This window comes from Carassius carassius, chromosome 6 (genome assembly GCF_963082965.1).
Source record: "Carassius carassius chromosome 6, fCarCar2.1, whole genome shotgun sequence".
NCBI classification, from domain to species: domain Eukaryota; kingdom Metazoa; phylum Chordata; class Actinopteri; order Cypriniformes; family Cyprinidae; genus Carassius; species Carassius carassius.
The window spans coordinates 20,869,574-20,988,362 of NC_081760.1; the positions used below are offsets into that span (position 1 = coordinate 20,869,574).

Below are 118,789 nucleotides of genomic sequence, written 5' to 3' on the forward strand. Positions count from 1 at the left end.
GCTTTGTACAACTGTTGCTTTACACCTTTTCTTAAATTTAACTCAGAATGTTATTATTATAGTTCATATAAAAGTCATTCAAGTCTTTTTTCAAAGCTAATAAAAAATCTTAATGTATTTAAATAAATGAGACGCATGTAGACGTTTCAAATATTTAGGATACATGTTGTTTATAATCATTGTGGCTGTCCATTATCAATCGTGAGAGAGAATTTATGCTGATCTAAAAGCAAAGTTCCCACAACAGATGTTAACCTTTTGAACCATTTATTATTCTGGTTCCGTTTTGTCCTGTCAGGCAGCACGCGTCAAGCTTTGTAGTGTGACAGATGGATGGCTTTAATTGCAGACTCCATAATTATCATATTTGCACGTAATATTGTATATAGGAATGACAATAAAAGAAGGAGTGCATTTTTAATTTTTTCCATTTTTAAACTGTGTGTTATTAGCACTTTATACACATAGTGTTATTAGCAATGCTAAAACAGTTTTTAGCAATGACATGTTCGTCTTTTTATTTGTATTATTATTATTATTATCAGAATTTTTCAGATGCTCAAAATGGAAATATGCATTTCGCTAATAGCTATAGTAGTATAAAATGCATTGAAATATAGCCTACCACGATTTTTGCTCCGCATGGCCTATTCTGCAAATACAGTGTCATTTACAATTAATTTAGTGTGAGAGCTGATATGACAATGTTAGTATTTGTTTTGCAAATATCTTCATATAGTGTGCAAAGAGGATAAAACAAATGTATATTTTGTGGAACATAAACATGGAAACAAAGAAACGACAGATAAAGATTCTTTAAAAACTGTGTAAAACTTAAATTCGTTTGTTTTCTTTATTAACCCAACTGTTAATATTTGAACCTGAAATATTTGTGTTTCAGGATTAAGTCGAAACTGAAAATGATGCTGAGTCCAGAACAAACTGATTCAGATCTACCGTGGAGCCAGAAAGACACTGAAACAATGCTCAACGATATCAAGGCTTGCTGCATCAGGGACGAGCCCATGAAGGGAGAGGGCAAGACGAAGTCTCTGACTCTCAGCAGAGAGGAAAAGAGGAGGCGCAGGCGCGCCACCGCGAAATACCGTTCAGCCCACGCCACCCGCGAGAGAATCCGGGTCGAAGCCTTCAATGTTGTCTTTGCCGAACTGAGGAAGCTGTTACCTACACTGCCCCCGACAAAAAAATTCTGAGACTAGCTATTTGTTACATCTCATATTTAAATCATGTGCTGGATGTTTAGCAAGATCCCTCTTCATGATGAGCAACGCACTCCAAGGACACATGGGGAACTGTTTGCAGCAAACAACACGGGATCATAATTTCGCAGTTTGCAGCTCTTTGCGCTACTTACATTGGAAGTTAAGTTGGAAGAGATTGAAACCACATAAGATGGCTATCACCCAAGTGTTCATTAGACTTTAAACAGGTATTAATTAATTTCAATGAGATTTAATAGCTTATAGCCAAGATAATATCCACTTCAACCAAAAATGGTTGATCGCTCAAAGAGTCGTGAACCATTTAATAGACTTTGGTCCTTGCTTTAAGCTATACACAGAATAAATGATGTAATTAAGGTCGAGAGTGGGACTTAATAAAATATAATAACCTATGTTGTTATTTACACCATTGTAGAACGTTTCTATTGCAGGTCAGTACAGAGGAAAACCGTCGCTTCACTTAGAACAGTGAAGAATAAATCAGCCCCTCTCCTCCTATAATAGCTGTTCGATATATCTGGTTGGTCGTTGTTTAATCAGGAGGAAATTTTTTTTTATTAAATCTTTTACAAAGAAGAAACCGCACTGCATTGAATACATTAACAAACAAACATAATAATCAGGAGGAAATTACGTAAAGTGGCACTCCAATTATTACATCATGACCATAATCACTCTTGTTTAAATATTTATTTGTTATTTATTATATACTTGTTGAATATATTTTAATATGTTTCACGTCATTTTATTAGTTGAAAGATTGCTGTTTAGATTAATGTGCAGTGGTTTTATCTTAAAGAAAAGTTACCATGTGTGTTAGACCTTGTCATTCAGTAATGATGAGATGAAAATGTTAAACATCAACTTGCACCTTTAGTGTTCATTGATTTAATATTTATATATTTTGTGATGCAATAAGATAAAATTGCCTGTTTTTGCTAATCCATTTGTATAAGAACAACAAATGCATGACAAAGGAACCGTTTTTAATAACAGTTAAATCAACTGTATTAATGTCATTTGAATTTTAGACCTATGATTTATGAGACATAGATTGGAAAATCATTGTATGACCAAAAATTACATAGTAAATTTTGCATTTTCTTTTTCTGAGTGTTCACGAGCAGATGTCTGAGATGTTTATGTTCATAACCCCACTAAAACATGCGACACAATAAGTTAGATAAGTTATATTGAGTTGTTTTTTAGTGAAAAACATATCTGATATCCAAAGATCTATCTTGTATTTTCAGGGTCGTGCTCTTTATTGCTTTATGCACATTTTGTAGTACATTTGCTGTGACAGAAGTAGGCTATTTTGTTGATTCTTGGTTTTTTTTTTTTTTTTTTTTTTTTTAATAGCAATAAAATGATTCTTTAATTATAGATGCCGAATAATAAAATAATATTGTCTTATTTAAAGCTTTAAAAAGTCACCTACAGGATTAATTTTGCGCTTCTGACTGACCTACGCCATGCAAATTGTATTCTTTATTAGAAGTGTCATATTCGTATAATTGTTTGTGACGTAATTTGCTTCAGGATATTCTGATTAAAAGTCAGAAGCGCAGAGGAAATGATGGAGAGGTTATCTCGGTAAGCCTTGTCGTGTGGATTTTGCTCTCCTTGTGTTCTCCCTCTTGGCTGTAAGGCCGTTTCCCTAGAGAGGGGGCAGGTGTTACTCCAGACGAGCCAAGACGACCAAATTACTGGCCGTTTGGCACCTCCCGTGGGAAACAAGGAGAGAGAGAGTGTGTGTGTGCAGTGATGGCCAAAATTATTAGAACACTTTTATTTTCACTAGCTAAAAATGGTTTTAAGTAAGTTATTTTTGTTTTGCTGTAGTGTGTCAGTAGAAAATATGAATTTACATTTCCAAACATTCATTTTGTCATTAATTGTAATAATCCAGTGAGATTTTTGTTTGCTCAAGGAGTCTGACAGCAGCCAGTGCTCTACACAGAAATCTGATCTCACCAGTTTAAAACAGCTTTTGCCGTAAGTGCACTTCCACATAGTTTTGCTTTGCAGGAAGGTCAACATCTTGTATATGTTGCCACAGTTCTTCTGGATTTAGTCTGCCTCAGTTTGTTCTGTTTCTGTTATTCCAGACAGACTGGATGATGGTGAGATCAGATCTCAGAATCTCAGAAATTTTTTGGTTTCTTGTCTTTATTTTTTATTCTTTTATCATTGTCATGCAATTTCCTGTTCCCTGTACTGTTCCCTGTAATCTGCTGCTGTTGAGTTTTGTTCATGGTCAGGTGAAGACCTAGTTTAGTTCATGACTGTTTTGTATCATATTTTGGTTAGTTCTGTTTGTTTATTAATAAAACTGCACTTGGGTTCTCACAAATCTTGCCTTCAGTGGACTCATCATTACAGAAAGCTATAGACCGCTACAAACTTGAACCCAGCAGTTTGTCATCCTGTACCTTCGTTATCGCTCTATTGAGGAATATGAAAAGGACATTGGTGAACTTTTTCACTTAGTTGACTCTAATACGTGCCACATTCATTTTTCAGTTTGGTTTGAATGAACCCATTAATTTTAAATTGTGCAGGAGGGGGGGGGGGTTACTGTGGGGATTGCTGATGAGGAACCCTGCAATCCTCCAGTGCCCACAACACCAGAGCTTTTCCACGTCCTGAGCTTCATGTCAGGATTTATTCATGCCATGACCGGCAGGCACATCAGAGCCTGTTCACGTCATGCCTGCCAAGCCAAAGCCTTTTCACATCATGGCATCCATGCCTGAGTCATTAGCCAAGATGACCACCATGCCAGAACTTCGTCATATCATGGCCGATGCCGCTTCAAAGTCCATGCCATGATCCAGGTCCTGTTCCTTTTCACAGACCTGGCCCCCCATCCAACTATCCCTCCCCCTGTTCAACCTTCTCTACACTTTTTTGGTTTGTTCTGTTTATGTCTATTAATAAAACTTAACTTGGGTACTCAAAATGATCACCTTCAGTGGACTCATCATTACAACAGCATATTTGTTGTTAAATTCAGAAGCAAATAATGTAAAGTGTCATCGTCCATCATTTTCTTTCAAAATTGTTGTTAATGCATTTTCTATTATTCTGTGGGGTTTTAGCCAGTGATGTTTTAAATGTGATTGAAATTAAAATTAAGGAAATACAAAACACTCTAAATGTATACCAAATGCATCACATGGACAACTGCATCACCAACTGATAATAGTTATTAACTTATTGAGAAGTATGCAGGGTATATGGCCTATCCATTCACTTTACTTTTTGTCCATGCTGCAACTCCAAAACAAACCGTAATTTAAAGCTGCCAGCTGAAGTACTGTTTTGAGTGGGTAACTTACAATGAATGCAGCCAGCATGTGTGTTTGTGTAGAAGAAAAAGCCATATTGCCTCTCTGTTCATCATGGATTATGTAATGGCAAAGACCTACAAGTGACCATATGTCAGGAAGTGTTCAGATGGCCCAGAATCCTACTGACTATTGTCCTGTTTGTGGGTTCTACTGCCATCATCAATCAGGAACACCTTTCTAGAATCCAAAATTGGACAATATAGGTAGGAGCACATTCCCATTTGTTCCAAATGGAGCTTTTTGTTTTTCTGAGTAGAGAAACACAAGAAAATGCAGCCATATGTCCACAGCACTTACGCAGCATTTAAAAGGCAGAAGGGAATGTTTGCATCTTTACTCTCCTTACATTACAATTGTGCTAATCTTCAATGCCTAGAGCCAATCCTTTTGCACCTTCAATCTACCCCTTTCACTCATTCCCTGGATTACCATCAAAGGTGTGTGTTGTAGAGTGAGTGTTGCCCTAGCAGTGAGGTACAAAGGCAGATCCATGTGTTGAAATGTGGCCCCTGGGATGGGCCACATTATGCTTGCCCAATTCACCAGCAGGGACCCAGGCTGGAGCAGACTCATGGCCCTTTGTCTCCAAACAGATGGAAATACACCAGAACAGAGAGAGTGGGAGAAAAGGAGTGAAAAGAAGAAAGGGGATACAGAATAAAGAAGTCACACGCTCACAATACATCAGTGTCGGATAGGCTCCGTCTTATTCAAGCTCGTGCTCAGGCCAACTGTACACAGCAGTCAATTTCCTTTATTTAAGTACCTCACAAGCTTTACTGCTATTTCACTCAATCTGAATGAATTGACCATTTTAAAAGTATGCTTACTGCGTATGTCTGTTAGTACTGTTTGTAGGTTTTTGTAGAGGTTTATTGTAATTAAAAAAAAAAATTCAGCACAGAGCAATATATTAAATTAAGAGATTTAAAGTCTATTAACACATTTTCACTAAACAGTATAAAACTTGTTAACACAAGCTATCTATCCCTCAGATTCCAAACTAAATGATTTCAGGGGCCCAAAGGGGTGTGCTGAATAGCGACCATCTGCACCATCTGACTTCTTAAAACAGGAAAGACACCCCCCTGCACGTCCTTTCAGACAACCAAAGAGATGTTGTTTACATCCAAATGTTATTCAAACGTTATTCTTAGAGTATATTGATATATTGATATATTTGTCACTTCAAGGATCTAAGGACATAAATTATCAAGACATAGATCTTACATAAATTTTTAGTTGTTGCATATTCAAGCGATATGCTCTGAAATTAGACGTGCACTACATTACTTTGTCCACTAGATGGTAATCTTTGCTAATGAAAACGAGAGACGTTTCTTCATATAATGTGATAGGTGTGTATTGACCAATAATTCTAATAGGTTTACAAACAAATACACTGATGCTTGAACGTTGTTTTCAGAAGAAAAAAAAATAAAAATAATTAAATTAACATGAATGGCTGAAACTGTTGTAACTCTGCTTCAATTAAGTTACCATTCATAGAGTTCTTTACATTCATAAGTTACCATTCAATAGCTTCAAGAAGTTTGCCAGAGACTTGGCATGAAGAATGCAATAGCTGTAATGCAACTGGTCTGGCCATGTTTGTGTAGACCGAGCCGGAAAAAAGGTCTAAGTCAAAGGCCATGAATATAGCATGACCCCATGACCTTCTTAATCTTTAGTGTTATGCATTAAATTAGTAAAAAATGGCACTGAGTAAAATAATCTGAATGTTACTGTCAGCTGACTAACATCATAATATAAATGTGACCACAAGCTTTTAGTGTTATCATTAAAATCATTATTTGTTGCATTTGTCATATGTTGATTTATGTCTACAGTGAAATCAAATCAAGTCACCCTTATTTCTATAGCAATTTATAACATACAGATTGTTTCAAAGCAGCTTCACAGAAATAAACAGGAAATAGCAGAAACAATAATGAAAACTCTTTATATGGAGACAGTTCGGCTGTACAACAGCTCTAAAGTGGCATTCTTGTCTTATGTTATTGCAGATTATAACATTGTGCAGTTAATCTATCAGCTAAAGGTAGTTTTACAATAGGCAGCAATGTTATTATTCAGTTTGAGTCAGTTCAATGTTGATTCAGTTCAATATCAGTGTTGATGTTGCAATATGTGTTTTAGCTATAAAGCAGCTGTACTACATTGAAGGTATTTATTTATTTTTACTTTTTTTCTCTTAGTTTCGTCTCTTCGCTACCTTTATTTTATTTTACATCTGTATCCTTACAACCGTTGAGTTAGAACCTGGAAATGTTGTATAGTATAGGAATCATGTGTGCTGATGTAGGCTATATAATTTTTGTACATTGTTTTTGTTCGTTTCATAACTAATTCTATTCTATTCTATTCTATTCTATTCTATTCTATTCTTCCCAGTTACCGACAGTAGGCGTTATTAATATAGTCGGCCACTGTTGTTCACCTAGCGCGTGATGTTGGTACTGCACTTTTGTCTCACTTCTGTAGGAAGCACTGTCCCAAGGAAATCCCATTGTAGCGATCTGATTCTACTGGTCACTGTATCTAGGAGGTTTATATAATCCACGGATTATATATAAACCAATTCGTTGTTCCATGCTCTCCATCTGAATACAACGATTCGGTAAAGGTGAGTTGTTATATAGACGGACTTCGATAAAGCATTCTGCCTATGTGAGCTTAGCTTGCTATAGAACTGCTGTCACAACCTTGCATTGTTTCAGTGTCTTCCCTTCAACTATCAAGTCTTTTCCGTACTGTTTTATTTATAGTCACCCTGTGGGTATACACAGCATTCATTTTGACAGTTGTCTCATTCTGTTGGCCACAAGCTAGACAGCAGATCATGACTAGATGCCCACCTATGTACGTTGTACAGTGATTTTTACTGGACTGAAAATTACAAAAAATTACTTCATTTGCAGCGAGCTATATATTGTGATTTAAGGTTAATGGAGTAAGGCAAGACGCTTGAGGCCTTAAACAGACCGGGGTTTTTCCTAAAGCGTCCGCCAAGTTGCGGGAGTCTACAGGTACAATTGGGAGTTGGCAAACAAATAACTTTGTTATGGGGTTTTCGATAATAAATAAAACAAAGTCTTCACTTCACCATTGTAAACAGTACTTCAGTAAAAAGCCAATGTTGAAACTGAACTGGCAGTTTGGGGGAAAATTAGATCAATTGATGGTTGGGATTGGGAATCCTGTAAATGCTCAGTAACAACACGTCAGAACACTTTCTCATGAATCCATCTTCCCTAAGATTAATTTGAGCGAACCTTTAATTAAGTAATTATTATTATTTTTTGTAATATATATCTTTTTGTCATTTTTCATAAACTTGATGCCCTGTATGGTTTATTTGCAGATTTATTTGTCATCTTTGTCAGCTCTTTATCTCTCCAAAACATTCTAGCAGTCATTTCCTGAAGATCAATTCTTTGTAGCTTGTCATACAGAAAAATTAGTGATGATGTGTCTTTTTTGTTATAAAACATGCACAACCTGCCACCAAAGAGAAAACCATTTAGCAACATGGAGATTCCCACTATCCTATGAATTATTCAACATATAGATTATATCTGTGCTTGAACCTCTGATGGCTGGAAATTTCACGATTAATATCTGTACAGTTTACACAGGATTGCACAGGACCGTGAAAGTGTCTGTTACAGACCTGTCATACAGCTACAATTTCAAAGCAATTTAATAATGTTTATACCCTTTTTTGAAGGACAGCAATGAAATGGCTCGTTGAACTGTAGGTTGGCCTCTCTCTCATAGTTGTTGAAATTAAGGTGTGGTTGATGTCATGCTGTACAGTGTTATTCAGCCTCAAAAAAAAAAAAAAGAAAAAAAAAAGTCTGAGCCCTCTAAGGTGAGGTATTTTTTTTGTTTTTCTGTTTGTTTATTTATTTTTATTTTTTTGGAAAGGTCGGTTACTTCCTATTGATATTTCCACCTGTGTGTGTGTGTTCTAGACAGGCTGTCAGTAAGTGCAGTTAGATTGTTGCTCCACAAAGAGGCGGCAAGGGACTGTCTTTGAGTGAGTCTTTACAGGTCATATATATTACACCTTTCTGGAGTTTTATTTTAGGTTTTGATGTCCTTAAGAATATATATTTGCGGTATAAGTACCAAAAACCATCTCAGTATATTTTTACAGCTCCTCTCTGAGGAGCTCTGCTAAGACCAGGACGATTTTGGCCTAATTACTATTCATGAGCCCTTCTTCTGATTGGCCTGTTGTTTTCTGAGTGACTCACGGCCAGGCCAACCACAGATAACCAGGGTCATGTATGCTGTAGCTTGCTGTGGCTTGGTGATACTCACAAGTAAGGTAAATAGAAACACCGGTAATGATGGTCCCTGTTGAGGGAAATGTTGTCCAGCCTAACATGTTTGAGCCGAACTCAGACCCTGAATCGGCGATGACCGGAGACAACCAACCACCTCCTCATACGCGCTAACAACAGGATGTTTCAGAATGGTAATGTTGATTAATGTTTATTTATTTTATTTATTTTTTACTCTGATTTATTTATTTTTTACTTAAGCTACGTTACTACTGCTTTCCTACTGATACAGTAAGTTTATTTAAGGGTTGCGGATTTGAGGTTGCACCCAACAATGTGGGGGGACTGCAGCATCTTTGATGAGTAGCTTCTTTGAAAAAGTGGCATTGAAACGATGACGAAATAATGTGCAGGACGGATGGTTATGTTCGAACTAAATTGCTGTGGTATTTCAGAATAAATGAACATTAGCCACTGGTCTCTTATATTAATGTTGTTCGGAAGCCTGTGCAATGATGTAGCTAGTTTCCTGAAATCCATCAACTTAACAGCATTTTCTCAACATGTTTTGGTGTTGTTGTTGCTCTACAATGGCATGGACGCGATGTTGTCTCGGGGTTTGGCAAAATGAGGGTGGGACCGTGGCCAGTGCTCGGGGTGGTGATTGATGTAGGTAGTTCTGATGTCACATTTTTACGGAAGTCACAACGGCTCATGAAAAGACACAGCTACTTTATACAGGCTGCAGAAAGCCAGGAAATTTAAGTTTTGAAAATATGGGACCTTTAATGACTGTTGTCATTGCCTTGTTTCTTGCTGTGCCTGGATTTACTTTGTGTTTGTTTAAATAAAACTTTTCTACTGCATTTGGATCCTCTTCTCTCTCGACAACACAGTACAGATAACATCATTTCCGAAACCTCCTATGCACTAGTATCAAGATTACATTACTTCTATTGTCAGATAACCTTCTGAAAATATGTGGAAATGTTACCGCAAGAAGCATATTCCACCAAATTGAATTCATTTCTGCAAACTTTGCTTATATATCACAAATGTAGCACCCACACATTTACTAGCTATGACATGTAGGTGAAAATTAGTAAATAAATTCTCAAAAGTGAACAAATCAAACTAATAATTTTGCCTTTCTATGAGACTTAATAATAATTCACAAAAAACATAAATGGCATTAGGTTACATCATTGCAACATGACTCAAAAAAGCTTGAGTCTGAATAACAATTAATTGGCTCTTTAATATAAATAATGTCTTTTGACAGGCCTTTTGTTAGTTGGAGTATGTTTATCACCTTATTGTTATACACTGTACAGACAACCAGGTAGGGCTGGGTACCGAACTTCGATGCCTTTATGGTATCGAACGAGAAACTTCGATACTATGAGTATCGAAAAATTATGTATCTTTCGGTGCCAAATTTCGGTTCCAAAGCCAAGCGGCCGTTATTGTTTTTTGTTTTTTTTTGCCAAGCGGCTGTGTCTGTGAGAGCTTGTAGCATACGTGCGTGTAAGGACCTAAATTCGCCGTGATTGGCTGTCCACCACCATGTGACGTGACGGGGAGGATTTCTGAAGATACTCGCAGTCACACAACACAAGTGTAGTTGTTTTTTCTCAAAACGTTTCCGTTTTACAATGCCAAAGAGGTCTAAAGTGTGGCTACACTTTATAAAAGTGGATGCCGAGTCAGCAAAGTGCAACATATGCGATAAGAGTATTGCAACCAAAGCCGGTGTTAATGAAGCATTTGTTTGGATGAGTGTTTTGCCCTCCCTCCCTGTTTAGTTTGGTCTACTCCATTGCGTATCTTGAAACACGCCCCCTTTCACGTCGTCTAAAAAACACAGAGAGAGAGAGAGAGACAGATTTATCCGGTAAAGCGAATTTCTCTAAGCAGCAGGCCACTGTATACGTTCACTTAAAACATAACCGACCGAGAATACTTGCAGAGACAATTGTTTGGATATAATTGTGTGTGTATGTGTTCATTTAGAAGTTACGATACGTGAAAGATGAATTCATTCTCTGTACGCGCATTGTCTGAAATGCTGCTCGCAGCGCGTGCTTTGAATGAGTGAGCGCAAGCTCCGAACGCGCGCAAATTGTTTAAAACACTTGAATCAGCAATATTTAGAAACAAATGCAAACGATCAGCTACGATCCGTTTCACCCCTTCAAGCGAGTGAACCACGCGAATCAAGTTAGGAATTTTACATCACTATTCACGATAGCCCGTCGGACTGGAAAACATAGCCCCTGGACGTGGGGCTAACGATTTTGCAAGCACTGCACCTCAGATCTATATAGTTTGTGAAACACTGGTTTCCACACTGGTTTCCACACTGGTTTCGTTAAACAAAATAAATTATTATTTTAAAAGATTGACTCATCAAAAGAATCATCAGTTCACTAATCGGATCATGAACTTGTATTACCGAGCCAAAAATTATCTATTATTGATCTCGAATGAATAAAGACTTCAAGTTCATCTGTAAAGCACATAAAGCTATCGTTTGAGTTTATAAACTTCTATTTCATGCATTATTCGTATGGATCTGCTAACTGAATGCAAAGAAGTTCTAGAAGAATGTTTGTGTCTTGATGAGCATGTATCGCTCACTAGGAGTCGCTAAATGAACAGCTGCTGTTCTTTTTTCTTTTTTTTTTCAACGGAGGATCAGTTGCCCTATTGGTTAAAATCCCCAAACAGTTTTCTTAAATATTAAATTAATAAATGACATCAAAACAGGGGCATTTGCGTTATGATGTGGTGGGCTGCTGTGGGCCAGAAAGTCCAGGGCAACTGTTTGGTCCCATCAAAAAAAGTATCGTTAGGAACTGGTAATCGAAACTGAGGTATCGAAATTGGCACCTGATCGAAAGATTTAGAACAATACCCAACCCTACAACCAGGTGAAAGTTTGCCATTGTGAGAGGGTCTAATGAGGGAATGTGACAACAGTGACAGGTGTAATGTAATGTATGGGTAGTAAGGCATGAGAGGAGATCATTTAAGCTCATGATATGGATTCTATTAGATAGAAAGAAAAAGCTCAGGTAATTCTGTCAGATGTAGTTCTGAGGGTCTGTGTCTGCCATTACTAAGTGTTTTGGTGATTTGGGGTAAATGTTCATTGTGAAGCTCAGAGTTTATTTTTGCTTCCAATTCACACCATCACTCTCAGCCCTAGCATAACCAGACAGATTACAACTACTGTACCATAAGTTCTTTGACCAGAATCCATGGTGGCAAGCATTGTGAAGTTTTCCCAACAAGCACATTTGGGTTTATTTTCCCAGTTTTCTTCTCCTCATGAAAGCTGTTACTGTATATTCTCAGAGGAGCCTGCCTGATTCCCATCAAATAAGAAAAAGTGAGTTTAATATTTTTTTAGTAGTGCCTTTTAAAGGAGGACATAGCTATCAAATAATTTAAATCCAGCTTCTCAAAGAGCATGTTTAAAGGCTGCTGCAGGATCCTCTGACATTTTACATTTATATTTATGCATGTGGCAGACACTTTTATCCATATTGACTAAAGTGACCTGGCATTGCTTCTGCCGTAAACATTGTTTGTGCTACAAGAAGGTGAGTGTGGGAGGGCATTCACACAGACAGCACAAACAAAGTGACCTTGTAACATTCATTTTAAGTTAGAGTTACTGAATTCCTACAATAAGAGCAACAGTCAGCAATCATTGACAATTCAAAATAGTTAAGCTGAGCTCTGTAAATAACATTATCCAGATGCTGGTTCTTAGTACTGCAATGGAGCAAATGCTTCTCTTTTAGTTCATGTGTAATGATCCAGAACACGACATGGGATCCATAATGCAGGCTTTATTGTAAAGACTCGTAGTCGTACAGGCAATGGTCGGAACCAGCAATATCAACAGCGTGGGAAGAACAGAGAATCAAAATCCAGTAACAAGCAAGGGGTCGGTAGGCAGGCAGCAAAGGTACGTAGGAGATAACAGACAGAATCGGTAACAGGAAATCAAACACGGGTAATAACGCTCAGAAATGACAGACACAGCAAATCAAGACTTCGCGTCGAACTACTGTGAAAGTCCAGCTTATATGCACAGTCTTGATGATTGGCACCTGTGCAGGTGATCAGAGTCCAAGGACGGGGCTTATGGGAAATGTAGTGTCGTCAGTGTAAGTTAGTGAATGGATGCGTGTGTGTCAGTATTCAGTTGAGGGTGCCCTCTGCTGGCCATCAGAGGGAATCACGGGGTTCGTCTCCGTGACAGAGCCCCCCCCCCGCGAGCGACTCCTGGCGCGAGGAGGCCCACGACGTCGGGGTCTACCACGGTCGAGGGGCCGGTTTTCCAGGATGTAAACGATTAAACTCATCGATGAGATTGGGATCTAGGATGTCCTCAGAGTTTACCCATGAGCGTTCCTCTGGACCGTAACCCTCCCAGTCGACCAGATACTGTAGAATTCTGCCCCGACGTCTGGAATCGAGTAATTCCTGGTCTTGGTACGCCTCCTCGCCCTCTATGATGATGGGTTGAGGGGACTGTGCACGGGACCTCCCCTCTCCCTCGTCTCTGGGACCAGCAGCGGGCTTGAGCAGGGATACATGAAAGGTAGGAGAAATACGATATGTGTTAGGAAGTGCTAACCGGAATGAAACTGGAGTTATTTGTCTAGTGATTTGGAATGGACCCACGTACCTTGGACTCAACTTGCGGCACGGGAGCCGGAGACGAAGATCCCGTGTTGAAAGCCATACCCACTGGCCAGGCTGATAATCGTGACCTGGGCGCCTTCTGCGGTCCGCTTGCTCCTTTTGCCTCCTAACAGCTTGTTGCAGGTGAACATGAGCCCGATTCCAAACCTCCTCACTGCGTGCCATCCAGTCGTTTACTGCTGGGACGTCCGTTGGTTCCCCTGACCAGGGGAACATTGGTGGTTGGAACCCCAGTACACATTTAAAGGGAGTTAGACCAGTAGATGGTTTGATAAGGGAGTTCTGTGCGTATTCTGCCCATAGTAAGTATCGAGCCCAATCGTCCTGATTCTGGTTGCAATAAGCTCTGAGGAAACTGTTTAGCTCTTGGTTGAGCCTCTCTACCTGTCCGTTCGCTTGAGGGTGATACCCAGAGGTGAGGCTGACATTAATGTTCAGGGCTTTGAAGAAGGCTGACCATAATTGAGAAGTGAATTAAGGTCCTCGGTCTGACACAATGTCCTCGGGTAAACCATACAATCGGAAGACCCAGTTGCACAGGTGTTCTGCCGTCTGGAGAGCGGTAGGTAGTTTGGGTAATGGAATGAATCTGCAAGCCTTGGAGAACCGATCTATGATGGTGAGTATGGTGGTATAGCCCTGTGAACTGGGAAGATCTGTAATAAAGTCAATGGCAATGTGAGACTAGGGTCGTTGAGGAATGGGTAGTGGTTGCAGGAGACCGGTGGGAGATTGTTTAGATGCTTTGTTAATATTACAGTTATTGCATTGCTGTATGTAAGTAGCTGTGTCCTTGTGCAGTGATTCCCACCAGAAGCGGTTCTCCAGTTGATTGATGGTGGCAGTGATACCTTCCAGTGATAAGTTCCCGATCCCCGACACTGTAGTTGCGCTCTGCCGAGTTGAGTTTCCTAGAATAGAAGGCACATGGATGAAGTTTAGCGGCAGGATCTGGGCGTTGTGACAGGATAGCTCCAATGCTTGTGTTGGATGCGTCCACCTCGACAGTGAAGGGCAATGAGGGGTCAGGGTGACAGAGGATGGGCGCATTACTAAATCGTTGTTTCAGGGTTTGGAAGCTTTGTGAGTGGAATCTGACAATTGGAGTCGATGAGTTCCCTTCTTGACCAGTGAGGTGAGCAGGGCGACAACAGTGCTGAAGTTCCTAATGAATCTTCTATAAAAGTTTGCGAATCCCAGAAATCGTTGCAGTTCCTTAAGGGTTGTGGGTTCAGGCCAGTTGAGCACGGCGTTGACCTTCTTCTCGTCCATGGCTACTCCTCCTGGACTGATGATGTACCCTAGGAAAGTGGTGGAAGTTGTATGGAATTCGCATTTCTCAGCCTTGGCGTACAACTGGTATTGAATGAGGCGTTGGAGAACTGCTCGGACGTGTTGTATGTGTTCAGGAAGGGTGTTAGAGAAGATCAGGATATCATCGATGTATACGATCACAGATATGTTCAGCATGTCTCTGAAAACCTCGTAAATAAATGATTGAAATACAGATGGACTATTAGCCAGTCCGAACGGCATCACAAGATACTCATAGTGTCCAGTGGTAGTGGAGAAGGCGGTCTTCCATTCATCTCCCTCCCTGATGCGAATGAGATTATAGGCGCACCTCAGGTCCAGTTTGGTGTAGTATTGGGCGGTGCGAAGTTGTTCGAGGGCTGAAGGAACCAACGGAAGCGGGTATCGGAATTTTACAGTCATTTCATTTAGTCCACGATAATCGATGCAGGGACGGAGGCAACCATCCTTCTTTTTTACAAAGAAGAACCCGGATGAAGCAGGGGATGTGGATGGTCTGATGAACCCTTTCTGGAGCTCCTCCTTGATGTAATCCTTCATGGCGTCCGACTCTGGTTGAGACAGTGGGAAGATGCGACCCTTTGGAGGAGAATGCCCTGGCAGAAGATCGATGGCACAGTCATATTTGCGATGACGAGGTAAGATGTTGGCTTGTTTCTTACTGAAGGCCTCCAGAAGATCTGCGTATTCCTCTGGCAGATCGGGAATGGACTCTTGAATAGAGGTAAGTGACACGGAACAGACAGGAATAGGTTTGACCAGGGAAAGACAGTTCTGTTGACAGTAATTGCTCCACCTCACCACTTGACCCTCTCTCCATGAGATCTGGGGGTTATGCAGACGTAGCCAGGGTAATCCAAGAATCACGGGTGTGTGAGATGTGGGAAGGATGTAGAATTGGATCCTCTCCTTGTGCAGTAAGCCAGCCGCCATTATGACTTTGCGGGTGAGGTGAGTGAATGCTTACACTCTGGGTATCACAAATGGAAGTGAGAGGAGTACTCACCGAGTGTTGGGAGATGGTAGAGGTACGAGTGGGGCAGTGGTTGCGTTGATGGCCAGGCAGTCCACAATACATGCATAACCTATTGGACATACGTCAATCTCTTTCCTCCGTAGATAAGTGGTAAGTATTGACCTGCATGGGTTCAGTAGATTCCTGAGAGGGCAAGGGTGCTAAATGCTCAGGGCGACGGGAGTTGGATCGCCGGGCACGTTGCAGATTATCAATGGATATGGTCAGTTCGATGAAGCTGTTGAGATCTCTGCCCTCGTCTCTGCATGCTAGTTCCGTTTGCAGATCATAATTGAGCCCCTTGCGGAAGAGTACTTTTAATGTGTCGCTCACCCAGTTAGTTTGTGCAGCCAGAGTGCGAAATCGTAGAGCATAATCCGCCGCCATCATTCTGCCTTGTGACAACTCCAATAAGCGATCTCCAGCTCCTTTTCCCTCCTTAGGATGATCGAAAACTGCCCGGAACTGTTGTAGGAAATCCTGAAAGGAGGTAAATGCAGATCCATCGGAACCCCACACGGCCGTAATCCATTCTAGTGCTTTCTCAGTCAATAATGAACAAACAAAGGCGATCTTCCCAGTATCCGTAGTATACAGTGAGGGCTGCTGTTCCACAAACAGAGAGCATTGTAATAGAAATCCCTTACACTTGCTGGCCTCACCGTTGTATTTATCCGGGAAAGCAAGACGGGGAGTGGCCTGAGATGGCGTTCCTGCCGTGTGGGCAATGGTGGATGCCTTCGGCATTGGTGTGGCCGCGGGAGCTGCGTGGAGATTCTGCATGGCCTTGACGAGTTCCTCTGTGATCGATGTCAGTCGATTCAGCTGAAACTGATTGGCCGCAATCTGACTGGCTTGGGCCGCCATGGTGGTGTGAAGACCTTCAAAAGCCGCTGGATCTTGTTGTGGTGAAGTCTTCTGTAATGATCCAGAACACGACATGGGATCCATAATGCAGGCTTTATTGTAAAAACTCGTAGTCGTACAGGCAATGGTCGGAACCAGCAATATCAACAGCGTGGGAAGAACAGAGAATCAAAATCCAGTAACAAGCAAGGGGTCGGTAGGCAGGCAGCAAAGGTACGTAGGAGATAACAGACAGAATCGGTAACAGGAAATCAAACACGGGTAATAACGCGCAGAAATGACAGACACAGCAAATCAAGACTTCGCGTCGAACTACTGTGAAAGTCCAGCTTATATGCACAGTCTTGATGATTGGCACCTGTGCAGGTGATCAGAGTCCAAGGACGGGGCTTATGGGAAATGTAGTGTCGTCAGTGTAAGTGAGTGAATGGATGCGTGTGTGTCAGTATTCAGGTGAGGGTGCCCTCTGCTGGCCATCAGAGGGAATCACGGGGTTCGTCTCCGTGACATCATGTATCTACACCCAACAAACCCACAAATTCGCTCACACACCTATGTGTTTAGACAAGGCTCAGCTTGTCACTCTATGTTCAAAACATGTCATTGTGCACTTTAGTTTTCATCAACCCAGCTTTAGAGATTGTATTGAAAAAAACAACATGTCTGTCTGAAGAAGAGTCTCAAATAGACTTAGGACCATAATTAAAAACACACACCATGCATAGATTACAGAAATAAATTTTTGTTACTTTAGGCCACAGAACTGTATTGGTGATTTTTTGTCCTAACAAACAATAGTGAAATAATATATAGCTTATACACTGTATCATTCTTAGCAAATTCTCAGAACTTTGATGCCACTATTGATATTAAGTTTTGATAATAACTTTTCCAGTAATCTGCAATGATATTGTAACAAGGAGTCGGAGGCGTTCGGATCCATATGCAGCATTTATTAAACAGAATGGTCATACAGGCAGAGATCAGGAATGGCGTCAGGTGTGTCAGGCTTAAACCAGAATCGTAACCAGAAACAAGCAGAGATCGGGACAGGCAGCGGAGAATCAGAGTCGGAATACACAGTCCAAAGGTCAAAACACAGGAATAACAAAAACAGGGAAAAACGCTCGGAAATGTCAGACTGGCTAAACAAGACTTCGCAGTGAGTGAGAGTGAGTGTGCTGCTTTTATGTGTGTGTGTAAATGAGGTGCAGGTGTGGCAAGGAAATTGGCTGATGAATGAGGTGCAGGTGTGGCAGGGTGATTGTGATGCAGTGACTCATGGGTAATGTAGTTTGGGTGTGGTGCAACAGTATGAGAGGTGCTAGTGTCCAAGTGACATCTGGTGGTTGATGGGTGGAATGGTCCTGAGTGGAGTGCCCTCTACTGAAGCTCATGGGCACTCCATCTAATGATCGTGACATAGCCTCCCCCCAAAGGAGCGGCTTCCAGATGCTCAAAACAACCTAGGAGGGCGGTGGAGCGGAGGCAGAACAGGGGGAGGGATGGAGGGCCAGGTCCATGAGGAAGTGCAGTGGTCGGGGTCCGGGGCAGAGCAGGCGGAACTGGAGCCCTCCCTGGGCCTAACTCAGAAAACAGGAGCCCCTCCTGGGCCTGACATAGGAAACAGGAGCCCCTCCTGGGCCTGACATAGGAAACAGGGGCCCGCCATGGGCTTAACTCGGGAACAGGAACCCGCCATGGGCCTAATTCGGGAACAAGGGTCCACCAAGGCAGAGCAGGTGGCGTGGGAGCCCACCAGAGTGGAGCAGGTGGAGCTGGAGCCCACCAGGGAGGAGTAGAGGACCACCACAGCCGAGAAGATGGGACAGAAGCCCACCAGGGCGGAGCAGAGGACCACCACAGCCGAGAAGATGGGACCGAAGCCCACCAGGGTGGTGCAGAGGACCACCACAGCTGAGCAGATGGGACAGAAGCCCACCAGGGCGGAGCAGAGGACCACCACAGCCGAGCAGACGGGACAGAAGCCCACCAGGGCAGAGCAGAGGACCACCCCAGTGGAGTCGATGGCACAGGAGAGCAAGTCTGCTCAGGTGGGACTGAAACAGAGAACATTAACAGGTTAATAGCGGCCTCCGTGGCCGTGATGAGTAGAGGTCGACCGATATATCGGTCGGCCGATATATCGGGCCGATATTTGTCATTTTTTAATATATCGGCATCGGCCGATATCCGTGTTTAGTAGTGCCGATTTAAAGTCAGGCACGTCGGCAGGCAGCCCCGTGTTATTGGTGCGGTAGAAAGTGCTGCTGCTGCCACTGCATGTGAAGCACCCCAAGCCAAAACTTTTGGAAGATTCAACAGCAGTCCTGGGAGATAAAGGTAGTCAGAGAATTTCACTTTGTAAATGGGGTGGAGAAGTTGGCAGCTCTAACAAACACTGCAGCGTGAAGTTACCAAAGTAAACTGTCTCTGACGTTACTCCGCCCCGCTCACAGACAGCAGCGCGCTCGGAGAGACAGCTGTCCTGGAGCTGCCCAGAACCGTGAATCACATTTGTTCGGAAGCATGGTTTGATGCAGACAATAACCAGTTTTCCATCCAACTCATTTGTATTTAGGGATGTCAATATTCGATAATTTCCATGATCGATCGTCGTTTAAATTAATGATCAATTAATTACTTTAATGCTGCAAAATGCGTCTGCAGCGGTATTATTATTATGTGCAAAAGCCACTTGGAAAAAAAAGCTTTCTCACCCGAATTAAAGGGGTTTTAGTCTGAATAAAATGCTAGTAGCAGGACTGTAAAATTAATAGATGTGATTATGATCATTTGATAAAATGAAGAGAGCGCGCCATACGTTGGAGATCATTTTACTTTGTTGACTGTTTCCCGTCAAGGAGACCGCTGAATGCGCCTCTTTAAATGGTTTCGTGGTGCTTGTTGTTGTATCTTAAAACGCATCTGCAATGTTTTCAAATGACACACTATAGTAGTGGTGCAATGGATCATCATTGATCCGTGATCCGTTCGGATCAATATCTTCGGTTCGCCACACACGTGACCCGCGGATTGATTTAGGAAAAAAAAAAGTTGCGCATGTTTAGTCTACACTCAGTGGTCATGGCGAGCGGAGGAACGGAGGAGCTTGAACGGCCCGCGCAGTTTGTATTCCCTGTCAGATATAATGATGAGGAAAGAGGTTAGAGTGAAAAGATTGTGCCAGATCTTTATGAACAGGAGAAGAAAACAGTTGTGGATGAACTATCCCAAGCATCCTCTGTTGCGCTCACGACAGAAGGGTGGACGTCCAGGGGGACGGAGAGCTCTGTGATGATAACTGCTCACTTCATCACAGCACACTGGAAGATGAGAAGTCGGGCTATTATGTTAAGAAGAAGATATTATGTGCACTTTAAGTTGATTTCATATATTTTAATTTAATAATTTAATGTTAATAAAAAAAGACAAAACGTATGTTTATTTGTCTTGGTCTTTTTTTTTTTTGCTGATCCGTAAAATGATCCGATCCATACGAGGACGAGCGAGCGCGGGTTTGACTAGATGTATTTGGAGGTTATTGCTCACGTCTCGTTCTGCACATATCCAAATATTTCCACATTCGCAATGTATCTGAATGTTAAACGATAATATTTTTTATTTATTTAATGTAAACTAGACGATAAAGATCATCCTCTTCACATGAGCAAAAACGTCCTTGGCATAACAGCAGAGTGAACCGGTATACTACGGTCTATTTAAACTGACCAGTGTAACCTTTTAAATGTTTGGTTGACTGTATTTTATTTTAATAATGAACAGATTGCGATGTAAGTTTGAAATTAGAATGCACTTTAGATGTTCTGTGTCATTTATACCAAACACAAATGTTGCTGGTTGCTAGTGTGTTTGCAGCACTACTGTTATTTATTTTTTATATATTTATTTTTTTATATTTTTCAGATTTTTATTTTTAAAATTGTATTTATTTAAATGTATATTTAAGTTTACATTTATGTTCCAACAAACTTGAAAAATTCTACTTGATAAATGCTCTAAAACTTTTATGTAAATGATTGACTTTTTTTATTTATATATATATATATATATATATATATATATATATATATTACCTGTTTTATATATTTAATACTTGGTCAGTTTATTGATTTTGTTTGGTTAACTTTGGATACATTTTTTATTTTAATACCGTGCAGTGCACAAAATTAAGATTCGAGAGATGGTTCAAGTCAGAGCTCAATAAATGATGATAAGTTTAGAAATGTTGTGCATCCACTTATTATTAGTCTGACATTTTTGCATGCAAATGAAGGGGAAAACTTCAAGATATCGGCCCTAAAAATCGGCAGCACATATCGGCCATCGGCTGACCCTGACCCTGTGACTTGACTTAGTTCATGAAGATCAACTGTGACTTGACTGTGCTCATGAAGATCGTTGGTGACTTGACTGTGCTCATGAAGATCAACTGTGACTTGACTTCGTTCACGGAGGTTAATGGTGACTTGACTTTGCTCATGAAGATCATTGGTGACTTGACTTTGCTCATGAAGATCGTTGGTGACTTGACTGTGCTCATGAAGATCAACTGTGACTTGACTTCGTTCACGGAGGTTAATGGTGACTTGACTTTGCTCATGAAGATCATTGGTGACTTGACTTTGCTCATGAAGATCGTTGGTGACTTGACTTGGTTCCTGAGGATCAACTGTGACTTGACTTAGTTCACGGAGGTTAATGGTGACTTGACTTTGCTCATGAAGATCGTTGGTGACTTGACTGTGCTCATGAAGATCGTTGGTGACTTGACTGTGCTCATGAAGATCAACTGTGACTTGACTTCGTTCACGGAGGTTAATGGTGACTTGACTTTGCTCATGAGATCATTGGTGACTTGACTTAGTTCACGGAGGTTAATGGTGACTTGACTTGGTTCCTGAGGATCAACTGTGACTTGACTTAGTTCACGGAGGTTAATGGTGACTTGACTTTGCTCATGAAGATCATTGATGACTTGACTTTGCTCATGAAAATCGTTGGTGACTTGACTTGGCTCATTAAAATCGTTGGTGACTTGACTTGGTTCCTGAGGATCGACTGTGACTTGACTTGGTTCCTGAAGAACGCCTGTGATTTGACTTAGTCCTTGAAGATCACCGGTGACTTGACTCAGTCCTTGAAGATCACCGGTGACTTGACTCTGTCCTTGAAGATCACTAGTGACTTGATTCTGTCCTTGAAGATCACCAGTGACTTGACTCTGTCCTTGAAGATCACCAGTGACTTGACTCGGTCCTTGAAGATCACCAGTGACTTGACTCGGTCCTTGAAGATCACCAGTGACTTGACTCTGTCCTTGAAGATCACCAGTGACTTGACTCTGTCCTTGAAGATCACCAGTGACTTGACTCTGTCCATGAAGATCACCAGTGACTTGACTCTGTCCTTGACGATCACCAGTGACTTGACTTGACTCTGAAAGGTCAACGGTGACTAGCCTTGGCTCTGGAAAGTCCATGGTAACTAGTCCTGACTCTGGAAGGTCAACAGTGACTAGCCCTGATTCTGGAAGGTCAATGGTGACTAACCCTGACTTCGGATGGTCAACGGTGACTAGCCATGACTCTGGAGGGTCAATGGTGACTAGCCCTGACTAGACTCTAGAGGGTCAACCGAAACCTGACTCAACTCTGAAAATTCAATGGTCACCTGACTCGACTCTGGAAGGCCAACAGGAACTAACCCTGACTCTGGAAGGTCGACGGTGACTAACCCTGACTCTGGAAGGTCGATGGTGACTAACCCTGACTCTGGAAGGTCCACGAGCACCTGACTCGACTCTGGAGGGTCCATGAGCACATGACTCGACTTTGGAAGGTCAACAGGAACTAGCCCTAACTCTGGAAGGTCAACGGTAACTAACCCTGACTCTGGATGGTCAGTGAAGACTTGACCTGACTCTGGATAGTCGACGGGGACCTGACTTGACTCTGGAAATTCAACTGAGGCTGCCATCTTGTGCAGTGGTGCTGGGCTGGCGGCCATCTTGTGCAGCGGCGCTGGGCTGGCGGCCATCTTGTGCAGCGGCGCTGGGCTGGCGGCCATCTTGTGCAGCGGTTTTGGGGCTTTAAAGTCCTCTGCCTCTCCTACAGTGAAAGGAGAACCACATAACAAGAGTGCAAAGTCCATTATGTCCCTTAAGCTGCAATTAAACTCCCTTTTAGGTAACCATGATTTTACTGGTTCATTGAGTCCAAAACGGAATAAATCCTTAAACAAGACTTCATCGTCTAGAGGAACTCGATAAACCAATTCACAGAACTGTTGAACATAGTCCTCAATAGATCGATCTCCTTGCTTTAGATCTAACAGCAGGTCAACTGGATCTGTGGTTAGGCTGGATTGGTGATATGCTGACATTGAAACAGGAACCGATACCTCAGTGACAAGGGGATACCGGGCTGCTGGATCCTGGTTTGGCGAAGTCTTCTGTAACAAGGAGTCGGAGGCGTTCGGATCCATATGCAGCATTTATTAAACAGAATGGTCATACAGGCAGAGATCAGGAATGGCATCAGGTGTGTCAGGGATAACCAGAATCGTAACCAGAAACAAGCAGAGATCGGGACAGGCAGCGGAGAATCAGAGTCGGAATACACAGTCCAAAGGTCAAAACACAGGAATAACAAACACAGGGAAAAACGCTCGGAAATGCCCAACTGGCTAAACAAGACTTCGCAGTGAGTGAGAGTGAGTGTGCTGCTTTTATGTGTGTGTGTAAATGAGGTGCAGGTGTGGCAAGGAAATTGGCTGATGAATGAGGTGCAGGTGTGGCAGGGTGATTGTGATGCAGTGACTCATGGGTAATGTAGTTTAGGTCTGGTGCAACAGTATGAGAGGTGCTAGTGTCCAAGTTACATCTGGTGGTTGATGGGTGGAATGGTCCTGAGTGGAGTGCCCTCTACTGAAGCTCATGGGCACTCCATCTAATGATCGTGACAGATATACTGGCTGATGTATCTGGCATGTCTATCTGATTGACAGGTGTGTAGGCAGATTGTTGTCAAGGATGCAAACAAGATATGTTGTGCAGTTTAGAAAGCTATATTGGTTGTTAAAGGGTGCAATGTAATATGTTATATAAATCTCAGGTGTCCCCGGTATTTTTGTCTCTAATGTTTCAGCTCAAAATACTCCACCGATTATTTGTCATTATGCTGTAAATGCCTTTCTTGTGTAGAAACAAAAGCATTTTTTCATGTATTCCTTTAAATGCAAATGAGCTGCTGGTCCCTGCCCCCTTTTTCAGAAGAGGGCCATGCCATTACAACTTGTGCTTTGGATATTGCAAAATAACCAATATGACTGACCTATATGAATCAGAGTCAAAGAGACTCTGGCAGAAGTAACTACCGTGAGAATGAACTATGACAAATCTTTCAGCCATTTTGCAACAATGGATGAGCAATACACACACAAAAAAAATACTGTATTATTGACAGTCAGTATGCCTTATAATGAGACATGATAACATTTTTGTCTTATATTTTCAATAAATATACACCGTTCATAAAAAGACAGTCATCAAACTGTACTGTGCATATTAAAATTGAGACCATGAATTATACAGACAATAGGCATTTTCAGGTTAAAAATAAGAATGACGTCAGTTCTAATCTATGTTAATACAATAATAGACAATGGTAACTTTAGCTGCATTAGCTGTGAAACTTGCTAACAAACAAATTTGGGCAGGTGATTTGAAAACATTCACAAAATATAAAAGTGCAATGTATTCTCCATGTGAAGATGGATCCTCCCCAGCTCACTCAGGGGACGATATATGCTGATAGTGAAAATAAAGATGACTCATTTTAAGACACAATTTATGATTTATGAGGAGCGTAAAGAAAGGAATAGGTGGATTTTTACCATGGTAGTGTAGTTGTATACGCACTTTGCTGACACAAATTTATGTTCAAACACCATGTAAATGTGAATTTAGCATAATGGGTCCCCTTTAATGGAAGTTTTGGCAAGAGTACATAACTGTAAGTGACAACTTCAGTGATTATAATGGAAGCATTTTTTCTCTTCACATAAAATTCTAGCATTTCTTTAAAGGGTCATTCCACCCGTGGAGACATGAATGTGTATTGAAAGTGGGTCATCTATGTAGTAGAATAGTATCATTTTTTTATTTTGGTCCTTCTGGGCCTATAAAAGGCAGAAAATAACTTTTTAGAGATTGTGGACTGTAGACAACAATCCCCATAGTGCATTGCAATGCTCAGCTCTGCAGGCCACTCCCACTACTCCGCCCATCAATGTGGATTCTAGTTGAGCTCTCCTCTACGCTACCAATTGTAAATTATTTGGCACAATTTGTTGTGAAGAGTTATTTGGGACCCAATTAATGTTTTTGTGACAAAATGGTGTGCACTTGCATAGTACCGGGATGTTGTTCAAGAACAAGGAAAATACCCGGAGTAAGTATTCACAGATTCCCGAAAGATACGGACTTGTGCAAAAAGTGGCTACGGGCTAACGTTATCAATAACCCTAAGTTCGGTGAGGACACAACACTTGAAGCACTAAAAAATCAGACGGTGTGCAGTTTACATTTCAAGCCCGAAGATTATGCGCCTAACCCCCTAGGATTGAAGAGACCCGCGCTTTTGAAAAACGCAATTCCTTCAGTATTTTCCTTGCCAGACGATGACGACGAAAAGCCAGGAACATCGGGAACCACCAGCACTAGCAGCACTAAACGCATTTGCCTGGGAGGTAATGTTATTTCTGACTAGACTCTATTAGCAGCTAGTGGCTACTGAGAACACACACTGACATAGTCATCTGCTGTAAAGAAACACATCTCCTATGATTTTTCTGTTTACGAACTAAATATCTTGTATGTTTTGCTCGCTTGTTGTTTTAATGTGTCTGCCTCAGTAACTAACGTTACACTTGTCAAGAAATGAGTAAGGAAATTTAGTATGTAACGTAATAATGTAACGTTAGACACTTAGCTAAAAGTTATATATAAGTTTGCTATTATCGATGTAAATTAACCATGTTTTACTGTGTTAGTTTGACGCTTTTCATTTTTTTTTTAGCTGCTCGTCGATGTACTGTGGCTCATAAAGGTAGCCACAAACATCCGTTTCTAACATAACTTCGTCTAACGTTAAATCAAAATCCTCCCCAATGCATCCGCCTGAAAAATCAGTATTTTCCTCCATATTTTAGAAAAGTTTCTCCCGGTTAAATCAAACGCACGGGCACTGATCTGTGATAGGTCTGTTAGCGCATTAGGTACAACCCCCTATGGGCAGACTACTTGTGCTTGTAGTCTTTACAGAAATCCACCCTTTTTACACTTCCTCCTACAATGACGTCAAATTACGATTTTTGCGTCATTGTAGGAGGAAGTGAAAAAGGTAAATAGTGGATTTCTCTGGTCTCAGGGGAAAATGAGAGAATGTTGCACAACCATTCAATAGTATGACTGGTTTTCTAACAATGGACCTCTTAATGCAAATGGGTGGAGTGACCCTTTAAAAAAAAACCTTCTGCAAATACAGGGCTGAGCATTTCATGTTTGGGTAAATTCATTTCATCATTGGCCACAATGATGGTGGTGGTATTTTGTGTTACAGTACATCATCCTGTGAATGCAGATACATTGACTACATTGCATTATACAACTCTGGTCTTTGGGACTTACCTCCCAGAATGTTTTAGATGTCTCACTATTCAACACATTAAGAAACTGATGAGCTGATTTAGTGAAACATCAAAAACATTCTGATAGGTCCATAGCTATCAGAATGTTTTTGATGTTTCACTAAATCAGCTCATCAGTTTCTTAATGTGATGAATAGTGATGGGTCCCCGGGACTGGAGTTAAGAAACACTTGTTTAGATTGCATCTTGATAGAGTAGCTGTATGTAGTTTGATTTGATAAATCAGATCAAAAAACATTTTTGAAGCCTGTTTACGCCTGTATTTAATGTGGTCCAGTTTTAAGCAGACCACAGAGACGCACCCATTTAGACACCAGAAACAGGGAATCAGATAGGAATCTGGGAAATAAAAGAGATCCCTTGACAGGAAACAGGAGTTGCAACTGTATTCTGCTGCTCTTAAGGGAAGGCTCTTTTGACTTTTTTTAGTCCCACAACTAAAAATCGAACTCTTTGTCTTTTCAGAATGAACTTTGCTGGTGTAGAGCCCCCAGGCACACGTCCAGGATTGAGAGCTGACAGATTACTTCCGTTGTTCTTCTGCTGAGTAAGCTCCTTCAGATAAGACTTCGCAAAAACTTCTGCCTGCCCTCCATCCTGTCAACATCCGAAAGCCCTCAGCTATTTGCTGAGGCAAAACAGCATTGCCATGGATACAGAGTCCAACTACTCTGGCTACTCGTACTACTCCGGCCGGTTGAGGGGATCTCACAGACATGGGTAAGAGATTTCATGAGGGTCTCTTTCTCTTTCTGCTTACTTTTTGCCTGTCAGTTGTTGAGTGGCAAATTTTAAAGAGGCTACTATGTGATATGCAGCAGGTCACTGGATACTGTCTCCGCTCTGTCTGCCTGTCTCATCTTATGAGATCATTGTCTCTCTTTTCTGTTTGCCCTCACTTTCATCTTCCCTTACCCTTCTTATTTATCAGATGGACTGACATCTGGTTACTTATTCTTAGGGACACTCAGGGTCTTCTATACCCTATAATTAAAATTTCCTTTAGACCTTGCATGTAACCCACTGTGTCCCAGCAGCTGCACTCCCTCATGTCTCTGTTTCTGTCTCACTGTCATTCTCATTCTCCACTTAACTGCATGACAGATCTGACAGATCAGCTACTTGATCCAAATGCCCACCTTGCCATATATTAATGCAAATTAAGTTAAATGCTTGTCAAATGTTTGTCAAAAAGATTTAGATCTGTGCCTTAGGCCTTGCCATGTAAATGTGGCCCAATAATCCTGACGCTGTCTATTATGTCATTAATAATAATGGTAATCAAACATTATTAACAATCAAACACAGAAAAAAAAACATTCTTGGTTGGATAATTTAAATAAGTTCTCAATAATTAGATACTGAAAAACTCTTTGTTCTGTTGCTTTATTACTTTGTATTATTGACCATATTTACATGCCATTGTTTTAAATTATTCATTTATAATGATCAGTTTGCATTATTATTTCAGTTTTTAAGTAGTTAAAAGGAGTGTGTTCATCAGTAAATTAGTTTCTCTGCAGTATCTATGGAACTTAAAATAGGACAAAACTATTTTAATTTATGTAAATGTGAATTATTGACAAGTGTCATTTAACAACTGAATATTATATGGCATTTAACATAGTTTTGAATTTTATTTTTGTTTACTTGAATATTGAACATTTTAAATTTAACACAATTTATTTATTTTTATTTATTATTTTTTTTGTAGCAGAGTTTTATAAACATATTTTTTAAATATACAATTTTTAAAAAAACAGCTTCAAATTTTCAAGATGAAGAAGAAATTCAGAAATGCAGATCGCACAGAAAGTAGATCATCCACAGGGAAGAATAGATTTTCTCTGAAAAGGAATTTTTGCCAGTTTCCACACTATAGAGTAAACCACTTTTTTATGAATGGACTCCGTGATCCCGTCCCCATTTTCACAGAATCCATATGGCCCTATAAATGTAACTACACTTCAGAACATTTTTGCTCGTGTGTTGTTTGAAGGAGCTGCAGGGGTGACATCACGTCACAGTGTCTCTCTTTCTCTCTCTCTCTGTAGCGTATGCGCCCAGATACGTTCTCAGCTACCACAATTTGGCACAGATTGATCCAATGTGAATCAAGTACTCTGTAGAACTGACACATTTGGTAGGTACCCTTAAAAGTACAGAGTTTGGTACCCAACCCTACCTACCTCTCAAATGGACCGTTGACACTCTATCTCTCTATCTCACTTAGGGGTGTCAATGCTTGTTTCGAACTAACCGTTTGAATTCGCTTACTGGATCCTTGGTCTTTCCATGAGTTTACTGGTTTAAAATGATGTGATTGCAAAAAAACTGCTTCTTTTAAATTTTAAGGTATTGTTTTCGTTATAATATACTGATTCAAATAAGTAATCAATAATTCATTATTATTCTAGCTCTCCTGACATGCTCTCTCGCCCCACAAATTGAAAACCCCTGTGGTTTACAGACCTGGCTTGCATTTATTCATGTGAATTGTCGAGATGAGAGGTGAGGTGACTCCTCCTGGTAGTGTGCTTAATATAGTGTCATTTCTAATCACCCAGACACTGACACTTTGACTCTAAATACCAGCAACATGTCAGAAGTGCCGGTACACTAAAGACTAATATATAGAAGTGCCGGTACTGCGTACCGGTCTGTACTGGCCCACTTAAGCACTGTCGTTCCCTCAACATAAGTCATGGCCATGAGAAATGGATGTTGTTCCCTCAACATAGCATCTCGAGGCCACAAGATAAGGATATTGTTACCTCAGCAAAATTATTCTTGAGGCCACGATATATTATAATGTTCCCAAGAGTTAATAAGTCAATAGCCATGACAAAACTAAGTGAAACAAACATGTTCCCTCCCTGTCACCAGTAATTGGCCAAAATGCTTCATTCAACTTTTTGGATCTACTTCGATCTACTCTTCCCTGTGGATGATCTCTGACCTACTTTCTGTGCGATCTGATTTCTACGTTTTGAATTTTAGAATATTGAATTTGATGTTCTGAATTTGTTCTTCATGTTGAAAACTTTAAGCTGTATAAAAAATAAAATAAAAAAAACTGGATATTTGCAGTCTAAGAATTCAGAACAAAAAATCTGCTGTTTGAAAATATGTCTATAAAATAAATTGTTAAATTTCAAATGTTCAGTATTAAAGTAAAAAAAAAAATCACATTCAAAACTATTAAATGCCACAATATTCAGTTTTGTTAAATGACACTTGTCAATAATTCAAATTTGCACAATTCTAATTCAAGTAGTTTTGTCATTTTAAGCTCCATAAGTATCTTAATTGGAGAATCGTGAAATTTCTCTGGTGTTGGTATAACAAAAAAAGAACATCTTAGAACAAATATTAATTTAACTTGGCAAAATATTGCTCAAATCGAGCCAAAAGTATCTGTGATAATCGAATAGGAAATAATTAAATGACTTCCTCATTGCTAGCATGAATTATCAAAGCAAGCAAGCTCAGTAGTCTGACAGTTTTTCACTACAAAACAGGGCTTTGATCCTGTTGTCTAAATGTTGCTTATTGCTAAATGATGTAAAATATGTTATTTATTTTATTTCATTCATTCCTTCATTATATTCAAATATAATGAATATTATATTTTTTTCAATGCATACAAACAACGGTACACTAGGGCTGTCACTTTTTATTCAATATTCGAATATGCCTTCGAACATGTTTCTTGCAAACAATATTAAGAAATGAATTAGGCTAGGCTATATGCCTTACTGTAGGCTATATGCCTAAATTTAGCCTAATGTTGTGAGATATGCATAGTGGCACTTCAGATAAGTTGATATTCTAAGTTGATAACCTGCTGTTTCAAACATTAAGTAAAAAATAATAATAACCAAGATAGTCCTGTTTATGACTCACTTAATACACTTAATACATTTGTGATTGGTGTCTTTTTTTTTTTTAATGCGCGGGGGGTGGGGGGGTGGTTCAGGCATGTAGATATTAAAATATATTTGAATACATTGCATAATATTCGATATCCGTTCGAATTTGATGTTTCTCAAAAGTGACAGTCCTAAGGTACACTGGTTAAGTGCAATTTGTGTTGTAGTTCAGTGTGCTTAGCTATAAACAGAGAAGAAGTGCATGTTGCTGGAGATCATGAAGTGCACTGTTAATCTATAGGCCATACTAGGTTAGGTGAGAGTAGAAGTGCATTGCATTTAAAATATGAAACTGGTTTTCCAGGTTTTAACTTCGTCACCCTTCCAAGCTTTGATTTAAGGTCACAAGCATCTGGAGAAACCTTTCATCTGGAAAAAAAGCATACACACACGCTCACTTACAAACACTGCACATGTGCAGTGCAACACAGTAAGAATTATTGACTGGCTCCACATATTGTTGCATGAAATATTTTCAGATGGAAGGAGGTTTCGACTAAGCAGGATTACATTAAATCATTACCAACCAATTAATCAGCTGTTGAGTAATTATTCTAGATAAATTACCTTTGGCTTTTTTTAGATGGGTGGATTTAACTTGTTTATTTGCTTGTTTGGCAGTTTTCCAGAAATCAGACCTCATAGCATGTTACAACTGATTTGAGATATATATATATATATATATATATATATATATATATATATATATATATATATATATATATATATATATATATATATATATATATATATATATATATATATCCAGTGCCACCACCAGGCACCGCGGAGGAGATCACCCAGCTGGTGGAGGGCCGAGCAGCAGTGCGTCTGGGAACCAGATTTTTTTTCCTCCTCTCTCCCCTCTCTCGTCTCTGTCGCTCCTCCTTCCATCTCCTTCTCTCTTGCCTCGTTTGTCCTACCCCCAGGTTCCCGCAGGTCACCGTGAGCGGTCCCCCCGGAGGGAGGGGGGGGTGGGGAGCAGAGCGCAGTCTAGTGGGTACCCCCTGGCCTGCGAGGGGCGATGGGGGTATATAATGAGTGGGGCGGGGCCGAGAGCCGTGGAAACCGGGCGAGGCCGGTGGAGTGATTGGAGATGAGCGACACACTTGACCCACCGGTTTCGAGTCCCACGGAGGAGATGGAAGGATATAAAACTGGAGCGACGACAGTGAAGGACGAGAGAGGACCAGGCCTGGGTTTTAGTTGTTTTTGGTTTATATTTGTGCGCGTCAGTCGTCCGTGAGGGGCTGACGTGCTGTTTTGTCTTTATTTTGTCATTAAAATATCATTTGATTGTCCGCCGGTTCCCGCCTCCTTCTTCCCGATGATTATGAAGTTTGTACATTGTTACAGTAATGAATTAATATGTTTTTGTGTATAAAATGACATATAAACATATTTTCCTATTCTATTTTGCCTGGAAAGGAAACGCTTCCAACACGCTTGCGTGTCGCGTGAAAAATAGGTGTCGGTTCTATTTCTAGCATGCACGCATTTTCCGCGCGTCTCACGCAGGCAGTATGCAAGCTCTAACCTGTTAACATGGGAGCTGAATTAAAATCCGCCACGGCACGCAACTGAGACGCTTACGCCTGAGGCCGGTGACACACTGGCTGCATGGCGTGAGCGTGGCGTTTCCTCTGCGTGTCAGTTGCGTGACGGCTGCCTCGCGTTTTGTGTGTCTTTACACACCAGAATCGTGCCTGACGCGGCGCTGGCTACAAAAGCTCCTTTTGTAGGTGACATAGAGGGAGGTCGCCAACAGACCAGGATCTTGTCTTCACGACAACAATATCTATACTTCATGTTGATCATAAATATAAAGCCTACAGATAAATGACACCGTCAACAGTATTGACGGCAAAATAGACTGTTTGACAGGTGCAATATGCCAGTGTGTCACCGGCCTAAGGTTTTCAAAAGGCATCACGCGAGTGTGAACATCACTACAACTAGGAAAAAAACGATTGTAATTCAAACGCAGCTTCCGTCGGCATTTAAACAGACCTTTGCTCTTAATTCCGATCGGTCCAACGCAATAACGAAATCTGAGCAGGTCTAAAAACTGAAACTGTTAATGCTGCACTTTACACTTTGGAAAAGTTATATATATATTTTAAATATGAGCAGGACCACAAGCTGGGATTGGTAATGCTGCACTGTAATCATAGTTATTTATTTATATTTTTCATTATATTTTATTATATGATATTGGTTTGAGACTGAGAGTATTTTATTTAGTGGAGAACTTTGCAGCAGTATTTTATTTCTTATTCTTTTTTTATTTTATATATATTTTATTAAAAAGTAAACATGTAAACAAATTGTAAAAAAAGTTTATAGTAATAAACAACCTGCAGTTTAATGTTTGCATTTCTTTCCCTTACTGTACCGAAAATAAACCGAACCGTGACTTTTAAACTGAGGTACGTACCGAACCGTGATTTTTGCGTACTGTTCGACCCCTAATATATATATATATATATATATATATATATATATATATATATATATAGTACAGACCAAAAGTTTGGAAACATTACTTTTTTTAATGTTTTTGAAAGAAGTTTCTTCTGCTCATCAAGCCTGCATTTATTTGATCAAAAATACAGAAAAAATGTAATATTGTGATATATTATTACAATCTAAAATAATTGTTTTTAAATTTATTATACTTTAAATTATCATTTATTTCTGTGATGCAAAGCTGAATTTTTAGGATCATTATCACATGATCCTTTAGAAATCATTCTAATATGATGATTCATTATCAAAGTTGGAAAAAGTTTTTTCAGAACATGGGATACTTTGATGAATAAAAAGTAAAAAAAAAAAAAAAAGAATCTATGTTTTTAAAATATAAATTTTTTGAAATAACAATATACACTAATGGTCAGTAATTTGAGGTCAGTAAAATACTTTAATTCAGCAAGGATGTGTTAAATTGATAAAAACTGATAGTAAAGAAAATATATTATTAGAATATATATTATTAGAATTTTTTTTATTTTGAATAAATGCAGTTCTTTTTAACCTTTTATTCATCAAATATATTAGACAGCAGAACTGTTTACAACACTCATAATAAATCAGAATATTAGAATGATTTCTAAATGATCATGTGATAGACTGGATGTTACACGTGACACTGAAGGCTGGAGTAATGATGCTGAAAATTCAGCTTTGCATCACAGGAATAAATTATTTTTTAAAAGTATATTCAAATAGAAAACTATTATTTTAAGTTGTAATAATATTTCACAATATTACTGTTTTTTTCTGTATTTTTGATCAAATAAATGCAGGCTTGATGAGCAGAAGAAACTTCTTTCAAAAACATTAAAAATAGTAATGTTTCCAAACTTTTGGTCTGTACTGTATATATATATATATATATATATATATATATAATTTTTTTTTTTTAAAGGATTACATTCCTTGAGATCTAGATCTTACATTAAGCCTCACTCATGTAGAAAACTTAGCTGTTTGATTCAGCTAATTATAATTATATGGTACATCACACTGACAATGATTTAGGGAACTGAATTAAATTAAATTCAGTTCTCATCCGCAGTACACAGTACAGTATCGTTTCCCATGTTAATTTGGATAAGGACCGGTTTCCAAAGGCTTTCAAAGGCAGACTGCATTTTTGAGTGCATTTCCAGGGCTTTCCTGTTATATGTGTGATTCTCTTTTGTCAACAGTGAAATATTTTTTTTTTGTACTGGTGGTACAAAGTACCCGGTCAACCCGGTTCTTGATGTGCTATGCGAAAGGTGTGCAGATACGCTCTCTTCATAAAAGCACTGAGACATGATGACATCAAAAGGAGGAAACACACCAAATTAACAAAACACTTTAAAAACAGACGCCTAAAGAAGAGTTCATGTAGGTAATGCTGGGTACGCAGTAGTCTAATGAGAAAACGAGGCAAAACACTTACAAACTGCTGTCCTTATCTGTTGCTGACTGTTTCTTGTTCTTCTTCCTGTTTTTTATAATTGTTCTCAGTTCTCTCTTGGAAAAGAGATCTTATGCTCTTTGAAATTGCCTTATTAAATAAACTTTAAATAATTGTTATAAGATCTTACACCACTCTTTAAGAACGTGATCATCTCGCTTTCTGATTGGATATTGTGTCGTTTTAAACAAAGATATCAATGTGTTTCAGGTCTCATCTGTGTGTGCGCTATCAGCACCCAGGTGATGAAAGACTGCTCGTCTTCCAGCATATGGCATTCGCATTGAGTGAATGGTTTGTCCAGGGTTTTTTTTCCATCGCTGTTGTTGTAATGTACTAGGAAGCCAGAATAAGTATCCATCAACAGAAACATATATTAGCCGAACCCTGTTTTTTTTTTTTTTTTTTTTTTTTTTTTACGTGTTATTTATAAGAAACAGATGCGTATGTCAGATTACGTTGAGAGTGTGCCGAACCGTGTTTGGAGAACCGTACGTTTAGTTCCTCTTCAGGAACTCGAGCTGCGTCGAGAACGTTTGGGGAACGCGTCCAGCGTGACGTCTCTGAATAATGTGTATAATCAGTCCAAAGGAAGGGCGAGACGTCATAGGCGGGTGACGTAAGAGACCAGGAAGCATAAAGCATGAGCGGCGAAGCCGGAAATCAGCCTTGTGTCTTCAGCAAGCTCTCTGTGTGTGTGTCAGTCACTATCTGTTTGTGAGTCTTATTTAGTGTCGTTTGTCCACTGATAAACTCCATTGTCAAAGCTTCAATCAAGAGAAGTTTTGGGCGAGAGCAGGCAGCGTTCAGGCTGTGTGTTTTCCCTGCCAAAAAAAAAAAAAAAAAAGAAAAGGTAGGGACACACGCAGCTCGTGTGTTGTCTGCTTGAGAGTGAAGCGCGCAGTGTCAGCTCTCGAGGGAGTTGACTGCTGCGATGCGAGCCTTTGCTTCACTCTCAGAAGGCTCACTTTGAGGAGAGAGCTTTCACTGGCATTTCTCGAGGAAAAAACGGAGCGGTGGTTGTGCTCGCGGGATTCGCTTTCGGATCTGCTGGAAGGAATGTAAGACGGGCAGCAAGTCCCTATCTTCTTTCTTAGCCACCAGATCCGGCGCCCGCTCTCGGGGGTTCGGAAGCCCGCGTTTGCGGTACTTTCTCCCCGATGAGAGGGCGCGACGCACTGCCTGTCTTTCTCAGAGGAGATTGATATGGAAAGGCGTCGATGAGCTCGCCAGTTGTTCAAGCACCAGTCACACAAGCACCAGTTACACACGCATATTATGCCTAATATTATAATAAGCAGCATTAACGAGGAGTGGAGCTCACGCAGTTGGCTCTCGGGGGGCTGATTGTGCTTTTCTCGCTGTTAAGCGCTCTGCTCTCGCTGGGCACGCTCCGAGGAGTGTGTCCGTGCATGCGATCTTGCGGTCGCGGTCGCGCTGGGGCTGATGCACGGCGGCGACCGCGATAGCGGGAATCGCACATGATCTGGTGAACGTGTTGGAGACGGCTCATCCTATCTCCACACGTGTTTACTAGATCTAGAGCTCGTTCTCGAGGCTTGGAAACCAGCGCTGCGGTTTCTTCGCCCTCTGAGACAGCTCGCTGCTGCTGCTGCATGCTCTCTCGCCAGGCACGCTCTGAGGAGTGTATCCGTGCATGCGAGACAGCTCGTCCTATCTCCACCCGTGTTCACTAGATCTAGAGCTCAGTCTCGAGGCTTGAAAACCCGTGCCGTGGTTTCTTCGTCCTCGGAGGCAGAGCTCGCTGCAGCATTCATCTTTCTCTGAGGAGATTGATGTTGTCTGTGTGACTGAGTAGCATTTAAAAAAAAAAAAATTGACATGCACGCTGCCGAGGCAACGCGTGTATTACATTGTTTCATCTTTATGTGAGTTTTTTTTCTACACTAGACCGTGTTGACTCGTCTGGTTGTTGACTACTATATATTAATATTTATCTGACTATGTGAAGTTAGATGTGCAGGGGCTCTAAGGATGTAATTTCTTATGTGAGAACACATGTGTACCGCTCTTCCTCTGAGGAGGTTAAGGCGGTCAGGGGCTGCTGGGCGGAGCAGTCCCAACCATGTTCCAGCCCCTCGTGCCGGGGGTGTCACTTTTGTACTCCGCAGACGCTAGAGTCAGAGTGGCGCTCCCAGGCCGAAGGCTTTTAGTCGAAAGCAGTTCTACGGACCGTTGTTTTCGCTGGATAGCCTTCATCATAACGTCCTGACGCGTAAGGCCTAGGACGTTTTGAGGGCCAGCTCCCTCTGGGGAAGACTGGTGTACACCGCATTACACGGTGCCCGTCTCTCCTCAGCGCCCTCAGGAGATCGATCTGCCAACCCTGCCGGTGTTCCAGGGCGCAGCGGTCTCCAGCGAGCGCTTCTCTCAGTTACCGCCCGGAAACGTAGCGGTGCTAAGAGGCTCGCGACCTCCTGGGAGGTTTCCAGAGCAGCTAGTTTGGCTGTCTCAGTGGGTCCTTCACACTGTAGTGAGAGGCCACAGAATCCAGTTCTGGTGGGCCCCAAGCAGGCTCTGGTAATGGAACAGAAGTAGACTCTCTAAGGACGGAGACCATCGATGTGGTCCCTCCTTGGGTTTCAGAGTCCGGTCCTACAGCCGGTACTTCCCTGTTCCAAGGAAGGATGAGGTGTTGTGTCCTTTTCTAGATCTGTGCTTTTTGAACCTCTCAGTCAGGGGACTGAAGTTTAGCACGCCTGCACAGGCCAAGTCCGAGGACTGGTGTGTCACGATCTATCAAAAGATGCACTTATCTCCATCCTTCTTCATCGGAAGTTCCTGAGGTTTGCTTTTGGGGGCAAAAGCCTACCAATACGGATCTTCCTCTGGCCTTGCACTCTCACCCCACACTTTCACGACTCAACCACATAGACGATTGGTTTATATCAGCTCAATCTGAGCAGATGACGGTTCTGCACCGAGATGTCGTTCTCGCTCACATGAAAGAGCTGGGGTTAAGACTTAACGTCAAGAAAAGTGTGCTTTCTCCAGTTCAGAGAACCACTTATCTGGGCATGGTGTGGGATTCGACCACGATGCAGGCCTGTATGTCACCTGCTCGGATCGAGTCGATCCTCACTGCAGTCGCGAGAGTGAGAGAAGGACCGGTCACTCACCGTCAAGCAGTCACGGAGATTGCTGGGTCTGATGGCAGCTGCGTCCAACGTGAATGCTATTGGCCTGCTGTACATGAGACCTCTACAGTGGTGGCTCAAGACCAATGGGTTCTCCCTGAGGGGAAACCCACTTCGCATGCTAAAGGTCACGCGGCGCTGCCTACGTGCCTTGGATATGTGGAGGAAGCCTTGGTTCTTGTCTCAGGGCCCGGTGCTGGGAGCTCCTTGTCGCCGCGGGATGCTAGCGACAGACGCGTCCCTCACCGGCTGGGGTACGGTCATGAGTGGCCAACCTGCCCACGGTCTGTGGAGTGGTCGCCATCTGACATGGCACATCAACTGCCTGGAGATGCTGGCCGTGCTTCGTGCACTTTGTTATTTTCTCCCAGACCTAAGAGGTCGCCATGTGTTGGTGCGCACCGACAACACAGCGGTGGTCTCTTACATCAACCGCCAAGGAGGTCTGCACTCACGCCGTTTATACAACTAGCTTACCAGATCCTTGTGTGGGCCCAGGACGAATTCCTCTCACTCAGAGCAGTTCACATTCCTGGGCATCTTAATATGGGAGCAGACATCCTGTTGAGGCAGGGGCCAAGGCCCGGGGAATGGCGGCTTCACACCGAGGTGATGAAGCAGAGTTGGAGAGTTTGGCCAGACTCGGGTGGCTCTGTTTGCGACTCGAGACACATCGCACTGTCCCCTCTGGCTTCCTCTGACTCATCCAGCTCCACTGGGGCTGGACGCCATGGTACAGACGTGGCCGAGGCTTCATCTGTACATTTTTTCCCCCGATTGCTCTGCTCTCTGAAGTTCTGGAGAGAGTGCGCCGGGACGCAGCCGGCTGCTGTTAGTAGCCCCGTTTTGGCCGGGCCGGGAATGGTTCCTGGGCCTGATTTCTCTTTTTGACGGCACTCCGTGGGAGGTTCCCGTCAGGAGAGATCTCCTCTCCCCGCATGGAGCTTAGAGGCTTTAGGTGTGGTCTCTGAGGAGGCACAACTCTTAGCTTCCCGTCTCTCAACCGATGTTGTAAGTCCGTTCTCCAACCCAGAGCTCCCTCAATGAGGAAACTTTATGCCTTGAAGTGGAAGCTTTTCACTTCTTGGTGCGGAGACCGCCAGCTCGACTCAGTTAACTGCACGGATGGTACAGTGCTGGAGTTCCTGCAGGCTCTCCGCAGGGTTGACCCACTCCACCCTGAAGGTCTACGTGGCAGCCATGGTGGCCTACCGCACCCCTCTCGGTGGCCAGTCAGTGAGCAGAAACCCTCTGGTTATATGTTTCCTCCATGGTGGGCTGAGGCTGAGGCCTCCGGCCAGAAGAAGCTTATGCTAAGCGGTGATCAGGATGCTATCCTAAGCCTCGAGTCCTCTGATCTCCCCTCTCCTGGGGGTCAAGACTCACTCCTTCTGAAGTTTGGTCATTGGACGGGTTGTCCCCGATTTCTGTCAGGCTCCTTCTCCTTATCTTATCTTATCTCCTTATACATTATGGTATAATGCTGCAGTCCTGACGATATCCTCTACCCTTATCCCTTGGCATTTGAACAGGGAATGGGTAAAGGGTCACACAGTGGAGTCAGCTGTCTTTACCGTCTGTCGCTTGTGTAGTGCAAACACATACAAGCTTCATCACTGTGTCTGACACACCACTCTGTTCCCCTTTCGACTTGAAATGATGGTAAATTTAAGGACATTGTTAACTGCCTTTACATTTATTTTGAAAGATAAAGGTCGTGATTATGGAAAGGGGTGTTACATTACCGACGAGTGCTCGTGATTTTCGGCCAATTACAATGCACTGTGTTAGTTGACCAATCAGAGCAGACTGGGCTTGTCAGAAGGAGGGTCTTTGTAGAAAATTATGCGTTTGAGAGAGGCGGGGCATAGAGGACCTACAATAATGTACAGAAGTTGAAAAAGTATGTGTTTTTTGAACATTAAAGCATGTCAACATATTCTGTTACATCAAATACACAAAATAATGATCTTTAAAAAAGCATCATATGACCTTTCATTTGTTTTTGTTTTAATGGTCTTCAGGATTTTTGAAGGCTTGATTGTATTTGGACTGATTTATAAACTGCTACTGTAAACAGACCAATTCAAGAATTTTTCATTTGAATTGAATAGCAACTTAATTACAAACTTTTGGTTAATAAACCAAGTGATTTGGGTTAAAAAGTAATGAACTAACAGAGAACTACACTGCGACCAAAATGATCGCATATGCGACCTTTTGAAATGCCCTTGCGACCCTAATTTTTATGGGGTCTGAAATGTATCACTGATTATTTTTGTACATACTTATGTGTTATGCTATGATTTAATATGAGACTTTATTAAAACAGAAATGTGTATTTTAAGAATACGTTTTATAACGTGTTCCGAGCATTCAACACATCAAGTTGGCTTGCCAATTTAAACATTCAAAAGAGTTTAAAGCATTCAAACACAAGAGGCGGTAAAGCTGAACTGGTTAGCTGGTTACCTGCGCGCTGTGTTCGGTGCGCAAGAGAGAGCCGCGTCTAACGGACAGCAACACTGAACCGAGCTCTCCTTCAGGACGTTTGCGTCCTCCTGCACCAGAGTGAACAAATATAAATCGTAGTTTAAACAAACTGAAAAAAAAGAGCGGAAAGCGAAAGAGCTCAGTTCAGCACTGCGTGTTCTGGTGTTCAGGGCGCACGCAGAGATGCGCTTCAAAGTCTTCTTGCTTTTTTACTGACAACAGATACATACAAAATATGTCAAAATACCTGTCTTGGAAAGTGTGTTCAGAAAAAGTCTGTGGTATGTCTTAAGTGAAAGTAAAGAGTTGAGAAAGAAATCGGATGTGTATCATTGGATGCGTTCATTGTCTCTTAAAGTGACCGCACCTAATTTACTAGCTCTGCTGTCAGTGTCTTTAATGTATGAAAATGAAAGTAAATCACTCACTGCTCTTGACTGAATTACTTTGTAGTTTGTAGATTCTGCCGCTCTAGCACAAAGTCCAGCAGCTTTGAAACATTTTTGTTGAATGTAAGGTGGCTAGTGGTGCTCAGTGCATGCTGGAGATGGCATTCTGTCTGTTTCAAAGTGTGGTTGTTGGTGAGAAAGTTTATGATATCAGTGATCATCCCAATCTCATGGAACAAGAGCTCAAACTCTGCTACAGTATTTGCATTGTGTGTGGCTTCTACTACATAGTGACCTCCAAGACCCTTTGACACTCGCTGAATGGTCTGCTCGTCTTCATGTCACCTGCCACAGCACAGAACAAGCCAGGTCGATCCTGCACAACCCACTGGCCTATAGAAAAGTGCCAGTAGAGCTCAGTTTTTTTACTACCAAGCTCTAGCACCTTGATTTGTTCAAGATACCATGACCCATGACGAAGGTAGTTTATGCAGTAATATTCTGCAAAGATTGGCATAGAATCCTCTAGGGGTGTGCACGGATAGTCGAACATTCGAATATTCGTTCTGCTCTAATAATTCGATAAGTAAAAATGATATTCGCAAAAAAAATTAAAATAAAAAAAGTTCACAATAAAACCTAATTTGGTCACTTTCTGTGATTCTCCACGGCATATTTGAAGATGTATGCAAGCAAAAAATAATTAATGAATAAGGGGCTGTTCACATATCGCGCCTAAAAACGCATGGAAAACGCTAGGTGCGCTGCTTTGTCCTTCTTTCCAAGGCGCTCGGGCAGAAGCGCTCCTGAGGCGTCTGCCAATGACGCGCTCTCTCTATGAAGACGCAGATAAATTGATTTGCAGCACAAAAAAATCGCTTTTAGTAGCTCTGCTACTAAATTTATTTCAAAATGGCAATCCATATACACCTATGATCAGCTGTTCCTTCATCTTGGCTGAGCTTTCAATGTTGTAACAGGAAAGGATGAAGCTGAATGTTTAGTTCTTGTCACATGACCTGCTGTGCGCTTGTCGCCGTCACCAACGATGAAGAGGATGCAATGCCCACTCGTCGGAAAAGGCTGAGCCAGTTCTACAGCGATGATTACAGAGAGTCCAGCCGAGACGAGTGGGAACAGTTCTTGCTGGAGCCATGTATTCCACCAGATGAGGATCCCATTCAGTGGTGAAACGAAAATGCGAAGCGCTTCACAAAACTTATTCGCTTAGCACACCGTTATTTGTGAGTCCCGCCAACGTCTGTGCCGTCAGAGCGCGTTTTCTCCGCAGCCGGCCTTATTGTTAACAGACTAAGGAGCCGACTTTCCTCCGATCATGTTTACATGAAACATGAAAAACAATAGGAAAAAAAAGTAAAAAAGATTTGCTGACAGTTTAAAGTTAAGTGTAGGCTACGTTCTACAATAGCCTAATTGCTGCAGGCTGCTTTACGTTTTTTCTTTGTTCACTTTTTTTTTTCTTTGTTCACTTTTTTTTGTTGCTTTTAATCAACTTTTGTTTGTTTGCACGCATTGTTAAAGGTTTTCAGCTACAAAACACGATGTGTGATGTTCAAGCTTGTTGTGTGTAAGCTTGTTCAAAATGACGGAAACAATAAATGTTGCTTAAAAATAACGTCTGTCTCACTAAACTTAATTTAAATAAACGAATATTCGAATATTCTTTTTTTGTGAGCTCAAATATTCGAATGTGATATGTGCGGAAAACGCCCATCCCTAGAATCCTCTATAGTAGCCACGTGTAGGTTCCAGTTTCCTTCTCTTTCAGAGACTACAGCATTTTTGATGATGGCCACCAGACATTTGATGACTTCAGGGTAGAAATCTACACCAGTGGATGTGCTGGAATTGACACTCTCCCTCCCACAAGTAGTGGGATCAGAGGCCAGATCCAACGAGGATTTTTTCTGGCTCATACGGCATGCCACTTGCTTGCAACAGCCAAGGACGCAAAAGCAAGACTAGAACATGGATGGAAGGAGCACTTTGGCACACTCCTGCCATCAAAATGTCTGAAGACCTTACCACCAAGTCTGCTCACAGTAAGTAAGTGCGCAGGCAAGTGTTACAATCGCTGATGTGGCTGTTGTGCTGCTGGAGTTTCATGCACCGTATTCTGCCATGGAAAATAGAAAAATTATCCTGTAAAAACCCATCCCACTAACATGCATGCACACATACAGCACACTTTGAGAGAAATCAGACTATATGGTGCACTTTTAGTTAATTTGGTATGATGTAATTTGTATCACTTTTATTGCTAAATAGTTTTATTTGCTCCCTATTGTTTTATTTTATATCATTGTACTAACAACCAATGACTCTTAATGTTAAAAACAATATTAGCATTTAATTTTAAATGTCACATTTAGTAGAATTAGACTTATTGCATCAGTTTTAGCCTGTTTGTAGCTAGGCGTGTTCTTTCGTGTCTTCCGGGGCTGCTGCGGAATCGCGAGATATTTGAAAGGTCCAACAAACGTAATGATTCGTCTTCCTCGTGTAGAGAAGAACTTAGTAAGTAAAAGAAATGAAAACAACGGAGATGAAAGCAACAGAGATGAAAGCTCCCGAAGGAGCCATGAGAACAGCTGTTCTCTCAGCCGCCGTGCTAAGATCAACGGCGATAGAAGAGCGGACCAAGAGCGCGAAAAAGAGCAAGAACAACAAAAAGAAGAGAGGGAAGGAACTTCCTGGGTCAGTTCTTATGGCTTGCCTGGTTCACGCCTCTGTTTGCGTGAACAACCGATGAACGTCCGCGATCTGAAGCAGGAAAAAGTTCCTTTGTCTCTGGGGAACCACCCACTCTAATAAGTTATGGCTTATCAGATTTCAGCAGTGACATTCTAGCAAGTTCGTAATTCCAGATTACATTTTTCATTAATTTCCTTTAGGTGGATAGTTTGGTCACAACATGACGATTCCACAGACATCAAAAATGACATATATAACTGATAGAAACACGACGTTACATTCATATGCAGAATTACACACATTTAAAGTTTGATTAACACACGATAAAACTGCAGATACTCCAATTTATATGGGGAAAACATCTAATGCACCAAAAAGCAATACTCAATACATTTAGAATACATTGAGAAAAGGTACTAGTTTAGAATACATTGAGAAAAGGTACCAGTGATCTGGCTTTGCTGTTCTGTCAGTTAGGTCATAAAGTTTTACGACCTGGTCAGGGGGGTAGGTTTACAACTCATGATTCTATTTGAGAACATTAAAATTAGGAGAAACATTTCCAATTTACAAGTCAGCAATTTATAATCCTCGCATAACAGGATTAACCATTCTATGCAACGCACAAACCTATTCAAAATACATATTATTAAGGACTTAACATAAAGAGCGTAAAGAAAAGTTTGTGTGTGTGTTTAGGAATGTGGGTGTTTTGTTTCTTCTTTGAGGCTCGTGCGGGTATCCCGGGACAGTCTCAATAGGTGTAATAACTGTCACCCACGCCAGGATGTTGCCGACATTGCGGCACCCCAAATGGTGAATTATGTTGGAAGATGTTGTAAAATGAAGGTCCTTGTTTACTCACGTTCTGGTCTTTGAGTGCAGAATGTGTTAGAGAGTCAGGATTCATTAATATGGAACAGATGGCTGAAATACCATCAGCTCATTAGTGTTACACAGTACACAAAAAAACATGAGCAATGAAACGCTGTACATACCAGATCCGTCGTAATAACGAGTCATAAACACATCCACAGCTGTAAATCCCGGTTTAGTTAGAAAGGTAAGGGTCCACTGAACGACATCTCATGGAGCACGTTTAGTCCAACGAAGCAATAACGTTGTAACATGGATCATAATTCCTTTGTTTACGTTTCAGTTCTTCAGCGACAGAATTGTTTGAGTCCATTATGGAATAACTCACGGTCAGAAACTGCGTCTTGGTAGTGAAAAAACGGCATGGTTTTGCAGCGTACAGTGTCACAAACAGAATGAGACAATCCCCCGGAAAAAATAATGAATGAAAGATAGGCGAAAGATAGTATATTTGAAATTTGGCGCTCCCTCGTGAGGGCTCGTGACACGCTCTGACGCACCTGTCAGCCGATGGAGGCGGAATTTATAGCGTTCTCCTTTTTCTTTGTTTCTTTTATTTTTCAACAGTTTTTATATATATGAGAGTGTGTATTATATTGAATGTGAATGCATCTGCATGATTACCATCTGTCTGTGTGCAAATCAGCTTGCTATTACTGTATGATCACGGCTATCAAAGTGTACGCGTCTATATGAATAGAGAGAGTGGATTATTTACTTTATGGCACATTTGTGTTATTACCATCTGTATAAGTGGCCATCAGCACATCAGAACTTATTTGCATCGTAATTCATAGTAAATGCTGCATTTTAGCAATCTCAGGATTTTCTGTAACTGGCAAAGAATGTTAAATCTTTTTTTTTTTTCTTGTTCTTATTTTTCTTACTCAAATATTCTTATTGTATTTTTCTAGTGCTCAAATAAATCACTTATATGATGTCTAAATTTCTGTCTAGTCTTTTATAATGGAAAAACTATGCAGTGGTATGTTTAATGAATAAATAGTTTGTAGAAGCCTTCAATACTGTTGGTAAATATTTTTTTTATATTTGGGGGTGTAGACATAGTCTCATAAAAATATTTGCAGGAGTCTCATTTTTCATGATATCTTATTCAGATTTGAAATAGAAACTCATGAGACGTGTTAATTTCAACCCATTACTTTTCTAGATTGCTCCAGGTATCATTTCATGTATTTTCATATCAAATAAAATAATATTTAAGTGTGGTAAAAAAAAAATTTCAAGGCACTTCAGTGTCTATAACTTTTAATATTTTGGAGCATTATCAAATCTGGTTGATAAAAAGTAAAAGGGTCTTATTTCCAAAGACACCAAAATTATGTTTGTAATACACTTAAGTAGGAAACTGTTACAATTATAAGTTTGGTAGAGCACTTTCAGCTGCGAGTCCCATAATGGGGGGTGCTGGCTAACAGGTTATTGGTTACTAGTAAAACCATGGTAAAAACTTTTGCTACACTAACCATAGTTTAATGGTATTTGTAGTAAAACTGTGGTTATAGACTATAATTGGTAATAAAACACCCCCCAAAAAAACCTAGCTAGCCTACTATACATTTACTATAGTAATACCATGGCTAACTTTCTTAAGGGATTGTGTATAATAATACAAAATAAATGTTTTAATGGATTATGATATCACAAAATATTTTAATATAATTTGATTGTGATGTGAAGGAGCGTTACTGTAAGACGTGCAGAGGGACAGGACTAATGACAGATCACTTCAGAATAAGTAGTTTAGCCTACTAGCTACCCGCTCAGTCCGTCTGTTTATCAGTTATATACATATACAGATCAGGTTTATTTGACTTATTAGAGGTACAGAATGCCACACAGAAACTTTTCGGCATTTCAACAAATAAAAATCAATAGAAATCTTCACCAAAAGATCAAGCACCTAATAAGGTCTCTGTGTGTTAATTTGAATGGTTTGTTTCCCCCACGGCATAAACGGATATGATGTTTTTGTGGGCGTTCCCACCAATGTTGAACAAATCAATTAGCATGAGTGAGAAGCTGTTGACTGCCATTACTGTTCTCTTGCTGTAGCTGCTAAAGATAGAGAGCCATTAAAAGTGTTGCGTCTTGGGATGCACCAACATAGGAGTCTCCATAGACCGCTGAGCACATGGTGGTTGCACTTCATTTTCGAAAGAAATGTCCCAAAAACCCTCCGGAAAAATCCCATAGCTAACATTTTATGCAGGACACCAATGACTCACAAATGAGGTTGTGCAAAGATTGCTTCTGAAAGAGGTATCGATACCAACGCTTTGTGTGCAAACATCCAGACTCCAGACAAAGTAAGCGTCACGCATAATATTTTGTTTTCCAAAAGAGCTTTTTGACTCTTTGTAAGGCTAATGTTGCTAAATCTACAATTGTCTCTGCCTGTTTTCACTAATGCTGCCTTCACGTGCTACCAGAATGATCGTGAATAGGAATGTGGTAGTTAAAAATTGGATTTGGAAGCAATGTGTGAGGTCAGTAATACGGTCACCGTGACCCTAACACCGGTATGCCTGCGAGCATGAGCTCTTGAAGCTCTGCACTTTTCTGAGAAGGGAGAAGGAACCCGCGGCAACAGTGTTAAATTATCCCAATTCCGCGGGAAACCTGCGGATTTGGCAACACTGGAAAGGGAGGCGGGAGCACTAGCTCATTTTCATTTAAAGGGGACATACACGTTTTGGCTCATACCCTAAGAGTGGCAGTTTCCTCAAATCTTTGCCTGGAGGTCCAATGCGCTGCAGAGTTTAGCTCCAACCCTGATTAAAGTCACCTGCCTGTGATTTTTCGAATGATCCCAAAGACATGAATATTGAGGACCCCCTTGTAAACGAGATGATTCATCTCAAGGAGCTTGTCCTCTTAATAAAAATGATTGTCAACATTGATTGGCATTGATTAGCATGCTTAGGTGTGTATAGGGTTAGAGCTAAAGATTTGAGGATCCCTGCTATAAAAAATTATCTGTGGGGTATTTTGAAATAAAACTTAGTATACACACTCTGGGGTAGAGCTGAAGATCTTTTCCCGAACCCGACGGGACCCGATGGGACCCGACGGGTTTGGTCGAGTTCAGGCTTAATTTATATCATCTTACGCGGGTTCGGGCTTGCGCTCCGGTTTGCGAGGTAAACAAGCAGTCATGTGATGTGTTTTGATTAGCGTGAGAAAGATGCGAAAATGGATGCTGAGTAGGTGTAAGCTGTCAATCAAAATGTACTTGTCGGGCTCGGGCCGAAACCTATCGGGCTCAGGTCCTGTCGGGCCTAACTTTTATGGCCCGATTACAGCTCTACTCTGGGGACATCAGAGAACAATTTAAACAATTAAAAATATTGTATCAATGCATTCTGTGGCACCTTTAAGATGTACATGTCATTTTCTTCCCTAATTTTAGCCCTTTGATTTAAATGGTTAATTTGAAGGGGCGTGTCTGTTGTGAGACTTCATTGTATACGCCCACTGCTATGATTGGTTTACATCTTTATATATTAAATAAGTATTACATGTTGAAATTTCTTGAAAGCTTTTACTAAATATTTACTGCTAACAGCTGCCAAGTTGTTGTTGTTGTGTTTTGAGAACTGTAGAACGTACTCGGTTACTAAACGTAACCTTGGTTCTCTCTAGAAGAGCGAGTACTGCGTCTTAGCTAAGACGCTACGGGAAAAGTCTGTTTTCACGAAATACTGAAGCAAAAAATTATCCTTAATTTTGTATTTTTGTAAAGCGCATTTGCAGCAGTACACAGCCATAGGCGAGACGGCTCGTTCGCTCATTGGCTTGTTCTGCGGCAACTGCACAGCCTATCGAGCGGGGGCTGATGCAACATCAGCTTCGCGCCCTTCTTGCCACTTCCCGCCGAAACGGGTGTGGCCCAACCTATAAAAGGAGCTCGAAAAGGCTGACTCACCTGATTTATTTCATCGCCGAAGCGAACCAGAGTGAATCGTACGCACGGCAGAGAACGCAGTACTCGTTCGCTCTTCTAGAGAGAACCGAGGTTACCTTTAGTAACCGAGTACGTTCTCTTACGAGAGCTCTCTCGTACTGCGTCTTACCTAAGACGCTACAGGAACCCATTGTAAAACGCCGTGCGCGCAGGGATCACACACCAATAAACCTGAAGCAACGCCCAGGATAAATGTAGACGGCGAGGCCCAACCTGCCGCCATACATATATCCTGCAAGGAGATCCCAGTAGAACACGCCCACGACGATGCGACGCCTCTTGTGGAGTGTGCTCTGACGCCCAACGGGCACTGAAGGCCCCTGGAAGCGTAAGCTAACGCTATGGCGTCAACTATCCATCTGGATAGAGTCTGTCTCGAAACAGCCATTCCCTTGGAACGTCCACCGAACGAGACAAACAGCTGCTCCGTCTGCCGAAAGGCAGCAGAGCGAGACACATAAGCTCTTAAAACCCTGACAGGGCAAAGAAGACTCGAGTCTCCATCCTCCCCTGACACCGGCAGGGCAGACAGGGCAATAACCTGAGCCCGACATGGTGTGTTGAGGGATTTCGGCATATAACCGTGCCTAGGTTTAAGTATGACCCTTGAGTCATTGGGCCCAAACTCCAAGCACGACTGGCTCACCGAGAGCGCGTGCAAATCACCCACACGCTTCACAGAAGCGAGAGCCAACAAGAATACTGTCTTGAACGACAGATGCTGAAGGCTAACCGATTGGATAGGCTCAAAAGGGGGACACTTCAAGGCCTCCAAAACCGCCGCGAGGTCCCACATAGGGACTGACGGAGGTCTGGGAGGATTCAGCCTACTAGCTCCTCTGAGGAACCAGATGACTAAATCGTTCCTTCCTATTGACTGACCGGACGCCGTTTCAGAAAACGCCGCGATGGCCGCCACATAAACTTTGAGCGTGGATGGGGCTCTGCCCTTATCCAACAGCTCCTGTAGGAAGGAGAGGACCTCCATCACCTCACAACTAAGGGGTGAATAACCTCGAGCTGTGCACCAGCTGGAGAACAGACAGACGTCAGACAGACGTCGTGTCGACGGAGCTCTAGCCTGAGTGATGGTATTTAGCACTCCCACTGCGAGATCAGCAGGTAACCGTTGAGCGCCCACACATGGGGGACCACAACTCAGGTTGAGGGTGCCAAATCGAGCCCCTGGCCTGCGAGAGGAGGTCCCTCCTCAACGGTACCGGCCACGGGGCGACATCTGCTAACTGCATCAAATCTGGGAACCATGGTTGGTTCTTCCAAAGAGGTGCTACAAGCAGTATTGAACATCTCGTTTCTCTCACCCGTTCTATCACCTGCGGAAGGAGGGAGACAGGAGGGAACGCATAAAGCGGGCAACACGGCCATCTCCGTGACAGCGCGCTTTCGTTCTTGGAAAAGAACGCGGGGCAGTGAGCGTTTTCGTGGGACGCAAAGAGGTCCACCTCCGCCATGCCAAATCTCTCCCACAACAGCCGGACTGTTTGCGGGTGTAGAGACCATTCGCCCGTAGGAACATTTCCTCTGGACAGCCTGTCTGGACCCAGATTCTGCAGTCCAGGCACATGCACTGCTCTCAGCGAGCGCACGTTGCGCTGAGCCCAAACCAGGAGGCGTTCTGTCAGCCTGCACAGGTTTCGGGACCCGAGGCCGCCCTGGCGATTTATGTAGGACACCACGGACATGTTGTCAACACGGACTACGACATGGTGATCCTTGATATGGGGACAAAAGCGCGTCAGCGCGTTCTCCACTGCCAGCATTTCCAGGCAGTTGATATGATGGAGCTTTTCCCGTTCTGACCATAGGCCAAAGGACGGTCTGCCTTCGAGCAGCGCTCCCCATCCCGAAGTGGAGGCGTCCGTCGACACCATTTTCACACTTGGGGAAGTCCCCAGGCTTACACCTGATCGGTACCAGCCGTTCGCTGTCCAAGGTGCTAGAGCCGCAACACAGCTCTGATCGACCTTGAAATGCAGCCGGCCAGACGCCCACGCTCTGCGCGGCACCCGAGCCTTCAGCCAGAACTGCAGGGGGCGCATGCGGAGCAGGCCCAGCCGCAGAACCGGAGATGCTGAGGCCATGAGACCCAGCATCTTTTGACAGTGTTTGAGCGACACGGTCGCGCCGCAGCGGAAATAACTCGCTGCGCGCTGAATGCCCATCGCGCACTGTGGTGATAGCCGCGCCGTCATGGAACACGAGTTCAGAACTATACCCAGAAACAGGATCGTCTGACTGGGGTTCAGCGAACTCTTCGCCCAATTGACACTGAGGCCGAGCTTCTTGAGGTGATCGAGTAAAACGACCCTGTGGTCCACGAGCTCCGCTCGTGATCGGGCCAGAACCAGCCAGTCGTCCAAATAATTCAGCACTCGTATGCCTCTGAGTCTGAGAGGAGCGAGCGCTGCATCCATGCACCTCGTAAACGTACGAGGAGCCACGGAGGACTGTAAACTGGTATGCCTGGCCCTCGAAGGCGAATCTCAAATATCGCCTGTGGTTTGACGCTATCTGTATTTGAAAATACGCGTCCCTCAGATCTATTGACATGAACCAGTCCCCTCTGCGAATCTGCGCGAGGAGTTTCCTGGTCGTAAGCATTTTGAAACTGCGTTTCATCAATGCCTTGTTCAGCTGTCTTAGATCCAGTATGGGCCTGAGACCCCCGTCTCTCTTGGGCACCAGAAAGTATCTGCTGTACAGCCCCCCCCCTCCCTTTGAGCTTGAGACACAGGCTCTACAGCCCCTTTGCTCAACAGTTTTGATATTTCGGCCCGAAGTATGTGAGCTACTTCTGTTTTGACCGTAGTTTCGACACGCGCTGAAAAGCACGGAGGGCGTCGAAAAAAACTGTAGCGAGTAGCCTCTCTTTATAATGCCTAGCACCCAATCCGAAACCCCTGGAAGCGCTGACCATGCATCTGCATGAATGGCTAAGGGCTGGATGCGAAGCACGCTCTGTTAACCGGGCAACGGCGGCGCTCGGGTGTGCTGCGCATTTGAGGCGGGGAGCGCGCTGATCACAGCGGGCAGATCGCTCCTCCTCGACCCCGTCTCGGCGCTTAACCGACTGGGGGAAGGCTGAGCAGGTCCCGTGGGACTCGATATGTCTGCGAGTAACTGTGGGCTGCATATGTGCACATTTACCACTTTCAACTCGCTGTCTGCCTGTGCAGAGCGTACGTGCACGGGCCTCGTTTTTACAGAAGCCACGCGCCGTATGTGACATAGTGTATGTGGGCACTGGGGAGTGGGCACGTTTACTATGCGGCGCGCTCGACCGATCTGTGTCAATCTTATGTGCGCGAGCCCTGTGTGCAGGGCTGTGCTTACATGTGGAGATGGGCACTGAGGAGTGGGCATCGTCACTGCATTTATAGCACCATCGGCCGTGGCCGGACGAGAGTGCACGGGTTTTGTTTTTTACAGAAACCACATGACGCGTGTGACATAGTAATTGTGGGCACTGAGGGGTGGGCACGCTTACTATGCAGTGTGCGTGATCAACTTGAGTCGCTTTTATGGGCGCAGGCCCTGTGTGGAGGGCTGTGCTTACACGTGGAGATGGGCACTGAGGAGTGGGCATCGTCACTACATTTATAGCACCATCGGCCGTGGCCGGACGAACGTGCACGGGTTTCGTTTTTACAGAAACCACATGACGCGTGTGACATAGTGATTGTGGGCACTGAGGAGTGGGCACGTCTACTATGTAGTGCGCGTGATCGACTTGAGTCACTTTTATGGGCGCGAGCCCATATGTGGAGCTGTGCTTATATGTGGAGATGGGCACTGAGCAGTGGGCATCGTCACTACATTTATAGCACCATCGGCCGTGGCCGGGACACCAGAAATTACACCTTTTTCGGGAAATATCTGGGTAGCCGTGATAACGGTTTTCGTGTGCAGGCAAGCGGGCAACCGTACATGCTTGCGCATTGCAAAAAACGCTGAAACAGTCACAATCTCTGGAACTGAAACAGCGGCGCACTTAGGTGAGAGCCCGGCCACAGCGGAACTCGTACACCGGCGCTTCGATGAAGCAGCCATCGTGTGTAGTGCTGACGCAGCGTCATGCAGCATGCATAGATGGCTTTCCTAGGATGGCTTCGGGGCTCCCGGCCTCACCGTAATCCTCTGCCGCGGTCCCCGCGGCGCGGGGCGACGGCCGGTAGAGCGAGAACGGGGGTCTCGAGCTGCGTTGCTGAAGCTGTTGTGATAAAGGCTTTTGTGTGCAGGCAAGCGGGCAACTGTGCAGGCTTGCGCATTGCAGAAAACGCTGAGACAGTCACAATTCCTGGAACTGAAACAGCGGCGCGCTTGGGTGAGAGCTCGGCCACAGCGGAACTCGTACACCTGCGCTTCGATGAAGCAGCCATCGTTAGTAGTGCCGACGCAGCATCACACAGCAGGCTTTAGATGGCAACACCGCTTTTGCCGCCGTCCAGCAGAGGGCGGACAAAGGTGCGTCGCTATCACCTGTTCCACCGGCGGAAGTGAGTGGTAGTTCCTGTTTTTAGCATCATCAGTGTGGAGAATGCTAGTGAGACAGACGAACGAGTTCGCGCTGAATATGGAGCGTTCCAAGCCTTCGCCACCTCTTCGTGAAGCTCAGGAAGAAATGAGGCGGGCTTTGAGAAGTACGCTCATCCGAAAGGGAAATACCATCCAGCCGGGAACGAGAGGGGGGGGCGCTGGTGCAAACCACTCGCGGCCGAGACTCATCGCGGCCAACACGAGCATTCGCCCTGGCTCCTTCTCGATGTCAGCTCGTCTGCTTGGCTTCTGAGCAGAAGGCGCGAGATCCTCGGAGCTCGCCCAGCCCTCACTGCCCGAAGCTAGCAGAGAGCTCGGTTGAGCTGAAGACGGTTCCGGAATCCGCTGGAAGCGATGCTTTTACGGCGCCTCAGCGCAGCGGAGAATGCAGGGTCAGAGAAAAAGGCCAGGCGAGTCCTCAGAGTCACCATGGCAACAGCTCGCAGTGGGGGCATCCGCCGTCAGCGAGCGCGAGCGCTGCATGATCTTCACCCAGGCAGGAGACACAGATGACGTACCGGTCTCCCTCGCTGAGTGGGGCTCTGACGAGCCACAGGAAGGCATCTTAAAAAAGACGCGAGCTCTTTTATGAGTGTGTGTCGCAGGGCGAACACACACACACACATAAAGAACAGCTTGGATATAACAGAATTGAAAGGATATAGGCGCCGGATAGCGCAGCAGGAACGGCAGTGGAAGGCGACGATGCCAGCAGCTTCAGAATGGCTCGTCCTGCTGATGTGCTTTCTCAGACGGCGCTTGCTTCCTCCGTGATCCAGGCTGTGCAGTTGCCGCAGAACAAGCCAATGAGCGAACGAGCCGTCTCGCCTATGGCTGTGTACTGCTGCAAATGCGCTGTACAAAAATACAAAATTAAGGATAATCTTTTGCTTCAGTATTTCGTGAAAAGAGACTTTTCCCGTAGCGTCTTAGCTAAGACGCAGTACGAGAGAGCTCTCGTAAGAGAACTGTATACTCATGTTGCATCAAAGTTAGTAGCGCTGCCCTGTAGCTAAACACAGTAATGTGTGGTGAGCATGATGCAATGGTCTCTTTATTGCAGTGCAATTTTTGTAATGTCACGAATACTTATCATATTATTATAACTAACACAGTGAAAACATGCATGTTAACTGTCAAATGCAGAAATTAAATCACTGATTTGACAAACCACCAGCCGGGAGAAGCTTTGTGATTTAGAGGGAGGGGGAATGATTTTATGGATCACAGTGATAGAGTAGGAATTTGTCAGGGTGATAGATAAAAGTCCGACCACTTTAGGAGTGCATCATGAAAAAGAGTGCATTTACTGTACACTTGGTCACTTTTTTATTATTATTTGTTTATTAATTTATTTTGGTAAATAGTATAGCTGTCTGATTGGGTGTGCAATGTGCATGTTCAATTTACACTTGGCCACATTAATTTGTCTACACAATTATATCCACTATATATAACATAGTTCACTTCCATGGCAGATCTAACCAGTTAGTGCAATGTCTAGGGCTGTGACGGTTGCCGTAACAACCGCGTCACCGCGATGGTCGGTTGCTACCGCGGTTGTCTACTGCCACCGGCGGTAGTGCACGCGACGTCACAAATATTAAGATTTCTTTGATCTGGTTTTGTATGGACTCATAAGTGTCTCTGGATTGTGTTTGTATGCAACAGACATACACACTATTTTTCATTTATTTACTTATAAAGCACAAATAAACACAACAAGAGTTGACCACAGTGCTGTACAAAAGAGGAAAGGTAAAATAATAATTAAAAAAAGGAATAATACATATAATTCACTAATACATATGTATAAATGAGACCAAGAATTATAATGAATTGAATGCAAGAATAAAAAGATGAGACTGTAACTTAGATTTAAAATTATATACAGAAGATGTAGATCTCACAGATAAGGGAAGCCTGTTCCATAACCTAGAACCGGCCGCCACAAATGCAAGGTCACCTTTCAACTTCAATATTTATCTTGGATATGACACAGTAATACTGTCTGAGGATCGCAAACATCTGGCAGACCTATTTACATTTATAAGATCTGACAAATCGGAAGGTGCTAGACCACAAAGACTTAAAAACAAACAGCAAAATTTTAAATTCAGCTCTATAATGCACTGTCAACCAGTTTAGAAACATTAAAATCGTAGTAATGTGTTCTCGTTTACGAACCCCTGTTTAAAATATAGCTATAGCATTTTGAACCATTTGAAGCCATAACATGGAGGATTTGGGTAGTCCAGTATACAAGGAGTTACAATAGTCCAAATTGGATAAAACAAAAGCATATAACTCTTTCAAGATCTTCAAAAGATAGAAAAGATCTTCAAAAGATAGAAAAGATCTAACTTTTGACAGAAGTTAGGATGTACAAAAAAACATAACTTAACTACTGAGTTGATATGTTGATCAAATTTAAGGGAAGAATCAAAAAGAATTCACAAAGTTTTCACCGTTGGTTTGATATAAGAGTTTAAATGACCACAGTTAAATTTAGTTTTCCTTATCCACAGCGGGTCCAAAGACAATTGCTTCCGTCTTTCCCTTATTTAAATGCAAAAAACATGCATAGAAAACAAGTAATGTTTCTTCATTCTTGTCATTGTGTTTTAAAGGTAAATAGATTTTGGTGTCATCAGCATAAAAATGAAAGGACACTCCATGCTTCCTAAAAATTTAACCTAGTGAAAGTAGGGCTGTGACGGTTGCCGTAACAACCGCGTCACCGCGGTGGTCGGTTGCTACCGCGGTTGTCTACTGCCACCGGCGGTAGTGCACGCGACGTCACAAACTCTATAGCAAGCATAATACAAAGTTTTGTATATAAGTGTAATAACTGTAATAGTTGCAAATTCTATGTCTATGGTAATTAACAAATTACCTCAAACATTCCTTTAGATATGCAGTTTTGAGCACAGGAAAATACAGTTTATGCATTCAGCAAATTAATTTAGTGTTGGGCGATGGATCTTGTTGGGAAAGCAAATACCGCATCACCGATCTGGAGTCATCTGCATTCATGTCACCCATCGGCGTTTGCACAAGTTCTCGTGATCGCAAACGCTGGCTGGTCAGGTTTGGTGAGGCTTTCTCCAAACTGGCCAAATACAAACGAGACAGCGATGAATAAACGATGGTAACAAGAAATATGGCAACGATTCCTATTTCAAAGAGAGCGCGTTCAGATGAAGAGTTAGGCCGGTGACACACTGGCTGCATGGCGTGAGCGTGGCATGCCTGCTGCATCCCAGGAGCGTGGCGTTTTCTGTGTCTTTACACACCAGAAGCGTGCCTGACGCGGCGCGCTGCTGCTGGTGTAGGTGACATAGAGGGAGGCCGCCGACAGACCAGGATCTTGTCTTCATGACAACAATATCAACTTTTTTTTACACACCTACAACTACGCCTACTGATAAAGGACACCGTCAACAGTTTTGACGGCAAAATATACTATGTTTGACAGGTGCAATATTTGAAAATCGATAATTATTTATTTATTTTTTTAATTACATTTATATCTGAATTTATGTCAACCTATAGACTTTCAAACATCAAAATGTCATGAATTAATATGTATTTGTGTACAAAATTACATATAAACATATTTTCCTATTATATTTTGCCTGGAAACGCTTCCAACACGCGCGCGTGTCCCGTGAAAGATAGGCGTCGGTTCTATTTCTAGCATGCACACGTTTTCCGTGCGGCTTGAGCCGCGCCTGAGACGCGCGTCTCAAGCAGGCAGTCTGCAAGCTCTAACCTGTTAACATGGGAGCCGAATTAAAAACGGACACGACACGCGGCTGAGACGCTTGCGCCACGCATCCAGTGTGTCGCCGGCCTAAGTTATTGAGCTTGCTTGGTGGCGGAAAAGTAAACCGGACGCAACACAACCGCGTTGCGACAGGTTTAGTCTGTCTAGTGTCTATACAGGACATATGAACTCTGTGTCAGTAGCCTACATCACAGACCGGATGGGGATTTATCATATCGTGTTGTGCTGCATCCAGTGTAGCATCACTGATTATAATGAGTATTTTGTCGCGCTGCATCGCTCGCGTCCGTTAGATAGGGGGTATTTAACTTTTCTTATTTAGGCTACTTTCTTGTTTAACTGAATTATTTCTTTGATATTTATTTTAGTGTTTTGGAGGCGGCGTTCACTGACAGAAGTGCTCAAATAAACACTAACTGACAAGTTAAATAGGATGTGTTAGATGAGTGAGATGGGCTGATTTCTAGACGTGCATACATATAAATATATCCTGTATATAATATATATAAAATATATTACATGCATGCACAGTTTAAGTCAGCTTTAATCACCTTTTTTGGTAATTCCATGAATTAACTGACCACGACACTGCTTGCACATAGTTTATGCGCCGCCTTTGAGCACAGGACCGTCCACGCTCGCTTAACTTGCACCTGATAATAAAGTGAAGTGGAGCGCATGTCTGAAACGTCTCCTGTTTAGTCATTCTGTGACTGAATAAATTTACTTCTTGTCTTGAGAAAAAGTGACAGAAGCAGCAGTTGTGAGTGGGTGGCCATCCCCGCCCCTATGTAAAATGATTTGAATACGTTAAAGTGGAAAAAAATTATCGCCTTCGTTAACGAGCAAATTTTGACACCAATATATTTATACATTTATATATATATATATATCAGCTATATATATATATATTATATATATATATATATTTTTATTTTTATTTTTTTTTTTTTTTTTTTTCAAACACCGCGCCACCCTAGCAATGTCATTTTTGGATGAATAAATCTTCTAGGAATTCTCTCTATCAGAAGGACCTATACCTAACTTCACTGTTGTGTCCATGTTTCTCAGAGAGCGTAGCCGGGACCGCCACAAATCCCTCAGTAAGGAGAGTAGTCGCTCAGAGAAGTCTGTCACTATCAACGCTCCACCAGCAGAGCCATTGTTAGGAGACCAATCAGTGCGAGGAGAAGAGGTTCAGGTGAGAGAGGTTTTCTGTTATTTTTAGGACTGTAAAATGTGAATCACGGGTTAAATTTAATTTTTAATTAGTGTTAACTTTAATTTTATTAATAACTTAATTTATTAAATGGTTTTATTTATGAATATTGTTTTTTTTTTAATAATTCAGCAACCTGCACTAGGGTTCTTAAAAGAGAAGGCAGTTCCACACACTTTGTTTTTCAATCCAATGTAAATTAATGTACCAATTTCATGAAAGTTAATACATTTTTGACTAATGTTCACTAAGTGTTTTTGCAGAAATAATTTATAGTATTTGTTAGTTTTCTTCTGCTGCTGCTGCTGCTGCTGTTGAGTCTATGGCAGCCCATACAGCCACTTGTGGGAAAGTTATGAAAACTGGCACATGGATAGAGGACAATCTCAACATTAACTATAGCTATAAGTAGCTATATATAGCTATATAAGTTTGAACACCAACAGCTCATTTTTTCAGTCATGTTTATGCTAATATTTTTTTAACTGTAAAGTCTAGGGGTGTGACAATACACGTATCATGAGACAATACACAATAGTTTATAGAAGTAAAATAATGCCATATGTCTTTGAAAAAAAAACATGTTGACTAAAACTAAATGAAAAAACAAAATAATGCATTGAATTAACAGTGCTTGCATTTTAATGTATTTCCAGGGCTTGCATTTTTAGGTCCTGAAATTAAACATAGTTTTTTATTTGGGCTGTGAATATTTCAATACAAAATATTTCACACACATTTTCATAATTAAAAAATTAAGTAATTCTTATTTACCTTCTTGAATTCACTTCCAAAATATTAAATATGTTTAAAAATACAATGTATACTATTTGACTTTCCAAATTTGCTTCCACAAATTCAGTGGTTAAAATTTGGCAGAAAAATCGCCATTGCACATTCGAGGTCTGCAGGAATAGCAGTAGAGCACCGATGCATGATCTTTAGCTGCTGTCAGTCACTCACCAGCAGGTGGCGCAAGTGTATGGAAGTAAAATAATGACTTATGTCTTTGAAACAAAAAATCTGAAAAAATAATGCATTGAATTAACAGTACTTGCATTTTAATGCCTTGTATTTCCAGGGCTTGCATCTTTAGGTCCTGAAATTTAATGTAGTTGTTCGTTTAAGCTGTGAATAATTCAATTAAAAATATTTCACACACTTTTTCATAATTTAAAAATCAATAATTCATATTCACGTTCCAGAATTCACTTCCAAAATATTAAATCGGTTAAAAAATACGATGTATTATATTCGACAGGCAAATTTCAGTCCATTTTATTTCACTTTCCAAATTCGCTTCCACAAATTCAGTGGTTAAAATTCGGCCTTTCACATCCGGGAGCTGCAGGAATAGCAGTAGAGCACAGAGGCATGATCTCCATCTGCTGTCAGTCGCTCACCAGCAGGTGGTGCAAGCGGCTTCTGATGAAGACCAAAGCAACAGGTGGATTAAGTGATACAGTTACAAAAACTGATCTGCAGAAATTAAGCAAGCGCTAAGTAGAAGTTTTGATTATCGGGGCATGTGGAAAAGTTGATTGTGCATATGTTTATTTCAAAATCTTTGCCGTTACCAAATAAGCAACATTCAAAGGAGATTATAATGGTGTTTTACCCAACGCTGAAGTACAGAACTAACATTACATCTAAGGAAGACATATATTGCTTTCGGTTGTTTAGTTTCCGTAACTTTGTGTCATGAATACATTTTATTGATGATTATGCAAACTATATAGACAGTTAAGCAGATGTAAAATATGAACGAACGCTCAAGGTTTCACGCGGTTTCCCTCAGAAATCTGTTAAAGAAAAGAAAACACATTACGTGGCTCAGCGCACTAACAGTGACAGCAATTAAAAGACAAAACTCAAATCTTACTGATGATGCAAACTATATACAGACAGATGAGGATATGAACGCAAGTTACGGAACAAGAAAAACTGCATGTTATATATATATATATATATATATATATATATATATAAAAACATTATATTATTACATGTCTTTTATTGCCTCAAGATATTTTATTAATAAATTCGGCATCTAATTAATACAATATATTACTGTATATTATGTACATTTAAGCAGATGAGCCTCACAAACCACAAAGTTTCACCAAATTTAACCTTTTTTTTTTTTTTTTTCGTAAAAAGAAAACCAAGCGCAGTAGTTTTATGTTTGATATTTGCCTAAGATCCTTTAGGGACCGTCTGCAAATTTACCTCAAAACAAAACGTAGTACAATAATATATTCAAATTAATCAGTTTACAATAAATTAATAATTTACTCAAACTAACTAAATATATATGGCCAATAACTTATTTCTCTTTATATGGACACTACACAAATATTTTTTTAAGAAAAAATTACAATACTTAACTTTTTTTTAAAATGGGGGTTTTTCGTGTTCAAAATGTTGTATGTTACTAGTATGTTGCTAGTGACCAGACTGACTTGCTACAGTTGAAATTTTGCCAATATCTTCCTCACTGTATATACAGTATATAATAACTCATAAGAAATTACTGTAATTCACATAATTTTTATTTTATTTTATTATTTTATTATGTTCCAAAGGTTGTAGTACATTCCTAGTGACTAGACTGACATACTATAGGTAAATTTCTGCTAATACCTCCCTTGCTGTACATAAAGTACATCAATATTTTATAAGACAACATTTGGAACATGAAAAATCCCTTTTGGGGTCTTACGGATTTTGTTTTGTTTTAAATAATTGTGAATTGCACATACACTATAAGGCAGATATTAGCAATTTACATGAACTACGTAACTAACAACATACTAGTACAACCTGTGAAACGTGAAAAAATCCCTTTGGGTAAATGTTTTTTTTTTTTTTTTTTTTTTTAAGAAATGTTTGTACTGTACGTAATGTAAGGGAGATATTGGCTAAATCTAACCTGTAGTAAGTCAGTCTTGTATCTAGCAATGTATTACAACTGTTGGAACATGAAAACCCTTTCCAGGGATCTTTAATATGTAAATAATTGTATACTGTAAATATATGAAGGGAGGTATTGGCAAAATCTCACCTGTAGAAAATCACTATGAGAAATACAAGATTAAGAATTTGACTGTGTTATTTAAAATAGTAATTAAAACACATTGGACCTTTTAACCCAGTCAGTGGAATTGTCAGGCAGTCCCTTGGGTGCGGTAGCACGTCAATCATTTCTTCAGTTTAAATTTTCAGAAGTAATATACCTAGATTGTTTTTAACAAATTTTTTATGTTAATATAAATTGGTTGCATATTGTTAAAACTAATCATGGTATTAATATCCTTGTGGGACTGTCGACTTTATAGTTCAGTGGTAATGGAAATCAATTATAAAGAAAATGCAGCGCATTGGATTCTTTTTGACCCCATTTGCTTGCCTGTATATAGTTTGCATAATCATCAATAAAATGTATTTTGAGATCTGAGGTCTTATATCACAGTATTAATTGATTGAGAAGCGTTACTCGTCATTGGGGAGTCCTGGAGTGTGACCTAAGGGGATCCCCAGTATTACAGCACAGCGACGCACAAGCCATGACGCAAAGTTACGGAAACTAAACAACTGAAAGCAATATATGTCTTCCTTAGATGTAATGTTAGTTCTGTACTTCAGCGTTGGGTAAAACACCATTATAATCTCCTTTGAACAACTCCCCCTTGGACTGATTGGCTAGAGGATCAGCTGTCAATCTAGAACTTGTAGCCCAATGGTGATGCTGAAGCCCGCCCTGATTTACATGAAACTCTAACTGCAAAATGTAGAAATGTAAGCGCAGAATGTGGAAAAAGAGCAAAGGGGACAAGAACATAAGCACACAAAAAAATAACATATGAGCAGGAAAATTTTGAATTCATGTTTCAGTTTTGTGCAATATAATTTTAAATGTTTTTACATTTTTGATTGACGCTTATTATTTTTCGATCCATGACTACGCTGTTGGTTATTTTAAAAAATTGCATTTGTTTTTCTGTTTTGTGCGTTATTATTTTACACATGTGTTTTTAAATATTTGATTTATGCGTATTATTTTTTGATCAGTGACTGCAATACATTTGGCGGGATTCTGATCCCATACAGTATAAACGTGGGAAAGTTCATTGTGTGTATGTTTTCTTCTTCTTCTTCTTCTTGCTTTACGGCGGATCACAGACTCGCATTGACACTCCTAATTGAGATTGAAAGTAGAGTGTGGTCCATTTGAGAGATAGGTGGCTAAATGCACTTATAAGTCTATAAGTCTCTACGCCGGATAACTTATAAGTTATCTGCCGTAAAGCAAGAAGAAGAAGAAGATGTGTCAGGCGTCGGCTGTTGAGAACACTCTCAAAGCCATAATTTCCATCCACTTCCATTATATGACTGGCCTACTGCAACGGTTTGAGTTACAACTCTTTGTGTGTGTTCTACTGAACCTACATCACCTACATCTTGAATGCCCTGGGGGTAAGCAGATAAACATAAAATATACACATAACGTGGAATCCAGTAAAAGAACTGTATAGCCACACTAGTGCTGGGCGGTAAAACGGTTCATACCGAAAACCGGTGTATATTTTCGTTACGATGTTAATTTTGAATATACCGCCATACCAGTGTATTTAATTACTCAGCGTTCGGAACGAACGTTATGCTGCGCCGCGGCCGCGTGACACTGTTTCAGACGGACCCTTTACAATGTTGCACTTCTAAGCAGCGATTGCGAGGTGTTTTGGTGAGGGTAAACACAGCAGTGCTCTGGTGTTACGTTATAACGCCTGTTTCACACATAGTCCATCTGCAGCACGTATTAATGGATTCCAGCTGCACGAGGTTGCGGTGCGTCGTCTGCAGCAGTGCAGGGATTGTTAACGTAGTGAGTCTATTTTTGCTGTGCTGTAGGTGCTGAATTAAAGTGAAAGCGCATTGTTCGCGGGAAAAACAAGATGGCGCCATTGTGCGTGGCTTGCCGTCTGTCACTGTCATTGCTGTGTGTGTTTTTGCTGTTTGTTTTATTTTTTGCCTGGGATGTCTCTATTGGTTTACGATCGCCAAACACTGCTGGATCTGCGATTTTCTGCTGAAAATATAGTAAAATTGGATGATGGTGGACGTGAAACTTTGCCCCCCCCTCCTGGCGAGGCTCCCGGCTCACCTTTGGTGTGCCCCGGCTCCACCTTCTCGAAGTAAGCGCCGACGAAAGTGCACCCGCCGCCGGGGATAATGCAGCGGCCGGCTGGTGAGGTTGAAGGCCCGTCTTTCATGTTGTTCTACGCCTTTTTGGACTGAGTTTGGAGTCGTGCCTAGCCTTGTTATACCTCGACACTCGCTGAACCCTGTCGACGCCTGGCCGGTACCTGTCGTCGGCCCGGAAGAGGTGTTCCAGCCCCGCGGCCCCTGCTCTACTCGTCTCCGCTGGCGCGGAGTGAATCACAGCAACTTGCGCTCTCTGTGTCGGGTTTCACGAACATCCAGTGCCGCAGACCCGCTGGTTCCTGCCAGGTTTGGGCTGGTAAATGCTAGATCTCTAGCAAATAAGACTTTTGTATTAAAGGATTTTTTCACGTCCCGAGGATTGGATTTCCTCTGTGTAACTGAGACATGGCTGAGCAATGGTGAGTCTAGCGCTTTCACTGAATTTGTACACCAAGATTGCTGCTACTTTAACTCCCCGTGAACATCTGGCCGAGGAGGAGGAATAGCGACTGTATATAAGAGTCATTATAAATGTAAACAGATTTTGTTGTCCTCCGCTTTCAGCAGCTTTGAACTGAGTTTATTTGAGTTATTACAGTGTTGTGTGCTGTGGTCTATCGGCCCCCCAAATACAATAAGGACTTTTTAAATGATTTTTCTGATTTTCTGGCTGAAATCATGCCTAAATATGATCGTGTTCTTATTGTTGGGGATTTAAATGTTCATGTGTGTTGTCCTGTTAAGCCAATGGCAAAGGGTTTTTTAAACCTCATTGATTCTTTTAATCTAGTGCAATCTTTGTCTGGACCCACACAAGAACATGGACACACACTTGATCTTGTTTTATCATATGGTTTGCCTGTTCTTAATCTAGAGATATGTGACGCAGTGTTTTCTGACCATATGCCTGTATTATTTGAGACTGCTCTTGCCTGTCATACAGTTAAACCTCGCGCTGCTGCACGGCGCTGTCGCATGATTAACCCTTCCACTGCTGTTCAGTTCTCGGTTGCGTTCAATCAGAACTCCATCACTCCCGAGTCTGTATTGCATACAGATGAGCTTTGCTCATGGTTTCACTCCACCTGCCAAACTGTTTTAGACACTGTGGCTACATTAAAATCCAGGCAGCCTAAAACTAAATCTGAGCCCTGGTTAAATGACATGACTCATGCTGCCAGACGTGAGTGCCGTAGAGCTGAGAGCAAGTGGAAGAAGGACAAACTGCAGGTGTCTCTTCAAATGTTAAGGGATTGCTGGCGTCATTACCAGGAAACTGTGAAAGATGCCAAAAGAAAAAATTTCTCAGATATTATTCTGGCAAATTGTCACAAGCCTCGTGTTTTGTTTAACACCATTGACTCACTTTTAAATGCCCCGCAGAATGCTTGTATGGAGGCATCCCCTGTTATGTGTGAAAACTTCCTTTGCTTTTTTATTGATAAGGTCACTTCTATTAGGTCTCAAATTGTACCTTCAGCTTCAGACCCTTCAATCTCTGTCCCCTGCTCGGCTGTCTTTGATCATTTTGAGCTGGTGACTTTTTCCTCTTTAGAGGAGGTTGTTGGTTATTTGAAGCCCTCGGGTTCTCCAAATGTGCCCGTCAACCTCCCAGAGTCAAGTCAGGTCCCCGTCAACTTTCCAGAGTTTAGTTGAGTCACCGTCGACTTCCCAGAGTCAAGTCAGGTCCCTGTTGATTTCCCAGAGTCTAGTCAAGTCACCGTTGACCATCCAGGGTCAGGTCAAGTCACCGCTGACCGTCCAGAGTCAGGTCAAGTCACCATTAACACCCATGAGTCAAGTAGAACCACAGTTAAACTTCATGAGTCAAATCAAGTCACCGTTGATCTCCATGAACAAGGTCAAGTCACCAATGATCTTCGTGAGTCAAGTCAAGTCACCATTAACCTCCATGTGTCAAGTAAGACCGCAGTTAAACTTCATGAGTTAAGTCAAGTAAGACGGCAGTTGAACTTCATGAACTAAGTCAAATCACAGTTGATCTTCATGAACAAAGTCAAGTCATGGTTGATCTTCATGAACAAAGTCAAGTCACGGTTGATCTTCATGAACAAAGTTAAGTCACGGTTGATCTTCATGAACAAAATCAAGTTACGATTGATCTTCATGAACAAAGTCAAGTCACCAATAATCTTTGTGAATCAAGCAAAATCACCATTAATCTCTGTAAGTCAAGTAAAGCCCAGGTAAACTTCATGAGTCAAATCAAGTCACTGTTGGTCTTCATGAGCAAAGTCAAGTCGCCACCAGTCTTCGTGAACTAAATCAAGTCACATTTGATCTTTATGAGCCCAGTCAGATCACCACGGATCTTCCAGAGCTTCGTCACTTCTCAGCAAATCTTCCAGAATTTCATCACGTCTCAGCAGATCTTCCACAGCTTCATCGTACCACAACAGATCATCCAGAGCCTCGTCACGTCTCAGCTGAACTTCCAGAGCCTCGTCACGTCTCAGCTGAACTTCCAGAGTCTTCTCACATCTCAGCCAAACTTCCAGAGCCTCGTCACATCTCAGCTGAACTTCCAGAGTCTTCTCGCATCTCAGCCGAACTTCCAGAGCCTCGTCACATCCTGTCTGTTGCACCCAGACTGTTATTGCTGTGGAACCTCCAGAGGTGGCGGCAACTGCTGCAGAACCTTCAGAGGTGTCAGTAATATCCATCCATGAAGTCATTGTCTGTCCTGTCACGGCCACGGAGCCCATCCATGAACTCTCGTCCTATCCTGTCATGGCCATGGAGGCCATCCACCAACTCACTGTCTGTCCTGTCACGGCCACGGAGCCCATCCATGAACTCTCGTCCTATCCTGTCATGGCCATGGAGGCCATCCACCAACTCACTGTCTGTCCTGTCACAGCCACGGAGGCCATCCATGAACTCCCTGCCTGTCCCATCACGGCCATGGAGGCCGTCTATGAACTCTCGTTCATTCCTGTCATGGCTATGGAGGCCATCCACGAACTCACCGCCTGCTCTGTCAAGGCCACGAAGGCCATCAACCATCTCATCATGGCCACGGAGGCTGCCATTAACCTGTTTATGTTCTCTGTTTCAGTCCTACCTGACCAGACTTGCTCTCCTGTGCCATCGACTCCGCTGTCGTGGTCCTCTGCTCTGCCCTTGTGGGGTCAGTCTCGTCTGCTCGGCTGTGGTGGTCCTCTGCTCCACCCTGTTGGGCTTCTGTCTTGTCTGCTCGGCTGTGGTGGTCCTCTGCTCCGCCCTGGTGGGCTTCAGTCTCGTCTGCTCGGCTGTGGTTGTCCTCTGCTCCGCCCTGGTGGGCTTCTGTCTCGTATGGTCGGCTGTGGTGGTCCTCTGCTCTGCCCTGGTAGGCTTCAGTCTCGTCTGCTCGGCTGTGGTGGTCCTCTGCTCCACCCTGGTGGGCTTCTGTCTCGTCTGGTCGGCTGTGGTGGTCCTCTGCTCCGCCCTTGTGGGCTTCTGTCTCCTCTGCTCGGCTTTGGTGGTCCTCTGCTCTGCCCTGGTGGGCCCAGCTCCACCTGCTCCGCCCTGGTGGGCCCCAGCTCCACCTGCTCCGCCCTGGTGGGCTCCAGCTCCCGAGTTAAGGTCCCTTTTTCCCATGTTAAGCCCAGGAAGGGCTCCAGTTCCACCTGCTCCACCCTAGCTTCCTGCTCTTCTGGCTCTGCCCTGGTCCCTGGTAGGGTTGGGTATCGATTCAGATGTTCCAGATCGATTCGATTTCGATTCACAAGCTCGATTCCGATTATCGATTCGATTTTCTATTAGAGCTGTAATCGGGCCTTAAATGTTAGGACAGCTTTTTAAAAGCCCGAACCCGTTTACAGCCAGACATTATTTAAATGTACGCATGCACGAAGCTCTTTTGCCTTTTGTCAAGAATGAGTCATTTATACATGTTTTAACATAATATATACATGACTAACTTAATAGGCCACTTTGAAGTTTGAACAAAGAAATAAAACAAGTCCTCTGTAACATCGTAATATCTCAGCACTCTATAAATAGTCCTAGGTATAGGCTCATTTAGCATATAAATAGGCCAAAGCACCAATAAAAACAAGTCTTTCTTAAAAAAATTTATTAAGATAAATTCTAAATTAAGATGGGTATTTGGCAATAACAAAATTAATTAAGATAAAGGCTCTGCCGGATTTGCTTTGCCATAGCAGGTGACATAATAAAAGAATAATGCCAACATTAGCTTATAGCCTACTCTGTCTACATTATGCATTTAAGGCTCAATTAATATTTAGTTATTATTTGAAAAACATTTACTCACCAAGATTAGGTAAGGCCTAAGTGTTTTTGTGGAGGAAAATGATTGAATCCACTGTAGATGGCTTCAGCACGTTCCTGCGTTCACTGATGGTGCGTCCAGCAATATAACCCTTTGGCTCATTATTTGAGGATTCTCATTATAAACAAGGTCAAAACTTTTCCAAACCTCAGACTTTGCTGGTGCTACCAAAACATAATCGTCAGAGGCAAGCCTCCGTTTCAACTACTCAGCATACATTTTCACATCTTTCTCACGCTAATTGAAACACATTACATGACCACTCATTTACTGCACAAGCCCGAGCCCGTGTAAAATGATATAAATGAAGCCCGAATCGAAATGAAGTCAAAGATCTTAAGCTCTATTTTCTATACTCGATTCTCGATTCAAATCAATGAATATAGATTTAATACAAATACCATATGTATAAAAAAAGAACAGTGAACATAAGTTTACAATTGGGTTATTAATAAAAAAGAAATTAAGAGCCACAAACCTGTATATTAAACTCTTTTATTTTAGGTACACTTGGGTACATTAAAACAGAACCCATCTCTAATTTTCAAATGCATGCAATTATGTTAAATAAATACAAGTTTGATGAAAGATGAAAAATGCTTTGTTCTTGTCCACAACACTATCGTCATCGTCTTGCTTATGAAATCTAAAATGCTTCCATACCTCTGACTTTTTATGTGAAGGTGGCATCAATGTCGACAAAGCACCTAAAACCCTTTAAACCAGTGGTTCTCAACCTTTTTTCCCACCGGGCCGCATGCATATAATTTACACATTACGTCACCAATACAAACCAACCTGATTTATAATATTATAGCCTAAATATTATGATATCTAATCGATTAGATTCATTGAAATAAATAAATAATTCTACTACACCTGATTCTGTCGGGAGCTGAACAATTTTGTGAAATTCGGCTCGATGTAGTAACAGCACAATGAAGTTGCGATTGTAAAGCCTGTGTTATAGCCTACTTTCCGCGTGAGCAATCCAGACGCAGATACGGCCAGCGCTGACGCGGACTTCTTCCATTTATACTTCCGAAAGTGCACGCTAATGGTCCGCTCTGCAACAAACATGTGAACAAACAATTGCCCAGAATCATTGCACATCACTGTCTTTATATTCTTTATTGCACAGGTTCGATTGGCAATGGGCTTCTTCACACTGCCTGAACATGTGCAATTGTGCTTTTGAAGACTACTGACCACACGTATCTGTCCGCGCTGTCGTCTGCTCAGAGCCTCGGCACAGACTCTCCGATGACAATTTTTACGTCACGCCTACCTAGCGGTCCATAGCGGACTCGCGGACGCAGAAAGTATAAGAGGCTTTAAGATGCAGTCTGTAAGACGCGCACGGGAGCATGGCTTGACGCGCGACATTGCAGAAAATGTGCATTCACAAATGTAGCCTATGTTGATCCAAATATGGAAAGTACTTTCGAATTTAATAATATGAGGTTCTCTCCAGAGATGTTTTGCTACATTTCTTCAATTAAGGATAATTGCTGCGTAGTATATGGTGTTTCCATTTGCTTGAACTTCTTCAAGTGAGTTGCAAAAGTTTTGTGTGAGTGTGTGTGTTCAGCATATGGTGGGCTGCATTTGAATTCTTGACGGGCCGTGGGTTGAGAACCACTGCTTTAAACTGAATGAATGAATGACAGGTTCATTGGTAACATCACACAAGGCACATTAGAGGGTGACATCTAGTGGAGAAGATTTGTAATTAGATTAACGCTAATCTTACGTTCAATGTCTGCGGAAATAAATATGGAAAAAAATCGATTCATGGCCTTTGAGAATCGATTTTGAATCGACCACATTTTAAAAAACGATTAATCGAAAAGTAGATTTTTTTACCCAGCCTTACTCCCTGGCCTCTCCACTTCCACATGGACCTGGACCTCCTACCATCCCCCTGTTCCGCCTCCGCTCCACCGCCCTCCTAGATTGTTTAAAATGTCTGGAAGCCACTCCTTGTCGGGGGGGGGGGGCTGCTATGTCACGATAGTCAGCTGGAGTGCCCATGAACTTCAGTAGAGGTCACTCCACTCAGGACTCTTTCAGAACTCCAATTCCCATCTTGCCTCATACCTGGGACTGATTGCGTACACACACACCTGCATCTGATTACACAACTGCAGCTAATACACACACACCCATATAAGCAGCACACTCAAAGTCTTGTTTAGCCTGTCTTACATTTCCAATTGTTTTCCCTGTGTTTGTTCCTTCCGTGTCTGACCTTTGGATTGTCATACCGACTGTTATTCTCTGCTGACTGCCCCGATCTCTGCTTGTTATTGTTACCGATTCTGAATTAGCTCTGACATACCTGACGCTGTTCTGGATTACTGCCTGTCTGACCATTCCTATAATTAAAGACCTGCATATGGATTCGGACGTCTTTGTCTCCTCGTTACACCTGTAATGATATATATTTTATTAATTTCATTTGTTCTTTTTAATGTATACATAATTTAACTATTTAAAAGCTACATGCTAATGTTTTGATGTAATGAATTGTGAACCTAAACATTTTGTTAATGTATAATATTGTAAAAAAAAAAAATTTGTAATCTAATTTTTTAGTTGCGTCTTTTTTACTTAACGTTTTCTAGCATGTAAATAAAACATTCAAAAGTCAAGTCTCTCTCACTCACACATTATTCTTTCATATTCAAGCCTGCAGATTAAAACAGTATGTAATACGGTATGTATTAGTATTAGTAATGTGATATGTGTGAGAAATAAAATGAAAGGAACATAACAACAGTAAGTGATTAACAGAGAGATATAGATGTTGTCTAAACATCAACAAGACTTGCAAGTGATATTTTAAGATAAAGAACTGAATGTAACAGAATTACTGAACTGGTGCATAATTACAGAACTGGCATCTACGCAGCGCCTAATTGGTCAATTATCTTGTTTGCCATCTCTCCCTGGTGAGGGAAATTGTTTATTTAATGGACTGACCTCCCTCCTCCTCCTTTCTTTGCTTCTCTTTCCTCTCCTTGGACATCACATGTGACATACCCTCCCTCATCTCTTGGACTCTTCCAAAGACTTTTATTAAACCTCAGCACATGGGCTGAAACAACTTTAACTGCATGATGGATAAATTTTTTGCAGTAAGACAAAAGTAGATCAGTGAGCAGTGACCAGATTCCGAGTGGAGTGTTTGCTTTACTTGCTGCCTCAGAGAGTGGAAAAGCCATATTGCAAATATAATTTCCATTGTAATGGCAGAACCTGGGCAGGCTGAGATCAGTATGGAAGAACTGGCATTAGACATTGAAACTTCAGAATGGCACAGATCACTGCCTGTACAACCTCGTCAGGTAGGATATCTATTGGCATGTAGCTCTTTAATCTCAGAAGAAATGACAGTATGTTGACAGTATGAAATATTGACTCCCTAAGATTTGCCAAACATTCTTGTTACATTTATAAAGCAGCCAAAGTGACTGTTGAGTGGTAACCTATGATTATAGATTATATTATAACGTTACAAGGTAGTGAAATGTACATTTATTGGGATCCAGTAGAATGATGTGTGTTAGAACAAACACAAATGTAAGAATATGATAGGTTATTGCTCTAAAACTGTTGGGAAAAATGGCTTAATGTTATCAAGACTGCTTGCATAGCTTTTTTTTTCCTCTGGCTATACCGCATATCCAGTGGTATTACCTTCAATCATATGTCTCATACATGTCTGTTAGTTTAAGAAGTCACAATGGGTGAATTTTGTAGGAACACACCGTCCTTATTTGTCTTCTTTTTGTGCTATATATATGTCAATATCTTTCCATCTGAGAGCATCTACATTCTCTCGCTCTCCTTTATGCCTCTAAAGTGCACCTTTGAACAAAGCTTTAAACAAAGAGCACCAATAAGATTGAGGTTCTGTACATCCCTTGTGTAGGCCTGATAATATTCTGTATTTATAGTGCTCAGAGCATCCATACATTTCAGAACTGCAGGGCTGCAACAGGGTCAGTGCTACAGTCAGACCTGTGGTACTATGTGAGTGATTTATGTGTTTGTAATCCGTTTTTTTCCCAATATCGTAAAATTATAATAGAATATATATTAAATAAAAACATAAATAATAAATTAAATGCATTTAATTTACTCAGATATCTCCATTTTTGTTCATGTCCCAATCAGTATGAACCTGAAGTGATGTGAATGAATGACTGAATGATGACCTATGAGTGCACGGTTTTAGCACTGGTAGTACCTTTGTATTTTTGGTCATAGATTGGAGGCTGATACAAATAGGGTGTCCTACATACATCCATGTATTGAGATTGAATGATGAAATGTCTGCCACAGTACTTTGTGGTGGTGGTGAAACTGAGAATTAGTTACCACCAGAGTTAAGGCTTTCATTGCATTTGTAGAAGAATCATGTGTAGATTCTGTTCGTTAGTTTTACTCTCAGAGGAGAAACTTCTTCTACAGGCAATCACCCACCAAAATGCGATAAATTCAGCAATCCATGCTGACAATGTTAGACTTGCGAATATATAGTTTTACCTCTTTTATCTCAACAGCATTCTCTCCTTAAAAGTCAACATTGAAATATAACACACCGTGAAAAGGGGTCTTTGAAAATCTTGACCTGTAGGCCAAAACTAAAATATTGGTCTACAAAGCTATAATGTTTTAAGTCCATATGCTCCCAGTGGTCTTGTCAGGATACTCTGCAGGTCTTGTGGAAACAATGTTAATGTGCCCAAGAATGGATGTTAAATTAATACACATTTTATCTCAAATGTCTAAAGCCCAGCACTCTTTCTCCTTCGCCATATCTTCTCTTTTCATATCACTTCATCCGTTTATGAAATCCTGCCTTATACACCAACTCTGCTTAATATTTTATGGTTATATACTGTAGACATTATTGAGTGCACTCATTCAATCCCACAATGCATCTCAATAATGGATATATAACCAATGTACACTCAACGACTAGCCACAAGGAAATACCCATGCACTGTGAGCGATGCACCAAAATGAATTCCTGTATCTCTCATCAAAAGATTCCACTGACAGTGCTCATTTCCATTGACTTGAATGCAATTTGTTAATTTGACAGGGTGTGTCACTCTGTTCTACTTGATAGACTGGAGAGTTGGCTTGATATCTCTGGGACTGTGCATGAATGGTTTGAAACCTACCTTACTGATTGTTCCCAGTTTTTTGTCCTGGAAAACAGATCTGCCATAGTGTTCCAAAGGGATCTGTCTTGTGCTTTTTAGAATTTAAATGCTTCCTCTAGGCCAAGTTATTAAGAAATATGGTTAAGAGTAGGGCTGTGTGATATGGACAAAAAAAAAATATTACGATTTTTTATCAATTTAGCGATTTCGATTTTAATCACGATTTTGACACACACAGACATGCTTTACAGTCATAAATGCATTCAGTATAAATTTGAAACATATTTCCAAAAGAAAACCAATGAGAGCTTTATCAAAAAGTTGTAACATCAAAATAATCACTAAGTAAAGATGTCAAACAAAATCTAGGCATATGGCAAAAAATTATAATAAAAAAATAAAATAAAACCTGTGTTCAGGGATGTTTTTTTTTTGTTGCCATGCATTGGTCATAAAGCTCACTGTAGCGGTGCCTCAGGTGTTATATGTTTTGCCCAATATATTTATTGCCCAAGGTTCACACGTACTCCATCTGCAGTTTGTATACAGTAAGTCACGTGTACGCGGTTCTGAAGCAGCAACGAGAGCGCATTATTGTAACGCAAAAGCACATTTAAATAATGCACGAGCGCGAATCTATCCGCTCACATGCAGATTTCCTTTGCTCTGTTAACAAAACCAGATGCGCGTGCTCAGATCATAGACTGTATAAGGCTCAGATACTACTGCTGCCTTACAACGTGTCTCCTCTCGCTCAACCTGTGTCCTGTGCACTCACAACTCTCTCTGTGCTCATGCGCAAGATATTAAATCTTTTCGCACCTTTCTATTTATAACCTTTTCTGTTCTCATCTTTTACCGTGTGCAGTGTGAACGTTCTGTTCCGTTAACATGGGCTCGAAAAAAAAAGGCAACGCATCACAGACAGAGTGTGTGAACCTGGAGTTAGGCATATGTCCAGTCCTGATTGGTTCAGATAACATACTGCGGGAGGTTGGGGCTGCAGAAAATCATGCTATAAAGCGATTTAAAAATCGCGCACACTCAAATCACGATTTTATTTTGATTTCGATTAATCACACAGCCCTAGTTAAGAGTATCACTTTTTTTACTGTACTGTACTCTGTTATGTACTCTTTTATTCTATTACTCACCTACTGTATGTATTTTACAAAACTTTCAGTGAAGTCCTTGTGATTGGTTCAGACTTATCTGTTTATTGCCTTACTTGACAGTAATTCAATTCAATTCAAGTTTATTTGTATAGCGCTTTTTACAATACAAATCGTTACAATGCAACTTTACAGAAAATTAAGTTTCTACAATATTTAGTAGTAGCTTATAAGTGGTGACTGTCAGTTTGTGCACGTATGACAGGATTTTTCTGAAAAATAAATACAAGAGGTAGTCAGCCAGATGATGAACATTATTAACAGCAATTATTATACAACCCGAATTCCGGAAAAGTTGGGACGTTTTTTAAATTTTAATAAAATGAAAACTAAAGGAATTTCAAATCACATGAGCCAATATTTTATTCACAATAGAACATAGATAACGTAGCAAATGTTTAAACTGAGAAATTTTACACTTTTATCCACTTAATTAGCTCATTTGAAATTTAATGCCTGCTACAGGTCTCAAAAAAGTTGGCACGGGGGCAACAAATGGCTAAAAAAGCAAGCAGTTTTGAAAAGATTCAGCTGGGAGAACATCTAGTGATTAATTAAGTTAATTGATATCAGGTCTGTAACATGATTAGCTATAAAAGCTTTGTCTTAGAGAAGCAGGGTCTCTCAGAAGTAAAGATGGGCAGAGGCTCTCCAATCTGTGAAAGACTGCGTAAAAAAATTGTGGAAAACTTTAAAAACAATGTTCCTCAACGTCAAATTGCAAAGGCTTTGCAAATCTCATCATCTACAGTGCATAACATCATCAAAAGATTCAGAGAAACTGGAGAAATCTCTGTGCGTAAAGGACAAGGCCGGAGACCTTTATTGGATGCCCGTGGTCTTCGGGCTCTCAGACGACACTGCATCACTCATCGGCATGATTGTGTCAATGACATTACTAAATGGGCCCAGGAATACTTTCAGAAACCACTGTTGGTAAAGACAATCCGCCGTGCCATCAGCAGATGCCAACTAAAGCTCTATCATGCAAAAAGGAAGCCATATGTGAACATGGTCCAGAAGCGCCGTCGTGTCCTGTGGGCCAAGGCTCATTTAAAATGGACTATTTCAAAGTGGAATAGTGTTTTATGGTCAGACGAGTCCAAATTTGACATTCTTGTTGGAAATCACGGACGCCGTGTCCTCCGGGCTAAAGAGGAGGGAGACCTTCCAGCATGTTATCAGAGTTCAGTTCAAAAGCCAGCATCTCTGATGGTATGGGGGTGCATAAATGCATACGGTATGGGCAGCTTGCATGTTTTGGAAGGCTCTGTGAATGCTGAAAGGTATATAAAGGTTTTAGAGCAACATATGCTTCCCTCCAAACAACGTCTATTTCAGGGAAGGCCTTGTTTATTTCAGCAGGACAATGCAAAACCACATACTGCAGCTATAACAACAGCATGGCTTCGTCGTAGAAGAGTCCGGGTGCTAACCTGGCCTGCCTGCAGTCCAGATCTTTCACCTATAGAGAACATTTGGCGCATCATTAAACAAAAAATACGTCAAAGACGACCACGAACTCTTCAGCAGCTGGAAATCTATATAAGGCAAGAATGGGACCAAATTCCAACAGCAAAACTCCAGCAACTCATAGCCTCAATGCCCAGACATCTTCAAACTGTTTTGAAAAGAAAAGGAGATGCTACACCATGGTAAACATGCCCCGTCCCAACTATTTTGAGACCTGTAGCAGAAATCAAAATTGAAATGAGCTCATTTTGTGCATAAAATTGTAAACCTTCTCAGTTTAAACATTTGCTATGTTATTTATGTTCTATTGTGAATAAAATATTGGCTCATGTGATTTGAAAGTCTTTTAGTTTTCATTTTATTAAAATTTAAAAAACGTCCCAACTTTTCCGGAATTCGGGTTGTATGATGCAGTCACACTTGTAGCAATATTTGTTAGTTCTGTTTGTTGATTCAGGGTTAGCATCATCTGGGGTCCTCTGAGGGGTCAGCATCATCTCTTCTTAGGTGTTCTGGATCCAGACTGGAGCTGTAAATCCCATGGCAAAACATAGAAACAAATAGAGACAACATTAGCATAGCTGCTGTTCCAACAAAGTAAAATGAATTAGTTTAACCCAAGCTAAAGAATAAGAATGCGCATTTGATCAGATGCAACTACACTCACAATTTAAGAGATGCATTATTCGAATGCTTGGCGAAAGAGATGCGTTTTACAGTAATACACAGTGGTATATTAGCTTTGGCAAGACAGAAGCAGTTCCTTGGCCATCATTTCTATTACATGCAATTGTGGAAATTGTATTTTAGGCAAATGTACCTGAAGTCCACAGGGCCAAAAAATGCCAATAATTGAAGGAAGATTCACATCTGCACATTCACATTGCTCTTATCTGTCACGTCCTATTGGTTACCCCTCCTCATGCACCAATGATGCTAAACTGTACCTGTAGCTTTCTCTATTTTTGTTTTATTATGTGATAGAAAGTCTAAGGCCTTCTTAAGACGAAGGGCAAACTCATCTACAGGGCTTGAAAACGAAAAGAAAATTCAATCGGTTCACTCCGAGCAGAATCGATATTTTAAAGTTTCTGTTCCTGCGTTCCTCTGAATTATTACCGTTCCGAAACCGGTTCGGGTGGAAAAAAATACGGCTTACTAACGTTATTTTTAAAAAACAATATTATGTGTCTATAATTTGCCTAATAATAATGTAACGCGCATCGTTTCTATATGCAGGCTTTACAGTTCTTACCGTGCGCTAGCTCGTTGGCTTTGTTGGAAGGAGGACACCGACAGGGAGCTCGGCAGATCATAACACTTGATTTATTAAACATGAAGAGGTGAACATTAGGAATTAGCCACATCTGATTACACAGTGTGCGTCATCTCACTCTCTCGCGACTTTTCTCTCCCGCGATTCTAATCGTGGGTCTCTGTTCTCGCAATATTACTTTTATATCTTATTTAAAGTTAGAGAACATTACTTTTAACCTTAAATTTCACTCCCTACAAGAATAGTAATGTAATAATAATAAAGTACAGCGTTTTATTTACTCAAAAAGAAAAAGAAAAAATAGAGATCTAACGTCATCTTTTCTAGATTTTGGCCGAATGTAGGCTACTAAAAAAAAAAAAAGACATCAGACTTTTTTAAAGATATTTAAAAATATTTGCTGCATTGTGAAAAAAAAAAAAACAAGGATGAAAGATTGCGTTTTGAAAGTGAAAAAATAAAAAACTACAGTTGCAGCATTGCATTTTATTAGCCCTATTACTTTACGAAATAATGAAGGCTAAAATGCCTGAAGTCTAAAGCAAACTGTTTACAAACATTATAAAAACAGCTATTAGTTTCTCTCCAAAACAAAACAAGTTTAGGCTATAAAAACATCAATCCAAAAACAAATTAATTTAAGCTGAAGCTGATACCTGCATCTCTCATCCGGCACGAATCCAAATGTTTCCATGTTCCCTACGTATCTGGATGCTAAAATATTATTTATTATATAGTGTTTGTACTTTTATCTACATAAAACATCATCTTTCAAATCGGCTTTATCAGCACAGTGAGGCGTGGTCATGCTGAACGCAACATGTTGTACAACGGAGCAGTCTAACTTTTTATTTTTCTTTAACTATTTTATTTTGATAATGTACAGACATTAATAAAGCAAAATGATGTTGTGTCAGTGCGATGGTCATACCAAAGCTGATTGGTTATATAGAAGCAAGACATTATTCAAAGCTGTCAGCTTTTGCAAAATAATTAAAACTTTAAAGCTTTTGCAAAATAAAGAAAACTTCTCTCTGCGGTTTGGTTTTCCTTTCCGAAAACTTTGGAACGTGTCACAATGAACCGTAATTTAGCACACTTTTTCTTTCGTTTCGTTAATCTGTCAATATGATTTAAGTGAAATATATTTAGTGTATATGCCTATATTCCTCTTTATGTAAGCCTATAGGGGTTCGTTTTTCAGTTTTCTCCATTCACAGAAGGCTGCAGGTGTGTGATCTGTTGAATTCATCTCACATATCCTCAGATAAACTCTAAGGGTGGTTCATTGCCATTGAGACTTGCCTATGATGAGTTAACAGCTGAGCCGGTTGGCTGAGCGGACATTTCACTCGCTGGCTTCAGCGTCACATTTGCATATGCCGTACTGCAGGAATTCATGATTCATTGACAGCAAATTTCAAATATTAAATGGAATGATAAAATAACGTTATTAACCGGTTAATGGCCATTTGAAATGTTCGATTTGAAATTTTCCGGTTATCGTTTTCATTCCTTGAACCGGTTCAGAGCCCTGATCATCTAATCTGCGGCCTATTATGTATCAAACTAAGATTGCCTGTAAAGACACAAAGCACTGCCATCAAGTTAGCATTTTTAAACATTCGCTCACTAAAAAATAAATCATTTCTAATCAAATACTTTATAACCACAAAAAATCTGGATTTTATGTTTCTAAACGAAACATTTCTAGAAGACAGCTGCAGTGCAACAGTCCTCAATGAAGCAGCCCCTCCTAATTTTACTTTCATGTGTGTCTGCAGGACTGTTAGGAGAGGTGGAGGTGTAGCTGCTCTATTTAAAGATGTCTGTCAATGCAAGCAAGTGTCATTTGGTCAGTACTGGTCTTTTGAATATATCTAGGGATTGTGCTGAAAGGTGCTCCACATTCTGTTTATTATTATTTACAGGCCTCCAAAATACTCTCCAGCCTATGTTGAAGAGGTCACAGAAATGCTATCAACGATTTCCTCAGAGTTTGACTGTTTTGCTGTTGCAGGGGATTTTAATTATTCACATAAATAATGCAGAAAACCAAACTACAAAAGAAATGATAACAGTTTTAAACACTTTTGACCTGATTCAGCATGTGCATGGACCCACACACAAAGGTGGACACATTCTAGATCTAATCATCAGTAGGGGTCTAAACATTTCATCCATTGTTATTAAGGACATAGCACTATTTGATCACTTCTGTATTTTCTTTGATATATGGATCTCTGCTACCACTGAATCTGTATCTGTCTCTGTCAGAAGGAGATGCATTAACGAGAACACTAGTGTGCTGTTTATGGAGGCTATATCTTTAACACCAAGCATTTCTGCAGACTCTGTTGATATTCTCCTTGATTCCTTTAACTCAAAAGTTAAGAATGTTATTGATGCTATTGCTCCAATAATAGTCGCTAAAAAAATTAGCAGACAAAAATCAGTTTGGAGAAGATCAACAGCAGTTCAGACTATGAAAAGACAATGCAGAAAAAGCCGAGCGGATGTAGCGGAAGATAAAACTTGAAATTCACTATAGCATCTATAAAGACAGCCTTCATGCTTTTAATGTGAAACTAGCCACAGCTAGACAGAATTTCTTCTCAAACCTTATAAACAGTAACTTAAATAACACCCGTACTCTTTTGCAACTGTTGAGAGACTGACAAACCCCCCCCAAGTCAGCCAATATGCTCTATAGCCAATATGCTCTAAGACAGCAAATACAATGAGCTTGCTTCCTTCTTTTTTGAGAAGATCATCAATATCAGGAAGGCGATTAGCGCATCCTCAAGTAATGCAGAAGTCAGACAGATTCGGCTGCAATATCAAAAAGAGACTGTCTATTTTTGAAGCAATTGTTAGCAAAATTTTGGAAGAAATAGTGCAGCACCTAAAATCATCAACCTGCTATCTTGATACACTTCCCAGATCTTTTTTTCAAAAGTGTGCTTAACTGTTTAGAAGCAGATGTCTTAGAAGTGGTGAACGCCTCACTTCTTTCTGGGACATTTCCAAACTCTCTGAAAACTGCAGTTGTTAAGCCCCTCCTGAAAAAGAGCAATCTTGATAACACCATTTTGAGTAATTATATACCAATATCTAATCTTCCTTTTATAGGCAAAATTATAGAAAATGTAGTTTTTAATCAGCTGAACAAATACTTAAACTCAAATGGATACCTGGACAATTTTCAATCTGGTTTACGACCGCATCACAGCACAGAGACAGTACTCATTAAGATGATAAATGATATTCGCTTAAATTGTGACTCTGGCAAAATATCGGTGCTGGTATTGCTAGTGTGCGTCAGTGCTGCGTTTGACACTGTCGATCATAACATACCACTAGAGAGACTATAAAACTGGGTCTGGCTTTCTGGGATAGTACTCAAATGGTTCAGGTCATACTTAGAAGGGAGAGGTTATTATGTGAGTATAGGAGAGCATAGGTCTAAGTGGATGTCCATTACATGCGGAGTAGGTAAATATGCGCATCGATTCGTCAACCTGTTTTTATTTCTCTAAAAAACGTTTGCAAAACGTTTACCTTATGTGCGCTGAATATACGCGATGGCCGGATCAACATTCTGTCCAACGTTATATAACCAATCCAGGGGTTTTTCTGCATTGATCTTTTTTTTTGGCGGCTGTCAAAGCCTTTTTGATCGGTGAGTGATGTAAATGACTGCTGTGCCTGACAGGGTGCTTACGAGAGAGAGCCCCGGCTGTGCGGGCACACTCACAGTCTTCAAACAACATGAGCGCTTCTTGCTCTCTCTCTCCCTCGTGCATATTAATCAAAATCATTAAACACGATAGAAAAAGAAACACCGAAGTTTCACGCGCGCTCGCGCACTCACAATCTTCAAACTACACGAGCGCTGTCTTGCTCTCTTTCTCTCTCTCCCTCGTGCATATTAACCAAAATCATTAGACACGATAGAAAAAGGGCGGAACGCCAAAGTTTCACGTGGAGCATTCGGAGATTATTTTTACTCCATTACAGGCTGCTGGCTCCCACTGTTAATTTTTTTTTGTTTGTTTTTTTTTGGAAAAGCACTCTGTATTAGCTTAAAGTCTTCAAGTTTACATTGGTTACTGTATTCTTTCAATTGCTCTAAACAAGTATTTTGGGTGACCTTTTTTATTGAATGCTAGACATCAAGTTGTTGTTATTTTCATCTGAAAGAAGAACTTTTTTTCAGTAAGCTAGGCCCTATGTGTTCAGTAAGCTTGTTTCAGTAAGCTATGTGTTTTCAAGGCTTCAAGGTTTTATTGAATGCTATCTCTATACAAGTGCAAAGTAATGCATTCTTAGTCAGTCTTTTATTTTGTAATTTTAAAAGCAATAAACATATATTGCAATGTTAAGGAATTCATGTTTTTTTCATTCAGATATGTAAATCAACATGTATAAATTGTTAGTAGTCAATTAATGGGGAGATAATCGAAATCGAATCGGTCTGGAAAAATTAATCGTTTGATTAATCGATGCATCGAAAAAAATATTCGCTAGATTAATCGTTTTAAAAATAATAGTTTATCCCAGCCCTAATGCGGAGTCCCACAAGGCTCAATTCTTGCACCGCTCTTGTTTAGCATGTATATGCTCCCACTAAGTCAAATAATGAGAAAGAACCAAATTGCCTATCATAGCTATGCTGATGATACCCAGATTTACCTAGCCTTATCTCCAAATGACTGCAGCCCCATTGACTCCCTCTGCCAATGTATTGATGAAATTAATAGTTGGATGTGCCATAACTTTCTATAGTTAAACAAGGGGAAAAAAATTATTCATTGCATTTGGAAACAAAGATGAAGTTTTCAAGGTTGACTGCATACCTTGACTCTTGGGGTCTAACAGCTAAAACTCAAGTCAGGAATCTTGGTGTGATTCTGGAGACAGACCTTAGTTTCAGTAGTCATGTCAAAGCAGTAACTAAATCAGCATACTATCATCTAAAAACATTGCAAGTATTAGATGTTTTGTTTCCAGTAAAAACTTGGAGAAACTTGTTCCTGCCTTTATCACCAGCAGGGTGGACTATTTTAATAGTCTCCTCACCGGCCTTCACAAGAAGACCATTAGACAGCTGTAGCTCATCCAGAATGCTGCTGCCAGAATTCTGACTAGAACCAGAAAATCTGAGAATATCACACCAGTCCTCAGGTCCTTACACTGGCTTACACTTACATTTAGCATTGATTGTAAAGTACTTTTACTTGTTTATAAATCACTCAATGACCTAGGACTGAAATATATTGCAGATATTATCACTGAATATATGTAACGACTGAGTGAAGGAGTGGCAGGAAGCAAGTGCGAGATTAATGAGATTTAATGAAGACAATGAGACAATACAAAACTGAGACACAAATAACGCTGGGAGGAATGCACAGTCCAAGATGGTGGTGAGGAATGATGAATCCGGAAGGCGGAGGTGAGTTGGCAGCAGGAGAGGGTGACACAGGAACTGCGGGGAAGCGAGCCGAAGGTAAGTAATGTTGCTTGGTGGTGGGTTGCGTAGAGTGGACGGGGTTCCGGGGAGACACGGACATCCAAAGCAGAAACACACAAGTAAGCAAGGCATAGGTTACAAACATGAAACAACACTCTCACGAACACAAGTCAAAGACAAGCCAATATATAGGGATGAGTAATGAGTGACAGCTGTTGCTGATGACAATTAACGGAGACGCCCACAAACTAATCAGTGCTGACGCGTAACACACAGACCTCACCCACAAAGTGCAAAACCCAGAGATCACGGTTTACCAACCGTGACAGTACCCCCCCCCCCCCCCTCTAAGAACGCCTCCTGGAGTTCCCAGAAGGGCCTACCTGCTGATTGTAATCATCAATAAGGGAGTGTTCCAGTATGTCCCTAGCAGGTACCCAACTCCTCTCCTCCGGACCGTAACCTTCCCAGTCCACCAAGTACTGGAATCCTCATCCCCTCCATCTCGAGTCCAGAATAAGATTAACCGAATAGGTCGGTTCCCCATCTACGAGACGCGGCGGCGGGGGAACCGGGATAGGCGGATTAATATGTGAATAAAACACGGGTTTAATTTTGGACACATGGAAGGCGGGATGTATTCTCCTGTACACTGGAGGTAGTTTGAGGCGGACTGTCACCGAACTAATGATCTTGTTGACAGTAAACGGGCCAATGAATTTGGGAGCTAATTTGTTAGAAACGGAACGGAGAGGAATATTGTTAGTAGAAAGCCACACTTTTTGACCCACGACGTAAATGGGAGGCTTTGACCGGTGGCGATCGGCCTTGGCCTTAGTGCGCTCCCTCATCCGGAGCAGAGTCTCGCGGGCTCTGGTCCAGGTGCGGTGGCACCTCTGGACAAATGCGTGAGCGGAGGGGACCGCGACTTCAGATTCCAGACTAGGAAAAGCTGGTGGCTGGTAACCTACGCTGCACTGAAATGGAGAGAGGCTCGTGGCTGACACTGGAAATGAATTGTGAGCGTACTCCACCGTAGAGAGTTGTTGGCTCCAGGAAGAAGGATTCTTTGAGACCAAACATCGCAACGTTCTCTCTAAATCTTGGTTGGCTTGCTCAGACAGCCTGTTACTCTGGGGATGATAGCCCAAAGACAGACTAACCGTCGCTCCTAGCAATTTACAAAATTCCTTCCAAAATTTGGATATGAATTGGGATCCCCTCTCAGAAACCACGTCTACTGGGAGGCCATGTAACCGAAAGACGTGATCTAGGACAGTGACCGCTGTCTCCTTGGCTGTAGTTAATTTGGGCAAGGGAATGAAATGTGCCGCCTTCGAGAACCGGTCCACTACGGTCAAAACGACCGTCATGCCATTAGAGGGCAGGAGGGCGGTAACAAAATCTAGTGTGATATGTGACCAGGGTCTCGAAGGGACAGACAGCGGTTGAAGAAGCCCATCAGGAGGCCGGTTAGACGACTTACCACTGGCGGCAACTCGTGAGTGTGTTTCTCCCACCGCCGTTTCACCGAAAGGAGAGTCGATGATGTGGTTGAGGACTTCCCGGCGGAGATCCCACCCGATAGTAGCCTCAAACTTACTACTGGGCTGGCACTTTTTACCGAGCAGGAATGGATGGAATGCTCCGAGCCACTGCAATATAAGCATAGTCCTTGGGACCTCCGCCGCTCTCTCTCCCTCCGGGAAAGCCGAGCTCTACCTACCTGCATGGGTTCGTGATCGTCGACGGGACCGACCAAGTTCTCTCGAGCTCGGTTAATCCGAGCATCCACCCGGAGTGCCAGGTCGATTAGGCCGTTGAACATTGGGGGCAGCTTGAGGAGGTAGATCTCCTTCTGAACACGGTCGGCCAGCCCATGCAGGAATCGATCCCACTACGCGGCCTCGTTCCACTGGCACGCGGCCGCCAGGGTGCGGAACTGAATGGAATAGTCCGCCACCGATGATTCTCCTTGTTTGAGGTCCGAGAGCTGGTGAGCGGCCGGAGTAACACCGGAGTAACTCTCCGCGGCTCTGGCCGGAAGTGGTCCTGGGAGGTCTCCCGGGGGACGGGCGGCGCAGGTGGTGCGGTGGGCGCAGTGGGAGAGGTGAGTTGATGAATCCGCTGGGTGAGCTCGGACACCTGTGTCACCAGCGCTTGAATTGCGCGTCCGGTGTTCACGATGCTCTCCTGCTGCTGATCCATGCGGTTGACGCTTTGATGAATGAATTCAGACAGTGAAGTGGTGCTCGCTGCTTCCATGTTTGGTGAGAGCGTTCTGTAATGACTGGGTGAAGGAGTGGCAGGAAGCAAGTGCGAGATTAATGAGATTTAATGAAGACAATAAGACAATACAAAACTGAGACACAAATAACACTGGGAGGAATGCACAGTCCAAGATGGTGGTGAGGAATGACGAATCCGGAAGGCGGAGGTGAGTTGGCAGCAGGAGAGGGTGACACAGGAACTGCGGGGAAGGGAGCTGAAGGTAAGTGGTGTTGCTTGGTGGTGGGTTGCGTAGAGTGGACGGGGTTCCGGGGAGACACGGACATCCAACGCAGAAACACACAAGAAAGCAAGGCATAGGTTACAAACATGAAACAGCGCTCTCACGAACACAAGACGCTAGACAAGCCAATATATAGGGATGAGTAATGAGTGACAGCTGTTGCTGATGACAATTAACGGAGACGCCCACAAACTAATCAGTGCTGACGTGCAACACACAGACTTCACCCACAAAGTGCAAAACCCAGAGATCACGGTTTACCAACCGTGACAATATAAACCTAACAGACCACTATTTCTAATCAGTTAGAAATACCAAGGGTTCACACAAAACAAGGAGAGTCCGCCTTTAGTTACTATGCCGCTTGCAGTTGGAATCAGCTTCCAGAAGAGATCAGATGTGCTAAAACAGTGGTCACCACCATTTCAAGCCTAAGATCACATCCAAAGTCCAAATGTAAACCAAGATCTACCACTTGCAAAAAATTATATAAAAAAAGGCCACAATGTAAGTTCTACTCTGACATTCTTGTTGCCTGTTAGTCACTAGCAAATTATTTAACTATACAAATAGTATATAACTATAAAAACTGCCAACTATAATTCAACATTTTCAACAGTAACCGTAACATTAAGTATTTCCACAGGCTTATTACTCGTACACAATAATCGATTACAATCGATTACACAATAATCAGGCCTAAGCCAATAATGTACTGTTTCACTTTCCCTTTTAAAACATATTTCAAACACTTCAAAATGGAAATACTCAGGTTATTGCAACTAGAATACAAAATATCATGACAACAGTCATCCTTCAATTCTTCAAAAATATTTTCACACAAATTACAGACCTACATTGATTTTTAGCTATAGAAATTGAATAATGTAATCAAATGTAAAACAGTATCGCATATTTGACTGTATAAATTAAAGACTGTTCTTTATTAAAGTTACAAAAGCTTTTTAATCAGGAGCAGTGAGAAGTTAGATTAATATAAAGACTGTCATTTTAAGAGAATGCACTGATACAGTGGTCTACGTTCAGCTGACTATGTCTGCTGTAGCATACTTACCAAAACAGGCATTTTGACATGATTTTAGTGTGAATTTGTCCATTTAAACACAATACTTCAGAGAGAGCTTATATGTGTGCGCGTGCCGAGGCGCCGGTTTGCGCACTTCGGATGAGCGCACGCAGACATTTTCACACTGCACGCAAGCTCGTGTCCTCTGGCTCTTAAATGTTTAAACTGACAAAGCTTAAATGAGTTTAGTTTAAACTAGGGATGCACCGAATGATTTTTGGGGTTCGGCCGAATACCGAATCCACTGTTTAAGATTCGGCCGAATCCGAAACCGAATACCGAATCCTACTCGCATCCTTATTCCATTAACACAGTAAAACACATTGATGAAGTAAACAACGTCCACAGCAATGTATTTTTAATTTTATTTTATTTTTACTGTAAAAAAAAAGAATAGGCAACATTATGCCAGGATGACAAGTGAGAAAAACTTTTTTGACAATTACCAAGCTTATGCTTACCCAAGTAAACAACCAAAACCTTTCAATAAAAGTTCAGCAGTGCAAAGAAAAGTGTTTTTCTTTTCTTTTTAAAAATCAGAATATGTTTGGTGACTTAACTGAAATTAATGTAAATGAACATTAACTCAATAAACATGGATAGTAGGCTGTTTAGTTTTCACTTATAACAGTAGGATAGGCTATGATTAGAACAGTAGCCAAATATTACGAAAAATATTACGGAAGATCACACACATCTCCTGCATCATAATTAAATTAACGTAAAACCCTCTAATCTTTCACATGAAATGAGAGTTTCATTTAAAAAAAACAAGAAGCTCTGCATTAACAGGTGACAGCCGGTTGCGAGTGTGGGAACGAATATCCCCAGCAGTACTGAAAAGTCTTTCACTGGGCACAGAGGTAGATTTTTGCCAGCAACGGAAATCGCTGCTGGTTTGTCCTCCACCACTGAAGAGGATCCTCTCTAAGAGGAATCAAAGGCTCACCAAAAAAAAACACTTATCTCCACGTCAGCACCCGATGTGACTGGCTAGCTCTGTGTTGCTACGGTATAAATCATCCCAGACGCTCAAGATTTCTGAACAGTATAGTTTAGAGCGAACTGTCGGGCCTTGTTCCTCCTCATATAAACACCTTCACGCAATCAACGGTCACGTGACATCGACCAGCGTAGCGCAAGCCTAGGGTTCGGTTCGGTGAAAAAAAAAACCTAAGGTTCGGCCGAAACCGAACCCCGTCAAAAAGCCCAGTATTCGGCCAAATCCGAATCCTGGATTCGGTGCATCCCTAGTTTAAACACAGATATCAGCACCCAGGTGATGACGGAATAAATTACTGCTCATATACAGCATTTGCGTTGAACAAGAGTGAATGATTTGTCAGGTACCTCTTTTTCTCAGATTTTGAAAAATCTTCGCGATCGACTTAAAATGCTTCCAAGATCGACTTGTCGACCGCGATCGATGGGTTGATGACTCCGGTGCTAAAACATTAGTCACATTTAAATCTAGACTCAAAACTCATCTGTTTAGCTGTGCATTTATTGAATGAGCACTATGCAATGTCCGAAGTGATTGCACTGTATTTTACGTATTTGCTGTATTTTATGTCAAATCATTTTAAGTAATTTTTTTAATCATTTTCAAAGTTTTTAAATTGCTTGTTTTATTTTTGTGATTATTTTACTTCATGATTATTTTACTTTCTTTTAAAGCACTTTGAATTACCATTGTGTACGAAATGTGCTATATAAATAAACTTGCCTTGCCTAAACTGAGCACTAAAGTCTAATCTCTCTCTGTTTCTTCATTCCCTCATCCCTCTTTCTTTCCAGGATGATAACTGGGGTGAGACTACAACAGCTGTCACTGGCACCTCAGAACACTCTCTGTCTCAGGAGGACATTGTTCGTATCAGCAAAGACCTCGACGACAGCGTGGGCCTAGATTGCAAACATTATCTAAATGTGGCTCTGTCTGTCATCCTAGGACTCGTGGTTCTTCTGACTCCACTTGCCTTCCTTATCCTGCCTCACCTCCTCTGGCCTGATAGACTGAGAGCCTGTGGAACGGCCTGTGAAGGTCTCTTCATATCTGTGGCATTTAAACTGCTGATTTTGTTGTTGGCAGTGTGGGCTCTATTCTTCAGGCCACCCAGGGCTGGTTTACCAAGAATCTTCGTCTTTCAAGCCTTATTAGCCACATTGGTGCTACTGTTTGTGCTTTCCTATTGGTTGTTTTATGGAGTACGCATCCTGGACTCACAGGTGAGGCTAAAGTGTGCCTACTTCTTCCAAAAATGAAAATTCTGTAATCATAATTATAAAATGGTTAGTTCCATTCCTCTATTCTGATTGGTCATCAGCTGTGTTTTATTCACGATACAGCACAGTTATGACCGCTTCCGAGTAGGGTACATTACACTGTAGTTATTTGTTTTCTGTTTATTACACTGTAGTTATTCGTTTTCTGTTTCAGGTATGATTCTGTATGTCCATCAGTTTACAAAACAGTTTTAAACTCGTGCTGTACCGTGAATCGGTCTCTTTTAAAAAGAAAAGACTGAAAACAGACGTTTTCTCATGCTGAGAGATAAGCAGATGTTTATTTGTGAGAAAATATCACATATGGTGTTCAAAAAATAAATGACACAGCAGATGATAAGATGGAAAATTTTTATTTAAGCTCCATTAGATGAGGCATGTTTAGCGGAAGGACAGCATTTAACGAACTTGATTTAAAAAAAAGTAACATTTCAGTAAATAAATTTTTGATTTGATTATTTTTTTATTGTGTCGTAACCGTTTTATAAAAGCAGTAAAGTATGAGAGGCTGTGCTGTATCGTGAATAACGATATTCGGAATAAAAAAAAATTCACGATACAGCACGGCCTCTCATATATTATTGCTTACATATAATCATCCTTCAAAAAAATTTGTACGATATTTTGAAAAATGTTTTAATTCAGCTGTTGTGTCCATGCAAAGTCAGTGGGGTCCAAAACAACATTTTATGGACAAAAAACATCTTTTAAAAAAATCGTTTTTTTTTCACATGCATACAGGTTTGGAATAAATTATGACAAAATTTTCATATTCACATTAACTGTCTAAAATATTGATGTGTGCAGTTTAAAACTGTCTGAAAAGTGACAGTTATTTGTGTAGCACACACAAAGTACAGACTAACCCTAACACTAACTTTGGAGTCATATTTGTGGCTTGCAATAATGCGGATTAATCTTAAATCTAGATTAAATCAAGTTTTAAGTAACGATGTTGCACTTAACATAAAAGTCTGTTCAAAATAAGACAGACTTACATTTAAAAAATAGTTTTGATCCTGGTTTTAATTAGCATTTTAGATATATTACCTTGAATTAAATCTCAGTCAGAGATGAGCTTTACATTTGAGGAGATGAGGAGGTTTTAAAAATAATAAAATCAGTTATAATATGTGCCTGACTGAACGAATACAAGCTGTGTAACTGCTTTTACATGTAAAAACTGAAGTAGACTTTGGGCTTAACTGCGCCAACACAAAAAAAGAATTAAGCTCACTAGCATGGCCCATTCTTGCCAATCTCTAATAACATCTCTGTGTGACTACTAGTCCCTATATGCTCTAATTTGTAACTTTAAAATATCAACATGTTAACATATCACAGAGAAACATTTCCAGTAATATTATGTACCAGCCAATTCTCACATGGCCCTACTATATGTAACAGGCACTGACAGTCTCTCTGTCTGTTCCAGGATGAAGACTATCAAGGGATTGTACAGTATGCTGTTTCACTAGTGGACGCTCTGCTCTTTATCCACTACCTGGCCATTGTGCTGCTGGAGCTCAGGCAGTTACAGCCGTTCTTCTCTCTGTGTGTCACCCGCTCCACAGATGGAGCAACACAACACTATAACTTGGGTCAACTCAGGTTAGAACATTGTCAACAAAATGCTAGATTTATGTAGTTAATTCCTTTTTAAAACTCATATAAAGTGATTTGTTTTTAGAATATATTTATTTTTTTCCCTTTTGTTATTTGTATAATATATATGGGCCTACTTTAAATGTAAGTATTTACAAAAAAAAAAAAAAGTATATTCAGCTTTACTCACATGATAAATGTGTCTCAGTAAGTCCTCAGACTCAGACATGGCCACATGGTACTTTGTAAAATCTGACATGAGAACTGTTTTGAGAAAGCCCATGAAAGAGACAATGACCATGGAGAGCTCAGCTGCTGTGTGAGTTATTTGGGGTGTCGTATACACGCCATTCAGTGTGCACTTTTTTGCGTGTCCTGCCCTTATATTACATGAGAGTCATTCTTAGTTTGGTGGCCTTTAGATTGAGCAGGTCTGTAGAAAAAAATATAAATTCACAACCCTCTCGCATATGTGACTAAATTTTACTCTGGGCGACTAAATTATGTCTCTTGTTAGCCATTGGCTAATAAATTCTTAGATTTTACTCGCAAGTGTGTTTGTTCAAGGCTACTATAAGATTAGCACATTTTCAATCACTGAACACTGACTGAGCGCTTCAGAGTTCTCTCTCCATTAAGCCATCTGTACTTTTCAATTCATCTCAATGGACGCACAGTACACCTGTATTTGCTGAACTGTAAACTCTGTGTGAAGGCGGACGACTCGCCATCGATTTACTGATAGCGCTGTTTCTCACACATGCAAAGAGAGAGAGCGAGTGTCTTACCATGCTGAATCGACATGCTACATGTAAACTATATTCTTTGTTGTCTTCTCCTGTCAAAATAATGGAGTTCATTTAGAATTATTCAACTTTTTCGAACAAGCAGAATATATGCCTTTTTCTCCGGTAGTGGGCGGAGCTAATGCACAATTGGCAATTTCATTGGCTGGCACTTATTTATTACCGTCCCTGTTTTGATTTCAGCAAATCAGTTCGACCGAACACAGACAATGTGATTAATATTCATGAACCCAGCAGCTCATCTATCCATAGTGCATTGTATATTTTTAGTATGGTAGTAGAATTATTAGTAGGATTTTCTTTTAACAATAATTAATATGATATATTACTTTTTCTTTTTTTTTTTTTACAGAAACCCTCAATGACCAAAAATATCTTAAGCATCACCACCAGTCTTAAGTTCAGTTAAAATTACAAATATGCATTCATACATGTTTATCAAGTTTTAGTTATAATCACTAAAGTTCTATCATTAAATAGTGCTTAATACCATAATATAATGCTTGACTAAATGATTAAAAAGCTAAGATTTAAGAAGCTTTGCCATTTTACAAAGATAAGCTGATTGGAATCGTGTGTGTGTGTGTGTGTGTGTGTGTGTGTGTGCGTGTGTGTGTAAAATAGTATATCAGTCTGGCGAGTAAACAAAAAATTTTACTAGCCAGTGGCGATTATATTGCCAAGGTGTGCATAGATGGTTGATTCAATTATTGTTACGCCTGGTTCACACCGGATGCCGAAGCGACGCGGAACGGAAAATCACGCGCGGTCCGGCACCTGCCTGTTCACACCAGACGCGTATTCTCTGCAGCGGTCGACAAGCGCTTCTGCTCAGTTGTTGTTTATTCAGAGCACATCATGGGTAAGTAAATAACCCCCACCCGCCCTGTAGTCCGCCCACTCCCGTTGCTCTGTGTGTGCATGTGCGTTTTTTTTTTTTTTTTTCTAGTCTGTTTAGATACACAAATATGATCGCATTTGTCACTCGCGGTATTTTAATTTGAAAATTGCTTATATTTTGACAATTGACCGGATTGTCTCGTGTTTCTTGTGTGAATGTATTGAATGTATACTAAATGTGTCAAAGCTGTATGTGAGTGTTAATCTGATATTGTATTGTATGTGAATGTGTATAGTATATTGTCTGTTATTCTCCTTAGTTTTTTCTAGTAAACTCCTCATTTGTTCCAGATCCTCCTCTAGCACTTTGTCTTACGTTTAGCACTACACCCAGTTGTAACAAAATACATGTTCTTGAAAATTTGTTCATTCTGTTACATTATATTTTTATAATGCAGTGTGTAACAGGATGGACATTTAAAGCCAATGAATCATATTACTAGTTGCCAGCAGATTAACATTTAGGAAGATATTTGATATTTGTATGAAAACTATAGAAAGAAAAACAAATTATGTTCAGTATAAATTGACACAATGGGTAGATGTTATGTTTTATGCTATTAGAAGAGTCTTTTAAAAATTGAGAAAAAAGTGAGAAAAGACCAGTGGCACAATTCCCGCAAATCTTTTTGAAAATTTCCACCTTCTACTTAATGCTTTATTTTTGACTTGTCACTGAAGTTCATGTAAGGATTCAAATTATTTTTTACTGTTCATGCACAAGAAGACACAAGAGAACTTTATTCAGTACTCACATACTGTTTTCTGTGCACTGACACCAAAAGTTAGATTCAGTCATTGCTCCAGGTTGTTGCTATGATGGATGCTAAAATATGGGTGTAGAATTGTTGCATTATTCCAAATAAATAGATTATTTCACAAATAAATGTAAAGAGATTTGCAAAAATTGAAACGTATTACATAGAATGAAATCCACAAATAAATTTCAGAGTTTCACAAACATTAAATTGACAAATAAAAACTGAGACCAGCAAAAATAAAATATATTTTCACAAATATAAAACTTTGACTGGCATTTATTTGTGATTCGCTTTCTGTGCTTTTGTAGATTGTTGTGCACATTTGTGGATAGCTCACTGTTCATTTGTGGATCGCTGCACATATTTGTGGATTTTGAGATATTTCTAGCATCAAGACGCACACAAATGTACAAATGTATGTACTTCACCCACCATCTCTACTCAAGCCAATCAGATAACAGCCACACTTCGCTGACTAGGGCTGAAACGATTAGTCGGCATTATCGACCAAAATAAAAAATTGTCTACAAATATTTTTGTTGTCGAGTAGTCATTTGATTTAATTTGATCTAATTTAGAGCCTGCAATAATGCGGTTTGACCAGTGTGGCGCTATAGTGCAAGACTGTGATTCAGCCCTCCTCGATGCAATTCTAGAGAAGAATAGATACAGTGCTCAGCGCTGCTTCAGAGAAATGCACCCTGAGCCGAACCAAATGGCGTTTGGACATGAAAATATATGACGCACGCTTTCCTCTCAATAACGAAATAAACAACAACAACAACAACAAAAATCACAGCAGTTTGAAAGCAAACTTATTACACCAATGTATTTTTTTTTTTGTACTTTTTATGTATGTGAAAAGCCCTTCTAGGGACGGACATTGCAAATTAGCCTTGGCTATAAATGTTGTAGTGTGGTACAGGTTTATTGTTCACACATGCCCCTATTAAATAAAATTAAATAAATAAATAAAATGTGGATGTTTGCACAAGCTCAGTAAAGCATTCATGTCACGTCAATAGTATTTTATGCAATCCTTAAATCAAGCAGCTTTACGGCATTAAACATTATTATTAAATATTTGATTAAAGTGACAGAGATCAAAGCTTAATCTAGCTCAGGACTGTTTTCATTATCATAACCCAGTAAGGCATTTTAAGAGAGATTACTCTACAAGTCAAAAGTTTTTGAATAACGTTAAGATTTTTAATGTTTTTAATGTAAAGTCTTTTCTGCTCACCAAGCCTGCATTTATTTGATCCAAAATACAGCAAAAGTAGTAATATTGTGCAATATGTTTATGATTTAAAATTACTGCTTTCTATTTGAATATATTTTAAAATGTAATTTATTCTTGTGATCAAAGCTGAATTTTCTCTAGTCTTCAGTGTCACATGATGCTTCAGAAATCATTCTAATATGATGATTTGCTGCTCAAGAAACATTTATTATTATTATTATTATTATTATAAATATTTAAAACAGCTGAGTAATTTTTTTTTTCTGGATTATTTGATGAATATAAAGATCCAGAGTTCAGAATTTATCTGAAATAAAAAGCTTTTATTACATTACATTTTATATTACATTATACGCAATACCATTTAAAAGCTTGGAATCAATATAAATGTTTTTTTTTTTGGGGGGGGGGGGTATTGTAGAAATGAATACTTATATTTAGCAAGGATGCTTTATATTGACAAAGACATTTATAATGTTACAAAAGATTTCTATTTCGCATAAATGCTGATCTTCTGAACTTTCTATTCATCAAAGAAACCTGAAAAAATTATATTTAGCTCTTTTCAACAACATAATAATGATAACAAATGTTTTTTGGAGCAACAGATCATGTGACTGGGGTAATGATGCTAAAAATTCAACCTTGAAATCACAGGAATAAATTAAAATTTTAAATATATTCAAATAAAAAAAAAACTTATTTTAAATGGTAAAAAATCTTTCAAAATTTTTACTGTTTTTGCTGTACTTTTGATCAAATACATTCAGGCTTGATGATGTATGTTTATCCAAAAATAAAACGTCTAATCACTTAATTTTATTTTGTTTCTTATCCATATTATACACTTACACAAGATGTTAGGCAGAATGAGGTTTCATTCAGTTAATTTTCATATAGTAATTAAATGGTAAACAAGAAGGTTTCTCTGTCATCTCATTTTGTGTGTCAAATATATTTATTTGTATAAATTAATTGTAAAATAATTTTAATTACACAATATTATTTCCCAAAGCTGAAGTGATTAGACTATCTTTTATTTATTTGTTATGTATAACAGTATTTTAACTAATTGCAAGAGCAATCAATCAAATTCTATTGATTAATCAGTGAAATAATCGACGATTAGTCGATTAATCGTTCTAATAATCGTTAGATTAATCGACTATCAAAATAATTGTTTGTTGCAGCCCTATCGCTGACCAATTCTTCCATGTTCTAGCTATAACCAATCTTGTTTTGCTGAAGTGCTGTTTGTGTGTTAAAAAAAAAAAACTTGCCATAAGATTGTTGGAGTGTAAGGCTTCTTTATTTTTCTATCAGGATCAGTGAATGAGGATAAACTCAAGATTATACACAATTTATGATCATTCACAGATCCGAACATCACCAGTAATACCCTCGCAACACATCCAAAGCAAATAGAAATCTACTGCAATGGTTTCTACACTGGATAAAGCATGACACGATGAAGGACAAATGATTCAGACATTTGCTTTGATGCGTCCAGTTGCTGTTACAACTGTTGCAGTTGTATTATTTAGATAATAATAAGAGACCTATTATTTACCCTTTTAAAGCACAATCACGGTAACAAATATAGGGTATAATAACACGTATAATATCAATTATAGGCCAAAATGACCATGTGGGTACCTGTCTCAGCATCACTGCAGCATACTTGATGTCTGCAAGTGGACAATGTAAATAAAAACTTACTGTGGATGCTGTTAACTTTTACAAACAAAACTAGTAAGTCTGGTTCATATAAAATATTTTTATTGCATGATCAAGTGTTTTAACCAAGGTTTTTTTTTGCGTGTGTTATTTTTTTTACATTTATATGCATTTATTTTCAACACACCTGCACCTGCGCATGAGCTAACACAGTGCTCACACTCTCTCTCTTGTTCATCGTCGTTGTTAACAGTTCTGTCTAACATGGATAGAAGTCTGTCTAATAATCATATAGAACGGTTAAACAAAAAAATTAATGTATACAGAAAGTATTATAACGATTGCTTTTATATAAGGCCTATTAGTAATAGAAAGGCAAACATTATAATACTTTTTTTTGTTTGCCGTCAGCAAAAAAGCAAATATGCATAATTATAATTTAAACAAATCTTCGAATGACTAATGAACATTTAATTTTACAAACTCAAATCCAGCTGTGAGATCTTGTGAAGTGTGCAGTTTTATTCAGCATGATCATGTGTTCTCTGTGTGATGGTCAGTCCGTGTGAATTGAATGCTTTAAACTATAAACTCATGATTTCAAATTATACTGCGCTTTATGCATTTGCCCACTGTCATATTCATGTAATTTTTGCTGTGTGCTGTATGTAAAATGAGAGTTACCCTGGCTTTATTTGAAAAATATGATTTCCAGTACACACAAATTTCCCAGAATACCGAGTGCCCAGTTGGTTGAGTTTACTGTCTTTTTAATTATATTTTTATTAAATATTTATTTATTTGTGAAAAATACTATCATCTAAGCATGTTTCTTTTACACATTTAATTTTGAATCCATTGTCAAATGATTTCAAATTTCTTAAATATGAATAATAATAATGAAAAAAAAAAATCATAGGCTTTATATCAGCTATCGTCCCCTGCCTTACAAGATATCGGCTGTCAAAAAACACATTCCACAATTTGTGGAACATTATCTATTAATTTGGAATAATGCAACAATTCTACCTCAATAATCAAATGCCATTTCTTTTCAGTGTAGGTTTAGTTTTAGGCTGCAATCCCCACTTCTCTCTCTCTAGTATATGATGTCCATTGAGTGTCAAAATATTTGAGAATAAGAGGGGAAATTTGGGGGGGGGAAAGTGAATGAATCAAACCTGTGTGCATTCCTTTCTTCTGTGGAGCACAAAAGATGAATGATGACTCCATAAAATGAAAGCCAGTTTAGTAAATTATGTTCCTTAATGTTCTTTTGTGAAAGAAGTACATACAAGTTTGGAACAACATGAGGTTGAGTAGATTATGACAGAATTGTAATTGTTGGGGTAAACTGTTTAGCATTCCACTGCATGTTTTTGAGGGTTAACTTTGTGACATACAAAAAAAAAAAACCACTAAACATGTTTTTCAACAAGAAGTTGAGATTCTTGATTGTACACAGCAGGTACAATCAGTGTTTTTGTCAGACCGCCAACAAGGCTTCATGCTGTAATCCCATTGTGTTTTCCTGCTAATAGCTCCCAGCTATAATCATCTGCAGGCATCTGTTTAAAATCAGTTTTTTTTCTTCCCTCTTTCAGTGTATTTTAAGTTCTGTTACTCAATTCCAGTAAGACTTAAAGTGATCCTGATGTTTGTTCTGTTTTGTGTCTCCCTATTTCTTTTCATTTTCTCATCCTCTTTTTCCTTATTTTTTCTTCTGCAAATATGAAAGCTAATAATTTCCAACTCCAATATATCTATGCCAAATCCACCAATCATACAGATCCTCTCAGATAATATACACATTGGTTCCTTTTTCCTATAATATTATTAAATTCAAGCTCTTTCTGGGGTTTCTGTTCTGCTCCACTTTGTCCCGATCATAAGGGCTGGAGCTCAGGCATCTGTGTCTCTGGTTAAGTATTTGGCATGGATGATGTCATGTTTTCATAATTGCATACCTCCATGGACATAATGGCTTGTTTGTATTCATACTAATATCCTAAAGTCATTGCAACCCTAGTTCCAGATCAGCTGGAAAAGGAGAGATCCTAAAACACTTAGCAAGTGTCAATGTCACAAAAACCTGTTTCTGGAAAGAAGTAGGCCACTTCTCCCTTATATTTTCTCTCCTTCTGAGTGTCTATTGTGTGGTGAGGTGACTGCTTACTCTCAGGGTGGACAGTAGAGCATCTGTAGCATGTATGTAAATAGGAAGCACATGCCGTGATCAAGCACTAGCTAACTACAATCAGGTTAGCATGGCGTAACAAATCACACAAGCTTCTGGCTGAGGCATCTGGCCCCAGTATAACTATTGCCGTGTTGAGTGACCCAAACACACTCACACTTAGCAGCTAGTGGAGTCTGTTATCCTGATTTGAGGCCAAGTGTGTCATTTACTCTTCTGTCCGGGAGATTTGAACAACACTATATTAGTATGTTACTCTGGCATAAACCCAAAGCACACATGAATTCCAGTAAATCAGCACTGCATTTGTATAATGTCTACACAGTTTGAAAGGTCTGTTTTGTTTGACTTATGTTTCTGAATGAATACTGAATATTTAACACTTAGAGACCCTCAGCAGCAAAAGTCAAACACATATTAGTCCACTCTAAAAACCATTGAAAGTAACCCAATTTGGGTGAAATAAGTCAAATATGGACACACACAACCTTGGTTTCTTTTTATTTAAACAATAATAATTGGTTGATTTATGCTTTTTTTTTTTGAATGCTAGCCATTTATCTCATACATGGGTTCATATAAAATACACCACTAAATATAACTATTGTGTTTACATGATTTACTTGATTTTGGATGAATACAGTTCTTAGTACAGCATATTTTATGCAGTTTTAATAATGTATACAATATTTAAAGTTTTTTTTTTTTTTTTATTAAACTCCAAACATTTTACAAATAAACATGTAACATTTATAACATTTTATTTAAAGTGTAATCAACTGTTCTCTGTTGTCCTTTTTCCAATGAAATGGTGCTAGATATTTTCCAAAATATCCCAACAGACTCAACAATAAATAAATCAATCAATATTAATCACAGATAACTTTCAACAACAACTCTCAGATAATAAAGCAAAAATAAAACTATAAATCAAAGATAAAATGCTCTTGAAAGGAAAACCTGGAAGTACCTGGATACTCAGTTATGGCAGTGGTGAAATTTTGCAACATTAAAGCTATAATTCCTCATGTAAAATCATTTTAATAATATTAAGCTACTATTAATATTAACTCCACACTATTCTTTCTTTACACAGTTAATTGAACAAATCTGAATCAACACTGAACTGACACAATTTTTTTAAGAGCTGCTTTAGTGCAGAATTCTCTGTTTCCCTTTCCATCATTGAATCATTATTGTCATGCTTATTCTTGTAACCTGCTTTGAAACAATCTGTATTGTCTAAAGCGCTATATAAATAAAGGTGATTTGACCTCACTTGACTTCTTCTTCTGGTCTTTTCCATGTGTAGCATCCAGAGGGCAGCAGTGGTTATCTTAGAGAACTACTACAAAGACTTCCCTGTCCATAACCCCGCGATGCTAAAAGCTTCCAAGTCCCGCACAGCCAAACACCTGGCAGGCCTCAAAGTCTACAACGTGGATGGTGAGTTCACAACCATTCGAGTATACAGGAATCATTTCCAATTGCTAAAAAAATGTGTTTCGCTTGTCAAATGCTTTTCCTGTTCAGTGATTTTAACTCAGATCTCAGATCTTTGTTGACTTTGACATGACTGTACTAGTGGTACTGAAGTGATGTTGTGATGAATTGTCTGTGACCACTGAAGATGTTGCTGTTGTTAACATATGTCTTTTCTGGTTTTGTGTCTCTGCCTATAAGAATTTTTAATGAAACTGAAAGCATACCTTTTGGACAGTACGTGGTTCATTAAAAATTGTATTGTCCCTTTATTTTGTCCCTAAACACTTTGTTGCTGCACAGTAATCACTGATGGCATTGCACATGTTTTCTGGGCACCAAAGTGAAATTTTTATAAGAATTTTGTTTACCATATTTTCCGCACTATAAGGGGCACTTAAAAGCCTTTAATTTTCTCAAAAAACAACATTGCGCCTTATAATCCGGAGCGCCTTATATATGGATCAAGGCGCTCTGTCAAAATGTTGACATTCCCTTTAACACAGCTCCATCTAGTGGATGCATAACGCAAACCCAGTCAAATGTTTGACTGCAGTATCTTCTATTCTATGCGCCTTATAATCCGGTGCGCCCTATATATGAAAACAGTTCTAAAATAGGCCATTCATTGAAGGTGCGCCTTATAATCTGGTGCTTCTTATAGTGCAGAAAATACGGTATATATTATTTGTTTGTCTGCACCAGTAAAGTCACATATTTCCCTAAGAACTGCACAGAACTAGTTATTTCAGATCCCCCAGATTTGTATTTATTTATTTTCACCAATAGCAGCTGATGTTTTTACAAGACTGTGTGCATGCATGTCTGCACCACTACAGCTTAATGTTTATAAGATAATCACTTTGTGTCCGACTTAAGCCTGGTTCACACGGCAGGATAATTAGGCCGATTTTAGCCCCGATTGACACCTTCCGACAATCTTAAGGATGCTCCGATTATCGTAAAATAATCTGATCAGATATTCCTGCCGTGTGTGGTGTGTTAAGACTGCTCTCCTCTGCTCGGAAGGACGTCGGGACCGCTCCGATCTCAAATCGGGGATATCCAACATGTTGGATTTATTTGGCCCGATTTCTTCTCGTGTGTGGTGTCCCCCGAGGACAAACGATCATGCAGCCTGTGGACTGTGGCGTGTAGCCAATCAGAAAGTGAGGTGACGAGGCAGCGAGGAAGTACCGGGAAACAAAATCAAAACAGCCGGCGGCATGGCACACCAGAAAGTCCGGAGACTGGAGGACTTTGTCTCCACTTCTTTGACCATCGCCTTTTCTTATTTTTCTTATGTTTTTTTTTGGTTACAAACAAAGCACAAACTATGGCCACTGCATCCTCTTTGTCCACCATGATTGTTTACTCTGAAGTCACGTTTGATCTCGAGGGATTTTGCGAGATTTCCCGTCTGACCTGGGAATGCTCGGGAGTCAAATCGGTTCGTGTGTGATGTGTTGATTTTGCCGTGTGGCTGCACACCACACACTGTACGACCAAAACTGTCAGACCCGTGATTTTTTATTGCAGTGTGTGGGGTCTCTCAGGTTTGGAAAATCGGCCGATAATTTTAAAATCGTCCCGTGTGAACCAGGCTTTAGTTACAGCCACATTTTTAAATTTCATACTCTGTGAGTCTTGAATATAATTAAGTCTAATATATTTGTTAAGGCTTTAATCTCACACTTTATATTACACTTAATGCAAATGGATGCACAGAGGAAGACAAGAGTAAGAAGTGCAGTGTGGGAGTACTACACTCAACCAACACCAGGGAAGGCAGTTATTGTCATTTTGACATAATTTTTCATTATACACCAGATATAAGTTGTCCTGGTCTGGCGGAGAAATATGATGTTAGTAGGGGTGATTAAAGGGGTGGGTGGGGAGTGACCCCTGACAGACCTGCAAAAGCTGACCAGATCCGGGAGAGGCTGTCTGCGTTGGAGTTGGCCGCTCCGGCCAGATGGAGCACTTCAAAGTGGAAGTCCTGGAGCGTGAGGAGCCAGCATGTCACTCTTGTCTTTAGCGCGGGCCATCCACTGGAGGGGCGCGTGGTCCGTGAGGAGAGTAAACTTCCGCCCTAGGAGGTAGTAGCGCAGCTCCAGGACTGCCCACTTGATGGCCAGAGCTTCCTTCTCGACGATGGCATAGTTCCTTCCTGCTGATGTAAACGACGGTCTAAGTTGACCGTCGTTTTCTCGACGACGGTCAACTTCCTGCTGATGTAAAGGATGGGATGCTCCTCACCTTCTTAAACTTGAGACAGGACGGCCCCCAGTCCCGTGTCGGAGGCATCTGTCTGCAGCTGAAGCCTGGGGCACGCAGGACCGGCTCCGAGGTGAGGGCCATCTTCACCTTTTTGAACGCCTCCTCCGCTTCAGGTGTCCAGCACACTTTTTCCAGCTGCCCCTTCCTGGTCAGGTCTGTCGGCTAAGGAGGAGGAGTTAGGGATGAAACAGCGGTAGTACCCTGCCAACCCCAAAAACACTCGTACCTGGGTCTTTGAGCTGGGCTTCGGTGCAGACCGTATCGCCTCGACCTTCTTCTCTTGTGGCCGGATGAGGCCCCTTCCGACTTGGAAGCCTGTGGACTGTGGCGTGTAGCCAATCAGAAAGTGAGGTGACGAGGCAGCGAGGAAGTACCGGGAAACAAAATCAAAACAGCCGGCGGCATGGCACACCAGAAAGTCCGGAGACTGGAGGACTTTGTCTCCACTTCTTTGACCATCGCCTTTTCTTATTTTTCTTATGTTTTTTTTCGGTTACAAACAAAGCACAAACTATGGCCACTGCATCCTCTTTGTCCACCATGATTGTTTACTCTGAAGTCACGTTTGATCTCGAGGGATTTTGCGAGATTTCCCGTCTGACCTGGGAATGCCAGGTACTTCACCTCGGTCAGGCCCAAGTGACACTTCCGGGGGTTGGCAGTGAGCCCAGCCCTACGTAGCTCCATCAGCACCCTCCACAGACGGTCCAGGTGCTCTTCCCAGCGCTCGGAGTGGATGACCACGTCGTCCTGGTATGCCGCGGCGTAGGTCTGGTGGGGCCACAGCAAGATGTCCATCATGCGCTGGAACGTGGCTGGAGCCCCGTGTAGGCCAAACGGGAGGGTCCGGTACTGCCAGTGCCCACCAGGGGTACTGAAGGCGGTCTTGGGCTTGGCGGTCTTGAACAGGGGGACTTGCCAGTGCCCTTTAGTGAGGTCCAGGGTGGAAATATAGCGTGCCCTTCCTAGGTGGTCGAGGAGCTCATCCACTCGAGACATAGGGTATCCATCAAATGCCGAGACCTTGTTCAGGCGACGGAAGTCATTGCAGAAGCGGAGGGTGCCGTCAGGCTTGGGGACCATAACGATAGGGCTGGACCAAGGGCTGTTCGATTGCTCAATTACCGCTAACTTCAGCATTTGTTGAATTTCCTCTTCAATAGCCTGCCAATGAGCCTCTGGGAATCGGTAGGGCCGTTGCCGGACGATGACTCCAGCTGGTGTGTGGATTTCATGTTGGAGCACGTGGGTCCGCCCGGGGGCCAACAAAAACACATCTGGGAACTGACCGACCAGGTGCTGCAGCTCTGTCTTTTGGGCCGCCGACAGCTCCGAGTTGATGTCCACTACGACAAAGTCCCTGGTGGCGAGGGCCGCTAGCTGGTCTCTTGTCCCGATCCACTTTTTGAGCAGGTTGATGTGGTAGAGTTGGTCTGGTTTCCACAGGAGAGAGCAGTATCAGTGGGGTTGCTCGTGGAGAGGCCTCTCACGCTTGTCCTGAACGCACGCTGTTTATATGGAGCCCGGCTGATGAGAGAATATATATATATATATATATATATTTTTTTTTTTTTTTTTTTTTTGGTTTGGTGTATAATAGCCTTAAAAAAGACTAGGCACCTTCCCACCACACCAGTCTTTTAATCAATTTCTTTTTCCCTGAATCAATAATCTTACTGCTTTGGTTTTGTAGTTTAGAGCAGGACATGGGCTTAAGTGTCTCTCTCTCTCCTGTCCATGTATGCGGAGTATGTTCAGGAAGACTAAAATACACCACAGTATTTACTACAAGCTAAAATGTTAATTGTTTTGCCAAAGTATAAGAATGTTTATTAAATATCAGAAAATAGACAGTAAAAAAAAAAAATTAACACAATGTTACTTTTCATCAGCACATTATTTGTGTTGCTGTTTTTATCACATTACTAGCCATTCTGGATTTTACTGGGAAGACTTCATAGACACCGCAACAGATGTTTATATTTGTTGACGGCAAAACATGCAGAACCTGAATAGCAATATTTTTGGAAAGAGACTCTTCACACATATTCATCTACTCATTTAATCCTTAAAGGGACAATAAGTAACTTTTTAGGTATTTTATTATCTAAAATCAATATTTTTATTCATAAATATGCCCTCAATGGTGTTCAAATACCTATGCCAATGTTTAAACTAATCCTCGTAAATGAAGAATTTATTATCTTTATATACATGGGACGGGTAGGTCGACGGAGGCTTCCATGTAGTTCCGCCATCTTGCAAAACTATAATAGCAGAGAGGGACAAAAAGTACTAAGCCAACGCGTTTCCACAACGTGTTTTCGGTCAGAGCCAGAAACGCAGGTGCAGAGCTGTGAGAGGCGCTTGAAACTGCACCGGCAAGTTTAAAAGTCTGGATTGCATTCTTATTATGGACCATACATATGCCGCGCCACAGGAGAAGAAAACATCGTCGCCAAAACGAAGTGCTATTAGAAGACATCCTGTCAAAGCTTTTTGGTACATATCGCCTACCGTAGATGCAACGCGCATTTGAAAAAGCGAGGCGCTGGAGAGCAAAATTAGTTTGAATGCAAAATACAATTTCACCACTAGATGGGTGTAATTCCTACTTACAGTCCCTTTAAGAATGATTAAGTAAACAGATGTCACTTGTTATCCGAGATAGAGCGATTGTGCTAAAGATTCAACTCTTAAAGATTTCCGGGAGTTGGGTGGTGATGGAATTATGTACTTTTACATTATTGAGCTAAACCGCTGTTTATGTACTCTTGCTTTGTGATTCGCAGGATTAAATAAACAAATACTTTCCAAACCTCTCTTTAGCGCTCCAGATTTTTTCATGAATTTTGTGGAAATATTATATAAATAATTTAATTTTTGTTATTTTGTATTTTATCATTTGCATTCATCAAGCATCAGTGGGATCCAAAAGCTAATGAGCTAATGAAAGTAATTCTGTTTTGTATTGTTTTTTCTTCACTAATATGCACTGCAAAAAAAAAATTAAGGGAACACTAAAATATCACAGTATAACACAAGTCAGTTAAACTTCAATTAAACTTTATGCGCATTTTGCAAGTATTGCATCAGAAAGAAATTATGGAAATGGCAAATAAAAAATAAATAAATAAATTTATTTTAATTATTTATTTTATTTATAATTTGCAAAAAATAAAAATAAAAAATGTATTGGTTGAGGTGGGTTTGAACTTGTATAATGGGAGGTGCAAACACATTTTGCTGAAAAAATTCCCCATACACATCAAAAAAGATGTGACTTTGCATGATGGAACGGCATCACCTGACTAAACAGTGGACTGATCTCATTCCTAGCATAGGAAATGATTTTATGGTCATTCTGAAATCCCTCAAGTTCAAAGTATTTCTGTATAATGGCCTTGCAGAACTGTCTTACATGACTGTGTTCTTAAATGGGAGGCATCCACCTACGAAAGCAATGAACGCATTTATTGTGTTATGTTATCTAACTTGATTTGAAAATTTTCTAAAAGGTCTGTGCATTTTAAGCAAGGAAATCTGACCTATTGTACAAAAAAGCTTACATAATGTCAAAAATTTGCTTAACTTGTAAATTAGAAGTTATTCTCCATTTCCATGGTTGTTTAGGTGGCTGTTTATTAGTTCCTCACTTGTTCCTACTTCTGTAAATTGTCTCTGATTGAAAATTTAAGCTCTAAGTTCCCACTGTTCGTGGTTTGTTCTCGTTAATGTTTGCGCTTGTGTTTCCCAGACCTGTTTCTTTGGTATGACCGAGTGTTTGTTATTAAAGACTGTTCTATTTGAATTCTCTATCGTTGTGCGCTTATTTGCAGCCACCATAGCATAAAAGAAGATGGAACCAAAACTAATATGGTTATACCAGCCATCTAGCTGCTATGCTTAGAGCAGGAGCAGCAGTTTCTCAAGGACCACACTAGTGGATTTATGCAAATTACGTGCCACACTAACTACCCAGATTGCACCCTGTGCACAAAGGCACTCCTTCCCAGTGTTGGTCCTCGAGAGGATTTTGGTGGAATGCGTGCTGGTGAGCTGCAGATCTCCATTCGCCATCTCCACTCCAGACCCAAAGCCCAGCCAGCCATCTCCCACACTTTACATGGACAAGACACCAGAGCCCACGGCAGACATAGTGCCCAAGCCTGCCGCAATCAAAAAAAATATCGATTTTGTAACTTTGTTAACAACGTGATGTCGGAACAGAGATTGTGGAAGTCAACTGCGAGAGCAGTGCGGTACCCAGTGCAGTTAACCAGCTGAATATTTGTAACATGCACACAATATTGTCTTTAAAGTTTCCATATATGAATATGGGAACATACTTTTAACATCTAGACACAAGAGAGGCTATATTTGAATACCTTAAAAATAGTGAGTAAGGTGAAGGAATTTTAAAGGCATAGTTTATCCCAAAATGGAACTTGCGTCATATTTATTCACCCTTATGTCATTCCAAATCCACATGACCTTTTCTTCTGTGGAATACAAAGGAAGAAGTCTACTGGTAGCATTTTTTCATGCCATTACAATGAATGGTGGTGAAGCTTTCAAGCTTTAATTAGTATGCAAAAGCAGTCTTAAGTAATCCACACAACTTGTGCTCAGTATTCCAAGACTTTGAAAGCAGTATGAAAGATTTGTGGGTGGAGCAAACTGAAATCGTGAATAAATCAATCATACCAGTTTTGTGAATCAAAAGCATTGAAAAATATGAGGAAACATGTCAGTAACTTGCTGCCAGGCATGAAAACTGGCCATATATTACCAGCCAAAACATCTTTTCAGTCAGACACATCAGTCACAGCTTGAATGGTAAATGTCACTAAAGCACAGTCTTCACTTCTTCAATCTGCACTTATCAGTCCTGACACAAACCTTGTTACTCAGTATCAGTATTACCAGTATCATTTATATTATATCATTCTAATCAAAAAACTCTCTACACAGTAACTTACAGACTACGTGGTTTAGTCAAAGTCACCTTTATTTATATAGCGCTTTAAACAAAATACATTGCGTCAAAGCAACTGAACAACATTCATTAGGAAAACAGTGTCAATAATGCAAAAATGATAGTTAAAGGCAGTTCATCATTGAATTCAGTGATGTCATCTCTGTTCAGTTAAATAGTGTCTGTGCATTTATTTGCAATCAAGTCAACGATATCGCTGTAGATGAAGTGACCCCAACTAAGCAAGCCAGAGGCGACAGCGGCAAGGAACCGAAACTCCATCGGTGACAGAATGGAGAAAAAAACCTTGGGAGAAACCAGGCTCAGTTGGGGGGCCAGTTCTCCTCTGACCAGACGAAACCAGTAGTTCAATTCCAGGCTGCAGCAAAGTCAGATTGTGCAGAAGAATCATCTGTTTCCTGTGGTCTTGTCCTGGTGGTCATCTGAGACAAGGTCTTTACAGGGGATCTGTATCTGGGGCTCTAGTTGTCCTGGTCTCCGCTGTCTTTCAGGGATGTAGAGGTCCTTTCTAGGTGCTGATCCAGCATCTGGTCTGGATACGTACTGGATCCGGGTGACTGCAGTGACCCTCTGATCTGGACACAGACTGGATCTGGTGGCCACGGTGACCTCGGAACAAGAGAGAAACAGACAAATATTAGCGTAGATGCCATTCTTCTAATGATGTAGCAAGTACATAGGGTGTTATGGGAAGTGTTTCCGGTTCCGGTTTACCTATTTAATGCAGCCTAAAAATCCTTTAACGGATTTTGGATAATAAAAGCATATTAGTATGTTATGTGTATGCCAGGTTAAAGAGATGGGTCTTTAATCTAGATTTAAACTGCAAGAGTGTGTCTGCCTCCCGAACAATGTTAGGTAGGTTTTTCCAGAGTTTAGGCGCCAAATATGAAAAGGATCTGCCGCCCGCAGTTGATTTTGATATTCTAGGTATTATCAAATTGCCTGAGTTTTGAGAACGTAGCGGACGTAGAGGATTATAATGTAAAAGGAGCTCATTCAAATACTGAGGTGCTAAACCATTCAGGGCTTTATAGGTAAAAAGCAATATTTTAAAATCTATACGATGCTTGATAGGGAGCCAGTGCAGTGTTGACAGGACCGGGCTAATATGGTCATACTTCCTGGTTCTAGTAAGAACTCTTGCTGCTGCATTTTGGACTAGCTGCAGTTTGTTTACTAAGCGTGCAGAACAACCACCCAATAAAGCATTACAATAATCTAACCTTGAGGTCATAAATGCATAGATTAACATTTCTGCATTTGACATTGAGAGCATAGGCCGTAATTTAGATATATTTTTGAGATGGAAAAATGCAGTTTTACAAATGCTAGAAACGTGGCTTTCTAAGGAAAGATTGCGATCAAATAGCACACCTAGGTTCCTAACTGATGACGAAGAATTGACAGAGCAACCATCAAGTCTTAGACAGTGTTCTAGGTTATTACAAGCGGAGTTTTAGGTCCTAAAATTAACACCTCTGTTTTTTCAGAATTTAGCAGTAAGAAATTACTCGTCATCCAGTTTTTTATATCGACTATGCAATCCATTAGTTTTTCAAATTGGTGTGTTTCACCGGGCTGCGAAGAAATATAGAGCTGAGTATCATCAGCATAACAGTGAAAGCTAACACCATGTTTCCTGATGATATCTCCCAAGGGTAACATATAAAGCGTGAAGAGTAGCGGCCCTAGTACTGAGCCTTGAGGTACTCCATACTGCACTTGTGATCGATAGGATACATCTTCATTAACTGCTACGAACTGATGGCGGTCATATAAGTACGATTTAAACCATGCTAATGCACTTCCACTGATGCCAACAAAGTGTTCAAGTCTATGCAAAAGAATGTGGTGGTCAATTGTGTCAAACGCAGCACTAAGATCCAATAAAACTAATAGAGAGATACAACCACGATCAGATGATAAGAGCAGATCATTTGTAACTCTAAGGAGAGCAGTCTCAGTACTATGATACGGTCTAAATCCTGACTGGAAATCCTCACATATACCATTTTTCTCTAAGAAGGAATATAATTGTGAGGATACCACCTTTTCTAGTATCTTGGACAGAAAAGGGAGATTCGAGATTGGTCTATAATTAACTAGTTCTTTGGGGTCAAGTTGTGGTTTTTTGATGAGAGGCTTAATAACAGCCAGTTTGAAGGTTTTGGGGACATATCCTAATGACAATGAGGAATTAATAATAGTCAGAAGAGGATCTATGACTTCTGGAAGCACCTCTTTTAGGAGATTAGATGGTATAGGGTCTAACATACATGTTGTTGGTTAGATGATTTAACAAGTTTATACAATTCTTCCTCTCCTATGGTAGAGAATGAGTGGAACTGTTCCTCAGGGGGTCTATAGTGCACTGTCTGATGTGATACTGTAGCTGACGGCTGAATGGTTGCAATTTTATCTCTAATGGTATCGATTTTAGAAGTAAAGTAGTTCATAAAGTCATTACTGCTGTGGTGTTGGGAAATGTCAACACTTGTTGAGGCTTTATTTTTCGTTAATTTAGCCACTGTATTGAATAAATACCTGGGGTTATGTTTGTTTTCTTCTAAAAGAGAAGAAAAGTAATCGGATCTAGCAGTTTTTAATGCTTTTCTGTAGGATATGTTACTTTCCCGCCAAGCAATACGAAATACCTCTAGTTTTGTTTTCCTCCAGCTGCGCTCCATTTTTCAAGCTGCTCTCTTTAGGGTGCGAGTATGCTCATTATACCATGGTGTCAAACTGTTTTCCTTAACCTTCCTTAATCGTAAAAGAGCAACTTTATTTAAAGTGCTAGAAAAAAAAGGGGCGATAGTTTCTGATACATCATCAAGTTGTTCTGAGGTTTTGGATATGCTAAGGAATTTGGTTACATCAGGAAGATAACTTAAAAAGCAGTCTTTTGTGGTAGAAGTGATGGTTCTTCCATACTTGTAACAAGAAGTAGAATTTACAATTTTGGCTATATGAAGTTTGCACAGAACTAAATAATGATCTGAGATATCATCTCTTGGCTGAATAATTTCAACACCATCAACATCAATTCCATGTGACAGTATTAAATCTAGAGTATGATTTCGACAATGAGTAGGTCCTGAAACGTGTTGTCTAACACCAATAGAGTTCAGAATGTCTATAAATGCAGATCCCAATGCATCTTTTTCATTATCAACATGGATATTAAAATCACCAACTATTAAGACTTTATCTGCAGCCAGAACTAACTCGGATGTAAAATCACCAAACTCTTTAATAAAGTCTGTATGGTGCCCTGGTGGCCTGTATACAGTAGCCAGTACAAACATAACAGGGGATTTATCATTAACATTTGTTTCTCTGGATAATGTTATATGAAGCACCATTACTTCAAACGAGTTATACTTGAAGCCTGCCCTCTGAGAAATCCTGAAAACGTTGTTATAAATTGAAGCAACACCTCCACCTTTGCCTTTAGACGCGGCTCATGTTTATAACAGTAATCTTGGGGGGTGGACTCATTTAAAATAATGTAATCATCAGGTTTTAGCCAGGTTTCTGTCAAACAGAGTACATCTATATTATGATCAGTGATCATATTATTTACAAAAAGTGTTTTCGTAAAAAGGGAAGTGATATTCAATAAGCCAAGCTTTATCATTTGTTTATCTTCTGTTTTTTATTTGTTGAACCTCAATTAAATTGTTAATCTTAACTTGGTTTGGACGTTTTTTTGTTTTTTTCTAGTTCGGGGAACAGACACAGTCTCTATAGTGTGATATCTAGGTGAAAGAGTCTCTATGTGCTGAGAATTAACTGACCTCTGTGATGGGAGGCAGCTAGCAGACGGTCGGTTTAGCCAGTCTGTCTGCTTCCTGACCTAGGCCCCAGTTAGTCAAGTATAAACACTAAGACTATTTGCCATATTTCTAGAGAGAAGAGTGGCGCCACCCCAGGAGGGATGAAGACCATCTCTTTTAAACAGGTCAGGTCTGCCCCAAAAGCTCGTCCAATTGTCTATGAAACCTATGTTATTCTGTGGGCACCAATTAGACATCCAGCCATTGAGTGATGACAATCTGCTATGCATCTCGTCACCACGGTAAGCAGGGAGGGGACCAGAGCATATTACAGTGTCTGACATCGTGCTTGCAAGTTCACACACCTCTTTAATGTTATTTTTAGTGATCTCCGACTGGCGAAGTCGAACATCATTAGCGCCAGCATGAATAACAATCTTACTGTATTTACGGTTAGCATTAGCCAGCACTTTTAAATTTGCCAAGATGTCAGGCGCTCTGGCTCCCGGTAAACATTTGACTATGGTGGCTGGTGTCTCTATATTCACGTTCCGTACAATAGAATCACCAATAACTAGAGCACTTTCATCAGGTTTCTCAGTGGATGCAGCACTGAGTGGGGAGAACCTGTTTAATGTTTTGATCGGAACAGAGGAGCGGTGTTTTGACCCACGACTACGCTGCCTCACCGAACTAATCTCTATTAGTTTTATTGGATCTTAGTGCTGCGTTTGACACAATTGACCACAACATTCTTTTGCATAGACTTGAATACTTTGTTGGCATCAGTGGAAGTGCATTAGCATGGTTTAAATCATACTTATATGACCGCCATCAGTTCGTAGCAGTGAATGAAGATGTATCCTATCGATCACAAGTGCAGTATGGAGTACCTCAAGGCTCAGTACTAGGGCCGCTACTCTTCACGCTTTATATGTTACCCTTGGGAGATATCATCAGGAAACATGGTGTTAGCTTTCACTGTTATGCTGATGATACTCAGCTCTATATTTCTTCGCAGCCCGGTGAAACACACCAATTTGAAAAACTAATGGATTGCATAGTCGATATAAAAAGCTGGATGACGAGTAATTTCTTACTGCTAAATTCTGAAAAAACAGAGGTGTTAATTATAGGACCTAAAAACTCTGCTTGTAATAACCTAGAACACTGTCTAAGACTTGATGGTTGCTCTGTCAATTCTTCGTCATCAGTTAGGAACCTAGGTGTGCTATTTGATCGCAATCTTTCCTTAGAAAGCCACGTTTCTAGCATTTGTAAAACTGCATTTTTCCATCTCAAAAATATATCTAAATTACGGCCTATGCTCTCAATGTCAAATGCAGAAATGTTAATCCATGCATTTATGACCTCAAGGTTAGATTATTGTAATGCTTTATTGGGTGGTTGTTCTGCCAGCTTAGTAAACAAACTACAGCTAGTCCAAAATGCAGCAGCAAGAGTTCTTACTAGAACCAGGAAGTATGACCATATTAGCCCGGTCCTGTCAACACTGCACTGGCTCCCTATCAAGCATCGCATAGATTTTAAAATATTGCTTATTACTTATAAAGCCCTGAATGGTTTAGCACCTCAGTATTTGAATGAGCTCCTTTTACATTATAATCCTCTACGTCCGCTACGTTCTCAAAACTCAGGCAATTTGATAATACCTAGAATATCAAAATCAACTGCAGGCGGCAGATCCTTTTTCCTATTTGGCGCCCAAACTCTGGAATAACCTACCTAACATTGTTCGGGAGGCAGACACACTCTTGCAGTTTAAATCTAGATTAAAGACCCATCTCTTTAACCTGGCATACACATAACATACTAATATGCTTTTATTATCCAAATCCATTAAAGGATTTTTAGGCTGCATTAATTAGGTAAACCGGAACCGGAAACACTTCCCATAACAACCTATGTACTTGCTACATCATTAGAAGAATGGCATCTACGCTAATATTTGTCTGTTTCTCTCTTGTTCCGAGGTCACCGTGGCCACCAGATCCAGTCTGTGTCCAGATCAGAGGGTCACTGCAGTCACCCGGATCCAGTACGTATCCAGACCAGATGGTGGATCAGCACCTAGAAAGGACCTCTACATCCCTGAAAGACAGCAGAGACCAGGACAACTAGAGCCCCAGATACAGATCCCCTGTAAAGACCTTGTCTCAGAGGAGCACCAGGACAAGACCACAGGAAACAGATGATTCTTCTGCACATCTGACTTTGCTGCAGCCTGGAATTGAACTACTGGTTTCGTCTGGTCAGAGGAGAACTGGCCCCCCAACTGAGCCTGGTTTCTCCCAAGGTTTTTTTCTCCATTCCGTCACCGATGGAGTTTCGGTTCCTTGCCGCTGTCGCCTCTGGCTTGCTTAGTTTGGGACACTTCATCTACAGGGATAGCGTTGACTTGATTGCAAATAAATGCACAGACACTATTTAACTGAACAGAGATGACATAACTGAATCCAATGATGAACTGCCTTGAACTATCATTTTTGCATTATTGACACTGTTTTCCTAATGAATGTTGTTCAGTTGCTTTGACGCAATGTATTTTGTTTAAAGCGCTATATAAATAAAGGTGACATTGACCGTCACCCAGTTGCCCTGCTGCAGGGGCTCTGTTTCCGGAATCGAACAATGTACAGGAATCCCTGAGCTAGATGCATCCAAAGCCGTATCTAGAGCCCTAACATTCTTACTGTCCTCAATTAAAGTTTGGATGCGTGTCTCTAATTCTGAAATCTTCTCTGTCAGCCTAACTATTTCCCTGCATTTATCACATGTGAATCCCTCATCAGCGACAGAGATAGATAAACTGTACATGTGGCAAGAGGTGCAAGTAACAATGACAGGAGGAGCCATTACTCACCGTGCTTGATGAAAATTCTTACTGCGGTTGTTTGATGAACTAGCATAAACTATGCATGTTTAGCATAAACCTATTAAACTGACACCACCAGATGACAGCAAACACTTGAATTGAATCAACTTTTCTCTTCTGTGGAGCTGCTCCACATCGACACTGTTATCGAACTGAGCTGAATCAACATTGAACTGACTAAAGCTAAATAACAATATTGCTGCCTTTTGTAAAATTAACACTGTTATTGATTTGAACTGAACTGACACTAAACTGACTTGTACTGGGCAATGACAGTGTTGTCTTTTAGAACTGCCTTATAGCTGAATCTGAACTGTCTCCAAAGTTGAGTTTCCATAATTGATTCTGCTGTTTTTCTTATTCATCACTGTGAAGCTGCAACAATCTGTAAATGTACAAAGCACTATACAAATCACTTGACTAAACAGTCTCAATGCATGTGTGTCCCATCATGGTCAGGTCCGGGAGGGAATAATGGAGCTGCTGGTATAGCCCAGTCTCAGTCTCGAGCAATGATTGCTGCTGCTGCCCGCCGCAGAGACAGCAGTCATAACGAACTCTACTATGAAGAGGCCGAGCATGAGAGACGTGTTCGCAAATGCAGGGCTAGGTGAGAGAACCTTGGTGTACAGATTTATAAAGATATTTGGCCAATAGGTTTTTGTTTTGTTTTGTTTTGTTTTTTCGTACTACAGAGTTCTTAGTGTATGTCTGCTGCATTCCCCAGTTTACAGTGCCCCACACTTTTGAAATCACTGCTCTAGAGAACTGAATGATTGTGAAACTAGAGGAATTTAGAATCTGGACTGTGTGACAACAACCTTTCTTTCCCAGGCTGGTGGTGGCAGTGGAGGAGGCATTTACACACATTCATCGCATGCAAGAGGCGGAGCAGAAGAAGGCATCTGTTGACGTGATGGACCCACGTGAAGCAGCTCAAGCCATCTTCCCTTCCATGGCCCGAGCACTGCAAAAATACCTCCGCACCACCAGACAGCAGCACCTCCACAGTATGGAGAGCATACAGCAGCACTTGGCCTTCTGCATCACAAACAACATGACACCCAAGGTGAGGCCACTCACAGTGAGAATCCCAGTCAGATGGTTTTTATCGCAAAATAAAATATATGTGATATGGCACAATCCTGAATGTTCCATTCCTTGATAGTTGAGCTTAAAAATATAGAGTGCCTGAGGCCATGTCCACACTAATACAATTTAGTTTTAAAACGTATATTTTTCTCTCCGTTTTGGCCTTTCCGTACACACTGAGACGGCGTTTTAAGTCAGACGTAGCTTTTTGAAAATGCTATGCAAGGCGGATAAATTTGAAAATGCCTTCTTTGTGTCATAGTGTGGACTTTGAAAATGGAGGCTTTTCAATACGATGATACATTTTTAGTCATGTGATGCAGTCATATGACCAATTCAGTCAAGATTACATTTGTTTTGGCACGTCTCCCAGTCTACCTTCTCGCTTGCTTTGGTCACTTTATACTCCTGTGTTACTCGCAGCAACAACTCCACCTCACTGTCGGTCATTCTAAAAAACTCTTGAAAAATATTGAGTGCCATTCCTCAATATTGCCGCAGAGTTTCAAACAGCCGGAAAGTAAATAAACGCCTAGCGGAAATGACGCAGGTCGAAGCTTTACTCATGCGCAGTAGGGGATGTAAGCGTTTTCATACGTTTCAGTGTGGATGAGCAACTTTTGGAAAACATTTGAAAATGATAGTGTGGACGCAGAGCTCACGAAAACTCAGTTTTCAAATATATCCGGATTAGTGTAGACGTAGCCTGAAAGTTATCACAAAACCTATACTGTTTTGTTTTTAACTCATTATACTGTTAAACTGTCTGAAATCAGTTTCCTGAGTCACCTTCGTGTGTAAACACTGTTGCAAAGTCATTGTCTGATAGAGCAGCATGGGGAACAAATCAACTTTCTAAGCTTTTAGATACAGCTATAGACATTAAGTGTATTCAGTGATTATTATGTGAGAGCTACAAGAGACATAAAACTAGAAAAATATGGTTTTTGCTCTCATAATGCAGAAATATTTAATAGCAGTATGTCATGATTGAGCAGAATGTAGGATGCAATATTTATTAAGACTGATACAATGTGCCAGGCTTCAGAAGAAGTCAGTGGAACTTTAAGTGGAGTCAAAGATATGTTTGCTTGACTCATTATTGCTTAAGCTCTCATTAACTAGTGCCTAATGTTAGATGACTGAAATGCTGAAGTGCTGTGTATTTTTGTTTCTCAGGCATTTTTGGAGAGTTATCTGACCACAGGCCCTACACTGCAGTATGGAAAGGACCGCTGGCTTGCTAGGCACTGGACCCTTGTCAGCGAAGCCTCAGTTACCAGTGGTCTGAAAGATGGGACCATTTTTCTGCTCAAATGCATTGACTTTAGCCTAGTGGTCACTACCAAAAAGATACCTTATATTCAGCTTGCTGAAGAATTCATTGACCCAAAGTCACACAAGTTTGTGCTTCGACTGCAGTCTGAGACTTCAGTTTAGAGATTTATTTATTTTTTTCAGCAAAAACTTATTTTCTTCTGGGATTTATTTTTGTTTGACTTTCAAATAATATATATATATATATCAAATATTGCAATATATTCTTTTTTTTCTTTATAAGTTTGTTTTTTTTGTGCTTACATGTTTATTAGAAATAACACGTTTGCAGTCAAACCAAGCCAAATCAGATCAAAAACTTTTATAGAGGTCGAATATAACTATTGAAGACTACTTATCAATGTTTGTTAAATACAGAAACATTAAAGAATGGAGATAATGGGTGCTATCAAATACTTTTTCAATGGACATCAGAGAGATGAATGGACTCAAATAGGCACATTTTCTCTGCCTCACTACTGTTTATAAAAAATGTAATCTGCAGACTTTCTGCAAGATCCACCATAGTGCAGTTGAGGTTGCACAGATGAGACTTTAAGAAACATTGACCAATTACTGTAGCACTATAGTACAGATTTTCATGTCATTAGGTTCACAAACACATCATCTCAGCCAAATGACCCTCTACTACTGTAAATGCACATCAAAACTTTCCAGTGTGTATATGTGTGTGCGTGTGACATTGCTCAATCAGTACAATGATCCACGTACATATTTTTTTAATTTATATATATACTCACCTAAAGGATTATTAGGAACACCATACTAATACTCTGTTTGACCCCCTTTCGCCTTCAGAACTGCCTTAATTCTACGTAGCATTGATTCAACAACGTGCTGAAAGCGTTCTTTAGAAATGTTGGCCCATATTGAAAGGATAGCATCTTGCAGTTGATGGAGATTTGTGGGATGCACATCCAGGGCACGAAGCTCCCGTTCCACCACATCCCAAAGATGCTCTATTGGGTTGAGATCTGGTGACTGTGGGGGCCATTTTAGTACAGTGAACTCATTGTCATGTTCAAGAAACCAATTTGAAATTATTCAAGCTTTGTGACATGGTGCATTATCCTGCTGGAAGTAGCCATCAGAGGATGGGTACATGGTGGTCATAAAGGGATAGACATGGTCAGAAACAATGCTCAGGTAGGCCGTGGCATTTAAATGATGCCCAATGTGTGCCAAGAAAACATCCCCCACACCATTACACCACCACCAGCAGCCTGCACAGTGGTAACAAGGCATGATGGATCCATGTTCTCATTCTGTTTACGCCAAATTCTGACTCTACCATCTGAATTTCTCAACAGAAATCGAGACTCATCAGACCAGGCAACATTTTTCCAGTCTTCAACAGTCCAATTTTGGTGAGCTTGTGCAAATTGTAGCCACTTTTTTCTATTTGTAGTGGAGATGAGTGGTACCCGGTGGGGTCTTCAGCTGTTGTAGCCCATCCGCCTCAAGGTTGTGCGTGTTGTGGCTTCACAAATGCTTTGCTGCATACCTCGGTTGTAACGAGTGGTTATTTCAGTCAAAGTTGCTCTTCTATCAGCTCGAATCAGTCGGCCCATTCTCCTCTGACCCCTAGCATCAAGAAGGAATTTTCACCCACAGGACTGCCACATTCTGGATGTTTTTCCCTTTTCACACCATTCTTTGTAAACCCTAGAAATGGTTGTGCGTGAAAATCCCTGTAACTGAGCAGATTGTGAAGTACTCAGACCGGCCCGTCTGGCACCAACAACCATGCCACGCTTGAGTTTGTCATGACCAGGACCACACCCCTAAATGCATTGAAGCAACTGCCATGTGATTGGTTGATTAGATAATTGCATTAATGAGAAATTGGTCAGGTGCTCCTAATAATCCTTTAGATGATTGTGTGTATATATATATATATATATATTTTTTTTTTTTTTTTTTTTTTTTTTTCTTGAGAAGAACTAATGCTTTTACTTAATCATTTCTCTCATTAGTAAATGTTGGACTTGTGAAGATTGTATAGTTTGGGATTTTTAAGCATGAGAGGCAACTAATTAACCTAAAGAAACACAATCTGTTCTCAAGCATTAAAGCAAATGATCTAACCAGACACGTTATAGCACACTACAAAATTACACCTGGACCTCATTTCTAAAAAATGATGCTAAAAGATGCAAAAATGATTTGCAATTAAGAGATAAAAGTTCATAATTATGAGTTTAAAACAATCAATTAGGAAATGAACCCTTTTTTGCTTTGTATTTGGCTTTTCTTATTCCTCATGACAATTACAAACATGGTCAGTAAAACCATATGTTTAAATCCCAGATCTCTGGGAATAAAGAGGTGCTTGGCCTGTACCCTGCATGTCATATATTTTAAGAGGTGCTCTTTAAAGCAGACTGTAGGGAGTTGTAATTAGGCATGGACTCAATTTGAGCTATTCAGATGAGTAGAGATTATGTGTGATCTCTTGTGTCCTGTCCTGTTTCTTATTCTATGCCTCACAGCAGTGAAGCTATAAAAACAGCTCATGAGAATGTCATCTAGGTCTATGAAATTAAAGAATGTCCCCTCTGAGAACTGGGAAGTTTTGTCTGCAAATGATGAGATACTGCTGAGAAACAATTGATTGGTCATGACCATTGCCTATTTTACCTTCATTTATAATGTTGTTGTTGGACAGCAAATCTTTTTTTTTACAAAATTGTTCTAAAACAGATGGGGTTTTTTTTCAAAGTGGGGAATTACAAAGGATTATAACAAGTTAAAGTGTTCGAGTATCATGACATATGTAATGATAAAACCTTCCTAATCATCGGGAAGAAGGAGGCGGGAACCGGTGGACAATCAACTGAAACTTTAATAATGACAAAAGAAATACAAAACAGCGCGTCAGCCCCTCACGGACGACTGACGCGCACAAATAAAAAGCAAAACACAAACTAAAATCCAGGCCTGGTCCTCTCTCGTCCGTCACTGTCGTCGCTCCGGTTTTATATCCCTCCATCTCCTCCATGGGACTCGAGACCGGCGAGTGTCCCTCGGCCCCGCCACACTCGTCACAACATATATATGCATAACATATACAATTTTATTTTATTTTTATTTAAAAAAACGTATGAATGCTTGAAATCTATATCAATTAAAGGGATAATTTCCCCCAAAATTCTTTTGACATACCTTCCTCTGAGGAATACACACGCATGTACGCACACAAAAGGTCTTTTGAAGCATTGTTTGTAACCAAACCATTTTGGCTGCCATTGCCTTCCTTTACATGGGCAAAACAAGCACTGAGACATTTCTCAAAATATCTTTTGTGTTCCACAGAATAAAGTCTGTTTATACAAGTTTGATGACCGAATTGTGTTTTTCATCACTTTACGTTTTTCTGTCATTGGAAGAATTAACCATCACAGCACCTTCTTGAGGGGAAATGGATGTTATAATTTTTATTGACCTGGTTTTGCACTTAGACTGGCATTTTAAGTTACACTTTATTATGGCTTTTTTATCATGGGTTATTATTCTCGACTTTTCCTTCATTCTGTTCTATATTCCAATGTTGTCAAATGCAATTTTATGATAAAACTTTTATATTAAGACATTTTTTAAGACAGTGATGGAGTTACTTTATATAAACCACTCATACTGAGACTGTGCCTCTGCTTTTGCAGTGTGTTTATGTATGTGCTGATAAGTCATTCACAATTTACAACTCGCATCTCACTTGCCAAAGGCCACTGTTTGTATGCCTGATTTTGTTACAACAAATATGCTTCAAAGCTCACATCAAACATTTAAATAAAACAGACATTTTTAATAGCACTGACTTTAATCTCTTAACTTTTCTTACTGCCAATTATGTGTACTTGTTGAGGTTGTTGAACTATAACAACTATACTTTGATCTTTTGTTCTGAATTAGTTCATGAGCTCATTGCTCATATGGGCCAGATTATAAATATTAATTCCGACTGCAAATAATTAAAATATAAACAAATCAGCAATGACATGCTCTTAAGTTTAGAGTATACTATTAGAGTATACCCTGTGAGACACTGTACTGTATGTGCAAATACATGCCGTGGCAGTAAATCACTCAAGATGCCTTTCTCTGATTCAGTACAACGGTG

The 118,789-nt window shown here is 40.7% G+C and overlaps 2 protein-coding genes across 3 annotated transcripts; both read left to right on the forward strand.

The window, feature by feature from the left end:
- Positions 1-920: 920 nt before the first annotated feature.
- On the forward strand, positions 921-1,214 carry LOC132141910 (helix-loop-helix protein 2-like). The gene has a single exon (XM_059551561.1). It carries the CDS (start codon positions 921-923, stop codon positions 1,212-1,214), a length of 294 nt encoding a protein of 97 aa, XP_059407544.1.
- A 5,891-nt stretch (positions 1,215-7,105) lies between these two features.
- Positions 7,106-115,351, forward strand: LOC132142483 (vang-like protein 1). 2 transcript variants are annotated; one of them, XM_059552386.1, is made up of 9 exons: positions 7,106-7,247; positions 27,029-27,283; positions 57,503-57,632; positions 87,126-87,557; positions 89,050-89,225; positions 98,116-98,249; positions 112,699-112,849; positions 113,074-113,308; positions 114,511-115,351. In XM_059552386.1, the coding sequence occupies exons 2-9, from the start codon at positions 27,213-27,215 to the stop codon at positions 114,769-114,771; spliced, it is 1,590 nt and encodes a 529-aa protein (XP_059408369.1). In that variant the 5' UTR covers positions 7,106-7,247; positions 27,029-27,212; the 3' UTR covers positions 114,772-115,351. The 2 variants fall into 2 exon arrangements, with proteins under 2 accessions (XP_059408369.1, XP_059408370.1); XM_059552387.1 differs by lacking the exons at positions 7,106-7,247; positions 27,029-27,283; positions 57,503-57,632 and adding an exon at positions 78,000-78,108.
- Positions 115,352-118,789: the final 3,438 nt, after the last annotated feature.

What these genes read in the sequence shown, in the direction of transcription:
- LOC132141910 (XM_059551561.1), top strand. Translation starts at nt 921, where the DNA reads ATGATGCTGAGTCCAGAACAAACTGATTCAGATCTACCGTGGAGCCAG.
- LOC132142483 (XM_059552386.1), top strand. Translation starts at nt 27,213, where the DNA reads ATGGATACAGAGTCCAACTACTCTGGCTACTCGTACTACTCCGGCCGG. An exon ending in TACGCATCCTGGACTCACAG is followed by an intron (nt 87,558 to 89,049) that starts GTGAGGCTAAAG and finishes TGTCTGTTCCAG; the next exon opens with GATGAAGACTATCAAGGGAT. An exon ending in GTTCGCAAATGCAGGGCTAG is followed by an intron (nt 112,850 to 113,073) that starts GTGAGAGAACCT and finishes TTTCTTTCCCAG; the next exon opens with GCTGGTGGTGGCAGTGGAGG.